The sequence below is a fragment of the Pinus tabuliformis genome, chromosome 1_2 (assembly GCF_031772625.1).
Source record: "Pinus tabuliformis cultivar Carrire ecotype Pingquan chromosome 1_2, CPIR1, whole genome shotgun sequence".
Taxonomy (NCBI): Eukaryota; Viridiplantae; Streptophyta; class Pinopsida; order Pinales; family Pinaceae; genus Pinus; species Pinus tabuliformis.
This window is the reverse complement of record NC_142298.1, coordinates 336,494,768-336,638,946: the sequence shown is the minus strand read 5'-3', so window position 1 is coordinate 336,638,946 and position 144,179 is coordinate 336,494,768. Positions and strand designations below refer to the sequence as shown.

Below are 144,179 nucleotides of genomic sequence, written 5' to 3'. Positions count from 1 at the left end.
TTAGGGTAGGCACCCAACCGAGGGGTTAACCTTCAAAAGTAATGCCGTTGGGGAGGAGCGGGGTCTAGAGCGCACTCTTCATGGCCTCCAGGTCTTTGGCCGCCCCAACTTTCCATTTCCACAGAGGGACGTATGTGAGTAACTATTTTGCGGAAGGCATTGGTGGGACATCCTCCTCCACATCATCTTACACCTATAATTGATCAATTAGAGCCTGTAAGTCTTCCTCCTCTGCATCTGATTGAACGGTGATGGCTTTGCCTTTCTCTTCCATTGACAATTTGCCAAACTGTGGGTTTCTTGGGGATACACGGACTGGTCCCATAGTTTGCTTATGTTTCTTTGGCTGCAGCGTCCGTGACGATTTTGGAACTTCTGGTGCAACCGCCACATCTTCGGGCCCCTCATGGACCATATGGAGCGCTGTGGCCTCACCAGCTCCGTAGTCTGATCCATCATTAGCTCGTAACTGTGGCAAGTGTGCTCATCGTGGCCTACCAACCTACAGAAATTACAAAACAATTACTAGGGTGTCTATGCATACTTATACAACAAATGACAATTATCCGTCATGTGTTTCTCTCCTATCTGACAGATCACGCACCATAAAGTAGGTGTCGCACTTGGCCACGCCTGTGCCTCTGGTCTCAACGGCATTGGCCCTCCTCCTGCCAAGTAGTTCGCGAACACTGGACAATGATCCTTTTCATGGCCCTAGCCTTTGCATTTTATGCACCATACTTCCTCGCGCGCCTCTGGCCACAGTGCCCTATCCTACTTCAAGCTTTGCATTTCCAAACATAGATTTTGTAGTTGCATGTGGATTTGTTGAACTCCCAACCCAGGGTCTTGTATCGAGGTCTCATGTAATCTCATCACCATTTCCAACGCTTCGGCTTAAGTGGAAAGTTTCTGTTGTGATAGCCCCATCCTCAAGTGTGGTGCCAAAGATGCTACAAACCATGCTCGATGTTGTGCATCCATTAGCGTCATATTGGCTTCGCGGATCGTACTCCTCAGCCGTTGATCCAGATCCCAGGGAGTCTTGCCCTAGAGAATTGTGATCTCTTGAAACCCGATGATTGATTGTGTTTCTGAGTTTGGCCTGCTAAATTCCCTATTCAGCGCATTCTGGATCTCTGCTATCCCTATGTTTGGGTGGTCGTTAGAGTGCTTGATGTACCATCTTAATGCGTGACTTTGTAGCATGCTCACCAATGTAGCCTTTTTAATATTGTCGACCGTAACACCTTATGCTTCCCATACTGCTCTTACCACGAACCAGAATTGGTCCAAATCTTCATTCCCTACCCCTCGGAATACTGGCAGTTTGATCGCGCTCACCATACTGAACCATGGAGGTGGTGGAGGTGGAGTGGGTGGAGATGGAGGTGAGGGAGGTGAAGCGGGTGGTGGTGTGGGTGGAGGTGGTAACCTCAAAATGTTATGCCTTATCAAATTGACCGCGCTTCTCGGAGAGACCTTAGCAAACTCCTCCTCGCTTTCTCATGAGGGTGAAATTAAGGGATTGTTTTCTAATTCTTCACTACTTCCGCTTCTATAGATCTTTCCACTCTACGTAGTTCCAAACATTAATTTATTCGCATAACCCTCTTTTCACATAACATCATCTTAATATAGGTGTTCAAAGATTTAATATACCTACCTCACGGTCCCCTGAGAAAATGTCGCTTTGCCTCACTGTAACTGACGGTGGTGTCCACCGCAAAATCAGTGATAAATCCACCTATTATTCGGTTGAGCAGTGGTCCCCAGCTCATGCTATCTTATCTTCTAAGGCTTCTAGTCTGCGCACTAGTTCCGGAGTCCACACTATTGGTTTGTTAAGCCTACACGTTCCTTAGCTATCTACTAACTTCGTGATCCACTCATACAGCTCTGACGAAAAAGATGCAAAAAAAATCTCATGGATTTCTGTATACACGTAGTGCTCCAACCACTTTTCCTTAGATACTTGCGAAGTTTTGTTTTCTTGTGTCATGAACTCATGAATATTCTTGTCCAACCACTCTTCAATTTCCTTCTTTGTTGGGTTTTAGTGGCCTGATATCAGACATCCCTTATGTAGATCCAAATCTTGGCAACGGAACCATTTGTTCGCTTAGTGGAGCCTAACCCAGGTTCGGAAGTAATTTAGCCAAGAAAATCCCGGTACTACTAGTCCTTTCGGCAATAGTCCGCAGAGCGTGGATTGAGGTCTCACCCGAAGTAGTATGGGAGGGTGCTAGAACCAGGTTTTCGCACCCTGTGGATGTCTGATATGAGGTGATTGGTATGTTGTCCAACCTTCGCACTCACTGCGCTATGCACGCCTGCGAGCACCCTGCACCCTGTGTTACTGTCTTCATGCAATTCTAGCCGCAGCGTGACCCATGTTATTTACCCAAGTCTTCTTTAATTAGTCTCTGTTAGCTGATTACTTAGATTAAATTCACATATAAGCATTCATACGAGTATTCATCAAGTGTGAACAGTAAATAAATAGAGTAAAAGTAATGTATAACATCAATATAAGGATTCAAGAACAAATGCACAAAATAAAATTCTCTTTATTAACTTTCAATCCCAAGTACAGACCCAACTCTTCCCTACGCACTCAGTTGCAGGGGTCCACGCACTCAGCTGCAGACTCTACTAGGCCTCTGCGCACTTAGCTGCAGAGCCTCTACCTACTACTATGACCCAATACACTTCATATTCCACTCTAACCTCGAACCATGCCTTCGCTATTCTATATCTACTCTACTAAGCTATCTTTACACTTAGAGCCTTATTCTATTTATACAATCCCATGGTCCGGGGACCATGGGTAAGCCGACACAACTTTACAGTAAATTACAATATTTTAGGGCCGACAACCCTATGACTCATCCTAGACTTCGCGCTCTACGCAATCAATTCATAGAGTCTTACACCATATTTGACCAAAACTTGGGCTTTGAGTGCCAGAACCTGCAGTGAGGGATCCCATGCCCAAAAATGTCCATGATCTGATCAATTGCAACTTGTTCCATGCAATCTGGATTTAACTCTGTGGGTGTCAGTTGTTCTGCAATGTAGGATGTGTCTATTAATGGTGGAAAGTATGGTTGAAGGTGATCGACATTAAACACTAGGTGCAGGCCAAGGAATGGGGGAATGTTGAGCTCAAATGCATTGTCTCCCACAACCTTGGTAATGGTGTAAGGACCATATCGGAGTGGTTTAAGTTTCCGATAGGCTCTGATAAGGTGTTCCTTTTGCAAATGAAACTAGACTTTGTCGCCCACCTTAAACTTGTGTGGCACCTGATGTTGACCATGTCATTGCTTGTACTTGACATTTTATTTCTCTAGAATGTCGTGGACCTAGTGGCCAATATGTTGGATGTGCTCAATGAAGCTATTTACCTTATCTGTTTCAGACTAGACATGAGCCGAATCTGCGTGAGTAGCTGCAAATGGCATGGCCACATCAATGGGACATATTGGCTGGAATCCCAAGCCCACCTGAAAAGGGTTGTGGCCAGTCGAGCTGTGGAGAGCCTGGTTATAGCTGTGTTGAACATAGGGGAGGCTCTCATCCCATGTGCATGGATGCTTTGAGTTGTACATGTGAAAAATGTGTATGATCAATTTAAGGATGGAAGGTTGTGAACTTAGTGAGTTTGGTGTCTAGCATCGACTAGAGACTGGACCAAAATGTACTGAGGAACCTGCTGTCCCGATCTGAGATGATAGACTATGGGATCCCAAAGTGTACCCACACTCGTTCAAAGAAGAGTTTAGCAGTGGCTTCTACTGTGATATTCTTCTTGCAGGCCACCATAATGGCCATCTTCGAGAACTTGTCCATGACCACAAAAACACAGTCGTTTCCATGCTTAGTGGAAGGAAGCACCGACATGTAATCCATGGAGATGGATTCCCAAGGTCGACTAGGGGTATGCAGTGGGGTATAAAGGCCTTGCTTCTTGATGGTCACTTTGGCAATGGCGTAGGAAGTGCATGATATGATTTACTTCCCAACATCCTGTCGAAGATTCGGCCCACCATTTTCTCGACCATGAGATGCCCAGCAACCTGAGTGTAATGTGCTTCCCAAATCATCTTGGCACACTCGCTTAAAGGAACACAAAGGTGACCCAGGTGGAATAACAGGGCATCCTAGAGGTGAAAATCTGGAACATGCTAACCCTACAAGAGTGGCTGGTATGTGTGGCCGAATTCCAGGTCGCTTTTGTAGAGAAGTGGCCAATCAGAAGTCTCGTGCTCACAAGAGTTGAGCACAGTGGTTAATGCCATGATCGATGGTCGATTGAGGCAATCTCCAACATTATTGGTGCTGCCATTCTTATACTTGGTATTCAAATGGAACTGATGCAAGTTTGTGGACCACTTCTAATGGCGATCATTCTGCAATTTCCCTTGTGTCTGTATAAACTGCAAGGGTTGGTGGCCTGTGTGGATTACCGTTTCCTTCCCCAAAATGTAATGATTCCATTGTTGGTAGGCCTACACAATGGAATACATCTCTTTATCATAAGTGGGATACTTTCAGACTATGTCTGAAAGTGTCTCACTATGATATGCCACTGGATGCCCGTGTTGAGTAAGGACTAGCCCAATAGCATAGTCAAAGGCATCTATCTCGACCTCAAATGGTTGTTACAAGTCTGGTAATGCGAGCACTGGCTCTAAGAAGAGGTGATAATTCAACACTCTAAATGCCTTTGGTTGAGATTCAGACCAAAATAATTTCTTTCGCTGCTCCCTTGGTGACTTGACTCAAGGGCCAAGTGATATGAGAATATCCCAACATGAACCTGCGGTAGAAGTTGGCAAGACCTAGAAAGCTATGGAGCTCTGTCAGAGTGGTTGGAGATGGCCAATCCTGAATGACTTGGATCTTGGATAGATCCACATGCACCCCCGTTCATCAATAATGTATCCCAGATACTGAACCTGGGTCATGCCAAAAGTGCATTTCTCCAAATTGGCACATAACTTGTGTTGCCGCAGTGTTTGGAGAACTTATCGAATGTGGTGGATGTGCTCTTCCCAACTCTTGCTGAAGATCAATATGTCATCCAAGTATACCACTACAAATGAGTTGGTGAATGGATGTAAGATGTCATTTATTAACCTCATGAAGGTTGCAGGAGCATTCATCAATCCGAAAGGCATAACCAACCATTCAAAAAGGCCCTCCTTGGCTTTGAAGGTCGTCTTCCACACATTGGATGGTTCGATTGGTACCTAGTGATATCTTGACTTCAAATCGATATTGCTTAAATATTTTTCCCCCTTCAGTTGGTCCAGGAGGTCATCGATCGATGGGATCGGGTACCTATTACGAAGAGTGATCTTGTTCACCGCCCAATAGTCAATACAAAGTCTCCAAGGCCCATCCTTCTTCTATACCAACACGATTGAGCTCCCACAGGGCGTTGAACTCATATGGATGTGACCTTTCTGCAGCAGCTCCTGAATTTGCCTCTTGATTTCATCGTTCTCTAGAACCGAGTGCCGATAGATTGGTCCATTGGGTAGTGACGCACCTAGGGTCATATCGATGGAGTGCTTGACCTAATAGTGTAGATGAACCCCTGCGGGGGAAGTGAAGATGTCCTCGTAATCCTCCATGACCTTGTCCATCTGTAGTCATGTAAAGGGGCCTTGTCTGGAGGTCGTAGCCACCGTCTTCTTCTTTCCTTGAGGGCGTATCATCAGGAAAATAAATTTCCCAGTTTTGGAAATGAGCTTACTGCATTGTTTTATAGTAACCAAACAAATGGCGGTAGGCGGTGCTACCTCTGGTATCCTGTACAACTTATTTCCCAAAGTAACAGTAATAACACGAGGCCTTGATTCATACACAGCATGTCACTTCCACAAGTATGATTGTCCTAATAATACATCGCAAACATCAAGGGGAGCAACATCACACAATACCTCATCCGTGAAGGGCTTGATGTTGTATGGAAGGCGACACTGCTGGGTCACGCAAAGATCTTGTTCTTGGTGAAGCCACCCTTTAGTGTACGGTTGTGGATGTGTTGTGGTCGATAAGCCCAGCTGCTTCACGACCTCTGCCAAAATGAGGTTCTTTTGGCTCCCACTATCGACAATGAATTGTAGCAAGGAGCCCTTTACCCACATCTAGGAGTGGAAGAGATGATCCTCCTCCTCTGGATCTTCCGGTTCCTCCTTCTGGATATTCGTGGTGGCAACGTTGGCGTTGGGTTCCACATCGATAATTTGCTTCCCTTTGTCATTCCCCTTGTCAGGTTCTAACTTAGAGTCAGAACATGCATCTGATTTTGAAACCTTTAACTCAGCCACCAGTGACTACTTGGCCCGACACTCACTTGTGTTGTGAGTGGAGCTCTTATGGAATTCGCACCACTTTCCCGTGTCCTTTTTCGACTTTGTGGCACTGTTCTTTTCTTGCAGCTTTGGCAGGTTGTCTTGGGCCACCCTGCCTTATATTTGTTCATTGTTCTATGGTTTTGGGTCACCTTTCCCTTGCTTGCAGATCCAAAGTCTCTCTTCTTCTGTTTAAACTTTTTCTCGATCTTGACGACATATTGGTATGTCGTGCCGAGCGAGGAGATGTTCAGGAATTCTATTTCTTCCTGGATGTCCCTGTGCAAGGAATCACGGTATTTGAGTACCAAATGCTACTCTGAATCCTTGACACCCAACTTTGTGCGAAGGGTATGGAAAATATTGGTAAACTTCGGCACGTCTTGGTCCCTTCCATGCCATAGCGTGGTCCACTTTATGTATTGATCCTCATAGCTTCCGACAAGGTAGCACTACTCCTTGATGGCATCCCAGAATGAATTCCAAGTTGGTGCCGCTGAAATTAGTGAGCCCATACTTTCATCCTTCTGCTCGCAGTAGATTTCCCACCAGTCCTTGATGTGGGGGGCTGCTTTGAGAAGAGTGAAAATAATCTTTTCCCGACTGGAAAAACCATGAACAAAAAAATACCCATCTAGCAGAAATAATGTAAACTATGAAACGGGAACTATAAACTCAAAACGGGAACTCTGGCCAAAAAACCTCGAAAAAACATCAAAAATAGTGCTAAAAATGAAAAGTGTTGATGCTGGAATAACACTTTTTTTTTCTTGGGTAAATTTTCAACATGTTTTAAAAATGGCGGTGAAAACAAATTTTTTGAGCAAAAAAATCCAAAAAACACCCTCAAAACGAAAAGTGTTGATGCTGGGAGAACACTTTTTTTTTCAACAGTAAAATTTCAACATTTAGAAATAATGGTGTAAAATATTTTATCATGAACCCGAAAAACATTAAATTTTAAAAAATAATGAAAACATTAATAATAATAATAATAATAATAATAATAAATTAAAACAATGAAAAAACAAAAAAAAATATTTTAAAAAAAATAACAAAACATAGATTAAAATATATACTAAAAAAAAAAAAAAAAAAAAAAAAACTATAAACAATTAAATAGTAAAAAAAATATTTAAAAAAATGGAGAGAAAAAAGAAAAATATTTATCTTGTAAAACATAAAAAAAAAAATTGCCCAAAAAAAATGGAAAAGAAAAAAAAAAAACATTTAAAAAAAAAAAAATTAAGTAGGTGAAAATAGAAAAATTTAAAAAAAAAATTAAGGAAAAACTAAAAATTAAAATTAAAAACCAACTAGATCTACAAAAATAGAAAATTAACAAAAAAAAGATACAAATTACTAAAATTAAGATTAAAATGTTGATTACTTAAAAAACAAATATAAAAATATATATAAAAGATAAAAATAAAAAAATAAAAAATGTTAAAAAATATTATCTCACAAACCATAAAAAAATTTGGAAAACAAAAAAAACAAAATTAAAATATATATATATATATATATATATATATATATATATATATATATATATATAAACTAAGTAAGTAAAAATAGAGAAATTAAAAAAAAATAGCAAAACTGAAGAAAAAAAAAAAAAAAAACCTAGTTTAAAAAAAAAAATTGAAAATTAACGAAAAAAATTGAAAAACTACTAAAATTAATATTAAAAAAAACAAAAATAAATTCAAATTATAAAAAAAAAAAAAAAACAAAAAAACACTTAATTTTTATTAAAAAAAAAATGTAATTATTTTTTATTAAACATACATATTTTATATATATATATATATATATATATATATATATATATATATATATTAAAATTTAATTTTTTTTTTAAAACAACTTTTTTTATTATTTAAAAAAAATTATAATTTTTTTAAAACAATTTTTCTTTTTATTTTTATTTTTTCCCTAAAAATACAAATTATTAAATCTACGTTTTATATTTAAAAAAATAAATAAATAAATAAAACCTAAATTTTTAAAAAAAATTTACCTTTCTTTTTTTATTTAAAAAAAAATTAATAAAATTAATTTTCTTTTTTAAACAATTCTTTTTTTATTAAAAAAAAATTATAACTTTTTTTTTAAATATTTTTTTTGCTTTTTATTTAAAAATATAAATAATAAAAAAAAATGATTTAAAAAAAAAAAATTATATATATTTTTATTTAAATATTAAAAAATTATTAAAAAAAAATTTAAAAATTTAAAAATTAACATTTTTTTTAATTATTAAAAAAAAAAAAAATTATGAGCCCCAGCCGCGCCACCACGGGCGGCCGGTGGGCGGCCCGTCGATTCGCCCACCGGCCACCCGTGGTGTCGCGGCGGTGGGCGGAGGGGGTTGAGCCTCATGCTCCATTATTTGCTAATAGAAACCATGAAAGTAGGTTTATAACGCTATTTTTATTTTGTGCAGAACGGACACTCTTCAGAGACACATGCCACAGACGGGTGCAGATGGAATGAATGAACTGAAAAAAATTGCTTTGCGGTTTGAGGAGGAGACTTATACAGTCGCTATAAGTCAGGTGTGCTACTTCTCACATTGGAATTGCTATGACAGTTAGTTTTCTTCGAATGATGGTCCATTTTATCAAATTTTGTTATCATGAAATGGTAACTGATGAACTTTTTTCTTCAAATTTGAATCGAGGGTATCTTTCATAAATATCCTGTCTACGAATATTACCATGTAAATATATCTCCTTTCATACAATGTTAGATGCCATTGCCGTTTGAATACATATTGACATTTTACTGTGGCTTATCTATATATATGTACGTATTTATAGATATCTTGGTTCCGATGAAGGATTTCTTTATGGAGGATATTGATGTGCTCTTTATGCTTTGCAGCAAGACTATCTACGGAGAATATCTCTCAAGATGCTGTCATTAGAATCAAAAGCCAGTGGACCTTCGAATCATTTTCACGGTAGTTCTCCTGGTAACAACCAGCGGCCTCTAGATCTTGGTGAGGGCAATACAAAAAAGGCTAATCGGTTACACAGAAGACTGATTCGATTAGTTACATAGAACTTTTATGTCTTCGTACTATATATCTGATGACGTTTCAAAAATATAAATTATTCTTAGCATTTTTCTAGTTTTATTATTATTATTTTTTTTTCATTGCTTTCTACGTTCACATTGTAGGAGTTATGATGTCACAACTAACAGCAAGCACCTGGAAATAGTCTCCCATTGACTGGGCAACCTCAACCACAACAACCAATGCTCCAACAAAATCTGCAAAATAGCATATCTGCAGGTGGAATGCCAACCTCAGCTGGTTTGGCACCTTCCTTGTCTTCGATTCCTAATGGTCTGCCACCTATGCAAGGAATGCCACATAATTCAATTAATATCTCAACAAGTCAAGTTTTACCTCCTCTTCTTGCAAGCAATCAGATGCAGCTACAATCAAGACAACAGCAGCACCAACAACATCAACAACAACACCAACAACTTTTGGGTCAGCAAAACATGCAGCAGCAGCAACACCAGCATCAAATTCACCAGCTTTTGCAATCCAAACATCAGCAAACACAGCAGACATCATCATCACTATTACAATCACAATCCCAGCAGTTGCAGCAACAGTCACAACAGCAGCAGCTTCTCTCTCAGCTCCAATCTCAGACCCAACCATTGCAGCAACAGCAGCGACTGTTACAGCAACCAAATCCAATACAGCAAGAGCTGCAAAGGCTTCAGACAACTGGTGGTTTGTTGCAGCAGCAGCAGCAACCGAGCTCTATTGAACAACAAAAGCAGCTATTACAACCGTGCGGTCTGCCAGAGGGCTCTTCAAGTAAAATCCACTCATCCGCTTCATTTGCATTTTATATCCTCTATTCCCATTCAAATTGTGGTTAAGGCTTTAATCAACTTTGATGATAGTTATCGACCATCTCCAGTCCATATCTGTAGGGCATATCTGACGTAATCTAAACATAGATGAAATATATCCATTTGTACATTCTTCTGATTTTTCATATCAATAAAACTGTGTTGTGGCCTTATATGGGGTAACTGTTGGCTTTCCAGCATCAATGGAATCATCAGGTCAAACTGGACAACCAACTGTTGCTGACCAGCAAGAGAAGGTTTATCAGAGAGTAAGATTTTATACATTCTAATTCTTCTTAAAATTGCAATTTGGTTTTCAGCGTTGGTGTGGGTGTATGTATCTTCATATTTTCACAATGATTGGTTTTCTATATGTCTGTCTAAGAGCTCTTTTTGTAAAGAATATTGGATTTTTGTTTGTTTGTTTGTTCTGGAGAGATACCGTGTCATCTTCACTATTTAACTGTTCACAACCATGAATGAATGCAGCAATCCATAAGAGATGCCTTCACACTCCTAAACTACAAGCTTTTTTCTTGCCCTTCTTTTTCAATCTGAAATGCCTTGAGAAATCATTTTTTCTTCTGAAAATGCATCTTATATTATATTGTTGAATAATAAAGAATACATCAACATACATTTTTAAACGAAGCTGTGATTATGTAGATTACTCTTCCCTGTGTAAGTGAAGAGAGCAAACGTATCTGCTTGGCTCCAATCTTAAGGTAGTCTACATCTTTTCTGATGTAGAGTCTCTTGAGAGTGGATGCCTTGATAAATTTTTGGTGTTTCATGAACAATTAAAGTAATAGAAACTGTTATGTTCTTTTTGTAGCTACAAACTCTGAAGGAGATGTATTTTCCAGAGATAAAAGAATTGTTTACCAAACTTCAAACGAAATGTGGGCAGGTGTGTTTTCTTTTTTACCCTAACTACTTTGATTGTTGTCTACTTAATAAAATGGCTTGATAGTATTATGAATATATGGCAAGTGAGACGTGAAATCATACAGTGAAGTAATCTAAATGATGTTGTCAGAGTAGGCTGGAGTTGTATTGACAATGCAATTCAAGTAGCCACTATTGATGGTGATAAATCGTTGCATTTCATGCCTGTGTTTGACCTATTTCAAAAAGGAATACCAATAGTTATGACAGTTTTCTATTTTAGTTCATTTTGGCTTGACCGCTCATAGAATTGTTGTTTTAGCAGCCCATGCAACCTGATCAATCTGAAAAGCTTAAGCACTACAAAATTACATTTCAACGTATGATGGCATATTTTCAAGTTCCAAAGGGCAGTATTCCACCAGGGTTTACAGAGGACAAGGTTGATGCTTTTGAGAAACAGATTCAAGCCATTCTGAACTCGTTTAAGCAGAGGAAATCTGCTCCACAACAACAACAGGGACAGCAACAACTTCCAAGCCAAGTTAACAACCAAGTGCAAGAGAAGGTTTATCAGAGAGTAAGATTTTATACATTCTAATTCTTCTTAAAATTGCAATTTGGTTTTCAGCGTTGGTGTGGGTGTATGTATCTTCATATTTTCACAATGATTGGTTTTCTATATGTCTGTCTAAGAGCTCTTTTTGTAAAGAATATTGGATTTTTGTTTGTTTGTTTGTTCTGGAGAGATACCATGTCATCTTCACTATTTAATTGTTCACAACCATGAATGAATGCAACAATCCATAAGAAATGCCTTCACACTCCTAAACTACAAGATTTTTTCTTGCCCTTCTTTTTCAATCTGAAATGCCTTGAGAAATCATTTTTTCTTCTAAAAATGCATCTTATATTATATTGTTGAATAATAAAGAATACATCAACATACATCTTTAAACGAAGCTGTGATTATGTAGATTACTCTTCCCTGTGTAAGTGAGGAGAGCAAACGTATCTGCTTGGCTCGATTCTTAAGGTAGTCTACATCTTTTCTGATGTAGAGTCTCTTGAGAGTGGATGCCTTGATAAATTTTTTGTGTTTCATGAACAATCAAAGTAATAGAAACTCTTATGTTCTTTTTGTAGCTACAAACTCTGAAGGAGATGTATTTTCCAGAGATAAAAGAATTGTTTACCAAACTTCAAACAAAATGTGAGCAGGTGTGTTTTCTTTTTTTACCCTAACTACTTTGACTGTTGTCTACTTAATAAAATGGCTTGATAGTATTATGAATATATGGCAAGTGAGACGTGAAATCATACAGTGAAGTAATCTAAATGATGTTGTCAGAGTAGGCTGGAGTTGTATTGACAATGCAATTAAAGTAGCCACTATTGATGGTGATAAATCGTTGCATTTCATGCCTGTGTTTGACCTGTTTCAAAAAGGAATACCAATAGTTATGACAGTTTTCTATTTTAGTTCATTTTGGCTTGACCGCTCATAGAATTGTTGTTTTAGCAGCCCATGCAACCTGATCAATCCGAAAAGCTTAAGCACTACAAAACTACTTTGCAACGTATGATGGCATATTTTCAAGTTCCAAAGAGCAGTATTCCACCAGGGTTTAAAGAAGACAAGGTTGATGCTTTTGAGAAACAGATTCAAGCCATTCTGAACTCGTTTAATCAGAGGAAATCTGCTCCACAACAACAACAGGGACAGCGACAACTTCCAAGCCAAGTTAACAACCAAGTGCAAGAGAAGGTTTATCAGAGAGTATGATTTTATACATTCTAATTCTTCTTAAAATTGCAATTTGGTTTTCAGCGTTGGTGTGTGCGTATGTATCTTCATATTTTCACAATGATTGGTTTTCTATATGTCTGTCTAAGAGATCTTTTTGAATATTGGATTTTTTTTGTTTGTTTGTTCTGGAGAGATACCATGTCATCTTCACTATTTAACTGTTTACAACCATGAATGAATGCAGCAATCCATAAGAGATGCCTTCACACTCCTAAACTACAAGCTTTTTTCTTGCCCTTCTTTTTCAATCTGAAATGCCTTGAGAAGGCATTTTTTCTTCTGAAAATGCATCTTATATTATATTGTTGAATAATAAAGAGTACATAAACATACATCTTTAAACGAAGCTGTCATTATGTAGATTACTCTTCCCTGTGTAATCTACATAATCACAGTTTGCTCTCCTCACTTACACAGGGTTTAAAGAAGACAAGGTTGATACGTTTGAGGAAAAGATTCAAGCCATACTAAACTCGTTTAAGTAGAGGAAATCTGCTCCACAACAACAACAGGGACAGCAACAACTTCCAAGCCAAGTTAACAACCAAGTGCAACCTATGCAACCACAAGAGAAGCATGTTAATCCACTCCAACAGATGAATTTACAGCCTTCAGTTACTTCAATGCAACCAAACAGCGTGACACCTATTCAGCACAGTTCCATGCCTCTGTTACAGCAATCTGGTGGACAAACATCACACCAAAATATTCATACTACGATGCAGTCTGCCACCAATCTAAATGCATCGCAAGGAAGTGGTGTAACTTCCATGCTCCAAAGTGTTTTATGGTTTATAAGATAAATTTTTTTAACACTTTTTTATTTTTGTCTTTTTTATATATAATTTTATATTTGTTTTTTAGAGACAATTATTTCATTTGGATTGAAAATTTAATTAACGATGTATAAATATGTAAAATATGGAAAATGAAAAATATTGACTGTCTTTTTTAAATATGCAAATCAATAAAAACCTCACTACCAAAAAAAAATAAAAACAAGAAAATATGAAGAAGAAGACCACTTCCAAAATTATTAAATTTACAAAATAATTATTTACATTACATACATTAGAAAAGTTAAAGTCAAAAAATAGGTCTTTTAAAAAAAGGGTCTGATGCAGAATAACCACTTTTTAAAATCAGCATGAAAATCACTACCATTCTAAAACACAATGTACATAAAAAAAAAAAAAAAAAAAATTAAAGTGCCAAAAACTATGCTCTAAAAAAAACATGTGTGTTCTGCATCACCCCTTTTCAAAATCGGGTCACTATTTTGCTATCTCTACAAAACGGGTAATAGTATCAGTTCCCGTTTCAAAGTTTACATTGTTCAGATTTAACCATTTATCTACGGCTTCTACGTCTATCTGACCCTCGAATATGGGGATTTCAAAATTAACTTGTACTTTAAAGGGTGTGGCATGTCCAAAGTAGCTATTGGAAGTCGATGTGTCCCCTCTGTGTAGTCGTTGAAGGATCTGGGTGAAGTTTTCCATCATCAGGTTCCTTTATCACTCGAGGGCTTCTTCGAGCAAGTTTTTGATAGGATCTCCTAACCCGTCGTCTTTCTTTTCATCTGCTATTGGAGGTTGTCAGGATTTGCGAGGTTGGTCTTGCAAAGGTTTGACTAGTTCAAGCCCTAACTCCTTATATCCCAATCTCATTGGGGACATGCAAAGAAAAACAGAGAGAAAACATACCGCTCTGATACCACTAATCCGGATTTAAATAGGAACACAACAGATTACAGATACAACTATAAATACAGATATGCAAAAGAAATAATACTTCATTTCATTAATGTAAAACACTAAAATATGATTACAACCAAAAATGGAAATAAACCGGCTAGGGCGATGGTAGCTCATCTCTGAGAAGAGATGTGGTGGCTACATGCCTCTGAACTGTCTTACAATGAGGCTCAAAGGCCTATTTATTGTTGAGAAACAATGGAAAACCCTAAACATCCAAAAACCTAACCCTAGAAGATGAAATGCCAAATTTTGGGCCCCGTTTGGGTAAATTGGTACATCAACTTCCCGAGGTCGTAACTTTGGCATACGATCTCCGTTTGAAGCACATAGTATCTCGCTAGAAATATCTATCCGAGAACTGCAACTTTGGGAAGAGAAAAACTGGTCCATGGACCCATGTTGCTCCCAGTTTTCCAAAAAACATCGCTCAGGGCCTCAAAATAGATCTGTAAGTTCAGGACCTAAAAATCTGCTAAAAATAGTAAATTGTGATACAATTAAGGAAACTGAAAAGTTGAAAGAAACAATGGTGGGGGTCCAAGTGGACTTGGCAGGTGGCCACCAATATCCACCTGGATCAGTTGTGGAGGTGCAGTCTACTGTGAAGGCAGACTAGACCATTTGCGGGTGGCCCGAGATGCTTGGAGCATGCAAACACTGGATGAGCTAAGCTAAGGAGTAGGAAGTGGACCATAGTAAGCACCAAGCGAAGTGGAATGTTTGTAGAATCCTGGAGAGACATTGATATTATCAGCGACAGAGGGAATGTTGGACTGAGGTGAAGTGTGGGCTTTGGGGTCATATTACGTCAACTTATCAATGGTGACGATCTTTCCATTATGGGGAAAGCCCATCTTATGGTGAATCGAAGATGCGACAAGGAAAATTTTAAGGATGGAAAATTTTCTTGAAGTTTAAAAACATTGGCAAATCTCACTAATCCATAATATGCAAACTATAAAATGTTTATTGATCTATTTATAAAATTATTCAAATTTATAATGATTTTATATATAGTCTCTATATAATGTTGGTGATTTTAATGGTAAAATAATTTTATATTCTAAAATTTGGGCAAGTCATCTTTTATAAAAATTGGAAATTGGTGAATCTTTTTTCTGGAAAAATCATGGAAAATTAGCCCACTGGGTGAATATTAACTGCTAAAATTTTCCATGGCGACAACTGACATGACATAAGTATAACCACAACCCAAAATGATGTTATAGTCCAGGGGAGCATCAATGACCTCAATGTCAATACATAAAATATTGTCGGCAATTGTGACTGGGCAGTCGCAATATAAGCCAAGGGGATGTGAAGGATGGCCATCCCATTCCCGAAGAGTGATGGTGGATGGGGATAGGTTAGTGAAACCAATTTTCTTCCAAACATTAGCAACCATCACATAGGTGGAGGCACCTTCATGAATGATACATCGCTGAACAATGACGTTTCTGATGGAGATAGGTATTTGAAATGAAATGGAGGAAGGTAGGGGAGGATTTTTTGACTTTTCAACATGAAAGAAAATCATCTGATCATCTTGAGGATCCACAACACCCAAAGCAGATAATAGAGCCTTCCATTGGGAGGGAAACATCTGGAGGATTTCTAGCGTTGACATTGTTGTAGGAGATTGTGCCAAGTCATCTACTATGCTATATGTATGGGCAACTTCGGTAGAAGCAGTATTTCAGCGTAACAGACCTTTAGGGATCTTGGGAATAATCCCAACCTTCATCTGATGGATCTGTAAGGTACCATTGGGTGATGATAGAGGTTGGGTGGAAACTTTGGGTTGGGACTCAATTGCAAACATAGCAGATGGATTGGGGTATTGATGTGATTGACTCTAAAGGTTAACTTGCTCGGTATTAACATCATCATAAATCATCATAAGAATCTGATAACCATGGTGACTATATGGGGGAGTTGGTTGAGCTACTTGACCTTGTGTAGGTTGGGTATCTATATATCCTTGGTGAGGGAAAGGATTGATAGGCACTACCCGTTGAGATGAAGCAGGAGGGGGAGGAGGAGTGGTTGGCTACAATCCTCGATAAGTTGCTTAAGCATCCCATACTTGCAGCATCTAAGGTAAAATAGGACACTAATGGGTATAATGACCATATATGTTGCAACATGCACATCGTTTGTTCGTACAAAGACCCTTGTTTTGCTTGATTTGACCACCCTGTTGCTAGGTTGTAGGATTAGGTTGAGGATCCTGAGGGGCATTGAGTGGAGAACCCTAGTTGCCTTGATTACCTTGAGAACGTTGGTTCTGATTAACCTTCCGTTTTTTCATTTTCTTGGGGTTAGGGGGATTGGACCCACTCTATTGAGCATACACTTGACCTTGTGGAGGAGGTGCATGTTGTGGCAGAGGGGGAGAAATCAAGGGGGGTTGGGGCATTATTGTCGGAGGGGATGGAGCATTAGTTAGTGTATACTTATAAGAATGAGATGGCGCAACATTGGGATAAACAGGCGGTGCAACAACTAGCCCTGATATATTTTGATGCAAATGGTGATATGCATATGGAATGTTGGGACCTGGATAAGGTTTTCTTGGTGGAGGATTGGGGTAGGGATAATTGTAAGTGGAATTGGTCCCTCCCTGAGGTGGACTATAAATCGTCGGAGGTGGAGCATATGGTTGGGGGTGTGAAATGGTTCTAACTATTCCATCCGCGACATGAGATTCCCCCATTACATTAGCAACACCAAGCCAAAGCAGATCAGGGATGACAATGTAAACATAACCTGATTGGTCTTGCGAAAGAAGTTCTTGTCTTTCCTAGATGGATTCAGTGGTTATAATTAGATCTAGATCAGCCTAGAGGACCAAGATAAAACAACCTTCACTTGTCCTTGGGGTACCTTTTCTTATAGGCTCCTTCCTTTCAGATTATGTAATGCCACTGCCACTTTTCAAAGGGCACTTTTGAGCATCTTTGCAGATCTAGTCCATGAATCTGTAGAGACATACATGGATGATTTATCTACCTATGGGTGTGACTTCTTGGAGGCTCTCTTTAACTTGGTGAAAGTACTAAAGAAGTGCACTGCAATGAACCTATCAGTTAGCCTCTAGAAGTGTGAATTCTTGATGAATGCAGGGACCATTTTGGGTGATTCAATATCCCAGGAAGGAATACAAGTGTGTTGGGAATCATGATTTCTGTTAAAACAAAACCCATAGGTGTTAGTCAACAATCACATCGTTAAAGATAAGGATCCATGAGATGCAGTTATTCCATGTCACGAAACACACGAGGAGCATTGGTTTATCCAATGTCCAACAATCTTCCCCCCCAATGCGAGTCAAGTGTGTATCAAACTCGTGACCTATGCTTTGATACCACTTGTTGGAAATCACGATTGTCGTTAAACCAAAACTCGAAAGTGTTAGTCAACCTTCGCATCATCAGAGATAGGGATCCACGAGAGGTGGTTAGTCCATGTCGCAAAACACACAGGGAGCATTGGTTTATAAAATGTCCAATAAAGTGGATCCAAATAAAATGGCTATCATAAAAAGGGTCCATACTCCTCAAAAGCAGAGGGGCATCAGGAGTTTCTTAGGCCACGTTGGATATTATAGGAGGTTTATCATGGACTTCAACAAAGTAGCCTCACCATTATTTGCACTGTTGGCCAAGGACTCCAGATTTTTCTAGTTAGATAGTTGCCAAGAGGCACTAGAAATCTTGAAGGACAAGTTGACTATTGTACACATAGTTGGAGGCCCAAATTGGGCTCTCCATTTCCACATCCATGCTGATGCATCCGACAAATATGTAGGAGTAGCTCTAGGCCAGATATATGACAAGTTTCCTCATGCCATATACTTCATTAGAAAAATAATGTCTAAGGCTGAACTGAATTACACTATGATTGAGAAGGAACTCCTAGTTATTGTCCATTCCTTGAATAAATTTAGACACTACATCAATGTTTATAAAAAATGTGTGCATATTGTTGGGTGATTTAATGGTTAGTTAAATCCTTGTTATTTAATTTGTCAACCTGGGGTTTTGTAAACTGATGATGTATACCTGTACTATATGTACTATGTGGTTATATTTCAGATTAGATTAATCTAAATGCAATTAAAACTAAGAAATTAAATCAATCTAATCTAATCCAATCCAAAACAAACATACAAAAACTAAAATCACACTCTCAAAAATGAAAATCACACCACACTTATGGAATTGAAAGAACTCTTACTGAAAGGAAATCACACTCACACTTGAATAATTGAAAGCACACTTGCATGAAAAGAAATAAAATAACAAAAATATATTATGTTACCAATGTACAAAGATTTGCAAACTATGGTTGATGGGGGCCCTCCATTCCTCAGCAAGCACACCAAACTACCATCACATCTTCAAAGTAACAATATGCTGGAGAATCTTGGACTAAACTCTTTTGTTGATTGGAAGAATAGAATACATAGATATATAGATATATAGATAGATATGTTTCCTTTGAAGGATGAACCCCTATTTATACAAAAACTTAGGATGATTGATCAATAAATGCAGATCCCTCAAATCTCTCCTAAATCTACATTTATCTCATGTGGTTACAACCAATCTCCTAAAAATGTGAGATAAATATCCTCTTAAAATCCTCCCATCCATGATTCTTCTCCTTTGAATATGCATAGATAACGATCCTCATCTTCTATAATTACTCCATAAATCGTCATGAGTTGGAACTTGAAATTTGAATTTGTCGTTAGGAGGCCAAGTAGGACCCTTCTAGAAGCTCCAAGTAGGCTTACAATATCACAAAACATATACCACTTTCATGTATATATGAAAACATGTTAGTTTTATAATATTTAATCACAAGTTCACTTAAAATACTTAAAATAAATGGCTTTCGAAAATATAATGCTAAACCCATATGATCATGAAAGTGGTTACTTAATGTAGGGTTATGTAGTTACAGAGTTATGAAATGAGGGTAAAATGATGGACATTAAGGTGAAAGTGGATGAAATTTTTGAGGCCCAACATATACTAACCATGATGATATCAATTACTCAATGAACAAGTGTGATGTGAATGCTAGAATTATTAGATGACAAGATCTTCGATCTAAAGCTAAGTTTATGGAGATTTTGGCACTTTGCGTTTTGAGCCTAATTTTGAGCACTAATCACTCCTCCGCACTGGAAGCTTTTTGACCCCAACAGGATCACTTTCATTTGTCTAATAGGTGAGGATACAGTTCCCTCAACTTTCCAACCTCCACCCATTTGGATTTTAAAGTATTTTTACCCTTGAACCCCACTCGAAGATAGTCGATACTTCCCCTTTTTGTTGTCCTTGTTCTTCTGTCAAGTATAGTGTCTTGTTGAAGCTCATCAACGAATTCATGAGAATTTACTTCAATAGATGGAATTTGAATATTCTCTCCTTTATCTTCAATAAAAGGAGGCTCATACAACCTTAAATTCTCAGCATTAACAACAACATAAATTTGCATATATGAAGGCAAATCCAACCTAAAGGCATTGTTACGAATATTTTCCAAAATTTTGAATGGACCATATCTAATTGGTTTTAGATTTTTAACTTATTCTTGGAGCCTCTCTTTATTAATGTGAAGCCAAAATCCATCACCAACTTGGAACTTGTGATCTTGATGATGTTTATCGTGCCTTTCTTTGTACTTGCCTTGGATTTTCGCAAGTTTTTCTTGAACCTTTTGGTGTACTAATTGGATTTGTTCAATGAAATTTCTTGCCTTGTCTATGTCGCTATGACCTTCAATCGCAACATATTTGCCAAAAATAAAATCCAAAGGGGATTTAGCAAAGTATCCCAAGCATGCCTCAAATGGCGAAGTTTGAGTTGAAGAGTGCTTGGCTCGGTTGTAAGCATGTTGAATATAGTGAAAATGTTCATCCCACAACTTAGGATGCTTGCTGCAATACCCACGAAGAAGATGTATCATTGTGTTGTTCACCACTCTTTGACCATCTGTTTGTGGATGAAAACATCTACTCTTTTTCAATTTGGTGTCCATGAATCCCCACAAGATTGACCAAAAATTCCCAACAAAGTGAGATTCTCGATCACTAACAATGGATGTGGGCAATCCAGAATGCACCCAAACATTATGAAAGAATAATTGAGCAGTTTGTTTAGTTGTAACATTCTTTTTACATGGCATCAAAATACACATTTTCCTAAACCTATCCACACCTACATACAAATAATCATGACCTATTTTTGACAATGGAAGACCTCCTACAAAATCCATAGAAGCACTCTCCCGCGGTCATGAAGGAGCCAGAAGTGGTGTGTACAATCCTAACTTCCTATTTTTAGGCTTACTGATTGCACATAATGAACATCCTTTAATAAAACGCGACACACTTTCAAGCATACGGGGACAATAACAATACCTCTATAGATGTGCCACCATCTTACTTACACCAAAATGACCAGCAATAAGAGAAGTATGTGCCTCTCTTATGATGTTAACTCTTTCTCCCAGTGGAATACAAATCTTGCCAAGATGGTACAACAAGTTATCATGCAAATGATAATCCAATTCCGCTACCTGGTTACCTTGACTCAAGCTTGCATAAACATCTTTAAATTCATTATATAATGCATATTGCTCAATATAACTTTCATGTAAAAAAAAATTATGCTTGAGTAGAGTAGCTACACTAACAATAGGACTAGAAAGCATATCAGCAACTTTATTGTAGATACCTTTCTTATACTTGATTACCAAGTGGAATTGTTGAATAAAACCCATCCATCAGAAGTGCCTCGATTGCTGCAACTTTGATTGTGATCGCAGGTATTGAAATGGTTGATGATCAGTGTGAATGATTGTTTCCTTACCCATCAAGTAGTGTTTCCATTTTTTCACTCTTTGCACCAATGTATACAATTCCTTGTCATATGTAGGATAGTTATTCATTGCATCATTAAAAGTTTATGAATGAAAACATATAGGCTTACCAAGTTGCATGAGGATTGCACCCATAGTGTAGTCACTAGCATCAGTCTAAATCTCAAATGATTATCTCAAGTCTGGAAGTGCAAGTACTGGAGCTGTACTAATCTTTTCCTTCAATGCATCAAAGGCCTTTTGATGTTTGCCTCCCAACTGAGAAACCTTTTTCATGCTTGTCAACGCATGAAAAGGAGTTGTTGTAAGAGAAAAATTAGTAATGAATTTCCTCCAATATTGGGCTTCTCCCAAAAAACTTCTTACCTCCATAACTGTCTTGGGCCTCAGAAAATTCACAACGACATCAACGTTGGAGGGATCTAATTTCAACTCACCTCCTCCAACGATATGACCCAGGTAAACTAACGAAGTTTTTCCAAATTCACACTTTGACATCTTAAGATACAATTGTTCTTCTTTTAAGACATCAAGTACTTTTCTTACATGCATGACATGTTCATCACAACATTTACTGAAAATCAAGATGCCATCTAAGTAGACTATGGCAAACTCATCAAGAAATGACCTCGGTACATCATTCATCAGACGCATGAATGTAGCAGGAGCATTACATAAACCAAACGCCATAACTAGCCATTCAAACAAACCCTGTTTTGTTTTGAATGTGGTATTTCAAATGTCTCGTTCACCTATTCTAATTTGATGGTAGCAACCTCTTAAGTCCAACTTAGTAAAAATACTTTTCGTCTTTCAATTGATCAAGTAAATCATCTATTCTGGGCGGTGGGTAACGGTTCTTTACCGTAATTTTGTTCAATACACGAAAGTCCGCACACATGTGCAATGTTCCATCCTTCTTTGGAACCAAGACAATAGGTGAACCACATAGTGAGTAAGATGGTCTGATGATCCCTTTGTTAAAAAACTCTTGAATTTTCTTCTTAATTTCTGCACTTTCCATCACTGACATCTTGTACATGCCAATGTTAGGAAGAGGAAAATCTTGCTGTGATTGTATCTCATGCTAGATTCCTCTCTTGGGAGGTAATCCCTTTGGTTCCTAAAACATCTTGTCATATTGGTTAACTACGTCACCCAATTCAGATTTCAAATTTGAATCACAACCTTTAAAAGCTTCATTATCAACATCATTGTTGGGTTTGATCATTAGAAGCACAAAATTCTTGCTCTAATTCACTTGTCTTTTCATCTTCCCTGCATTAACAGGGGAAAGATTTATTTTCTTGCTATGAGCTCTCACAATATATTCTACTCCACCTTTGAATAAATGATATTCATTTTCATGTCTATTGAAGATAGCTTTTCTATCATAAAGGTACGAGAAGTCCAAAACTATGCCACAATATCTAACGACACAACCTCAAGCTCCACTTCATCTATGAAATTTGCAGTAACGGAAAATTTCAGTTTACACTTTCTCGTAACCTCCAATTGTGTGTTGTCACACACCCATCCAAGTGGATACGGTTTATGATGTGGGACGATTTTCAAATTTAAACTTTTGACAATGTTTTCAGAGACAATATTGGCTTGAGAGCCACTATCGAGCAACGTATCAATCTTGTTGTGTTTTTATATCACCTGTATGTGAAAAAACTCTATTCTCCTCTTTTCATTTGGAGTTTCATTATGTGAGTTTGAAGAACTAGTGCTAGCAATGAATTATTTTCCTTTTAACTCATGGTTGTGATTTTAGTTACATCACCCAAATCAAATCCCAAATGTTGTTGAGTGGTTGCAATTGTTTTTTCTTTTCCCTTGTTGTTGTTTTTCTTTGGTCTCATTTGAGGATGAAACTTCCAACAATGAGCTTCATCACAACCCTCTCTGGAACAATGTTTGCATATAATTTTCTCTCCTTCTTTTTTGATAAATGCGTTTTTCATTGCCTTCCATTTCAAAGCCTTTTCCTTTCCTTTACTCTTAAATGGATTTTTACTACCTTCTTCTTGGGTGTTTTTCCCTCATGCCTCAAGATGAGTGGCTTGCACACACACATCATCTAGATTATTGGGATTAAACATTAATATATTATGTCTAAGGTAACTGTGTAAACGCCCTATGTACTTCAGCAATGTGTCCTGTGATTGCAAATCTACACCTAATGTCAAAGACCTTTTTTCTGAATTCTTGGGTGTAATCTTGCACATTTTTACCTTTGAGTTGTCTAAAGTTCTGCCAATTCATGATGGCTTTTTGCATATAAGCTAGAGGGTAGAATTGTATTTTGATTGCAACAATGAAATCAATCCAAGAAATTGAGATCTTACCATGTTTTTAAATCACCTCGTGAGTCTTTGATTCCCACCATACCACTGTTGCACCCTCCATTCTCAAGGAAGCTAATTGAATTTTTATGTCATCCTCTTGAAGGTTTTGAATCGTACAATAGACCTCGAAATGACGAATCCAATTATCAAGCTTCTTTGCATTCACTTCACTATTATACATTTGCAACTCAAATTTAACATCAAGTTTTAAAAAAGGTGATTTATCGATTCCTTTTGAAGAATGATGATGAGTATGAGTAAGGGTTGTGTTAGTGGAAGAGGGTAAAGATTCTTTTGAAGAAAAAGATGAAGAATATGGTGGAGAGGGTCGAGGTTTGTCTCCATTTCCATTACCTCCTTCTGAAGAGCCTTCTCCTTTGGGAGGTTTGGAACTTTCCCCTTGCAACTTTCTATTCCTCTCTTCATAGAGGACCTTCGCCATCTCTACCATATCAAAGAAAGCCATTATGAATGTCTTTTCATCTTCTGTCACGTTTGTAGGCTCTCCTTCATGAGACGTGATCTCTAGAGTGTCAACTACAACTCGAGGCTGAACTGGTGTTGGAGATTGTGGAAACCTTGCTATCCTTCCCCTCGACACAACTTTAGGGCTTCCAACCAATTTCCCTTCTCCTCTTTTTAGTTTTAACCTTGTAAAAATGACATAAAATTGCAAACAATTAAATTCTTATTTCACAAAGGAAACCTAGAGCTATGATACCAAAATGATCTGATTTAGAATATTAGATTTTTGTGCTAAGATCCTTCTCAGATTAGAAACAAACTTCTTTCATTGTGCTTAAGTTTTTTTGCAAGTGAAATGATGAGTTTTTATGTTAATTTTAAGAGCGATTTAATATAAATAAGAGATTGAAAAACTACATAAATATGTACAAAATATCATCAAAAACACATTACAATAGGAACGTGATATATGAGTTCACCCCTCCTGGGATACGTCTATTATGCTCCAAAGAGTAAAATTTTGTGTTTACAATGGTCAAATGCTTCTGAAACCTACTCTAGTAAGTTCAGAATAACCAAAAATGGATATCTAGCCTCTCTTTGCATCCAATTTGGTGGAAAAATGAAGAAGTTATGACGTCTCCTGGTTTTCCCACTATTTGCCCCACAAATTGCTCCAAATCCAGCATGATCCTACAAATTATCTCCAAAAAGTGTTAACTGAGCGAAAATTTTACCATGCAACGGTCCATAATTTGTCAGCACCGGCTGTCCCATCGCAAATTGCAATTGGCGAGAACTGAAGGGCTTATGGTTTGTGTATATGGCGGGGGAAGTGCGATTGCGATATGGCAGACACAACAAAACTATTAACCAGAACTCATAAACTTATCGCATCCGGGATATTTTTGCAATTCGCAATCGGCAGAGTACTGACGATCTTATATCTGCAGGACTATGTTTTCTGTAGTGTGCAATTGTGATCTGCGATTGCGATTATCGCATCACAACCCTTCCCTGGTCGGGGGCCAATTCCTTAATGTCTTTCCGCCTACCCTGTTGCGATGTGCGATTACGATTATCGCATCGCACACTAGCTATTTCTCGGGCCGATTTTTAACGTCGTGCAACATGAGATTTACGAAATGCGGGGGCTAATAGCGGCCTACCACTTGGTGCTTCCCCATTCCATGAAGAGCCCTGCCACATCATATATTCTTGGCATCTGTCCAAATCAAACCTAAACTTTGACTTTCTCTAACTTCTTCATACGAGCCCGGATTTGAGTGTCGTTCGCACCGTTGGAATCAAGATGACAAGATCTTCAATCTGAAGCTAATTGTATGGATGTTCTGACAATTTGAGTCTTAAGACTAATTTTAAGCACCTGGTCAGTGAGAGAGAACAAAGATGGTTTGTGCACTATAGTATTCTATGAGCCATTTATCTCACTTCTTTGTATTTTGATCCATTTATATTTATAGAAAGAGATAGTAAAGAAACATCACCTTCCAATTGCGTTCTCTCCCAAAGCAATTTCTTGAGTCATATCTTGTGTTATTATGATTATAAGTAACTATATTTTGTATATTCTCTATTTCTTCATTTTTTATATTATATACATAAAAATAGAAACCTAATAGATCCATAATTCTAAGGAAAATGATCCTCATAATATAGATTTTGTATTTTTAGTATAAAATTTATTAGATATGTTGGGTTGAACTACCCAATGGAGTATCCATAGTTATTCATAAATCAAAAACATTAGGAAATCACATGGTACAATAATATAACTTAAAAATGAAACAAAATATAAGTAGTCATTTAGATGATCTCAAATCACTATCATAGAAAAATAATTAGAGGAAAGTGCTTACATGAGCCCCAAATCATTATCTACTAGAACTAGAATTATGAAAGAAAAGGCCAGATCATTCCAACATCTTCAACTATAAGGGACCAAATGGTAAGAATATAAATGAAGAGGTCATATGACCCACTTCTATCATTTATATTAAGCCTAGATGACTAAGAATAGGTAGCAAATGTCACATGGACTCTAATTTCAAAGATGATCAATTCAAAATACAAAGACTAAGGAAGTCTCCTGTAATCCCAAGTACACCCCAAGGTGTTGAAATTTTCATTGATATTTCATCAATTTGGATGAGTAGAACTTATGATACCCACCTTCATAAGTGGGGTGCTTCTTGAGGCTTCATGAAGTAACAACTATTAATGTTGGAGAAAGTAACTAGTAGTATTGGAAAGGAGAGGTAGGGTACAACTTGTTGTCTTGACTTGGAATTTTGAATGGCCCTCAAAATCAACCTCCTGTTGTGGCTGGAAAAAACCCCCCTTTTTTATTTAGTATTAGTAATAAAACTAAATAAATAGGGACCCTTCTAAAAAAATAAAAAACTAGCACTTATAATTCCCTTTGAATAAAACACTCTATCATAAACTTAGGAAAAACATCCGCAAAACCCAAAATCTTAAGTATTATGATAAGTTTCAAATAAAATCATTCTCCTAACAATAAACATCGCATCACAAAAGGGTAATGGAGGATATCATATAAATCAAACTTTCGAAATTGCGAAAATGTGATGATGCGAGATCGCGTGCCTTACAGACTCATCGTACATCACAGATTTCATATGTCGCAAGCACCACCTAAGATAAAACATCCCAATCCTACGATATGCGATAAAGCATCTTGCAGTCGCATAAATAAATAAATGATTGTTAACAAAAAGGATTAGCAATATGGCGATCTGCGATATTGCGAAGCAAATCGCAAAATCACTTTATCGCAGATCAACAAGGCTCATTGTTCAATGAAATATTTCTCATAATCTGATACCGAATTATGGGAATTAATGTCAACTTAGTGGTTTATTGATGGTCATTTATGAGAAAATATTTAGATATGATCAAAAGGTTGTTTCACGTAGGGTGATATATTTGATATGATTTCAAAATTAAGAACTTTCCCATGACCTTATCACTTACCATTATTCTTTCATTACTTGTAAACTTGTAGGAGCAGCAAGCAGAATAATATACAAAGCTGTGTACAGAACGTAATGGGAAAAAGGGAAAAGCTCCAGTTGCTGAGAAAACAGAGATGACGCCCTTATTCACAGACACCACCTGTACTAGAGAAGCTAGCATATCCACTTAGGAAGGCATGTACAGTCTGCTGGAAGAAGAAAACCCTAGAGTTATGGAAGTTACAGTTACAGCAGATGCACACGGGTCATCTGAAGCATCACTTACTGAACTTTCATGCTCATTCCTACACCGCATAGCAGCAAGGCCTAAGATACTTCCCTATACCGACATGGTCAAGTGGGTATTGGACAATGCTGATATAACAGACAGGCAATTCAAGTCTCAAAGCCAGGAGCTTATTGGGTCATTTACCCCACAGGATTTAAGACTTATGTATCATTTACCAGAGTCGCAAGCTAGCTACAGCAAGCAGTTCGTGGAGAAATTCGCCGAGGAAAACGAAGATTTGGCACAGTGCACCAAGAACTAGTCGACAAAGGAAGAACCATTGAAAAACGACAAACATGGTATGTACAGTACTGGTTCCCTCTCCTCCCCGTATTGTTTTCTACTGCTATGCTATGTAGGCTATTTGGAAGGCCCGATATCAACAAGTTTTCATCCGAGTGGCTATCCCTATTAGATGCGGCCACTAACGCCACTATTATGGATTGGGCCCAAATATTGTCTAATAATTTAGCCTCGGCTATTTGGAATTACCTGTCTAAAATAACTCCCTCTCAGAGGATTTATCCTCCTTTCCTTTTAGCTGCTTATGTCATGGATGCAATCTGTTCTATTTCTAGATTTCCTTTAATGGGTTGGAAGTGGACTATATAGAATCCCTTGCCCATTCACGTCTATCATAAGGAATTGTGGGATTCCAAGTTTTCCCCATATTTTTATAGAATTTTTCATGGAGTTATGTTTCCCCTTCACAGAATGTTGTATAATAAAGACGCCCCAAGATTTTCCCTCGAAGCTGAAGTTGATATTCTCCCTTTCGGAAGATGGTTTGGAGATCAGTTTTTCACTTACATCAAAGTATTTGAAAGCATTTCTTCCCCTCATGTACTTCCTTTGTATGTTCCTGATAAGTTATTGGCCCGTGAAATAGCCTACCAAACCTGCGGGGTTGGAGGAATAAGCAAAGAATTGAAAGACAATAAAAAGGTCGTCTGGCCGTAATTCCTTGTGGCCTGTGGGGCCTTTTCACTGTTTGATTTAGGTCATGCTTTCAAAGAAGTAGACAACATGTTGATTCTACGACTATTTAAATTTCCAGGGAGACAATTCGATCCCTTTGATGTCATAATTTTTTTTACTAAGACTGTCAAAATATAGGTATTCACTAAGGAAGATGATCTCTTTGATGACATTTTCCAGTAGAAGAGCACACTGAAAGACATTTTGCACATGGCCCAAATTCAATTTGGCCTAGTGGAATTCCAAGAATTCAAACACTACAGAGAGAAGAGATTAGCAAACATCCCCTTGGATAAATTGCGCTTAGAACCAATAAGGGAGCCAACTCCCAGCATCAGTTTAAGTGGAAGCTCGGGTATAGACAAGTCCAAATCTAATCTGGAAAAGAAGCACCAGAATGGTCTAAATGGTCTGAGAGTGACCATAATAAAAGTGAAGGGTTAGTCAGGGATACTGCCCAATCTAAAGAGCACCCATAGAAACAAGTTTTGTCGACACCACATGTGAAGATTCCTGCTCCCCTCATCCAGCCACCAAAGCTAGTGAGAACTGAGCTAGGGAAGGAGTGGGAAACATTTAATGAATTGATCAATACTGAGGAGAAAAACTTGAAGACACCTAAGAATACAGTACAGACAATGACATAAATGGTCATTGAAACAGTCGTCAATGCTCCAAAAATGAAGCATATTCCCATAACCCCATCATCTGAAATCATGCTGAAGATAGAGGAGATTCCTCCTCTAGATGTATAGTCCACAGCACAGAGCAGTGGTAAGAAGACAAAGAAAGAAACAAAAATTAGACAGTGTGCTCTCACCTGAGGTAGAGCAGCTAGATGTCCTTTGGTGAGACCCTACCACTGATCCTACAGAAAATTTGACTAAGTTATCCTAGATCGCAGGAGCCTATGCTTCTGCTACTATTGATAAAGCATTTGAAGTACAGCTACTACTTAAGGATAAAGAGAAAAAAATCTTAGTTTTGCAACAACAGTTACAACAGGCCAGTGCTACCCGAGAAGCGGAAGAAAAATTAGAAAAATTACAACAGGACTTTCAACAGATGCAGCTGGGGTATCAAAGCAATTTGGCTGAAAAGGAACATCAATTACAGGCCATGTTAGAAATGCATAAAGATGACCCCAAAGTCACAGAGTTTGTCTCAGAAGCCCTTGCCTTGAATGACCAACTCTTGCAACAACAAGAGGCACTCTGCCAAAGAATATCACAATGGAGCTCCCATTGCGAGATGAGCGACAAAATTACAAGTCAAGTCGTGGATTTGCGACTCGATTATGATTTAATTGATAAGAAAATTTTTGATTATTTGATTTGGCAGGAATCGGAGGAAGGGAAGAAAGCAGGCTTGCTCAAAATCAATGAAGCCCACAAAGAAATGTTGTTCCATAAATGGGATGCACAGATTAAAAAGGCAGAATAGACAATGGAAGAAGCAGCAACAGCGGTGAGTAATGTCATTGACTATGTCAATGAAAATCTACATAGAACAAACCTGATATCAGAAACCACTCTGGGATTTCTCCCAAAGGCACAGCAACTGTAGACGAGCTGGAGATAGAAAGCTGAAGAAAAGGCAGAGTCAATCAAGAAGTTAACCAAGTTGAATTGGGACACTTACTAGCAATAGCTCGTTAAACCGCACAGTCAATGCATGACTCTGAAATGCCTTACAAATTCTGCTGAAAAGATAGCGCCAACACTTGCCTATTCTGTTTTCGCAGGACAACTAAAATCGGAGGTCAGCCAACTGATGCTCCTAAAGCCGATGCTGAATGCTTGCGATCTCAGAGAACAGATGCGTAGTTAATTTTCAAATACAGTTTCAGTTTTATTTTTTATTTATTTTTGCCTTAAATGAAGACGATCATTTAAACCTCCTCCTATATTTTTGTAATAAACTATTTTTAGTCTTTAGTTAGTAGTATTTTAACCCCTCTGATGCATTTAGAGAGGGATCCATAAATTTGTCAAAAACATTTCTTCAGAACATGCACTTCTACACCCTGCGAGGAGGTTTTGATGAATGAATGGAACAAAATTTATTGATATCTATGTTTAATGTCTGCTATTGAAATGCATTTCTGTACTCTTAGTAGATATTGAATTATGAGAAGATAAATCTATATTGCTGAAGCTCATGAGTAGGACTTGTTATCAATGGTACTTTTATCTCTTAACTATTTCTTCTTATGTGTCAAAGTAATATTTTATGTTCAATTGCTTATATATGAAAGCTTGAATGCTTAAGTTATCATTTGACACTTTTGTATGGTGGTGACTATTCCGTTTATGCTTAAATGTATGAATAACTTATTATGCGGTATACTTTTCACAATTGTTTTGGATAATTTCTTATACAAAACAATTCATTTTTAATGAATTCTTTTCTTGTAGAAATTGAATGATCTTTATTACAGATTATTGTTAGAGACTATTTTAGATCGCATAAGTGAAAAGATAATTCTCGAGATAGTTTTAGAATTAGATATTTCTGTTCATTAGAATAAAATTGCATGTTTTAGATTAGATTTAGACTAAACGCATTTTATTTAGAAATCTTTAGAAAGGAAAACATCAACTCTTATCATCACAAACAAATTGGGAAACTGATCCCATTATCCCCAGTCGGACCCACCATCCCAAACAGAAAAGGAGCTGCTTTCAAGGTCCGGACTCGGTGGGTATCCCCCTTGTTGTAGACCCGATTTTTAGGGCTTCAACACCTCCCTATGGTTGATACAAAAGTATAAGAAGCCTACCAAGTATAGTTATAAAAAATTGTGAAGAATATTGATTGAGATTATTCTATAATCTATTTGTGATATATCTTACCATTCCCATCTACCAAGTATAGCTATAAAAAATGGTGACGAATATTGATTGAGATTATTCTATAATCTATTTGTGATCTATCTTACCATTCACATCATCATCATTGAACAATGTTATTTACCATATTCACATTATTCCTTATGTAAAGTTTGAAGTGGTGTTCTTGATAGTATTATTTAGATTCTGGGTTTAAGACATTTGTGGTTTATATCTTTTGAAATTACTGGAGAATCCATAGTAAAAACCATTTTTCGTTAACATTTCAAATCCCAACCGGGACCCATCATCAGGACTACTTGAATGCTTGATAGTAGAAGAGCTTAATTGAGGGATTTAAATAATAATGAGGAGAGAAGATTTAAAGATGAGATGAATGTCGGCTGTTTTAATAGTATTAATTGTAGAATTTTGAATACTTATTTTTTATTAATTATTGATGAGTTTATTAATTGATTTAAATTATTATAAATTATTATTATGTTAATCATTATTATAATTAAAATTAATTAATTTTAATATAGTAATTATTAATTTTAATAATTATTCTACTAATACTTCATATATATAAGCATTTAATATTAGTATAGTATTATTAATTATAAAATAGTATGTGACATATTTATTATTAGTATATATTGGTATTTAATGAATAGTAATCTTAGTGTATTGTATTTAATATTTAATATATATAATATATGTTAGTATAATATTTAATATAAAATAGTATATGAAATATTTATTATTAATATATATTGGTATTTAATGAATAGTAATATTAGTGTATTGTATTAATATTAAAATTACTTAAAATATATTAATATCAATATTAATATGAATTAATATAAATAATATAAATAATTATTAATTAATTAATATTAATAATTGATAATTAATATCAAGACCTAATAATTAAAATAATAATCAAAATTTTACCAGGACATGTTTAATTTTTAATAGTTTAACTAATTAATAGATTTATTAATAGATTTTAATTAATACTTAATAATACCAATTTATAATAATAGTTAATGATAATATTAATATCTATTATCATAATTATTATTGTAAATTTTGTAATTAAATACTAATTATTATTATGACTATGATTATGCTTAAATTATTATAGCAATGCTACAAACTACTTAATTATTAAAATCGGAGAGGGAAACCTATCACTGATTGTTATACCTAAGATGTATTGGTGACCTTAATTTATCTGATTAAGGGAAGCCAGCTTCCACTAATCTCCATACCATTGTCTCTGTTGAGATTATGCAGATGTTTGATTATTTCAAAAGCTTGTCTAATATTTCGCCTATGATGTTGTTCTTCCCTTGCAACAATTGTGACTGACCTCATACCTTGCCTAATAGTTCCAGGTGTTGAGAATTGTGTGTTTATGTTTTTCTTTCTTAGGATTTTGGCAATCTTATCTGTAGGTAGAAATACCCTACCACACTGAAGTTGGTCTTGAGACTTAGGTTCATGAGATAACATCCTTCTTTCAGCTTTCTATATTGCTCTTTTAATATCTTTTTCTTTTTAGCCTATACTCTGAAAGGTTGAGACTAAATGCTCCTTCTCTTCATTCAGATGAACAACATCAGAAATTCGAAGGGCCCTAATAGCAAGAGTGTTTAGAACACCAAATTTCTAGGCTGAGTGATGATGGGAATTAGCGTGTAGGTAGTCTTTTGTGTGGGTTGACTTCCTGAAAACCTTATGCCCTAAAGAGCCATCCTCTTTTCTGATGATGAGTACGTCTAAAAATGGGATGCTCATGTTTTCTTCAAGCTCCATAGTAAATTTTATTTCTGGAGAGATAGAATTTAGGTGAATAAAAAACTTGTCAAACTCTGTTTTACCATGTGTCCATTTTATATTGGTATCATCGACGAATCGCTTCCACCAAGCTGGCTTCAAAGGGTACGATTCAAGGGCTTTCTTTTCAAAGTATTTCATGTATAAGTTGGCCACTATTGGCGAAAGGGGGGATCCCATTGCCACACCAGATGTTAGATTTCGGCCAATTTTGTAGTTCCCAGATCAGTAACATCTTTTATAACCTGAATGGCCTCATCAAAAGGAGTCTTGGTGAATAAGGACACTATGTCGAAGCTAACAAGGATGTCATCATGTTCTATTCTCTCATTTTTAATAAGATTCACAAAATCATGGGAGTCTTTGATCAAAGAATCAGTGTTTCCGACAAGGGGCTTAAGGATTTTTTCAACATACTAAGCGAGTTCATAGGTTGGGGAACCAATGGTATTAACTATTGGTCTAAGAGGAACCCCTTTTTTATGAATCTTGGGTAACCCATAAATTCTTGGGATAGTTTCACAAGAAGGGATTAATTTCTTCTTAAATTTATCCTCAAGGTTGGAATCTGAAATTTTCGTTTTTACCTCCTTTATAATTTTGGGGATGGGATAGCACTGAGTGTCCAAAATCATCCAAAGAAGCCCTAACCCTCTTAATTTCTGTCGGATTGGTGAATCAATGGTATTAACTAATGGTCTAAGAGGAACCCCTTCTTTATGAATCGTGGGTAACCCATAAAAAAAAATATAGAAGATATTCAATAAAAAAAATTATAGAGGATATTCAATAAAAAAAAAAATTAAATGTACATAATTGATGATCATCTAAATTTTAATGTAGACACAACAATTGGAACCAACATATATCTAGAGTTATAGTGGAATTGGATTTATCAAACATCAAGATGGATCAAAGACCTTGTCTTGAAAACCCTTCTTAATTTTTTTTTTTCTTTTAAGAAAAGTCCATCTCAAGGGATTTGATGCCTCTCAACATTAATAGAATTTATTAAAAAACTAGACAATAAAAAAGACTTTATCTCAAAAATATTATATATAACAATTTCAAAATATTTGTAAAACTATTAAATCTTGTAAATTAATATCTTAAATAATTTCTTAAAATTTAATAAACATAAATTATACACTAAAAATAATCAAAATCCTCTCCATCATTATTACTTTATCTAATTTTAAATTCATACTAAATAAATAATTTATTACAAATTTACACATCAATAATAAATAGTTCAAAATTCATTCAAAAAATGGAAAAATATAATATTCTAAATAATATCATTTCAATTTTATATGTATAATTATTTAAATAAAAACCCATGTAAATTTAATGACTAATTTGATACATAAATATAAGGAATTCATGTGAAGGAAATGAAATCATTGACTCAAGTGATTACGTAGAAAAAATTATTAAAGCTTCAACCTAAATATATAAAGCTATGAAGCATTTGACAACAAAAATTTATTGAAGCTTCAACCTAAATATATAATGCTATGAAGCCTTTGACAAACACATTTGATAGAGGTTAAAGCATAGTTCTACAACCAAGGTGAGTCATGGAGAGGAGTTATGACACATTTGACTGCCAAATAATTTTTAAGAACATCGAGACCCTGCTCTCTACCGACCCCACTCATCTTGTACCCTCCAAACGGAGCATCAGGAAATACTACGTGGTAGCAGTTAACCCAAATCACTCCGGCTCGAATAGATCTCGAAATCCTATTGACTGTTTGGAGCATCAGGAAATACTACGTGGTAGCAGTTAACCCAAATCACTCCGGCTCGAATAGATCTCGAAATCCTATTGACTGTATCTATATTCTTCGACACAATTCCAGTTGTTAAACAATATATTGTTTTTTATTGTTAATGGAAAAATTTGTGAGCAATTTATGAAACCGACATATAATGAGATCTTTATTTTGAGAAGAGAGAGTCAAGAATTTGTGAACCTTCTTCAATAGTCCTGCAAATATTATCGTAAAGTCGTAAAAAACAATTAAGTGTGACAAGAATCATAACAGAGAATACATAGTGTAATTTAATAATTAATATTTTTTTTTATTTAGATTTCAAACTTACCTAAACTTGAAAATGGACATGACTGGTCCAAATATTTCCTCTTTCCCAATCTTCATGTCCTCCTGATATCTCAACGCATAAAGAAATCAACCATAAAACATTAGGAAATTTTATTATCCATGTGTATCCCACATGCTTTTTCTATATATATTTCTAAGTAAAAATTTATGGCATCTAGCTGTATAGTGTTCAGTGGGAGAACCTGCACATCGGAGAAAATGGTTGGTTCGATGTAAAATCCTTTCTCATCCACGCTATTACCGCCTGTCAATAGTTTTGCTCCTTCTCGCTTCCCATGCTCAATGTATTCCAATATTTTCTCAAATTGTGTCTTGTCAATCTGCTCAGAAAGGAAAGTGTATTTACATGAATATTCGGTATACACATTTTTATAATTAGAGTGCTTCTATCCATTCAAATTTCTCTTCTTTGATTTACTTAGTGAAAATAATAAAAAGTTATATTTGTGATTTTGGAGAAAATATTTTTTTTAAGAGTGCATATATATATATATTACATAAATGGTAAAGTGGTATTTTATATATATTTTATATAAATAGTAAAGTGGTATTTTTATGTGGATGGTAGATTTTAGGAATATTTTAAAATTTGAAATAAAATAAAATAAAAAATCAAACCATTTTAAATATTCAAATATTACATAAATATAATATTCTCTAATCTGAGAATTAAACAATTCACTTCACTCTCAACAATAAATTTCCGAGATATTTCTGAAATCTACAATCTGCATAAGTTCAACATTGCATAACTATATTACAGTAAGACTTCCAGCAATCAGTTTTTTCGATATTCCAGGAATTTGCAATTAACTTAAATTCAACCTTGCATAACTACTCCAGTAGCCTTTTAGAGAGTATGGAATTCATTTAGGGAATTACAATTTCAAATTTCAAAGGAAATGATGCCGAATTTCAACCAATATTGGTAACCCATATTGAGATGAATACAGTTCTAAAAATGGCAGCCCCTTACAGAAAATTGCGGATATAATTGCACAGATAAACATAAACATACCTGAGGACCATGCTCAACTTCTGGGTTGAAAGGATCGCCTACCACCTGCTTCTTCGCTCTTTCCACTACTCTCTTCACAAATTTATCGTGGATGCCCTCTTGAACATATACCCGGGATCCTGCGAAGCATACTTGTCCCTGCCATCCAAATGAAATAGCAATTGCTTTGAATAGTGGAAGAATTTTTTTTAGTAATTTTTAAATATATAAAGTTTTGCTCGTGATCCGATTACTATAAATATAAATTATTACATTAGGACTAAATCTCCCCACTTAACTATTTACTTAATTATAATAAAAACATTGCCAATGACTACTTTGATACTTTGAGCTTACCATGTTATAAAATATCGCAGTGACTGCTTTGATATTACCATGTTATAAAATATGGCACTGTGGGCAAGATTCGCGGCCTCCTCAATATCAGCATCATCCATGATAATCAAAGGAGATTTTCCGCCGAGTTCGAGAGTTACAGGTTTCAAGTTGCTCTTGGCAGCGGCCACCATGACAATCCGAACTATTTCAGTAGACCCTGTAAAGGCAACCTACATAGAAACAAATACTTCTTTACCAATATTGCTTCCATGGTACCTTGATGCTAAGAAAGATAAATAAGAAATATGATTACCTCGTCAATATCCATATGGTTGCTTATTGCAGCACCAGCCGTTTCTCCAAAACCAGTTATGACATTAAGAACACCAGGTGGAAGCCCTGCCTGTGACAACAGCAAAACATTGAAACATTGGCATGAAAACTTCTTGGAGATAAGAAATGATTTCTGACTTCAACGGTGAATAGAAATTACACACATATTGACTTACCTCCTTGGCCAGATGTGCACAATAAAGTGCAGTTAGAGGAGTTTGTTCTGCAGGTTTGATAACTATAGTGCATCCACAAGCCAAAGCTGGAGAGATTTGATGAAAAACATGAGAAGTGGGAAGTTCCATGGTATAATCTGACCGACCACTCCAATAGGCTCATGCAAAGAATACGCCTGATATTGGCCTCCCATTTTTAATGTTTCCCCATGTATTTTATCAGCCGCTCCTGCACATGTCATGAAATTTATATATTGTAATTACATAGAAACCATGGTTAATTGCATTTCCAAAGCTGCGTAAGTCAATATAATATTTCTTTATTATTGGACAGAGGGAGGTCCTGCGATGTTTATAATTGTGATAACTTAGAAGTTACAACCTCGGACAATGAACCATATTGATAAACCGTCGTTAACCTACCACACGATACATTTGGTTTTATTAACCTTGGACAATGAACCATATTGACAAACACTCGTTAACCTACCACATGATACAGTTGGTTTTATTGGTACAAGCTACACTAACAACACCAATTTCTTATTCTAACTCAGGCAATATGCCACCACCGGGCAAGTCCGAAATGTGCCACCTCCGGGCAAATCCGATCTGCCACCACGGGGCAAATCCAAAACTTAAATGTGCCACCTCCGAACAAATCCAATCTGCCACCACTGGGCAAATCCGAAACTTAAATGTGCCACCTCCAGGCAAATCCTGTAGCCACTAAGACTCTATATGTGATTTCTGGCTCACCATCACTTTACAGTGACAAAAGATGGTTTCAGGCTGAACATAAACCATTACAAAGTGGTTTTAAGATCACCACGAACTTTCAGATGCCTTTAAAAGGCTTACATTTCATACTTCAACATTTTGGAGTTTCTGGGTACATACAATGACCATTACAACAACTGGACTTGCTTATAACATGTTAGGGAGTCTATTCCACAAACCACACTAACTTAAACAAACATCTACTTTGTTGTCCACCATAAACATTGTCACTGCTTCTTTACCTCATCTGTTCATTGTTCACATCTTGGGCATCTTTGTCAAATAAATTCTTGAAACTCCATGCTTATCCTGTCATTTGTTAGAGTCATGAATTCTAACAAAACAACTTTACCTACATTGAGTTAGCTAGGCTCAATAAGGCTCAATAATATTTAAACATGATTCCAAGAAACTAAATAAAACATAAATTCTTCAAGTTTAATTTCTCTATCTCTGCCCATAGATGATTATTTTCCAAACATAACAACAACTATTTAGAGTCTGGAACACTGCTCGTTCTACGAAATGCCAGATTTGTGCCTAGCTTCCATCGCCATCAAGGTAACTGCCATCGCTGCCAACGAATAGGCCGCTCCAAACTTCAACTCACCAGAACACCGCCCACACTGTTGTTGTGGGCAGATCCAAGATCAAACACTACATGTTGTCTTTGATCTAATACTTGTCATATTGCTGACAACATATCTCTCCATGCTAATTCACAAACAAGAACCAGCTGACCTCCTACAAATATGATGACCAGACACAACCTTTACCGACACATCAACGCTGCGCTCACCAATCTCCCAGTAGTCCTGCAGTCACACTTTCGCTGCGGGTCGACCACCACACTAGCAAACCACTTAGCCCGTGATCTGCAATCCGTCGGCTCTGCTGCCACAATCACACAGCTCCACTCAATCAATGTGGCACACCACGATTCCTTGCCCACTGCAGGCATTTCTATCAACTTCTACCACACCAGTGCACTTTGGTAGGCAATCCTCTTACACGCAGACTTCAGGAAGGTTTGTCAGCCTCAACCACGCGGCTTCCTCCACGCATTTTCACCACGCTGCACGCATACATGCCTCAATCACTATCTCTCTAATAGGCTCTGATGACCGGCTTTCACAATCCAATCCTTCTCTTCGGCAGTGAAAAAATAAACTAGCAGCCACGCAAGGCCACCACGGGATCAGACCAGTGCTCCACGTTCACCGGCTCCTCTTAGCAGCGTTCTTGCAGCTTTCTTCATGCTAACTGCTCGGCATCACCGCCGGCTCCCAATCACAACAGATCTGACTTCTTCCACTGATCTACCTTAACAGTCTCCTCTGCTCGGCCTCCCAACAGACTCAGCCCTGATCCGTCAACCAACACCCACTGCTGCATCGAATTGGAACTCTCTTCTTCGGCTTCCGACATCATTCCCAGCGACTAATGGAGCCACGGCAGAGCAGGACACTCCTCCGGCAACACCGTCAGCAGTGAGAGACTTGCAGACACTAAGAATGGTTTGGCCCGGAGCCTTCACTTCCGCATTGGTGACGTTGCTCAGCAGCAGAGATAAAACCATTTTAATCTTTGTCAAAGAACACGAAATGCTTCCTTCAGCTCCTCTTCAAAATCTATGCGGATCCACCGAGACAACACCATAACAAACTTATCCTCCGAACAGACATCACCGACACAAGCAATTCACTCTACACGGAGGCGATCTACTGCAAACCAAAATTCTGTAGCAATTCACGATCCACTACGCAACTTCCAATGTAGTTGACAGATCATACTCCTCCTAAACAGGCCAGCAGCAACACGGAGTTAAAAAAGGTCAGCAGTACGCAATCAATACGCATGATCGATCAAGATCTGTTTACACAGATATGATCGATAAACACCTCCAGATCAACTCAGCGTCAACCTCCACACCATGATCCATGCAGTAGGAATACCACTTCCAGTCGTACGAACAGACGTCCCAGCCGCGTAAGGTTCCGTATACAATTGCGATTCAGCAGGAAGATCAATACATAGCTCGCAGACTCTTAGATTTCTTCTTCACTCAGAGCTTCACAAAATAGCAGCTCTGGACAAACAAAGATTTAATAAAGCTATACAAACACAGTGATTTATTTCTCTATGCCCAGGAAGGGCCAGAGGCCCTTACGGGCTTTGAAGCTCTGATACCAAGATAAAATAGCACACAGCAGAAAAATTCTATTATTCTTACATCAAGAAAATTACACACATATTTGTACAAGCAAAAGTCTCAAGATACGAATTCTATCTTAGACGTACAGTAGGAATTAGAACCATAGACAAGTAGGAATTAATTATTTCTAACTAAAGAATCAAGGTATTAGATAAATATATCTTAAAAAAACAAAAATCTAGTGACAACATTTACCTATTATTTAAAGGAATCAAGGTGGCATTACAAACAAGTAGGTTATATGAGATAATTTTTCTTAGATAGTTTATTGTAATAATTTGATTGGTACAAATAACATTTATCTTTAAGAAATCAGCATAAAGGAATTAAGGTGGTATTACAAGCAAATATGTTATATAGAGAAAACAAAAAAAAAATTAGATAGTTTATTGTATTAATTTAGTTGGTCTAAACAATATTTGTCTTTATTTTAAGAAATGAGAAATCAAGATAGATAATTATATTATTGAGCCAAGAGGTTCATTGAGCTGAAAGGCTCATTTTACATCCGAGTGTGATGTGTAATGTCCATCCGTCATTGAAGTTGAAATTTTTCTCATGTCTACCAAAATAAAAAATTTTAAAAATCTAAAAATTAAAAAAACTATACAAAACATTTAAATAATATCAACTCATAAAAAAAAATTGCACGTGAAGAAATTGGATCGCTCTAAACTCATATTAGATCAATATTTAAGATAGATCTGTGCTAGTATATAAACATATCATAACATGATATTAAAACTAGAAATAGAAAAAAAAAACAGCGATCCACAAATACATCATAACATGAAATTCAAACTCTATAACCAAAAATAAAACTATACAAAATATTTAAATAATATCAACTCAGAAAAAAAATTTACACGTGAAGAAATTGGATCGCTCTAAACTCATATTAGATCCATATTTAAGATAGATTTGTGCCAGTATATAAACATATCGTAACATAATATTAAAATTAGAAATAAAAGAAAAACAATAATCCACACGAAATTCAAACTCTATAACTAAAAATATAACATAAAATTCAAACTCTATAACCAAAAATACAACATAAACCGTCCCGCATGGCTTTCCCTCCTTGACAACTACCAAAAGATACATATAATATAATAGGACTTTTCAATCTTATACCTACCACAAGTTACATATAAGACTCAAAATTCCTTAATGGGAAATATTTTAAACACAGGTATCATGGAGTAGTTACATATAAGACTCAAAATTTCTTAATGGGAAATATTTTAAGCACAGGTATCATGAGGTATTGACTGTTCAGTACCTGCATAGTATCTGAGAGTCTCGATACACTCCGGCAAATCGACTGCACGAGTAAGGGTCATTGGTTTTCCATTATCTAGGGTTTCAAGAGCGGCTACTTCATCTATACGCTGCTCTACCAAATCTGCGTACTTGTTCAGAAAGCGACCCCTTTCCTGCACACAAAAAAGGAAATTCTTCATGAGATCCAAATCACAAGGCAAAAACACAAGGGAATCTATGTATGCACAAGGGTATGAAAACTGATACTACATAGCCAGACATTCGAGGCCAAGGTCCCTTATCAAAAGCCTCCCGGGCGACCTTCACAGCCAAATCCACATCCTCCTTATCACCTTCTGCGACGCACGTTATCAAATCTCCTGTTCGAGGATCCAAAGTTTCAAAAGTCTTCCCTGCACCACCAACACCTTGCATGCATTAATCCACAGAAATGTCACCTCATCCTTGCATGCATTAAACCACAAATATGCCAAGCTCGGAATATTTTAGCATTTAAGTTTTGACATAGTTGTTATGTTGGAATTTAATTCCAACTGCAACATAAACAGCTGGACAAAAATCTGATTTGTTGTAGATATTCCAGACTGTTGGATGCCTCAAAGTCATGCTTGATATTTTCCACATTAATGTGCATTAAATTTTCAACATTAAATTCCCCTGCAACAGCCGACTTCATTTCTTCAAAAGGCATCACCGCTTGTTGCATTCAATACGCAGATAAGCTTTAGAAGATATTTTTATTATCTTATTGTTTAAAGCCAAATATGTTTTAACATATAAATGTAATGAACAGCAGTTCTGTTTCAGGTTAGAAGAATGATAGAGAGTCCCTTTTTGTAACGCACAACAGTGCTGAAACTGTAATTTTCAGATAGTGAAAAATTGGTTTGTGGAACTGAAGCATTCCTGCTGTAATCCCTCTTTCAAGCAGAAGATGATCTTCAGCATAATCTTTTGTGAAAATCCCTCTATGTGAGGAAGACGAATTTGTATCAGTTGGTTTATTGTTTATAAATAGAAGTTTTATTTGCGCGTTGTTGTTACACCATAACCAGAAAATAGTCTTGACGTCAAAACAGAGTGTTGCTGATACACGAGTTTCAGCGTTGCTGAAACACCAATGCTGTTACACTGCAAACAACAACTGACGAAACTGCGTTGTTGAAACACCAGTTTCAGCGTTGCTGAAACACAGTATTTCGCAAACGAATTTTATTTCCGCTGTGTTAAAACAGAGTATTGTTTTGTTTTTTGAGTATTGTTTAGAATTTTTAGAAATTCCAACATGGTATCGGAGCTGGTCTAGGCACTCAGTGAGTCAAAAACAGAATTTGTTTTTTCATTGTAGGAGCTGTAAGAAGCTTATTGAGCAGATTTTCTCCAGCAGAGAAAGTTTTTGCTTGCTTTTATTTATACAGTCAGTATCTCTTCTTTATTTATACAGGTTAAGATGGCAGATGGTGGAACAGGTTTGACAAATTCCCAACTGCCACAGTTTAATGGGAAAAATCACAGTTATTGGTCCATAACAATGAAAGCATTGTTTGTTTCTCAAGGAATATGGGAGCTGGTTGAAACTGGCTATGCTGAACCTGCAGATGCAACAACGTTGGCTGCTTTGACAGTAGCAGAAAGAGACCAGTTGAAAAGCAACAAGAAGAAGGATGCCAAAGCCCTTTTTTTCTCTTCCAATCAGTACATGAAAGTGTTTTTCCACGGATTGCAGGAGCAACAAAATCCAAGGAGGCATGGGATATTCTCAAAACTGCCTATCAAGGCATAGAGAAGGTGAAGACTGCAAAGTTGCAGATGTTGAGGAGAGACTTTGAAACACTCAGCATGAAGGAATCTGATACAATAGATTCATTCTTCACTCAGGTTATTGGGTTGATAACCCAGATAAGATCTCATTGTGAGATTCTTGAAGAAAGAAGGATTGTAGAGAAGATCTTGAGAATTTTAACCTCAAGGTTTGAATCTATTGTGGTAGCAATAGAAGAAACAAAAGATCTCTCACAGTTCACAGTAGATGAACTGAGTGCTTCTCTTTTGTCTCATGAACACAGACTGAGTAGAGGAACATATTCCTCTTTTGAGCAACCATTCAAGACTCAGATGTCTTTTGGCCGAGGAAAAGGTTGAGGCAGAGCAAATAACAGAGGTCGTGGAAGAAGCCAAAACAAAGGCAGAAATAATCCTGCAAGCACAAGCAGAAAGAGCTGCAATCTGAACCAAAATGAAGTTTCAAGCAAACAGCAAGCTCATGGACAAAGGTATGACAAATCCCAAGTCCAATGTCATTATTGTAAGAAATACGAGCACTACGCCAATGAATGTAGGAAAAAACAAAATGACATGAATAGTAGGCAGAATGCTAATTTCGCAAATGAAGAAGATAAGAATCCAAAGATTGTGATGTTAGCATGTAACATTGCACAAGACAAACAAGAAGATTTTTGATTCTTAGACTCAGGTTATAGTAATCACATGACTGGAAATATTGCAATGTTTGCCAATCTAGATGAAAATGTGAAATCTGAGGTAACAACAGGAACTAATAGTAAGATATCTGTCAAGGGTAAGGGCAGAGTCAGTATCCGAGCAAGAAATGGAGAACAGATGATTTTGCCAGAGGTATACTATGTACCTGGTCTGAAATGTAATCTTTTGAGCATTGGACAGCTCATTAACAAAGGTTACAATGTTTTCTTCAAATATGATATGTGTACAATCAAAGACATACCTCCAAGTAAGAAGATCATTGCACAGGTGCAGATGACCAACAATAGAATGTTTCCTCTCAAACTCAGGGCAGATTTGAAGGAAGGAAGAACTATTACAGTTGTAATACAAGAAGTTTTTCAGGAACAAGTGAAAGATGAGAATTAGTTGTGGCACTTGAGATTTGGACATGTCAATTTCGGAGGCTTGAATCTGTTGCACAGAAAGGGAATGGTAAAGGGATTGCCATTGATTGAGAAACCAGACAGCCTTTGTGAAGGCTCCATCTTGGGCAAGCAACATAAAGAAAGCTTTCCAGTAGGAAAGAGTATAAGGGCAAAAACACCCTTGGAAATTGTTCACTCTGATGTGTGTGGACCGATGCAAATACCATCATTTGCCGGAAATAAGTATGTTTTAACTTTCATTGATGATTACACCAGAAAGACATGGGTGTATATGCTGAAACAGAAGAGTGAAGTGTTTGAGAAATTTTGCCACTTCAAAGCTCTTGTTGAGAAGCAGTGTGGACATTATATCAAAGTGCTCAGAACAGATAGAGGAGGAGAGTACATCTCCAAAGACTTTCTGCATTTTTGCAGAGAGAATGGCATACAAAAGCAGTTCACCGCAAGGTATACACCTCAGCAAAACGGTGTTGCCGAAAGGAAGAATAGGACCATTCTTGACATGGTCAGAAGTATGCTGAAGGAAAAACACTTGCCGCATGAGTATTGGGCAGAAGCTGTCATTTGCGCAGTTTACATCTTGAATAGATGCCCAACTAAAGTTGTCATGAACAAAATACCAGAAGAAGCATGGAGTGGTCAAAAGCAAACTGTCACTCACATGAGAGTATTCGGTTGTGTAGCATATGCACATGTACCGGATCAGCTAAGGAAGAAGCTTGACAGTAAGGGGGAGAAGTGTGTCTTTATTGGCTATTGTGATGAGTCAAAAGCATACAAACTCTATAATCCATCCACCAAGAAATTAATAGTAAGCAGAGATGTGCAGTTCATTGAAGATGAAGCTTGGGATGGAAGCTTAGAGAAGACAGTGAATGTGAAGACAATTGTGTCTCACGAAGAAGAAGAGGAAGGGACAGCAGCAAATAATCCTTCCTTGGTGGCTCCTCCTCCACCACAACAAGTACAACAAACCACACCACAAGCTGGAATTCGAACAGCCTTGAGAAGTCAAGGAAGTGCTTCTCCAAGCACACCACAGGGATCAGAAATACCCTCAAGTTCGGATGGAACTCCAAGCACACCAAGAAGACCAAGATTCAGAAATCTGAATGAGATTTATGAACAAGGAGAGGTAAGTAACAATACTGGTCTGAATTCATTATTCGCTTTGTATTGTCATGTTGATGACCCAGTTCATTTTGAAGATGTTGTAAATGAAGATAAATGGATTGAAGCAATGAATGAAGAAATTGGTGCAATTGAGAAGAGTAAAACATGGGAGTTAGTGGACCTCCCTGAAGAAAAAGATGCCATTGGAGTTAAGTGGGTCTATAAGACCAAAAGCAATGCTAAAGGCAAGATTGACAGGCACAAAGCAAGACTTGTTGTGAAAGGCTACAAGCAGCAACAAGGCAAAGACTATGATGAAACCTTTGCACCAGTAGCAAGGATGGAAACATTCAGAACAGTGTTGTCTATTGCAGCACAACACAAATGAAAGATTTATCAGATGGATGTTAAATCTGCATTCCTGAATGGAGTGTTAAAAGAAGAGGTTTATGTTGAACAACCTCCCGACTATGAAGTTGAAGGCCAAGAGCATAAAATCTGCAAACTGAAGAAGGCTCTTTATGGGCTAAAGCAAGCTCCAAGAGCATGGTACAGCAGAATAGATGCTTATCTAATTGAGAATGGGTTTGATAAGTGTGATGGTGAACCCACACTCTACATAAAGGAGAATGACGATAAGATTCTTATTGTTGTTTTATATGTAGATGATTTAATTTTTATTAGCAATGATGCTTCTCTCATTGCTGATTTTAAAGCAGTGATGAAAAGTGAATTTGAAATGACTGACTTGGGCTTCTTAAGATATTTTCTTGGAATTGAAGTAAACCAAAGTGAAAATGGTGTTTTCATTTCTCAAGTTAAATATGTAGAAGCAGTGTTGAAGAGATTTAACATGCAAAACAACAAGGCAGCTGTGACTCCAACTCTAATGGGGTTGAAATTGACCAAAGAAGACAGTAGCAAGGATTTTGATCCAAAACTGTACAAGGGCATAGTTGGCAGCCTTATGTACTTCATTGCAACTAGGCTGGACATTATGCACGCTGTGAGTTTAATCTCCAGATTTATGGAAGGACCGAAAGAGACTCATTGGCAGGCAGCCAAGAGGATTCTAAGGTATGTGAATGGAACGAAGGGGTTTGGTATTTTATACTCCTATTCTGAAAGTTTCATGTTGACAGGTTACACTGACAGTGATTGGGCTGGAAGTGTTGATGATAGGAAAAGCACATCAAGGTATTGTTTCATATGGGTTCGGGAGCCATCTCATTGGCTTCCAAGAAGCAACCAGTTGTGTCTTTGTCAACAACAGAGGCAGAGTATGTGGCAGCGACAGCAGCAGCATGCCAAGCAGTGTGGCTGAGAAGAGTTCTCAGAGATTTGTGTCATGAACAAGAAAAATGCACAACCATTTACTGTGACAATAGCTCAGCAATAGCATTGTCTAAAAACTATGTTTTTCATAAAAGGACAAAGCACATAGACACCAAATTTCACTTCATACATGAATTCGTTAACAATCGTAAGATTTTTTTGCAGCACTGCAGAACAGAGGATCAGCTAGCTTACATCTTGACAAAACCATTGGGAAATAAAAGTTTTGATCATTTCAGGAAATGCCTCGGTATACAGAAAAAACCCAGCAGTTGAAATTAAGGGGGAGTGTTGGAATTTAATTCCAACTGCAACATAAACAGCGGGACAAAAATTTGATTTGTTGTGGATATTCCAGACTGTTGGATGCCTCAAAGTCATGCTTGATATTTTCCACATTAATGTGCATTAAATTTTCAGCATTAAATTCCCCTTCAACACTCGACTTCATTTCTTCAATAGGCATCACCGCTTGCTGCATTCAATACGCAGATAAGCTTTAGAAAATATTTTTATTATCTTATTGTTTAAAGCCAAATATGTTTTAACATATAAATGTAATGAACAGTAGTTCTGTTTCAGGTTAGAAGAATGATAGAGAGTCTCTTTTTGTAACACACAGCAGTGCTGAAACTGTAATTTTCAGATAGTGAAAAATCGGTTTGTGGAATTGAAGCATTCTTGCTGTAATCCCTTTGTCAAGAAGAAGAGGCTCTTCAGCATAATCTTTTGTGAAAATCCCTCTATGTGAGGAAGACAAATTTGTATAAGTTGGTTTACTGTTTATAAATAGAAGTTTTATTTGCGCGTTACTATTACACCGTAACCAGAAAATAGTCTTGACGTCAAAACAGAGTGTCGCTGATACACGAGTTTCAGCGTTGCTGAAACACTGATGCTGTTACACTGCAAACAACAACTGACAAAACTGCGTAGCTGAAACACCGTATTCCGCAAACGATTTTTATTTCCGCTGTGTTAAAGCAGAGTATTGTTCTGTGAATTCTGTTTATAATTATCAGAAATTCCAACATGTTAAACATGCTTTAGATTATACATAGTTAAATAATCATGTTTCCTTCAGATACACAGTTTATATCTATATCAAAAAATAAAATAAAACAGCAAAAATTCGAAATATTTAGTTAGGATTGTTATTTTTTTCAAGAAATTTAGTTGTAGGAATGTTTAAATCATTTTTATAGTAAAAATAGATTTATTATTATCAAAAATTTTATGGTAATGGAGATTTTCAAAAAATTCCCCATATTTTTTTAAAATTAAACAAAATTTATATTATTTAAAAAAAAAATGGTTTGCTTGCAGTTTAGATTATCAAGTTTGTAATGAAAAAATAACCCAGCAAAACTCAAAATATTTCAAGATAACGTATAAATACCTGAAATTGCATCCACAAAGTCTCCATCGACGAAAAGTTTGGTGAATTTCACAGACACGATACCATTACCTACCCCATTATCTGAGCCGGCCATTCTTTCACGCAACTCCAATTTCTTGAATCCTTCAAGACTGCACACCATTAGTTATAATTAGAAAGTATTAACATTGAAGTCAGACACAGATCCATAGGAAGAGCCATGCACCCAACACAGATCCATAGGAAGAGCCATGCACCCAACACTTAGAAAGTTGGAAAGGAAATTGAAATTGAAAGAATTCCACCATAAACAATACCTTCAACAGAAGAACCTCAGACAGCTTACTCCATGTATTGATATCCTATTTATAGTAGTCTAATGACTGAGTGACAGAGCCAAGAATCTCTCTACGGTAGGCAGATAGACACGTCAACTTTGTACGTGGGATCGATGCACACATTTTCAATTTTACCTCCGTTACTTCCCAATCTCACGTGCAGACACATACGCTCCTTTTACCTCCGTTATTTTACAAAAGAAACTCTTTATTTTATTTCCGTTACTTTTCTATTCACATTGTTGGGGATTTTTCTATCAAAATCCCAAAAACAAAATCACAGAACACAGAGACAATGCTCTGTTTCAAACACAGGATCTTTAACACAGCGGAAAGTTTAAAAAAAAATTACTTGCAGCTGACAGAGTTTTCACACACACCACAAATTTCTATTCATTAATAAAAACTTTTGTTCCAAAACATTGGTCTTCCTCTCTCTCAGAGGGATTCACAAGGAACTTCCAGTTCCATACAAAAACTACTCTGTCTCTCCTGAGAAATACTCTGTCTCAGCTTTGTAAATCAACACACTGCTGTGTAGAATTACATACAAATTTCTCTCACGCTGCTGCGTTCTATTTTTTCACTTCTTCGCACTGTTGTGCATTACAATACAATTACATGGGCACTACTGCGTCTCCCCTCTTCACTCTCATCTTACCCAAAAAAAACATTACACAATATATATATGACAACAAAAGGACTTACATACGTTTTCACTTGCCAAGTTGTCGTAAAATAAAAAACAATAAAATTAAATGATTTTACCAGCTTTTACTTGTGCCCATACTCCCGCTGGAATAAAATTAAAAACTTCATCAAAACTTACCAACCCACAGTAAATTGCATTTATTGTTTTACTGACATTTACTGACGGTAATTAAAGCTTTTACTTCACGTAAAATTTCATTTAATGCTGGCCTATACTTAACCCATTGACTTCATTTAAATCGCATCGCAGAATCCCATTTGGTCGGAACACAAAATTGGGGCACACACATATGATGCGATCTGCGATATGCGATCGGATCGCATCGCACCATCGCAATCACCAGAAAACACAACACATATCGGAGGGTGACAAGGTGAGTTGCGATTTGCGATATGCGATAGATCGCATCGCAAATAAAATAAACTTGCAGTTGAAATTATATTTCAACACTCCCCTTTAATTTCAACTGCTGGGTTATCAATCATACCCAGACGCTTCCTTAAAAATTCAAAGCTCTTCTGATCCAGAGGCTTTGTCAGAATGTCTGCAACCTGTTCCTGAGTTCTGCAATGCTCTAGAACAATTTCTCCATTGTTCACCAGTTCTCTGATGTAGTGAAACCTTGTATCAATGTGTTTCGTTCTCTTATGAAACACTGAATTCTTTGACAATGCAATAGCTGAGCTATTGTCACAAAAACTCACTGTTGCTTTTGCCTGTTCTTGGCCTAAGCTCCTCAACATTCTTCTCATCCAAACTGCTTGACATGCTGCTACTGTAGCTGCCACGTACTCTGCTTCTGCTGTAGACAACGCCACAATTGGCTGCTTCTTGGAAGCCCATGAAATGGCTCCTGAACCCATGTGAAAAACGTAACCGGATGTGCTTTTCCGATCATCCACACTTCCAGCCCAATCGCTATCAGTGTATCCAACTAAATCCGAACTTTCTTAAAAAGTATACAAAATGCCAAATCTTTTTGTACCTTTGACATACCTCAGAATTCTTTTTGCTGCCTGCCAATGAGCCTCTTTTGGCCTCTCCATGAATCTGGAAATCAAACTAACAGCAAACATTATGTCAGGCCTAGTTGTAGTTAAATACATAAGGCTGCCAACTATGCTCTTATACAAGCTAGGATCAAAATCCTTGCTGCTGTCCTCTTTGCTGAGTTTTAATCCCATTACCGTGGGAGTGTTTGCTGCTTTGCATTCTTGCATATTAAATCTGCTCAATACTTCATTTACATATCTTGCTTGAGAGATAAAAATTCCATTTTCATTTTGATCTACTTCTATTCCTAAGAAGTATCTCAAGGAACCCATGTCAGTCATTTCAAATTCCTCTTTCATGACTGATTTAAAATTCTCAATGAGCTGATCATCATTACCTGTAAAAATAACATCATCAACATACAAGACAACAATTAAAAACTTGTTATCATTTTCTTTGATGTAGACTGTGGGTTCTCCCTCACATTTGTCAAATTCATTTTCCAGTAGATAGGAATCTATCCTACTGTACCACGCTCTTGGCGCTTGCTTCAGCCCATAAAGAGCTTTCTTCAATCTGCACACTTTGTGCTCTTGGCCTTTCTTCTCATAGCCTAGAGGTTGTTCAATGTAAACCTCCTCCTTTAACACTCCATTTAGGAATGCTGACTTCACATCCATTTGGTAGACTTTCCATTTGTTTTGTGCTGCTATGGACAACACTGCTCTCACGGTCTCCATTCTTGCAATCGGTGCGAAAGTCTCTTCATAATCTCTTCCATACTGCTGCTTGTATCCCTTGACAACAAGTCTTGCCTTGTGTCTTTCTATCTTGCCTTCAGCATTGCATTTGGTCTTATAGACCCATTTAACTCCAATGACTTCTTTACCTTTTGGTAGCTCAACCAAATCCCATGTCTTGTTTCTTTCTATGGCATTCATCTCCTCATCCATAGCTTCTATCCATTTCTTTTGTTTAATAGCATCTTCAAAATGAATAGGATCATCAACATGACAATACAAGGCAAATAAGGAATTCATTCCTTCATTATAAATGTCACTTAAGTTTCTGAATTTATTACCTCTTTCACTTGGTGTGCAAGTGCTTGAAGATGCACTTGAATTTCCTCCTTGTGGTGTGCTTAGAGAAGCACTCTCATTTCTCCTCAAGGGTGTTCCTTGCTGTCCTTGTGTTGGCGCTGCTGTTTGGGGATGCATTTCTACCATTTCCTCATCATCTTCATCATGAGACAAACAGTTTTTAACATAAACTGTTTTCTCTATGCTTCCATCCCAAGCTTCCTCTTCAATAAACTGAACATCTCTGCTTACAAAGAACTTCTTGGTGGATGGGATATACAACCTATAAGCTTTGGATTCATCACTGTATCCAATGAAGATGCATTTCTCCCCTTTGTTGTCCAACTTCCTCCTTAGCTGATATGGTATGTGTGAATAGGCCACACATCCAAAAACTCTCATGTGGGTGACACCTTGCTTTCTCCCACTCCATGCTTCTTCCGGCACTTTGTTCATCACAGCTTTTGTAGGACACCTATTCAAGATATATACTGCACAGTTTACGGCTTCAGCCCAATAATCATTTGGCAAATGCTTTGCCTTCAACATGCTCCTCGCCATATCCATAATGGTTCTGTTCTTCCTTTCAGCAACTCCATTTTGCTGTGGGGTGTACCTTGCTGTAAACTGCTTATGTATTCCATTTTCTCTACAAAAACATAAAAATTCTTTGGAGATATACTCACCTCCTCTATCAGTTCTCAAAACTTTGATGCGCAGCCCACTTTGATTTTCCACAAGTGCTTTGAAATTTCGGAATTTTTCAAACACTTCCGATTTGTTCTTCAAGAAATAAACCCAAGTCTTTCTTGTAAAATCATCAATGAATGTTAGAAAATATTGGCTGCCTGCTAAAGATTGATTTTGCATCGGTCCACATAAATCTGAGTGGACAATCTCTAAGGGTTCTTTTGCCCTTATGCTTTTCCCGCTTGGAAAACTTTCTCTGTGTTGTTTTCCCAATATGCAGCCTTCACAAAAGCTGTCCGGTTTCTCTATCAATGGTAATCCCTTTACCATTCTCTTTCTGCTCAACAAGTTAAGTCCTCCAAAGTTGAGATGTCCAAATCTCAAGTGCCACAACCAATTTTCATCTTTTGGTTGGCTTTAGAAAGCCTCTTGGGTAACTGCTGCCATTGCATCTTTGTTTTTCAAATCTACTCTTATTCTGAGAGGGAACATTCTCTTCCTTGTCATTTTCACTTCAACAATGCATCGTTTGCTGGGTGCAATATCCATGATGGTGCATACATCATTTACAAAGAAAACATTGTAACCCTTTTGAACAAGCTGTCCAATACTCAAGAGGTTACATCTCATTCCAGGAACATAATAGACATCTGCTATGGTTTTCTTTTCACCTTGCTTTGTAAATATTTTAACTTCTCCTTTACCCATAACATAAATTTTGCTATCAGTTCCTAGTGTGACTTCTGATTTCACATTTTTATCTAGGGCAGAAAAGAGAGCTATATTTCCTGTCATATGGTTGCTGCAACCTGAGCCTAAAAACCATATGTCCTCACTGTTTGTTTTAGCCATATGACAAGCTAACAATACATTATCTTGGCTGACATTTTCTCTAGTAATATTTGCATTAGAGCTATTATTCACATCATGCTGCTTCTTCCTACATTCACTGGCATAATGCCCATATTTTTTACAATAATAACATTGGACATTGGGTTTTTCATACCTTTGTCCTTGAGCATGATGTTGTCCTCCTTGTTGGCTGCTGCCTTGACCTTGGTTCTGATTTGGATTGCTGCCTCTTCCTTGAGCATTTGCTGGACTGTTCCTTCCGCCTCTGTTATGGCTTCTGCCTCTTCCTCTCTTGTTTCCTCTGCCTTGACCTCTTCCTCTTCCAAAGGACATTTGGGTCTTGAAGGCTTGCTCTAGAGATGAGTTTTCATTTCTACTCAACCTCTGCTCATGTGTGATCAGTGATGCATGAAGCTCATCAACTGAAAAGTTTGAGAGATCCTTTGTCTCTTCTATGGTGGTGACAATCACATGGAACCTTGAGGGTAGGCACTGTTAGCTCTGCTACTAAGCAAGGTTTCCATATGGTCGGAGACAGGCTTGGTTTGCTTGATTGTGCCCAAAAGGATCCATGCATGCTGTTCAGATCTTCAAAGTTTGGTTAATGGTCCTCCACCGATCAAAGCTATCGCAAAGGAAAGCCCTAGGGAAGGTGGAAATGATCTATCAGGAGGCCTAAAATACTCCAAAACTAGCAAAATTCAAATTTGCAGTCCTAGCAGTTCAAATGAGCGACAGTCGTTAGATCCGGCCGATAAACGGTCCAGATCGCATCGGCGGGTCGAAATTGGAGGAGGCAGATCAGCAGATTATATCGCGTCGGCAGATCGCATCGGCAGGATGGCAGTGGCAGCGGCAGTGACAATGATGTGGCATTGCCGATGAGCGATCGCCGACATCGCGTCGGCGTGTCACTATCGGGAGATTCAATAGGAGCATGGCCTTTGCATATATGAATGACCGCCGATTGGCCGGACCCGACGGGCATACAATGTTGTGTTCTATAGTATTTCGGGTCTGCAGTGTTTACTGTTTTCGCATCGGTATTTCGCTGTCGCGACTGTCAAAGTGGGCATGGCCTTTACCATGGTTATGTTCCGACCTGATAAGCCGGGCCCGATGGCGTTATAAGTGTTTTTTGATGAATTATCGGGTCCGCGGTGTTTTCGCTATCGGCAAAACCAAAGGGGCGGGGCTCTAATATAAGGCATGCCTCTGATTCGATGGGTCAGATCCGGCAATGTTATGAATCATTTCTCATAAAATTTCAAATCTGCCGAAGTAATTGTTCATGGTTTTGAGGCAGTTTTGCATGTATTTTCAAACAATTTGGCCTGTTTAAAGATGCATTGCAACCAAAGAGGCGGACTTGATAGAAAAGATATATGTGTGGGCCTTTGATACTTAAAGAATAGCAAGGTGAGTGTTATTTTTCAGCGGCGCGGAAATAATTAATGCAGGCCTGCAGCAGTACAGTGCAGTAGGCAGCTGCCTTCAATCGACAGTATGGCTTAATAGGAAGCAAGACGTGCCTCAGATAGATCAACATTTATAAGTCATGATTGACCCATGGTTCAAGCTTTCAAGTCCAGATGAAGCATTGTGGGCGGGAATGAGCAGTGTAGCAATGTTTCATTATTGCCAAGCCAGGCAATCATATTGGAGCCATTCAATGATTCAACAGCAGCTTTTAATCGGCAGTATGGCTGAGGAGGAGATAGGACGCCACAGATCCAGTCAAAGAATTCAGTGGTTATGGGATTCGCCCATACTTCGTCTCACCTGCCTTAGAAGGATAGCAGAGCACCAGAGAGGGACAAATTTATTCAAAGCACGGCCAGAATTGTACCAAAGGCCCATTCTTGAATGTAAATATGGTTGGTGGCCATTTATGGGCTCCTCCACGTATTGTTCAGCAGAGATATTTTGTATTGTAGCAGTATATATACTAAGAACTAAGATGTAATGGATGATGAGTGTTTGATGAATGAGAGCTTATTGTAGCCTTTTAACTTCTGGAGACTGTTAATACTATGAGACCTACAACTTCTGGTCTTGATTTCCATTAATACAAGCTTCTTTTGCTGTCACTTGCTCACTTTTCACTTCTTGTCTTCTTGTTCTAGGCTGTGCCTGCTTACATTTATTTATGTGCTGTAAATGTTTGATATCAGAGGGGCTGTCATCCCATCTCTGTATTATGATTTAGTGGCTCATTGAAGCTGTTTGCAGGTTGATGTTGTTCAAATAGCAGAGAGTTGTCATCCTCACTGTCTATTGAATAATAGTCATGCAGATCCTCTAACTGATTGCAGCTGGCCATCACAGAGCTCTGTGCGTCTGCTGGTGCAATCAGTCTTCTCCATTATCACTTTTACCTTAAACCGTGAGTAGTTGGGGGTTGAAAGCCTTGTAGTTTGGGGGTCTTCACCCATGCCTGGGGTAAATCATAGTAGGAGTGGTTATCTGGTTTGAAGGTGCTGCACATCTTTCATTTATCCATCATTTCATCCAACAAAAATGTTGAATTTTTAATGTTCCTGAGCATCACTGATTTACAACCTAGGTGAGTTTCTTGGGGTGATAACATTAATTGGCGCCGTTGCCCGGGAGAGGAGAATCGAAGCTCAGCTTCCCAGGGAGAATGACACAGCTTCAAACTTTGATGACAGACAAAGTTTTGAACACAGATTTTGGTTGTAATCATCTGTCTGGCGACTCCACATTGAAGTTCTGGCACAGTTTGTGAGGCATACTAGAAGAAATCCGCAGAAATCTCCAGTTGTTCCAGTGCCTGACCCTGAAAAGATTGTTAACCCGAAGAAAACATCGCGTAAAGGAGCATCAGGATCAGGTAAGCCCAAGAAATCTTATTTGTCTTTGCATGAGGAGTTTTTAGTTGAGGATACACAGTTCGAAGAATCTCAGAAGGCTGCATTGCATATTCGGAAACCAACAGCTCAGGCTGAACATGATACGGCTGGTCAGATTTGGGAAATGTTTTTTGATGGGGCATGTACCAAGGAGACTGCAGGAGCAGGGGTGGTGCTAGTATCTCCACAATAAGAATCAGTTCAGTTATCCCTAAAGCTGATTTTTCAGGTGACAAACAACATAGCAGAATATGAAGCACTGTTGTTGGGCCTTCATGAAGCCAAAGATAGAGGGATAAAAAATCTGAAAGTATTTGGAGATGCTGACCTGATAATTCAACAAGTAAACAGAACGTTCCAAGCAAAGCATCCAAGGCTGAAAGCTTATAGAGATGAGGTATGGAGAGTCAAAGAGTTCTTTATTTTTTCTGTATTTCATATATTCCTAGAGCCCAAAATCAGCTTGCTGATTCCCTTGCTGTCTCTGCTAGTTTACTCACCCCTCCATTGCCTCCCAAACTAGTTTATGAGGTACAAATGAAGTATAGACCCTCTGTGCCTGATAATGTCCACCATTGGAGATTTTTTGATGATGATGATGAGTTAAGTAGGTTCCTTCAAGTCATTGATGAGTTCTCTGAAATGCAAATTGACCAGAACAATGATGCTTTGTTAGAAGATCCCAAATCCCAGCTTAGAAATAAAATTGGCAAGAATAGCATAGTCCAGCTTCCTAGTAACCATATTCCTAAGGGTCTAATTCCTCTTGAGAGATTGTTTGACCACAATGATGTGCCTTACAAAGCTGCCCAAAAAGAAGATCAGTCTCAAGTTTGCAAGCATGATATAGGAAGTCCAGGTCAGCCAAAATTCATAAACCTGTCCACTAATCTATCTGTTGATCAGAGTGTTGAATATTGCAAATTAATCAGGCAGTTTGCTGATGTGTTCGCTTGGGAGTACAGTGATCTGAAAACATATGACAAGAGTATAATACAGCATAAAATTCCACTTGAAAAAGGCACTACTCCTTTCAAACAGAAGCTGAGGCCAATGAATCCTATGCTCCTTCCTCTGGTTGAGAAAGAAATTAAAAAGTTGCTAGCTGCTAAGATTATAGTGCCTCTCAGATATTCTAAATGGGTGGCCAATCTGGTTGTTGTGAGGAAGAAGAATGGGGAAATCAGACTGTGCGTTGATTTCAGGAATCTAAATAAGTGCTCCAAAAAGGATAATTATCCCTTGCCCAAAATGGAGCATTTGTTGCAGCAAGTCTCAGGTGCCAAAGTGATGTCTTTCATAGATGGGTTTTCAGGCTTCAATCAAATCGTTGTGCATCCAGATGATCAAGAAAAGACAACATTTACCACTCCTTGGGGCACGTTCATGTATGCAAAAATGCCATTTGGGCTAATGAATGCTGGAGCCACCTTTCAGCGCGCTATGGATATTGCTTTTGTGGGTGAGAAGGACAAATTCGTGCTGATATATCTTGATGACATAACTGTTTATTCTGGCAGTCACCATGATCATTTACAGCATCTAAGAAAGGTGTTTTTGAAGTGCAGAAGTTTTGGGATTTCACTCAATCCCAAAAAATCCCAATTCGCTTTAAAAGAAGGCAAACTGTTGAGGCATGTAGTGTCTGCTGCAGGTGTTCAGATTGACCCAGAAAGAGTCAAAGCAATTCAGTCCTTGACTCTTCCAAGATCAAAGAAGGACATACAGTCTTTTCTAGGCAAAATTAACTTTGTAAGGAGGTTCATTCCTAATTTTGCAGAGCTGGTTAAGCATATAACCTCCATGTTAAAAAAGGGAGCAGAGGTAAAGTGGACTGATTCAGCCAGAAAATCTTTTGAGTCCATTAAGATGGCTATTGTAGAAGCTCCTACTTTAATAAGCCCTGATTATAGCAAGGAGTTTCATCTATTCTCATTTGCCTCTAAGGATACCATTGCAGCTGTCCTGTTGCAGCAAGATGAAGCAGGCCAAGAGCATCCAGTTGCCTTTTTCAGCAAAAATCTGAGGGATGCTGAACTAAGGTATGATATTATTGAAAAGCAGGCTTATGCTCTTATCAAATCTTTGAAGGCCTTCAGAGTATACATCTTGCATTCCAAAATAGTTGCATATGTCCCTTCTGCTGCAATAAAGGATGTTTTAACGCAGCCTGATGCCGATGGAAAAAGAGCGAAGTGGATTGCGAAAATAATAGAATTCAACATATCACTGAAGCCCACCAAGCTGGTAAGAGGTCAGGGACTGGCTAAACTGTTGGCTGAAGAGAATTGCAGCTCTTTGGACATTGATTTCTTGTTCAATATAGCAGAAAATGGTCAAATGGAAAAGTGTGAAACGATTGGAACGCAGAGTGGACAGTCAATAGCCAAGAACCTATCTTCATGTAGCTGGTATGCTACAATAATTAATTTCCTACTAAAGCTGGAAGTTCCTTCAGAAATTCCTCAAAGTCAAGCAAGAACGTTAAAGCTCAAAGCAACCAAATATTGCATCAATGGTAGCTTGCTTTATTGGAAGGATCCATCTGGAGTGCTTTTAAGATGCCTGGATAAACAACAATCAATAGAAGTTATGCGGCAGTTCCATGACAGCATGTGTGGAGGACATCATTATTGGAGAACTACAACCCAAAAGATTCTCAGAGCCGGGTATTATTGGCCCTCTTTATTTTCTGATGTATTTGCTTTTGTTAAATCTTGTGACAGGTGCCAGAGATTTGAAGGTAAGCAGCAGTTGAAATCCCTGCCCCTAAATCCAATCATTGCAAAATGACCTTTTTAGCAGTGGGGCTTGGATTTCATTGGTGAAATCAACCCACATTCCAGTGGCCAGCATAGGTGGATATTAGTCGCCACTGATTATTTTACAAAATGGATTGAAGCAATCCCAACAAGGAAGGCTGATCATAATGTGGTAATGAAATTTTTATCAGAAAACATTTTCAGCAGATTTGGTTGCCCACATAAGCTTATAACAGATAATGCAGCAGCCTTCAAGGCAAAAGAGTTGGTGGAAATATGTGACTCAATGGGCATTAAACTTGTTCATTCCACCTCATATTACCCCCAAGGGAATGGTCTAGCAGAATCCTCTAATAAAAGTCTGATTAGGATTATTAAGAAGCTGTTAGAGGATAATAAGAAGAATTGGGATGCCAAGCTGAAGTATGCACTTTGGGCGGACAGAGTGACCATTAAGAGATCTACAGGCTGCTCTCCCTTCAAGCTGGTATATGGTACTGATGTTGTTTTCCCCATTCAACTTACCCTCCCTGTCGCAAAGCTGCTCCAAACAGCACAAAATGAAGAAGATGAGATGGCCAACAGAATCACTGATTTAACAGAATTATATCAGACCAGAGAACAACTGATTGAAAAAGCCACAGCGCATCAGCAAAAGATCAAGGAAGCCTTTGACAAGAAGACAAAAGGAAACAATTTCCAGGTTGGGGATTTGGTCATGAAATGGGATGCTTTAAAGGAAAAGAAAGGCAATCATGGGAAGTTTGATGCTCTCTGGACAGGCCCTTTCATCATTGCACAGATTCAAGGAAACAATACCTTCATACTGAAAAGTATGGGAGGGGAACTAGTCTTTGATGGCCCTGTTAATGGGCGGTTTCTGAAAAATTATGTGATTTAAGGTCTTTTGGCCTTAAAAGCTGTAAATATTTTGCTTTTGTCAGTTTTTAGTGTAGCTGTAATAGACTCCATGCCCAATGGAACACTAGGAATTTTGGCTAATTTGTTTGTCGCTGGAAAGGCATTGATCTGCAGGTTCTTGAGACCTCACAGGGAGGATCTCATCCCCAGAAGGAGCCAATGTTAGCTCTGCTACTAAGCAAGGATTCCATATGGTCGGAGACAGGCTTGGTTTGCTTGATTGTGCCCAAAAGGATCCATGCATGTTGTTCAGATCTTCAAAGTTTGGTTAATGGTCCTCCACCGATCAAAGCTATCGCAAAGGAAAGCCCTAGGGAAGGCGGAAATGATCTATCGAGAGGCTTAAAATACTCCAAAACTAGCAAAATTCAAATTTGCAGTCCTAGCAGTTCAAATGAGCAACAGCCGTTAGATCCGGCCGATAAACGGTCCAGATCGCATCGGCGGGTCGAAATTGGAGGAGGCAGATCAGCGGATTATATCGCGTCGGCAGATCGCATCGGCAGGATGGCAGTGGCAGTGGCAGTGACAATGATGTGGCATCGCCGATGAGTGATCGCCGACATCGCGTCGGCGTGTCGCTATCGGGCGATTCAATAGGAGCATGGCCTTTGCATATATGAATGACCGCCGATTGGTCGGATCCGACGGGCATACAATGTTGTGTTCTATAGTATTTCGGGTCCGCAGTGTTTACTTTTTTCGCATCGGTATTTCGCTGTCGCGACTGTCAAAGTGGGCATGGCCTTTACCATGGTTATGTTCCGACCTGATAAGCCAGACCCGATGACGTTATAAGTGGTTTTTGATGAATTATCGGGTCCGCGGTGTTTTCGCTATCGGCAAAACCAAAGGGGCGGGGCTCTAATATAAGGCATGCCTCTGATTCGATGGGTCGGATCTGACAATGTTATGAATCATTTCTCATAAAATTTCAAATCCGCCGAAGTAATTGTTCATGGTTTTGAGGCAGTTTTGCGTGTATTTTCAAAAAATTTGGCCTATTTAAAGATGCATTGCAACCAAAGAGGCGGACCTGATAGAAAAGATATATGTGTGGGCATTTGATACTTAAAGAATAGCAAGGTGAGTGTTATTTCTCAGCGGCGCAGAAATAATTAATGCAGGCCTGCAGCAGTACAGTGTAGTAGGCAGCTGCCTTCAATCGACAGTATGGCTTAACAGGAAGCAAGACGTGCCTCAGATAGATCAACATTTATCAGTCATGATTGACCCATGGTTGAAGCTTTCAAGTCCAGATGAAGCATTGTGGGCGGGAATGAACAGTGTAGCAATGTTTCATTATTGCCAAGCCAGGCAGTCATATTGGAGCCATTCAATGATTCAACAGCAGCTTTTAATCGGCAGTATGGCCGAGGAGGAGATAGGACGCCACAGATCCAGTCAAAGAATTCAGTGGTTATGGGATTCGTCCATACTTCGTCTCACCTGCCCTAGAAGGATAGCAGAGCACCAGAGAGGGACAAATTTATTCAAAGCACGGCCAGAATTGTACCAAAGGCCCATTCTTGAATGTAAATATGGTTGGTGGCCATTTATGGGCTCCTCCACGTATTGTTCAGCAGAGATATTTTGTATTGTAGCAGTGTATATACTCAGAACTGAGATGTAATGGATGATGAGTGTTTGATGAATGAAAGCTTATAGTAGACTTTTAACTTCTGGAGACTGTTAATACTATGAGACCTGCAGCTTCTGGTCTTGATTTCCATTAATACAAGCTTCTTTTGTTGTCACCTGCTCACTTTTCACTTCTTGTCTTCTTGTTCTAGGCTGTGCCTGCTTACATTTATTTATGTGCTGTAAATGTTTGATATCAGAGGGGCTGTCATCCCATCTCTGTATTATGATTTAGTGGCTCATTGAAGCTGTTTGCAGGTTGCTGTTGTTCAAATAGCAGAGAGTTGTCATCCTCACTGTCTATTGAATAATAGTCGTGCAGATCCTCTAACTGATTGCAGCTGGCCATCACAGAGCTCTGTGCGTCTGCTGGTGCAATCAGTCTTCTCCATTATCACTTTTTCCTTAAACCGTGAGTAGTTGGGGGTTGAAAGCCTTGTAGTTTGTGGGTCTTCACCCATGCCTGGGGTAAATCATAGTAGGAGTGGTTATCTGGCTTGAAGGTGCTGCACATATTTCATTTATCCATCATTTCATCCAACAAAAATGTTGAATTTTTAATGTTCCTAAGTATCACTGATTTACAACCTAGGTGAGTTTCTTGGGGTGATAACAGGCACCTCAATAGTTTCTCCACAATCCTCCTTTCTTCAAGGGTTTCTCCATGAGTCCTTATCTGTGTGACCAAACCAATTACATGTATGAAGAATGAGTCAATGTTGTCTGACTCCTTCATGCACAAATTCTCAAAATCTTTCCTCAGCAACTGCAGTTTAGCTGTCTTCACTTTCTCCATGCCTTGATAGGCTGTTTTGAGAGTGTGCCATGCATCTTTGGATGTCTTAGCTGCTGCTAACCTTGGAAACAGGCTTCCATGCACTGCCTGATACAAGAAGAAGAGGGCTTTTGAGTCCTTCTTCTTGTGGCTCTTTAACAGATCCTTCTCTCCCTGAGTTAGTGCATTAAACTCATTTTCATCTGCTGGTTGTTCAAAACCATCTTCAACTATTTCCCATAAGTCTTGGGAAGCAAACAAGGCTTTCATTGTTATTGCCCAATAGTCATAGTTTTTGCCATCAAATAATGGGAGCTCCATACCCATGCTATTGCTGGTGCTGGTGCCAGCCATTTTTGCACTCTTAACTATGCTTCAAATACTTCACTTGGATTCTTTTGCCTGAGTCTTCACACTGCTGGAGAAGTTGTTGCAATAAGAATCCTTCCTTCAGCTTCTTTGAACCCTTCAAAGAGCCTAACGTAGCTCTGATACCACTATTGGGGATTTTTCTGTCAAAATCCCAAAAACAAAATCACAGAACACAGAGACAATGCTCTGTTTCAAACACAAGATCTTTAACACAGCGGAAACTTTAAAAAAAAATTACTTGCAGCTGACAGAGTTTTCACACACACCACAAATTTCTTTTCATTAATAAAAACTGTTGTTACAAAACATTGGTCTTCCTCTCTCTCAGAGGGATTCACAAGGAACTTCCAGTTCCATACAAAAACTACTCTGTCTCTCCTGAGAAATACTCTGTCTCAGCTTTGTAAATCAACACACTGCTGTGTAGAATTACATACAAATTTCTCTGCGTTCTATTTTTTCACTTCTTCGCACTGCTGTGCATTACAATACAATTACATGGGCACTGCTGCGTCTCCCCTCTTCACTCTCATCTTACCCAAAAAAAACATTACACAATATATATATGACAACAAAATGACTTACATACGTTTTCACTTGCCAAGTTGCCGTAAAATAAAAAACAATAAAATTAAATGATTTTACCAGCTTTTACTTGTGCCCATACTCCCGCTGGAATAAAATTAAAAACTTCATCAAAACTTACCAACCCACATTAAATTGCATTTACTATTTTACTGACATTTACTGACGGTAAGTAAAGCTTTTACTTCACGTAAAATTTCATTTAATGCTGGCCTATACTTCACCCATTGACTTTATTTAAATCGCATCGCAGAATCCCATTTGGTCGGAACACAAAATTGGGGCACACACATATGATGCGATCTGCGATATGTGATCGCATCGCATCGCACCATCGCAATCGCCAGAAAACACAACACATATCGGAGGGTGACAAGGTGAGTTGCGATTTGCGATATGCAATAGATCGCATCGCAAATAAAATAAACTTGCAGTTGAAATTATATTTCAACACACATTACCAGAAATTTTTGAATGTGACATGTGATTAGAAGTAGTATAAATACATCTTAAATATAAATTTAATATGAAGCTAGAAAGATCTAATTTCTTCACTGTGATAATGGACGAATCTCAATTAGCTCTGAACTGAACGAGTCAAGCCTTAGAGATTGCCTAACGATCCTTTTGAGATTTTCAAATACATGTGATGTGTGACCTTCCATTTTTAATACTTGTGATGTGTAACCTTTCATTTTTAATATTATTTGCCAATTGTAAATACTTCTTGATATCTCTGCAACGTTTTCTTGACAGCCCCTCATACGTCTCCTTTGCTTGGTTTATTAGATACGACGCCTGAGTCAACAAAAACAAGATAATGAAATTCAAGTAACGAATTGTTAAATTCACTGGACGACCACGCTGGAGATTAACGTGTTCCGAATTAAATACAAATAATCACTTGTAGTCTTCAAGGAAGGATTCGGTAAAAAAATTACTTCAAATACGATTTCTCTGCTTTTCCTTTTAAATTAATGTCTGAATAACGATTAAAATAGCTAACACAGCTCCTTCAAAGCCTACACATGAATAAGTAAGAGGAGCTCTGACCCCATTATTAATATTGTTATACACCAAAACAGAGACATGCTGGACGGAAATATTACAAGGTAGAAGTAGCTAGGAGCAGGGTGATCAGTGAAATATATATATGTTGCATGAGTTTTAGGACACATGAGAATTTTGGGAATTTAGGTAAAGTTGTGAGTAACTGCTAAAGATTTTCCAAAATTTATAAGAAATGGTTAATCAAAATAGTAATATTATATAATAAAAAATAAAAAATATATATAATTTTTTCTTTAATTATATAATTTATATAATAATCAAAATTTATATTGAATCAAAATATTTAAATTAATTTAAATAAGTATATAATATTTTTTATATAAAAATATATTCTATGGGTGTTTTTTTCTTTGAATTTTTTTTTTTATATATAAAATGTCAAGTTCATCATCAATTCTCTTCTCTTACACATGAACAGTCTTTGTAACAATTTGGCTTAAAAATACAAAGGAACAATTTTACATATGTTTCTCTAGTTTAATTTCTAAGAGAAAAAACAAAGCAACTCTAATGTTTAAGCATTGACTAACACATGCAATATGCACACACAATCTTCTGTAAGATATATACATAAACAACAAAAGAAATATTCATCATCATGACATCCTAGATATTGCCCTTAAGTAGAGGTTCCACACGCTTCTTTAACCCATCAAGAGTTTGCTCCAGTTTCTCAATTAAGCATTTATGTGTTCACGATGTCTTTGGTCTTTCTTCCTGCGAAGGTTTCAACATAGGCTCATGTTTTGTGGGCATTTCAACATAATTCTCTATAGGCTTTGTATTCCCCAACCCCAATGACCGACGAAACTCAAAAAAACAGTCTTCAAAGCTCATTGGAGCTCCGGTTGAAAGGGTGACGTTCCCACATAGTTCGAAAGCTCACGTTCCCATACAGGTTCAAAGCTCCCCAGAATGCGTGAACCATTGGAACGGGTTTCCCACGAACAATGTAACTATATATATATATATATATATATATATATATATATATTATAAGTTTCTCAATTAAGCATTTATGTGTTAAGGATGTCTTTGGTCTTTCTCCCTGCGAAGGTTTCAACATAGGCTCATGTTTTGTGGGCATTTCAACATAATTCTCTAGAGGCTTTGTATTCCCCAACCCCAATGACCGACGAAACTCAAAAAAACAGTCTTCAAAGCTCATTGGAGCTCTGGTTGAAAGGGTGACGTTCCCACATAGTTCGAAAGCTCACATTCCCATACAGGTTCAAAGCTCCCCAGAATGCGTGAACCATTGGAACGGGTTTCCCACGAGCAATGTAACTATATATATATATATATATATATATATATATATATATATATATATTATATATATATAATATATATATTGGAAGAGGTTTCCCACGAACAATGTAACAAAATATATATAAATATATATTAAAACTCCCGAAAAAGAAATTCCACCTTCCCAAAGTATTCACTTTGTAGATAATCGAGGGAGATTTTTGCCAAATTCTCATGCTAGTTTGTTTCAACTCATTGAGGATTACTATATATGAGAAATTTTCGGTTTCCTATAAATAACGAGGAAGATTATGTGGGCATGTTTTTTACATCGTTATTGTGTAAAATTTACTTTATATGGATATGGTGAGTTAAATTAACTTTTACTGCTTTTACACCAGCCTAGATCCATCTTGACCCAGATCTATCAAGGGCAGAGAAGGATCCAATCTCTCGAGGTGCAAACCTCTTTTTTGAGTTCAAAACTTGAGGAAATGTTTGCACCTCTAGATATTTCATCTCTCTGGGAGCTTGATAGATTCAGGCTAATATGTATCTAAGCTAGTTATATAATACTATATAATATCTATACTTGTATATGTGTCTTTTTCTTATTCCCACTGCCCCCCTCCCTCTTCCTCTCTCTCTTCCATCCTGCTCTTGTCACTGCCCCCTCTCTCTCTCTAACTTTCTCCCTCTATTTCTTTCTTCTTCCTTCCCTCTCTCTCCCCCTCCAACTCCATCTCTCTCCTTCTCTCTCTTCAGTCCTTGCTTTCTCTTTATCTCCCACCTAGCTCTTTTTCTCCCCCCCATCACACACTCTCTCTCTCTTCTCCATATTTGTGCCTCCCTCTCTCTCTCTCTCTTTCCCTTCTCTCCTTGTCTCTCTCCCCACCTCTTCTCTCTCTTCCCTCCTCTCCTATCTCCCTCTATCTCTCCATCTCTCCCTTTCACTACCTCTCTCTCTCCACCTCTATCTCCCTATGTATTTGTTCTTTCTTCCCTCTCTTCCCCCCTGTTCTTTCTTCTTCTCTTTCTCCCCTCCTTGCCTCTCTCTCCACCTCTATCTCCCTATGTATTTGTTCTTTCTTCCCTCTCTTCCCCCCTCTTCTTTCTTCTTCTCTTTCTCCCCTCCTCTCTCTCTCCCGCCATCACTCACACACACACACTTTGTCTCTGTCTCCATATTTGCCCTCCAACTTTGTCACTATATCCCTTCCTCTCTCCCTCCCCTCTCTTCCCTTCGTTGCCATGGTTTGGATACTTAGTTAAGATGGATCTATGTTGGTTTTTACTAATACCATTTGTATTATATAAATTTCATGTCTTTAAATATAAAAATATTCTCATTTCTTATTTTATTAAAACCTTAATTTAATTTCTATGGGAACATTTTTAGTAGTATTGGAGATAGAGGATTTAGATATATCTCAAAACTAATTATAACCTTTTTCCTGTTAGCTTGTTATAAAGTTAAATTAAAATAAAATGTTTTCATTTTGAAATAAGTTATGGTTTTTGAGCATGTGGTATTGATATGTCATGGTATTCACTGATGGTATTCTAACAAAGTCTATTTACAAGTTAATAATATCCCTGGTAAAATGGGATGAATTTCTTACAATAAAACCAAATACATAATAGTTTGTTAACATAAAAAATTTTTGCCAATTATATTATTACTTATCCACAAAAATAATTTATAGTGTTAATTTTAATTTTATATTTAATTTGTCCGCATGGGGTAGCTCAAGTGGCAATGGCCGTGGAAATGAAGTCTCACTGAACTGGAGATCTTGGGTTCGATTCTTGTGCTACCCTCCCTGTAAATGGGGTGAATAACGGACATGTAAAAACTCGAAAATGAGAAAGTCCCACCTAAACTTACAAAAAAAATATATTTAATTTAATTTTCAAAATATTTGTTATATTATTAATTTATTGATTTTTAATAAAAATTAATTAAATATATAAATAAATTGGAAAGGATTTGAATTAATTTATTATTTTTAAAATCGGAATTTCAGTATATTTTAATTCTTATAAAGAAGGAAAATCCAAATTTCCCCTCTATATTTATTAAAATATAATTTATCCAACATAAGGTCGGCTATAGAAAGGATTGTTAATGGCATAAACCGTCATGTTTAAACTATATGTACATTGAGGGTTTGTCGTTCTTCCTTGAAAATAATAATTGCCATAGTTTAATTATATTATTTTTTGAAAATAATAATTGCCATAGTTTAATTATATTATTTTTTTTCTAAAAATTATAGAAATTTTGGTAATATTTTGATAAAATTTTCTAGAGATTTTTGTAAATTTAGATTATGATTGTCAAATTTTAAGATTTGGGGTGTTTCAAAAAATTTTGATAATATTGAATCTATTTTTATCGTAAAAAACATAATTCAAACAATATTACTTCGTGAAATCTTTTTGTCCAATACCAATTACTTTTAACGATCTAGAGAATTCCTCCTAACAATGTTATAATAATTCAATATTCCTAACGAACCAATTGATACAACATCTCAACCACAATCATCATTAACTTTAACCTATATATTTTTAAATTTAAAAATAGTGTTGATGACATTGTTGTTAGATCTTTAATTGTCCTTGACTTTGCATATTAAAGTTTAAATCTAAAATTAATTTTGATAGCATTGTTGTGGGGAAAGGATTCCTAGGTCTTTTATGAGAAAAACGTTTTCCCCTGGAAAAATCGTAATCTTTCATTATCTTGAAAAAATACATATTGTAGATGCTTGATGCATATGCTATTGTGTCTATCAACCTTCTAGGGGCTCAGTATAAGATCAAAAATATCAACATAAAACCAGAAACATCACGCAGGATGTTCGTTGTAGTTCTTCTATTTATATGTACATATTACCACACAAGGCCCTGTAGAAAGTTTTGTCCACTATATACATAAAAACTGTTCAAAAATATCAAAGTTTATATCAGATATTCAGTTCAAGGGCTGTCCGCCCTATGGTAATGTGGGTCTATGTAAGGTCGCTGATAGTATTGGTATGCATTTGACCCACGCTGCTCCTGGATCAACCACTCTCCTCGGGGAAGTGACGTGGCCGCCTTGGATAGTTGGTCGGCACTGCTTTTGTGTTCCCTGTAAATATGATTGCAAGTAATGTCATTAAAATGAGCCATCAATATATTATTTCATCCAAAATATTACTGAGTGAATGTGTGTGGAAAACAGTGATATTATTGAACCAATCTATAATGATCTTCTAATCTCCAAATATATGAATGTTCATGCAGTTATGTCCCAATGAGAAATGCATGAGATGACGTAGAGTGATGAGTTCAGCAAAATTGTTTGAGCCAATCCCCAAACCCATCCGGACTTTATAGAAATGTTGATCACTGATGTATAAGATGAAACCACCCCCGCATCCCTGCTGCTAGGCTGCACCATCAAAAAAATCCCAAGGGATATTTTTATCAATATGTGGAGGGTCGTGGGGTCTTCGGGTGCGAGGTTGGGGAGGCTCAGGCATCTCATTATAAGCCGATATTATAAGTGCTGAAAGATGCGGCCAGCTCACAGGTTTGTCATCAAAGATGATCCGGTTCCGGGACAACCAGAGGTACCAACTGATAATTAGAGGGAGACTCTGTAGTTTAGATCCTTTGTGCCGGTGATACCATGTTTCCCAAACTCTGTTTAAATCATCGCCTTCCCAAGAACCCGTGAAATGTATAGATGAGGAGATGATTTGACACAGCTTCATCAAGACTGTGCAGTTCAGGAAAAGGTGTTGAATCGATTCAGCTACACTTTTACATAAAGTGCACCAGGTAGGCCTGTAGAAAGCTCTATGCATGAGGTTTTCACCTGTGGGAACTATACCTTTTAGTATGCACCAAAAAAAGAGTTTGGTTGGTGGAGGCACAGTAAGTTTCCATATTTCCTTCCACCAAAAAGTGATCAAATCTGGCACCTTATGTGAGATCAGTGCTAAGTAGCCCACCTTTGGAGTGTATATACCGTTTTCATATTGATGCCATATAAGCTCATCCGATCCCTATTTGATCCTAATGTGCGATTCTGAGAGAGCATTTATATAATTGTTCCATTCTTGGTGCCAGCAGAGTGGTAGATTAATTTAAAATGCGGATTTCGATTGCTGTGCAAAAATGGAAGTATTGAGAGGATCCGCAATGTCAGCGAGGACCTTAATTTCGCGGGAGTTTAGATGCTGTATTAGCAGCCTGGATAATAGATGTCTGCCACCACTCCCATTCCATGGATCTTCTCCAATGCAAGCCAAAGATCCATCGTTAATTTTCCAAACCAGAATTTCCCTAATGAGGGGCAATGAATTTAGGAGTGCTTTCCATACAGATGAAATGTCGGATTTGGTCCAATTTGGGAGCTGGATCAATTCCATGATGTTCAGAGGCCAAATGTATTTGTGATATGTGATGCTAGTCCAAAGATTATGTCCTGTGAGTAATGTCCACCCCATTTTAGCAGCTAGTGCCTGTGCAAATAGGGGCAGATCTTTAAGTCCCCAGCCTCCCCATTTTTTGGGCTGTGCTATCTTTTTCCATCCCACCCATGAAAAAATCCGTTTGTCCTGGTTCCCATTCCATAGATATCTGTTACAAATTTGGTGTAACCTTGCCAAGATGCTTATCGGAATCCATGCAAGTGCCATCCAATAGATCGGTGTAGCCTCCAGTACAGATTTAACTAATACAAGCCGATCGGCTCTGGATAAATATCAGTGACTCCAATTGTTAAGCCTATTTTCCAGTTTAGAGATGAGCCAAGTCTAGTTAGTTATCTTCTGGCAGACAGGCTTGATCCAGAAACCTAGATATTTAAGGTCGTGATCTAGGGGGCTAATGCAGTATGGAAATAGATGATGAGCATATTAAGACTCATGGATGGAAGTTCGTGTAAAAGTGATGGTTGATTTTGAATGGTTTGCAAGCATCCCAGTGGCAGATGAGAATAGGGTGAGAATTTTCGAAAAAGTGCGGGAATCCCTGATACTGCCATCAAGAAAAATAATGACATCGTCCATGAACAGAAGATGGGTGAGAAAAAAATCATCAGATATCTTGAGCCCACAAAAGTCTCCATCTCTCTTGGCTGAAGAAATCAATCGACTAAGACTATCCATGAAAATCAAAAAGAGAAGAGGAGACAGGGGAAAACCCTGTCTGAGCCCGCGTTCAGAGTGGAAAAAATGATATGCAGACCCATTGATTAGAACACTAAAGGTAGGAGTGGTGATACAGGCCATGATCCAGGTGATGAAAATATTGGGAAATACCAGATGGATAAGGAGCGTCTTGATGTAGAGCCAGCTGACATGATCAAATGCCTTTGCCAAATCAATCTTTAGGGTGATGGCCTTATGGTGACTAGTCCAGATGGTGTGAATGGCTTCTTGGGCCGAGCCGATAGCTTGATGGATCTGGCGATGTTCTAGGAAAGCAAATTGTTGAGGGGAAATGTGACGAGACAGGATAGGATGAAGGCGATTTGCAATGATCTTGGAAATGATCTTATAGAGACAATTGCACAGAGAAATGGGACGATAATCATCGAAAGAGGAAGGGGAATATGATTTGGGAATAAGGGCGATGAAAGTCGAGTTGATGGCATTATACATTGTCCCAGATGCTCGGCATTCCTCCACTACCCTTAGTAGATCATGACTGATAAGCTCATAGAAGGCAAGGTAGAATTCAATGGTCCAACCATCCAGACCCGGGCTTTTTTCCTTTTTGAACCATTTTAAAGTGCCCTCAAGCTCCCCAGGTGTCACAGGGTCAGATAATGTCGCAGCCTCATCCTCATTTACAAACCTGGGGAAGTGTCCAGCAATATTGATAATATCTGCAATAGTCGAGCCAGGGGGTTGTTTGTAGAGGTTCCTGAAGTGAGTAGATCCCAGGTGGGAGAGCTTGTTAAAGGTATCAGCCACTCCTCCCTCTAGCAATGGAATGTTCCATATGGTATTTGTGACCTTTCTGCCTTTTGCATAGTTATGGAAGAACCGAGTGTTATCATCTCCTGCTTTTAACCATATGGCTCTCCTTCGAAGACAAATGGATTCCTCTATATCTTTTAGTATCTTTGACTTCTGGTTTTCTAGCTCCACCAGGTGGGATTTTTCATCTGCAGTGATAAACCCTAAGCCTCGCTCATCCAATAAGGAGCAGAGTTCTGATTCTATATGTAGGAGGGCTGAGTTCTCCCTCAGGTGTTTTTCTCTGGCCCATTTGATAGAGAGGTGCTTGAGCTATGATAGATTGTAGCAGAAACCTTTAGCAAATGAAACAGATCGATCAATCGGATTAGCAACCCAGAATTCCTTGACCATATTAATATATGATGGATCCTGAAGCCAACCGTGATTGAACTTGAATGGTGCTTTTGGCTTTTGGTGAGGTCCCAAGATCTCTAGGTATATTGGGTAGTGATCCGAAATGCCTCCAGTTCCAACCCATTGTTTGTAAAAATGCAGCTATTGAATAAGGGACCCTTTCATGATGAATTTGTCTAGTCTGCGAGCAAGGGCGGCCTCACCAATTCTTCTATTCCTCCATGTGGGGAGTGGTTTGTTCATAGGTACATCAATCAGGTTATGTCTCTCCAGAAGATCAGTCATATAGCCTGTGATTGAGTCCACTTGTGCCATGGATCCCCAAGATTCACCATATCCCAGGGAGAAATTTAGATCACCCCCAATAATGATATTGTCAGCAGAGAAGATGGAGAGCCCCAACAGATTTCGCCAAAAATGCTCCCTTTGTTGACATGGGCCATAGATGTTAATAACCCTAAGGCTGGTCCCTAGGTCTGCCGAGAAGAGATCTATACCCATAAACCCCCGTCCTCCCTTGGACGCTTGTGCTTTAGATGCTGAAGGATTGTAGCCAATCACAAGGCCCCTAGATCACCCAGTAGAATCCATGGCCAAAAAATGCCACCCCGCAAATATAGAGGTTAGAGAAACAGAGATAGGATCAGCCGGGCCAAGGGTTTCTTGGAGGAGAATGATGTTGACAGGTACAATCTCAAAGTTTCTAAGTAGGGCTAGCTTCTTAGAGGCACTAGCCAAGCCCTTGCAATTAAAGGATAGGAACTTCATGGAGGTAGGCCGCCAGGGGTGTTCGCTGCTCTAAGAACCCCGTCAAGAGTGGATTGGCAGCCCGAGGCAACTTCTGCTCCAGCACGCCTGATGGCTTTAGACAAGAAAGATTTTCTCCCCCGAGAAATCATGGGGGTCGACCCGAAGATAGCAAGACCCAAACCAGCAATTTTCAAAGGGGATCCTCGAGTATGAGTACGAGGGCGAAGATTATAATGATGTGATTTTGACCCCCGAGATGAAGATGGAGAAGAGGTGGGCGAGGATAGAGTATGCAGAGAGGGAACCGATGGTGCATAGATAGGAGAGGTGGGCAAAGTGCAATATGCAGCAGATATGGATGGAATATGCATGGAGGAGCAAGGAGAAATACAAGATAAAGGAGGGGAGAGAGATGTACCCGTAGCAATGGCAGCTTCAACAGCTGCCCGAGATCTGGTGACCGGCGACGAGAGGGTTCTGCGAGCGTCGTCTGCTGCCTTTTGAGGATTGTTGACAGAAGGTCTTAGTGCCGATGTACGCAGGATGGCCAACAAAACAGTCCTGGAAGGAGCATAGGATGATAAAGGGACCTCTTCAGGCTTCTTGTTAAGGGGGAAATCCTTGAATATGTGCCCCACCTTGTGATAGCGGCAACATCGAAAAGGAACCCCTTCGTAGTCCAATATCTGTACCCTTGAATATTTCCCCCAGTGCAAGGTAATCTTCTCCTCCAAACCCTCACGGGTGTCCAAGTACACCAGGATGTGCGCAAGGGTTCTGTTCCTTGACTCTACAAAGGTTCGATCATGGTCAAGATATGACCCCAGAGCATTCCCAATATGGATGAAGACCTCCTCACACCAATATTGAAGAGGGAGTCCAGGCAGGAGAACCCATAGTGGACCGGCCCCAATTTGTTCTCTCTCCGGATCAAAGAGCAGACTCCATCTCTTTAAGAGAACCGACGCCATCTCAATGTGCCAGTATCTGGCGAGCACAAAATCTGTGTAGTCCTCTTTTGCAAAATGAAGGGCAACCAGCCTTTAGGTAAGACTTGTACCTCAGGTAATTCTTTGAGAACGCCCCCCCATATTTCCTTTACCCATTGGGTGAGCCGAGTAGCTGAATACGCCCTTCCACGGACATGTCCAACGAGAATGGTGCTAGCCATGATAGCTGCTTCCCCGATAGCAGAGGTCTCGCCGAAACGAATCGAGATATCCTTTGAGGTCACTTTCACGCACTTTGTTCTTTTCTTCCCTGTGCGCGGTGAATATGGGTGGTCCGCTAAAGGGTCCGAGGAGCCATCCAGAGGGATGGATTTTTCAGATCTAACCCTAATTGCCGAAGTCTCAAAACAGCCTGAAGGCGAGTGAAGCGGGGCAGATGGGTTTGTGGCTACCGAAGGATGAGGGCTAGCAAAAGTCACCGCGAAAAAGGATGAAATGGGTAGATGCGGATCAAAAGAGGGCGACGGAGGCGTGATAGTTGAAAAAAATGGAGGGTCCCAGGGGACAGAGGGGGAAAGTCCAGAGCAGGGGAACCCCAAGGGGAATTTCCATCAGAGGGAGGAGAAGAGCAGCGATCCGGCAAGGCTACCACTGGAGATGAATTAGGCAGAAACGGCTTCGATGGGAGGCTAGGGATAGATACAACAGATGAGAAATTAGGGCACCCAAAAATAACACGTTCAGGATGCGAGTCTTCAGAATAATCCACCTCCTCCTTCGTTTCCATTAAGTCTCCCAATACAGTAGTAGTAGACATCCTGATAACGACAGATGGACCAGAAAACGAGTAGGGTAACAGTTAACAAACGACTATGGGGCAGTATGGTAACAGGATGTAGTAGGAGAGTTAACCAAAACCCTTACGGACACCTGCAAAGCTCTCCATCGGAAAACATATGCATGCCAAACATGATCATAATCATTATTCCTTTATAGGAAAAATTATTTCAAAGTATAACTTAATTATTTCTTAATACATCATGTTATTAAAAAAAAAAAAATCCAAATTTCCACTCTTCTTTATATTTATTAAAATATAATTTACCAAATTTGAGTATGGCTATAAAAAGAATTACTAATTATAGTCAACGTCGGCATGTGTAAACTACATATACACTGCGAGTTTCTTGCTCCTCTCTGAAAATAAATAACTCGATATTTCAAACGAACGAACAAACAAATATAACACATGATGGCCTATTAAGATTATTTTCCAATTAAAGTTTCTTGGGGATATATTTTGATTTGAAAACAAATTCGGAAGAAATCATATTGTAGATTTAGGTCTTTGAACCAATCAATGTGGTTCATGATCAAGACCAGATGAAAAATCAGATCATAGGAATAAGTTAAATAAGGAATCAAGACCTTCTAACATCTATGGGGAAAACGGCTAAAAACAACTAGTTTTGACTCGATGGGAAAAAAACAAAATATTAATTAATTTTTTATTATTATTATTTATTTCTTTATTTTTAACTGAATAAATAAACGGAATTAAATAATAAACACATTATATAATAATATTTAACTAACATGACCTTAGTTTAACCTAAGGTAGAAGCAATAAAACAACCATTGAACAAAAAAAGATATATATATAAATGACAAGGAATTACTTTTATGAATTAGTTATAAAAAGAAAAAACAATTAAATTGGTTATAAAATAAATTAAATGTAATAAGAATAATCAAATCTTATTTTATTTTTAATTTTAATTGTTTATTAATATATTATTTTTAAATCAATAGTTACTGAGAAAAAGAAAAAGAAATTATAGTAATAAATAACTAACATGACCCTTACAATAAAAATAACCTAATCCAAATTAATGGAAGAAATAATCAAATCAAACATCAATCAAGTCAAAGGAAAATAAATAAGAAGGAAATAATACTATTAATTAGTTGTACAAAATAGAAAAATTAGTTAAATTGGTTATACATTAAATTTAAATGTATAATCAAATTCAATGCAGAAATTTTGACTAATCTAATTAATATTTGGTATACAAACTTTAAAATATTTAGCTATATTGGAATGGAATGTATCCTAAAATGTAGAAATTTTGGCTACTCTAATTAATCTTTGGTATACAAACTTTAAAATATTTAGCTATATTTTTATAAAAAAAAATTAAATTTTTAAAGATTTTATATCTTTCTATAAAATTTTCGGTATTCAATAATTTTGTTTTATAGAGTTTAGGTGAATCACTTTTATAAAAAAATGAAAATTTTTGAATTATTTTGGGCAAAAAAACATGGAATTTGAGACAATGGAGAAATTTAGCCCCTAAAATTTTCTTATGAAATAACATATATAAGTATGGGAAATGGATCTGACATGAAACTACGTAAAAGGAAATTGTGTTTTTAGGTCAAATGAAGAATTCAGGTACAATGAATGACTTAAGCAAATATTTTAAAGTTGTCGATCATGTTGGAGTTGACCAAATCTAATTTAAAACTACAATATGAAAACATAGTGGGAACTCCTTTAAACCAAACTATGCATCATGATAGAATGACCTATTTGAAACCCATGGGATTAGAACAATCAATGAAGGGTGTTTTTCTAAGGCGCTCCTTGTGTGAAGGTTGCTAGTTCAAATCCTCATCGGTACAAAAAAGGCTAGAATTGTTAAGGATTGGTGTGGTCTAGGTCGAGTGCAATCCCTCTATGATTTCGATGTCTTAGATTCTCATAACTCATGGTTTCTTAGCCAAATGTTAGTCTCACAAGTTGTGAACAAGCTAGCAAATAAATAGAAAAAACAATGACATATTTGAAGGTAGGCATTAGCCTAGATATATATTTTAAGGATCATGGAGCATCATGGAGTTGACATAATTTAGTTTTGACCTCCAAATGTTCAAAATCATAACATTAAAAAGGTCCCCCAAGGTGAAAATTTTTACATTATGTTTTATAGAGTACATAAAAAAGGCATCAAAAAGTATCATGCAACTAGTCCTCAAAAAACCCTTTGTGTTTTCTATGCACTGCTTCTTATGACACATCATTTATCCTTCATTTGCAAGACATATAACAATTGGAATATTAGAAACCAAGCATTCACACATTTTTAGTGGTTTTTTGACATGTTTTGTATATAAATTTCGACTAGACAATGCTCTCTTTTTCGTTTGACAGTTGAGAAGTTGTTTTAAGGGGTTGTTGATACGATCCAGTGTTACATATGGAAAAGTTCATTGGCCCCATGTGGAGAATGTGAGTAGCAAAAAATTTACAAATATGGCCATGTTTATGTGCTTGGAAATCCAATTTTGGCTTATTCAAACTTGGAACTAAGGAATGTTCTTTTAAGTCTAGGCATGAGGATTACCTATCTCAATTTTTAATATTTGGAATGCATCACAATGGGAGCATCGACAACAAAATTAGCTAAGCATACTGAACAATTACCAAGAACTTTGAATGAGAAAATGAATCACATAGCATTAATCGACACTTCTCACGCTTTATCATTGATATTTAAAACTTATTGAGAGGTCACCTATTCCAAGACTGATCTAGCTCAACTTAGCTTAGCTATGTAGCTTTCCCTATAATCAATCCCACTTATGTCTCTATCCTATTTGCAAAAATCATAGAAAGTATTGTGCCCTATGAACTACTGAGTTAGTTCACTTCACTGTTTTATTTCAACATCGAGGGATTTCAATAATTTAATTTTATGAAATGTCATTTATGGGATTATCTACAAAGGGTAAGTCATTATGACCTATAATCATAAATATTAGTTGCAATTAACTAGTTTTTCATTGTTTTAATAGTTCAATTAGCACTCATTGCATTGGGTGATGCTCACATAGGACATGAAATGGGATTGAAACTAGTGAAATCCATACTTTAAGGCATGTACCGAGTAACTAAAACTTCCCTTAAGAGAAACCAGAAATGTGACAACGTCAATTAAAGTTTATAATGTTACAACATTACATAAAGTTTATAATATTCTTCCTCATGTTTAAAATTAAGCAATACATCAAATCATGTGATTCTAGATATCCAAAGTATGATCCCAATGTAATAAGGGTTCCACCAAATTGTTAGTAGGGTTATTAAGGGAGGGTACCATGTTCCATGGCCCTAATACCTACATCTATCCAAACTACTTGTGCGTGTCATGACTCTTCGCAAAATTTTAGAGGAAAAGGTATGAATGAGTCTAGTTGTTCACATCAAAAGAGTCAAATTGATTGTGATCATTTCATGGCAAGGTTTTAGTGGAGGGGGAGGCCCTATGAAAGAAAAACCCCCATGACTGAGAACTCATCCAAAGCCATTTGATGATCCAAATATATATATATATTTAATTGAGGCATCATGTTCATGTGATAGTGAATAAAACACATAACCTACTTTTTCTATAAAATCTCCATGGGGTCTTCTGTATCAAGACGTTGAACATAAAATCTTCACGAATGTGGGGATAACAAGATATATGTTATATTACGCTTGATACCACGAACAAATGTAGATAAATTTGATGATGCTCATCAATAGGTAAACTATATGGGTCACAATGCCACTCTCTAACTTATTAAATTGTATTTTCTCATACTTATTTACATATTTTGTTATATTTTTCTTAGTAAGAAGAGTAAAAGTGACTTACTATGTCATATGGCTTAATGTGTGTTAAATGTAGAAAATTAGAGTAGTTTTGAGTTGACTTGAATGTAGGAACTTGGAGCAGGGAATAAAGAGAGATTCTAGGAAGTGATCTCCCTCCTTAACTCCTCAAATCATTTGAAGATTTCCCCCTTCTATCTCATCAGCTCGGTATCACTGGTAGCCAAGGAAGCTGAGTTCATTAACAGCCAAGTTAGTGCTAGTCAAGGAAAATTTATTCTCGAGTTAGGGAGCCAACTATCCCTATTTTCTAGGGAGCTGTTGGTAGCTCCAGTTTTTTATAAATAAGCAAGCTAAGGGACTCATTAGGATTCAAAGTTTTATTGTAGCCAAGAGTCCATTAAGTTGAAGCAGATTTGACTGATATTTTTACGATGTATTTGAAATTTTTATGATAATGAGAAATTATGTTTTGATCCATCACTGAGTTGACTTGGAGGGTTGAAGCTCTTGGGTTAGGGCGCAACCCTAGCAGCAGAAGTTCCTCTCTTTTGTATCTGTATTATTAGCTTAGAATGTTGATTAACTGCTAAATTTATTTATGTTTCTATTTAGCTTATAAGGTTGATTAAGTTGTTGCTTATCCATGCTTTCATTATCTTAAAGAGTAGATTACTATTGCAGTCTAGTGAAGGAAAATATACCAGGAAAGATTGTGACAGTGACCTCTATCTCATCTTCCTTATGGGACCATGATTAGGGGACCCACTCTCACAACCCAAAAACAAAGTTTGTCTTTTATTCATTGGCTAGGTTAAGTCTCATTCGTAGCTAGATATATATTTATGATTCCTTGGAAATATTTGTAGTTGTTATCTTATTCTTGAGGTTGTTGTAGCTTAGAAGGTAGTCCATTTCACAGATCTAGTCCTTAACAATAGTTAGATCAGATTTTCTAAATTCAACTCATATTTTCCATGTTGACATGAAATAATTTGTAAATGCAAAGAGAGACAGGTTTTATTGCAAGGATTATTGATCTGGAGGAAGGGAATCCTCCGACCAAGTCCACTTAGGTCTTCTCCACCTTCTCTTGAGGCATGCCAACCCATATTCTTAACCTTTGTTTTCCAACCACCGTGAGCAAACCATCTTAGGCAAATCCAACCTTCTTGGTATGTTAGGCTTAGCCTTGTGTGAGGTTCACCTTCCCTACACCTTCCACCACTGTCATGTACCTTTCCAACACTTCATTCCACCATTCTTGTCCTCCAAAACCTCTCAGCCAACTTCCTGTAGCAGTTCAGGACATCCTGTAGCAGCCTATTTTGACCCTGTTTTGACCTAAAAATGATAGTATAGCCTAGTTTAGGTGTAGGTTAACCCATCAACTTGCATGACCAAAAGTGCCACCTAGAGCAGTCCTTTCACTACTCTCCTTCCTGCAAGATTAAATAGCATTATATTTTTTATCTTTGAGTTTAGTAATTAGAACTTTATCTATTCTACAAGGGTGAATGAGATAGTTAATGCATGCATGTTTGAATTATGAAATGATATGATAATCTTCCATTTTCAAGAAACCCTGATAGCTAGGTGATCAAGTACAATATTAGCATAATTTCCTTTCTGCAAGTGATTGGTGTCATTTCATAGCATTTACAAGTTGTCAACTTTCATTTCTTGTTTTTATAGGAATTTACCTTCTTTGGACTAGAAATAGCTTTACATTCCATTGTTAGTAGTGAGACTCCCTTTAGTTCAATAGAGGAATGGTTTGGAACCCTAATGGTCAAGTGCCCCAGTTGAGAAGTGACATGAGTAGAATGATGCCTCTGCTATGTATATAGCACTATCACCTCCAAGTTTGTACAAAACCCTGAGTTAATAAAGTAAAGCTGGTAGCCATAGGAGTTGCAGTAGTCTTGCTGCAATACTAAGGCTCATCACTTTTTGGTGTCATTGCCGAGGAGGTTTCTCGTAGATGTAATTTCTTCTTTTTGTTTCTATTGTTCATTTTCTAGATAGATGTTACTCTTGATTTCCTTTCTGTCTTGCATTTGGTTTTGAAAAAAACTCATAAAAAGGAAAAACATTTTTCTTTCATGCCTCGTAGGAGTAGAGACACTTTCAGGAAATTCTTTCCAAATACCCGCACACCATCAAACAATCAACCTTCCCTCTTCTTTGGTGACTGTCAACTTCCCTCTCTGACTGCAGGAGAGTTAGAAGACTCCTTAGCAGAAAAACCTGAAATCTTTGAAGAGCCTATTTGGGAAGAAGAAGAAGATGCCATTCCACACACTTACACCATGGATGAAAACAAAAATGAAGTTGAAAACAGAAATGGGGGTTCTTTTCCCATTAGAGAGACTAATGGGGATACTAGGATGAAGAATACAAGTCCCTTTGCCCTTCCTCACTTCCATGGCTTAACCTCAGAAGACCCTCATACCCTCTTTTTTAAGTTTGTTTTCATTTGCAAAACTTATGATTATACCTCTCATGACCAAAGGTTCAAGTTGTCCCCATCCACCCTTAAGGATGTAACCTTGTGCTGGTTCATCGGTCTACCTAGGGATAACATAACTACTTGGGCTTAAATGAAACAATCCTTTAATAACAAGTACACGAACTATTGTAGGTCCAAAGACACCAAAGAGTTAGAATGACCCTAGAACTTGATGAATCCCTCGAGGATTGTGAAGAAATGTTCCAACTCAGTTAAAAAAAGGCCAGATGCACCCTTGATCCTGAATCACTCAAGTTAGTCCTTCTTATAGGAATCAAGGAGGACATATTGGAAATGCTAAGCATATTGTCTAGAGGGCATATTTATCAAATACCCTATAATGATATCAAGACAATGTTAAAAAACCATTCCAGGGCTGCTAGAAAGAAGGGCAGGGTTAGTCATGATTTGGTGAGTTCCTCTTCCTCCAACACATCTATCAAGAGTGAAATTGGAAACATGTTGGAGGACTTTAAAAGTGAAATGTTGCATAACGTTGCTCTACAAATGGACACTATGCAGATCAAGAGGAAACAAGAGGAAGTAGAGAGATGCTTAGCTATCTTTTGCCCTAAATGCACTAGGAAACACCCCATAAAGTAATGTCTACTAAATGTTATAAAGGTCTACTCAGTCTGTGAGGAAAAACATTCCATAGATAAATGCCATTCTATGCCTAGATTAAAGGTTATATACCAAGGAGCCGAAGGTGGGGTTAAACAACTCAGTTATATCAATTAAAGGAGGCCTCAAGGACCTTCGCCATACTACCAGGGCATGCAAGGTGCATCATATTCCTATTACAATCACAATTAGAATGCACTCCTTCCCCCTTGGTGTTATCGTACTCACCCTTCATGGTCCACAAATTCTCCTTGGTCTTATGCACCTCAGTCTCCTCCCCAACCTTCCAATCAACCATTTCAGCCATATGCTTCTCCACATCCTCAGTGGAATACCCCATCACAAGGTTGGAGGCCTCAATTCAACCAGCCTCCTACTTTACTGCCTCCACCTCCATCTCAGCCACAACTAATTCATCTTGCTCCACCCAAGAAACCTCAAATGCCTGCTCAACCAAATCTAAACCTGAATAACAAACAAGCATAATAGGTTTATAGTGGAGAGACATCTTACTCTACATATGCCGTGGAAATTCGAGAAATCAACCTCGGGTCTGGAAGAGTGCTCCTAGATAACCAACCTCCATCTCCACCTAAGGATATTGAAAAGGAAAATGAAGAGAGTGTTCCTAAATCCAATCCACCTCTTTTTCTTGAAATATTGATCTATCCCACTCAACACACCCCAAAAGAGATTGAACTTCTAGGAGAACTGAAAAACTTGTTTGTTAGGATCCCACTACTCCAAGCCATCATGGATGTCCCCATATACAACAATCTAATTAAGGAGAAATGCTTCAAAGATCCTGGGAGGAGAAAGAAAGACACCCCTACCATTAATGCCATTGGTGAGTTTTCTGACCTAATGTTGGGGACAGTGATTTTCCCAAAGTATGTAAACCCTTGAAGTCATGTGGTAGATGTGCACATTGATGGAATCATTGTCCCTCACACCTTGATTGACCTTGGGGCTACCATCAATGTGATGACTAAGGAGACCATGCTCAAACTAAATCTCCAAGGATCCTTAAGAAAGACCACAACAATATTGCAACTTGCAGACAGGTCCACAACAACTCCTCAGGGGGTTGTTGAGGATGTAATGGTCTCACTTGATTCCTGGGAGTATCATACTGACTTCTTAGTTCTCCAACCCAATACCAAATTCCATGGTTATCCTCTCATCCTTGGAAGACCATGGCTAGCCACTGTTGATTCTTACATAATTTGTAGAACTAGGAACATGACCATAAAGAATGGACATTTTTCCAAACAATTGGTCTTGTAACCTCCTCCTCAACCATACCTAGAGCATGGATTACCCTTATGGTTGGAAGAGGAGGAGGAGGATGAAGTATCTCATACCACATACTATCTAATTTGTACCCTAGATGTTATTATAGGACGGGGGAAACCTGACGAAGATGGCCTCATTGAAAAAATCCTCTAGAACCATTCCCCCAACACCATGCCTCTTGATGAGCTGGTGAAGGAGTTTGACGATAACCCTTGGACTAATTTATGCCTAGTGGACCCAAGTGATTCACATGTCAAAATGGTATAATTTGGTCCATCTCAGAATTTGAAGATCAACCCCTCTCTCAGCCAACCAAGAAGAGAAGTTGTGTAACATGTTGAGAGAACACCTAGATGCCTTTGCTTGGAGCTATAAGGAAATGAAGGGAGTCCATCCTTCAGTGTGTACTCACCACATATACATTAAGGAAGGTTGAAAAACAATGTGCCAACGTCAGAGGAGAATGAACCCAACCATTAAAGAAATAGTCAAAGAAAAATTGTTGAAGTGGTTGGATGAAGGGTCATTTACCCCATCTCAGATAGTGAGTTGGTGTCCCCTCTAGTTTTGGTACCAAATAAAAATGGAAAATGGAGGGATTTGTGGATTATTGAGAGCTAAACAAAGCCACTAAAAAAGACCATTTTCCTCTATATTTCATTGTTAAATTCTTGGATGATATTGCAGGAAAGAAGTTCTTGTCTTTCCTAGATGGATTCAGTGGTTATAATCAGATCCAAATCAACCTAGAGGACGAAGATAAAACCACCTTCACTTGTCCTTGGGGTACCTTTTCTTATAGGGTCCTTCCTTTCAGATTATGTAATGCCCATGCCACATTTCAAAGGGCAGTTCTGAGAATCTTTGTTGATCTAGTCCATGAATATGTAGAGATATACATGGATGATTTCACTACATATGGGTGTGACTTCCTGGAGGCTCTCTCTAACTTGGGGAAAGTACTAAAGAAGTGCAATGAAGTTAACATATCAATTAGTCTCTAGAAGTGTGAATTCTTGATGAGTGCAGGGACCATTTTGGGTCATTCAATATCATAGGAAGGAATACACGTGTGTTGGGAATCACGATTTCTGTTAAACCAAAAACCACACGTTCTAGTCAACAATCACATCGTCAGAGATACGGATCCACAAGATGCAATTATTCCATGTCACAAAACACACAAGGAACATTGGTTTATCCAATGTCCAACAATCTTCCCCCCAATACGAGTCAAGTGTGTATCGAACTCATGACCTATGCTTTGATACCACTTGTTGGGAATCACGATTATCATTAAACAAAAACCCGCAGGTGTTAGTCAAAAATCACATCGTCAGAGATAAGGATCCACGAGAGCTGGTTAGTCCATGTCGCAAAACACACAGGGAGAATTGGTTTATAAAATGTCCAATAAAGTGGACCCAAATAAAATGGCTATCATAAAAAGGGTCCCTACTCCTCAAAAGCACACTTGCATTAAAAGAAATAAAATAACAAAACTATATTATGTTACCAATGTACAAAGATTTGCAAACTATGGTTGATGGGGGCCCTCCATTCCTTAGCAAGCACACCAAACTACCATCACATCTTCAAAGTAACAATATGTTGGAGAATATTGGACTAAAATATTTTCTTGATTCGAAGAATAGAATACATAGATATATAGATATAGATAGATATGTTTCTTTTGAAAAATGCACCCCTATTTATAAAAAAAAACTGAGGATGACTGATCAATAAATGCAGATCCCTCAAATCTCTCCTAAATCTACATTTATCTCGTGTGGTTACAATCAATCTCCTAAAAATGTGAGATACATATCCTCTCAAAATCCTCTCATCCATGATTCTTCTCCTTTGAATATGCATAGATAACGATCCTTATCTTCTATAATTACTCCACAAATCTTCATGAGTTGGAACTTGAAATTTGAATTTGTAGTTAGGAGGCGAAGTAGGACCCTTCTAGAAGCTCCAAGTAGGCTTACAATATCACAAAACATATACCACTTTCATGTATATATGAAAACATGTTAATTTTATAATATTTAATCACAAATTCACTTAAAATACTTAAAATAAATGACTTTCGGAAATATAATGCTAAACCCATATGATCATGAAAGTGGTTACTTAATGTAGGGTTATGTAGTTACAAAGTTACGGAATGAGGGTAAAATTATGGACATTAAGGTGAAAGTGGATGAAATTTTTGAGGCCCAACACATACTGACCATGCTGGTATCAAGTACTCAATGAACAAGTGTGATGTGAATGCTAGAATTATTAGATGATGAGATCTTCGATTTAAAGCTAAGTTTTTAGAGATTTTGACACTCCATTTTGAGCCTAATTTTGAGCATTGATCACTCCTCCCCACTGGAAGCCTTTTAGACCCCAGATCAATTTGAATTGTCCAGCAGGTGAGCGTACGGTTCCCTCACCTTTCCAACCTCCATCCATTTGTCTTTTAAAGTATTTGTACCCTTGAGCCCCACTCGAAGATAGTCGATACTTCCTCTTTTTGATGTCCTTGTTCTTCTGTCAACTATAGTGTCTTGTTGAAGCTCGTCAAGGAATTCATGAGAAAATACTTCAATCGATGGAATTTTAATATTCTCTTCTTTATCTTCAATAAAATGAGTTTCATACAACCTTAAATTCTCAACATTAACAACAACATAAATTTGCATATATGAAGGCAAATCCAACCTGAAGGCATTGTTACCAATCTTTTCCAAAATTTTGAATGGACCATATCTAATTGGTTTTAGCTTTTTAATTTCTTCTTGGAAGCCTACTTGGAGCTTCTAGAAGGGTCCTGAGGACCATGGTCAACTTCTGGGTTGAAAGGATCGCCGACCACCTGTTTCTTTGGATGCCCTCTTGAACATATATCTGGGATCCTGTGCAGCATACTTGTCCCTGCCATCCCAATGAAACAGTAATTGGTTTGATTAATGGAAGCAGACCTAATAACTAACTATGACTACGTCGTTGAGTTGTGCTTACACTGTTAAAAAATATGGCCGTGTGGGCAACATTCACGGCCTCCTCAATATCAGCGTCATCCATGATAATCAACGGAGATTTTCCCCCGAGTTCAAGGGTTACAGGTTTCAAGTTGCTCTTGGCAGTGGCCACCATGACAACCCGACCTATATCAGTAGACCCTGTAAAGGCGACCTACACACAAACAAATACTTCTTTACCAATGCTTCCATGGTACCTTGACGCTAAGAAATATAAATAAGAAACATGATTACCTTGTCAATATCTATATGGTTGCTTATTGCAGCACCAGCCGTTTCTCCAAAACCAGTTATCACATTAAGAACACCAGGTGGAAGCCCTGCCTGTGACAACAGCAAAACATTGACACATTGGCATGAAAACTTCTTGGGGATAAGAAATGATTTCTGACTTCAACGGTCAATAGAAATTACAAACACATATTGACTTACCTCCTTGGCCAGATGTGCACAATAAAGTGCAGTTAGAGGAGTTTGTTCTGCAGGTTTGATAGCTATAGTGCATCCACAAGCCAAAGCTGGAGAGATTTTCATGAAAAACATGGCAAGTGGAAAGCTCCATGGTATAATCTGACCGACCACTCCAATAGGCTCATGCAAAGTATATGCCTGATATTGCCCTCCCATTTTTAATGTTTCCCCATGTATTTTATTAGCCGCTCCTGTACATGTCATGAAATTTATATATCGTAATCACATAGAAACCATTGTTAATTGCATTTCCAGAGCAGTGTAAGTCAATATAATATTTTCTTATTATTGGACAGTGGAGGTTTTTTATTATTATTGGACAGTGGAGGTCCTGCGATGTTTATAATTGTGATAACTTAGAAGTTACAACATTGACAATGAACCATATTGACAAACCCTCGTTAACCTACCACAGGATACATTTTGTTTTATTGGTACAAACTACACAAACAACACCTATTTCTTATGCTAAGGAATCAAGGTATAGATAAATATGTCATAAAAAGACAACAGTCTAGTGAGAACATTTACCTTTACCTGCTATTTAAAGGAATCAAGGTGGCATTACAAAAAAACAAATAGGTTATATGAGATGTGATTATATAAATTATAATTTATTTTGAGAAATGATAAATTAAGATAGATAATTATATTATTGAGTCAAGAAGCTTATTCTACAATTCAATGTGACGTGTAAAGTTGTCATCAAAGTTGAAATTTTGCTCGTATCAGACAAAATAAAAAAATCTAAAAGTCTAAAAAAGAACTATACAAAACATTTAAATAATGTAGGTTCATAATAAAATTTGTATTTATGATAGATCTATACCGGTAGATATACATGTCATAACATGATATTAAAACTAGAAATAAAAAAGAAACAATAATCCACAAACATATCATAACATGAAATTCAAACCCTATAACCGAAAAAACGACATAATCCATACAACAGAGCATTCCGTCTTAACACCTACCACAACCTACCACAAGATACACATAATATAATAGGAATTTTCAATCTTATACCTACCCAAGATACATATAAGACTCAAAATTCCCTAATGAGAGCTATTTTAAGCATGGGTATCATGGAGTATTGAATGTTCAGTACCTGCATAGTATCTGAGACTCTCGATACACCCCGGCAAATCGACAGCACGAGCATGGGTGAGTGGTTTTCCATTATCTAGGGTTTCAAGAGCTGTTAGTTCATATATATGCTGTTCTACCAAATCAGCGTACTTATTCAGAAAGTGACCCCTTTCCTACACACAAAAAAGGAGATTCTTCATCAGATCCAAATCACAAGGCAAAAACACAAGGGAATCTTTATGCACAAGGGTCTAAAAACTGATATTACATAGCCAAACATTTGAGGCCAAGGTCCCTTATCAAAAGCATCCCGGGCGGCCTTCACAGCCAAATCGACATCCTCCTTATCACCTTCTGCGACACGCGTTATCAAATCTCCTGTTCGAGGATCCAAAGTTTCAAAAGTATTCCCTGCACCACCAACACCTTACAGCCATTAATCCACAGAAATTTTGCCTCATCCTTGCACCGAGTATTAATCCACAGAAACGCAAAGCTCTTAATATTTTAGCATTCAAGTTTGGAAACCGTGGTTAATCATGCTTCAGTTTATACATAGTATATAGAAATATATATATATATATATATATATATATATATATATATATATATATATATATATATATATATATATATATATATATATAAATACAAATTTGTTTGGAAAATAGTGGAAATTTTGGTGTGACATTAAAATTTTGCAGAAATTTTGGGAAACCTGAGTTACAGTTATCAAATTTCAGTATTTTAGGTGCCCAGGAAATTTTTGATAGTGTTGAATCCATTTCCACCATAAAAAATCAAATTCAAACTTTCCTATGATAGTATTTTTTGAAAAAAAAAATCTAGAAATTCTGGTTAAAAGTAATTTTCTCGGAGAATGTGTGGCCATGGAAGACAACAGTGTTCATCTTGGCGAACCTTGTTCTTCCTTGTCTACTGGTTCTTATGGAAATGGAGAAACGCTCAAATTTTTCAAGAATCCAGGATGCCACTGGACTCTATCCTGTTCCACATATCGGCAAATCATGATCTTTCCGGATGATTTTGCTCTTTGATCTCCCTATATCTGTCTCCTTGCATGTATTTACTCATTGCTGTGTGTGGGAATCATTTCCTCTGATATTTTTCTCTATGCATCATGGAATATGTTTTCAGACTCCTAAAATCAAAATATGTAAGTATTTCGGACTGTCAGGATCTTCTTTTTTGGGGGAATTTGGTTATCTGCCGCTTGGACATACTTGATTTTATCAGTCGCAAGAATCTGAAGGGATCTTTGTATGTAATCAGATTATTATATTTTCTTAATATAATCTATGTTGATTTTTCTCTCTGAAAAAAAAAAGGGCTATTTATATCTATAACCAAAAATAAAATAGCAAAAACTCCAAATATTTTAACTTACTCACTAGCAATGTTTAAAAAGGCTACAATTTAGCTAAGATTGTTAATTTCTTCAAAAAATTCAACTATAAGAAATCATTTTTGACATTAGAAATGAATTCAGTACCATTACCACAAAATTATAATTCAGTAACAATTATAATAAAGATTTAATAAAATTACCACAAAATTTTATCAAAATCATACAACAATTTCTATTATTTTCTCAACATACTTACACTACCTAAGTTATATGCAAAAATAAATCAACGAAACCCAATATTTCAAAATAACATATAAATACCTGAAATTGCATCCACAAATTTTCCATCGATGAAAAGTTTGGTGAATTTGACAGACACGATATGGTCCGGATCGGTACGATTACCTACCCCATGATCTGAGCCTACCATTCTTTCACGCAACTCGAATTTCTTGAATCCTTCAAGACTACACACCATTCGTTATAATTAGAAAGTGTTAACATTGAAACAGATCCAAGCGAAACGCCATGCACCCAAAACCAAGAAAGTTGAAAAGGAAATGAAATTGAAAGAATTCCATTATAAGCAATACCTTCAAGTGAGGAATCTCAGACAGCGTAATCAACATATTGATATCCTATTTATAGGAATCGAATGACAGAGCCGAGAATCTCTCTAGGTGAGGGGCACAGACACGTCAACTCTGTACGTGGGAGTGATGCACACATTCTCAATTTTAACGTCGTTACATTCCAATCTCACGAGCAAAAATTGGTAAACACACTCCTTTTACCTCCGTTACTTTACAACTGATGTCACCTTTCTTCCTTCGAAGGTTTCAACATAGGCTCATGTCTTGTGGAATATTCAACATATTTCTTGGCTCATGTTTTGTGGGAAGTTCAACATATTTCTCTACATGCTTTGTATTCTCCAAAAACAGTCCTCAAATGTGATATGCCCTGTGAATGTGACTATTTATTTTTACTACTATTAAAACAAACTGGAACTGATTTGAGTCTTTATAATTAGAAATTTTGTTTTTAAATTGATTAAAAGGAATTTAATACTGGAATATGTTAAGGAAAGAAACTGTTTTAATTCATGAGATATACCTGTCAGAAGGGTGATGGAAATGAATTCTCAATAAACAGTTGGTTGGGCAGTTACCCAACCCTAACAGCTCCTATGAAAAACCCATCCCTAAAAGATCAAGAGAATGGGATGTAGGGGCATCTGCGATCAAGGGAATGGAGGAGTAAGAAAGGATAATTTTTGTGCTATAGAGATAGACAAACAAGCAGTGGATAAGTTTGGTTAAAATGAGATATCTCCATCTATTCAAGATGGAGTTTTCTTGAATAATTTACCCAAGTTTAGGTAGCTGGGGGGAGACTGAAGGCCTGGAGCGCAAGTCTCAAGGTTGGGAGGTTAAACGAGTTATAAGGTTATAGGCGGTTCAATAAGTCAGATAAGTTTACATCTGGAATATCTTCCTCAATTAAGGTTGGGAGGTTAAATGAGCTCAATCAAGGTTGGGAGGCTAAATGAGTTATAAGGTTATAGGTGGTTCAATAAGTCAGATAATTTTACATCTGGAATATCTTCCTTAATTATTATTAGCAATAATTTTCTTAGAATAGAATGCTAAATTACAAGCCAGACAAGTTTACGTTTGGAATATCTTGCTTATTTATTATTAGCAGTAATTTTCTTAGAATAGAATACTAAATTACAAGACAGATAAGTTTACATCTGGAATATCTTGCTTAATTATTATTAGTAGTAATTTTCTTAGAATAGAATGCTAAATTACGAGCCGGACAAGTTTACATCTGGAATATCTTGCTTGAATACTATCAGTAGTAACTAATAAAATAGAATGCTAAATTACAAACCAAATAAGTTACATCTGAAACATCTTGCTTAATTACTAACAGCAGTAACTCTTAAAGAAAATGCTAATCTCAAATATAGTCACATATACGAATAGTAATTAAAGAAAACCGATTCTCTAAGCATGTATAAACTGAAACCCCTTTAAGTTCAGGAGTTGAGGCAGAATTTTTGGAAACCTTAAGAGATAACATTGTGTATCTACTCAGAAGAATTCCTAGATAGCAACATAAATAATGGCCCAATACCAGTAGGAAAGAACAACTTCTACGTTTCAATAAATACAAAGAACCAATTCCTTCTCAATATTAAAACAAAAACATAGCTTTATTCCAATCTGGCGGAATCCCCAAATCTGGGTACAAATAAACGAAACTGGAACTAATTCTTTAGTTGGAAAGGAAGCAATCAGGAGGAAACTGTAAGAAATATAGCTGCAAGGCTGCAGTTATCCATGAAAGAAATATTTAAACATGGAAAACCTATAGCAAAGAAACAGTCCATGAGTTCAAATACATTCAAGCCAGGAATCAAAGAAAACAGAGTATTAAATATCAATGAGCGAAAGAGTCACTTAAAATTTTCTTCCACTACAGACACCGAGAAAATGAGCCGCAGGTTTTGCATAAGAAATAGCCGTGAATCATACATTAACTAGAGATAGAGATCGTCCTCAGAAATTACAGTTCAAGAGGAAAATGTCCTAGTAGAACATAATCAAACTCAGGTCGAGCAGGCTTATTCACGCAACCAGTTTGAGGATAGTAGTCAACACCAAAATTAAAGAACAATACCATAAATTTGGAAGGAGCAGAGATTTCGGGCCCAACCCTCATAAAACTAAAAATAACACCTCAAAGGCTAGAGACTCGGGGTCTCATTAATAGAGAATACATGTCAACCAGCTCAACCTAGCTAAAAACTCAGAAGCTCTAAACTAGATCAACCCTAGCTCTGATAACATATACACGTGACATAACGATTCATGAGACCAGGGGCACACCCTTCATTTCTTGAAAGATATACAGAACTAAGCTCATACTCATTGAAGACCAAGCTGAGTTTCGACAGCTGGAACCAAGCCTCTGAAGCTGTACCTGCCTACCCTGACAATGGGGCTAGTTAGAAAACATTGGCGACTGAATCAAACACTGCAACTCTAAATAAACAATGCCTTAGTGCTGGGTTGACTTACCCAGGCTATCACAAAACACCTCCAATACCCCTGTAGCCGCGCCCAAAGCATAGCAGCACACTGTAGTCAAGAAGGATGAACAGTCAAGGAGTGAAAGGCCTTCTCGAGTAGCGGCGAGGATAAAAAGGCAGAAGTTGGGTTCAGAGTTTTACCACAGTGAAACCCTCTACACGTGGACAGGAGCAAAAACCTTCCTTCGCGAGCAAGAACAACAATAAATACCTTTCTGTTGGCTAGTTGAATTGTTTATGAATTAAACATTCAAGTACCACATTAATTGTCAACCAGGGAAAGTCTTTTTATTCCAAAGGCTACTGCGTACTGTATGTACTTAAAATCTAAAAGCATTGAAAAGCTGTAGTATACGTGATTCTTACGCTATGTCATTACAGTACTTGTTAAAATAAAAGCAATTAATTAAAACTACAAATATGGAAAGCGAAAGGATGGATGCTCTGTTGGCAGAGGATCAGGACTCTATCCTCCAGGTGGGGACGTTCAGCACCTGCCCCTGTAATCAAATTACTAATGCACACTGCACTCTCATTCACCAGTGAGAAACAAACCCAAATGATTAATGAAACAGAGTACTAGCAAAACAGAGAATACTAGAGGTAATGCTATCAAATCCAAACAGAGTACCAAAAAGAAACTATTGCACACTTACACACTTGACAAGAAAGTAAATGGGTGAATCTTGTGAGGAAGGTGGGCCCTGTCCCTCTCACAAGATTCCCCAGGAAAACAAAGACTGGATTAAGTGCTCAAAACAATTTTATATTCATCTGCCAAAAAGGTTTGAATACAATAAAGTTCAGACTTGCTGATGTTCTCAAGATCTCTTCTTACAGACTGACCATAGACACTGACTAATCCCCTTTTCATGTAGATGTCTCCTCTTTATAGAGGAGACATCTATTACAATAAAGTATTACAGCCCATTCAGTTAACCCATCTTATCAAAAATAAGCAATTCAGAATGCTGTTACAACAGTATGATAATACGTTCTTTCTTGAGCTCTGGCTGTTACACAGCGGGTAACTGACTTCGACCGTCTTCTTGGGATCTTCATATTCCTTTGCCATTTCCCCATGCTGTTCCTGATTTAGGCCATGCTGACTGTGTTCTTCTTGCTTTAGACCTCCGCTTGATTATGCCACGTCAGGGTTCTTTAAATAGTTGCCATATGTTATTCGCGGCTGTTACCAAATAGCTTGCTTTAGGTCATTGCTGTTGCTGACTGTAGCAACTACGGAGTTGCTGCTTCTGGTGTTGCAGCAACTGCGTAGTTGCTGTTTCTGGTGTTACAGCAACTGCGTAGTTGCTGTTTTTGCTGTTACAGCAACTATACATTATAATTCCTGCAAGCTTAAGGCAATTACTTGACAGTTTAGTCAGCGTTTCCAAGGATAAGTATAAAGATATTCACGAATATGAAATAAACAATTAAACATAGATATGCGGGAGGTTACTTCGTACCTTGGGGTCATTATGTCATTATAAAATAAAAGCTTTCAACTTATGACTGCAAAAGGATAATAATACGGCAAAAAGATAAGGTCAAAAATAGGTCAATTCTGAGTCCCAACATCCCCCCCAACTGAAGAAATTGCATGTCCCCATGCAATGGCTACTCTGAGTCTGAGTCGGAGAACTGGGACGAACAATGCAGATTACTAAGACAATATCTGTAGGGAGTAACATCAAACTTCCTTCTGAAACCACAAACAGTTTGTATATGCTTCCATGCTGCCGCTTCTTCTCTGTTAGAAAGTCCAAATTGGCCCTTATACTGATCATCAGACAACCATAAAAGTGGGAATTTAAATTTATAACCCATCCAATTTTCAGCACAACGCTGCATGCATTCAACATACTGAGGTACCCTTGAAATTGCTACCTGTAGATTTGATGGGTTATACGGGTGATATTCCTGCCTTTCTGTAGGGCAGTTTTCCCAAAACAGTTTATTTGCTTTAACAGCCAAGGATGCTTTGGTCTTTACATAATGCTGACAGTCTGTTAGGACCTCTGTTTGCAGTCTCATGACATGATCCTTCATATCAGGATCGCTTACCATTTTTAAGTGTTGTGAAATGAAAGTGGCAGCGTTCTGTGGTTCAGCTCGAATCCACAGAAGACAATTCTGTTCGTTCTGATGGGCTGAGACATAGGCATTCTGCTAGGTAAGTTGATTAGCCAAAAAGGAGATGAAGGCTCTCAATTGAATGTCACCAACTACAGGTATCATGTTCATGTTCCTTTCTTCAGACACGGCCTCATTATGGAGGTATAATTCACATAGCAGGTTTTGATCGTTTTTCGATACCTCTGCAAAGGTCTGCATAAACTGCTCTGCTGTGACCACTTGATGAGGCCTCCCTTCTTTGACAGCCTTCAGCTGTATGAATGCAAGTCTTTCCCTCAAAAATGTAGCATAGTTAAAAGAGGGTTTCCTTGTGGCAAGCATTCTTTGACATAACTCAAACATCTGGGACATTCTGTTTTTCAGTTCCTTGATTTCTTTATACTGGGCCCTACACTGTTCCAGTGCTTCCCAGTTCTTATAAGCATGATCAAACCAGGTCCCCTTTTGTTGTTCGAATGCTTTGCCTTGAGACTGCTGATATTCTCTCCACCACCTACCTTTTAATTCCTGAAAACTTTCTGTTTCTATACATGCATCACTAACAGTGGGGAGTTCTGTTTGTATACAGGCGTCAATCAGGGTCATCTGCTCTGTTGAAGTGGGCTGGGATGATCCAGCATCTTTCTCTTCATCTCTGACTAGAGTTTCCTCCTCCTGTTGGACTAATCCATTTTGCTCCAAAGTAATTTTGGTGGACCGGGGCGAATCTGTCCCTTTTTCTTCGACTTCTCCTTGCTCCTTGGCAGTTTGACTGAGGCTGGGCGAATTCAATTCTTCTTTGTTCCCTTCTGAAACTATTTTCTCTTCCTCCATAATGATCTGGGTAGGTCGTGATGAGTCTGTATCTTTTTCTTCTTCTTCTAGCTCCTTGGCAACTTGAATAGGGCTAGGTGAGTCCAGTTTTTCTTCATTTTCTCCTGAAATTATTTCTTCTTCCATAATAATCTGGGTAGGCCGTGATGAGTCTGTGTCTTTTTCTTCTTCCTTCATAATACTCTGGGTAAGCCAGGGTGAGTCTGTACCTTTTTCCTCATTTTCTTCTATGTCTTTTTCTTGTTCCATAACACTTTCAGGGTTTCTTTCTTCATTTCCTGGTTCTTGTGTAGCTTCTTCTTGCATAGCAGATTGGGTAGGCCGGGGTGAATCCTTGTTCTCCTCTTTCTTTTCTTCCTGTGTAGTATCAACAAGCTCCTTTGTTTGTTCCTGTGCAGTCTCTGAAGAACTTACTGGTTCTTGTGTGTCAGTAAGTCCTTGATTTTGTGCAGTTTGAGGTGAACTTACTGGTTCTTGTGTGTCAGTAAGTTCTTGATCTTGTGCAGTTTGAGGTGAACTTACTGGTTCTTGTGTGTCAGTAAGTTCTTGATCTTGGTCCTGCATGTTCTCTGGATGGCCTGTTGGTTCTTGCGTAGCAACAGGTCTCTCTGACTGCACTTCTTCTGAAGATCCTGTTGGTTCTTGTGTGGCAACAGGTCTCTCTGTCTCCACTTCCTCTGAAGATCCTGTTGGTTCTTGTGTAGCAACAGGTCTCTCTGACTGCACTTCTTCTGAAGATCCTGTTGGTTCTTGTGTAACAACAGGTCTGTCTGTCTGCACTTCTTGTGAAGATCCTGTTGGTTCTTGTGTAACAACAGGTTTGTCTGTCTGCACTTCTTGTGAAGATCCTGTTGGTTCTTGTGTAACAACAGGTCTCTCTGTTTGCACTTCCTCTGAAGATCCTGTTGGTTCTTGTGTGTCAACAGGTTTTTCTATCTCAGCAGAGAATTGTGGGATTTCTATTTCTGCATCAGCAGACTCCTTTGTTTCATTTTCAGCAGCGGAGGTTTCCTTCATTGGTTCTTGTACTACCTTATATCCTGCCTGAGTATATATTTCACCACAATTTGTACACATATATTCGTTATCTTTACTTTTCTCTGCTGCAGATGCTACTCTTGCTAAAACATGTAGGCTGAATTCTTTCTGATATGCTTCCCTGACCCTTATTATCTCTTCCTGATAGTACTGAATCTGAGATTTCAGAAACTCAATTTCTTCTTGTAGGGCTGGTATAGTAGGCTGATCCTGTGGGACAGTGGATTCCAGTGGAGGTAGAGGTTGTGCTTCGTCAATTTGATCAGTATTCCCCACAGGTGGTTCTTGTGTATCACCTGGGGTAGTGGTTGTTTCTTGTGCTGCAGCCACTTGGTCACTATCACTCTGGGTGTTGGCAGCTGGTTCTTGTGTATCAGCTGTCTTAAGATATGATGCCACGAAGCTATGAACACTCTGCATCTCAGCCTCTGTGGGTGAGGGAGAGGAGTTTCGAGGAGTGGCTGGAGTGCGGGTTCTTAAAGCGATGGGTGGTGAACTGGAGGAATTAGGGGATTCAACTACTACCGATTTTCGTTTTGGTAGGGAAGCAGGGAATTGAGGTTTTTTTCTCTTCCTGCTGGCCTTTAAGGTAGGGACAGTAGTCGGGGTAGTAGGTGCTTTGGTTGAAACCCTAGTTCTTCTTCTTTTTGCTGGGGTTTTCTTTACCTGCTGCATTTTTCGTTTAAGCTGAGTAATTGGGATATTATCGTCGGAATCATCAGTAGAAATACTGAGTATGGGAGCGGAAGGATTGGTTCTTTTGGGAGATGTGGTTAATTCTGCTGCTGCTTGTTCATTCTCAGTAACATGCAGGGGTGTTTGCTGGGGTTGTTCGGGAATATGCTCTGTTTGCTGAGGGTTTTCCAAAGGGGTTTGTTCAGGCATGTCTTCCATTTGTTGAGGAAGCTCTTGGTCTTGCTGAGGTGTATCCTCAGTTTGACGAAGAGTTTCCTCTTCTTGATGAGGACCTTTATGCTCAGGCTGTGGAATTCCTTCCTCCAGATGGGGATTAATGGGGGGTGGAGGGATGTTTAGAGCGAGAGCTCTGTTAATCAGCAATTGGGCTAAGCGATGATGTTTTAGGGAGAGAACTGGATTGTTCGCTTTCATAGCATATCGTGACATATTTTTGAGACAACCCAGCAAATAATATGGCATGTTCAATAATTGACCATTTCTTAAGTGATTTAACAGGACGAAGTCGTGCTGGTAAATTACCTGGTAACGACCTTCGCATGTCAGATATTTCTTGACGAATTCCGCGAATTTTGGCCATGGTTGACGTAACGACCGCAGTGCTACACCTCTGCCCTTGGTTTCTACTTCCTCGCCCGGTCGGAGAAAGTCTTGCTGTGCATTCAGAATCAGGTGCTTTCTGCTGAACCACCATGTGCCAATTGCTGGTAATCCGGTGACCTCAGCTATGATTTCTTCCGTAACTGGAACTTGAATTCCTTGGACGACAGAGAATCCTTCTGTCAAATTGCATGTGAATTCCAGGACTTGCTGCTCGTCAAAGTTCGGAAGTCTCTTGAAATACTCTATCCATCCGGCTTGTAAGAAAATTTGGTAAATTTCCGAAAAGAGTTCCAGGACTGCTGTCGTGCCTGGTTCATGAGTAATGAGGGTTCCTCCCATGGCTGTTGTCTCGGTGAATCTTCAGAATTCAGAGCCGAGCTACCGATTTCAACTCAGAGTATACATCGCAAATGGTAACATGCTGTAGCTTTTACATACGACTGGGAGAATTAAGGGTGGCGGTGGTTGGCGTGGTTTGTCATTATGAGAATTGCTTTGGTAATCGCCCCCCCTTCCTACGTGTAAATGATATGATTGGGAATGCAATCATTTGATGGACCTATCAACCTTTTTCCGCATTATCTATTATTTAATGCTCATTCATAAACGTGCGTACCTTCGTACTTTACCTTTTTGATCGCTGCGTTAAAAAGTCTTTTCTTGTCTTCTGTCAAATTATAATAATTACCGCGGATCTGAAAGCACGGGAATATGGGTGATTTGTAATGATAATGACGGGAAGTGATAATAAGGTGCTGTAATCATCACGAGAGGTGGTATATTTTATCAGGATTTGCTCGTGAGGGAATTTTGCTGGGAAGGATATTTCGTGACCGGGAAGCAATATCGTGGCACCGGGACTGGTGTTGCAGCAACAGAAAATTACCGTTGGGGCAACAGGGATTGGGGAAAGATGTTTGTGAAAACGGGGAATGTGCTGGAGTAACGGAACTAGTGTTGCAGCAACAGAAATGGTGTTGCAGCAACAAGGATAGTGTTGCGGCAACGGGAAATGGTGTTGCAGCAACAGGGATGGTGTTGCAGCAATGGGGAATGGTGTTGCAGCAATGGGAAGTGGTGTTGCAGCAACGGGAAGTGGTGTTGCAGCAACGGGAAGTGGTGTTGCAGCAACGGGAAGTGGTGTTGCAGCAACAGGAAGTGGTGTTGCAGCAACGGGAAGTGGTGTTGTAGCAACAGAAATTCGGAGTCCACACAGTAATTCCTTTCGAGACTTTTGTTCTCATCTATTTCCCAATGCTAACACCTGCAAAATACTGAGATGTAACATCGCAATCCTTGGCAGGATTTATTAGTTTCTAAGAAAAAAAAAATGTCTAATCCTAAAGATTACATAAATAATAGAAATTCAAGTGCTTTGAGGGACAGCAAGTTCCCCTGGAAAAGAATATTGTTTTATTGCCATGCAAGTGGCTTTAAAGTCCTCTTTGGAAACCGGCCGCTGATATAACCAAAGTCGGTAGCCATTCACTAACAGTGGTGTTCTGCTTCCATCAATTGTTAAAAGTCTAATCGTTCCATTTGGGAAAACATTATCCACTTCGTACGGCCCTAACCATCTTGTTCTCAGCTTCCCTTGAAAATTCTCGAAACGTGAATCATAAAGTAGAGCCCAGTTACCTTTCTGGAACTGCTTTTGCTTGATGGTTCTGTCATGCCATCTGCTCCTTTGTTACTGTATCATAGTTGTTTGGTGGACGGCATCCAATCTTTTCTCATCCAATTCCTGCAACTGCTGCAACCTGGCTGTCTGTGCATCAGTTAAATCAAGGTTAACAGCTAAGGCAGTTCTTAAGGTTTTAATCTCAAACTCTACAGGAAAAATAGCATTCTTTCCAAAAACCAATTCATAGGGTGAAAATCCTGTTGTGTTTCTCCAGGTAATTCTGTAGGCCCAAAGAGCCTCGGGCAAGCGCTGGAACTAGTCCCTTCTATTCTCCTTTATCGTTTTTGTTAAGATAGCTTCTATGACCTTGTTGGTGCTTTCCACCTGCCCATTTGCTTGGGGGTGGTATGGTGTGGTCATCTTATGCTTGATGTGATATTTTTGGAGCGTATCTTTGAAACCATGAGAATTGAAAGGAGGTCCTCCATCAGTGACTAATTCTCTGGGTAGTCCAAATCTAACAAAGATTTCCTCAAATAAGAATGTTAGTACTGCTTCTTCATTAGCTTTAATGAGTGCTTTGGCCTCTACCCATTTAGTCATGTAATCTGTACATACTAAAATGTAAACTCTTTGATTAGATGGAGGATTAATGGGACCTACGAAATCTAATGCCCATTTCTCAAAGGGTTCGAGAGTTACCTGGGGATTGAGTGGCATTTCATCCCTATGATTGGGCTGGCCCATTCTTTGACAGCTGTCACAAGCCTTCACATATTTTCTAGCATCTTTAAACAGTGATGGCCAGTAATAACCCATTCTAAGTACCTTGTGAGCTGTTCTTTTATCTGCAAAATGTCCTCCACAAGGACCATCGTGACAAGATTTCAATATATCATAAATCTCGTCTTCCCCAACGCATCTCCTAATTTCTTGATCTATTCCTGTGTGGAACAGACACCCGCTTATCCAGCTGTACCTAGCACTTTGCTGGATGATCTTCCTTCTTTCCCTGTGTGATAGGTGTGATGGTAATTTTCCTGCAACTAGATAATTGGCAATGTCTGCATACCAAGGTGAGTGAGCAGATACTGCAAATAGATACTCATCAGGAAAAGAATCATCTACTGGAACATTTTCATCAGTTTTTAAACGAGAAAGAAAATCAGCAACTACATTTTCTTTTCCTGGCCTATCTACAATTGTGATATCAAATTCCTGTAATAGTAATAACCACCTGGTGACTCGAGCATTTGTAATTGATTTATTCATTAAATACTTGATGGCCGAGTGGTCAGTATGCACAAAGGTAGTATAGCCAGTAATATAATGCCGAAATTTATTAATAGCATAAATAACTGCTAAAAATTCTTTCTCAGTTACTGTATAATTTAGCTCGGCTGGTGTCATGTTTTTGCTGATGAAATAGATAGCATAGGGGAGATTGTTTTCTTCCTAACCCAGGACAGCTCCAATTGCCATATCTGAGGCATCAGAGGAAATATGAAAGGGTAATGCCCAATCAGGTCCTCTCAAAATAGGAGCTGCGGACAACTGATGCTTAAGTTTATTGAATGCATTCTCACAGTCATCAGTCCACTTGAATTCAGCATTTTTCATTAATAACACAAACAAAGGAGAAGCTATTTTAGAGAAATCCTTAATGAATCTTCTGTAATATCCGGCATGTCCTAAAAAACTTCTCACCTCAGTTTGTGTTTTGGGGATAGGAAGGTTCTGAATCACCTGAATCTTAGCTGGGTCGACTTGAATTCCTAAAAATGAAATGAAATGACCTAATACAATACCCTGATTCATCATCATATGGCACTTTTCAGTGCTTAAAGCAAGGTGTGCTTCTATGCACCGCTTAAGTACTTTTTCAAGGTTTTGCAGAGCATCTTCAAAGGTCACTCCATAAGGAGTAAAGTCGTCCATGAATATTTCTAATGAATCGTTTAACATATCAGAAAAGATTCCTATCACCGCTCTTTGAAATGTCGCTGGAGCGTTACACAACCCAAATGGAAGTACTCTATAAGCAAAGGTTCCCCATGGGCTGGTAAATGTGGTTTTGTCCTGATCCTGGGGTGCAATTCTAATTTGGTTGTATCCACTAAACCCATCCAAGAATGAGAAGAATTTCTTACTTGCTAAATTGTCCAATACTTGATCAATAAAAGGTAAAGGGAAATGATCTTTTTGGGTTGCTTTATTTAATGATCTATAGTCTACACATACTCGCCATTTCCCATTCTTCTTTGGTACAATTACGAGTGGAGAAACCCACTCACTGTCAGATATTGGATATATAAATCCTGCATTTAAAAGTTTTTGGAGTTCCTCCTTCACAATTTCTCTAAGGTTAGGGTTCATTCTTCGCTGGGGTTGACAGACTGGCCGGGATCCCTCCTTAATATAAATATGGTGAGTACATAATTCAGGGGAGATCCCTTTCATGTCTGTGTAGTCCCATGCAAATGCCTCTTTGTTTGCTTGGAGTAACTTTATTAATTTCTGTTTTTCATCATCAGTCAAATCGGGATTTATATTCAGCGTTTTACCAGGTTCAATTTCAACTGTTGTGCTCTTGGAAGGGTTGCCTAATGTTGTCTGGAATAAGTTTTCATCTTTCATATTCTGCTGGGATTCAGGTTCTAGGATTGCAGCAAAGTGGTTAAATGTTTCTGGATTAACTGAAGAGGGTTCAGAAATAAAACTGCTAATTAGTTCATCTTCGGTGGAGTTTTTAAAAGTCAAAGCTTGTCCAATAGTTAATATCGGTTGGGTTTCCTCATCCTCATAGTCTACCCATACAGAATTGTCGCTATTAATCATGCGAGTGGCATGAGGATAGAGGGTCAGCTGTTTAGTTTCTTGTCCATTGGAGATGGTCATTGATCCAGATCTACAGCTGATGAAAGCATCTGCTGTAGCCAACCAAGGTCTCCCTAGAATCAACGGATGACCCCCCAACTTTGTTTTAGTTTGTAATACCACAAAGTCAACTGGGTAATTCCAGGATTCTACAGAGATTATAAAGTCTTCAATGACCCCTTCAGGTTTAATCGTAGAATGGTCAGCTAATTCTAAGATAGTTGGAGTTTCCCTGATAAAGTTTTTTAGCTGGAGCAATTGAGCTGTTTCGAGTGTCATGATATTTATTGCAGCTCCTAAGTCTACTAAGACTTTAGAGATAAAGGTTTTTCCGACCTGGACTGTTACTGTAGGGTGACCAGGGTCACCATACTTCACAGGATAATCTTTTTCAGTCATTAAGGCAGTTAATTCCCCCATCACATGAACTGTGAGGGGATCTTTAGCCTTCCTTCCAGGTTTTTTTATACAAATGTCTCTAATAGTTCTAGCATATATAGGAACATCCCTTAGTGCCTGCAATAATGGGATTTTGACATACAAGTTCTGTAGCTCTCCTAAAAGATTGAAGGTAGGTTGTTCAGGTGTTTTAGTGAGAGTCATCCTTTCAAGGAATGGCGGATCTATTGTTTGATCATTATTGTTAGGTGTTGATTCTGCTGTTTCAGCACTATGGTTAGCTGGTTTCTCTTTTCTAGCCTCTTCTTTGTCAGAGTCTGTGATATCATCTATAATAGGTTCGACTATTCTCCCTGAGCGAAGGTGAATATCATTACATTGCAGGGGAGAGATAGGCTGATTTTGAATGTCAATAACTTGCAGGGCTTTATTATTATTTGGATTGGGGTTAGGTTGTACAGGCAGCTACGGTCTCATTGCCTGATTATTCGGAGGATTATTAGATGGTAAGGAAAGAGATTGTTGTTGTTGAGGAAAAGGTATCTGTTGGGCTGCCCAGTTTGGATTCCATTGATTAAAGTATGGTTGCTGGGGAGCCCAAGGATTCCATATAGTAGGGTCAGAAAAAGGAATATTTGGTTGCTGCATAAGTGGAAAGTTCATTGTGTTGAAGGGTGGGTATTGCATTTGATTCATGGGTGGGTAAAAAGGAGAATTATTATTCCAACGATTGAATGTTGTATTAGAGCTCATACCTTGTCTTTGCGGCCATTGCCTCCTCTGTGTCATCAGGTACACTGCTTCAGCTTCTTCTTCAGTTGTCTGCAGTGCTGCTTTGATTCCAGGCAGAGAGGGGCATTGCTGTGTTTCATGATCCTTCTCGCAGATTGTGCATATAGGTATCTTGTCCAGTGGGCATTCTCTGAGTGGATGTTTTTCTCTGCATTTTGAACAGAAAATTGCCAGAGCAGCTTCTGCTTCTGCCTGTTTTTTCTTAACCTGCAGAGCATCAATTTGTGAAGCAAAGGAACTTAGCATTTCAGTTTTAAATTCTTCTAATAAGTTACCTATCTCAGCTCTTGTTGCTCCTCCACTGGCTGACTTCTGAACCCTTGAATACACATTATCTCTGCTTTTTGATCTACCTGTCGCTCCCCTTGAACACCGCATGCAGAGCTTAATAATTTCATCAAAGGGTTCTTTGGAAATGTCCCCTTTCCCAAGCATGTTCAACATGTCCAGGCAGTCATCTCTTACCCCTTTCAGCAGTATGGTCTTCAAAATATCTTTACTCATATTAGGATGATCAGACCGCTGCAGATTATACTGTAATCTTTCCACGAAATCTTCCAAATTCTCGTCCTCTTTCTGGACCATTTTAAACAATTCTTCCTTCCTTTCTCTTGTCCGGCAGTAGTCTTGATACTTGGCCAGAAATCCCTCTTTCATCTGGTCCCAGGTGGTGATTGCCTGAGCTCCTAAGCTCATAAACCACCTCAATGCATTCCCTTTTAGTGTTGCTGGAAACAGCTTCAGCTTCTGATTAGGACTTATGTAATCATAGCTTCTACACAGTATGTCGAATTCAAAGAGGAATTCGTCCGGGTCTTCGGAGGATAACCCATGAAAATTGGGTAATGCCGAGAGTGGGATGTTTTTCATGGGGGTTGTTCCTCTCGGGAGCTCCCCAATAGGGAATTCCAGGGTAGAGAGCGAGTTTTCCCCTCTCCCTTCTGTTCTGTTATCCTCCATTGGTCTTTTCCCTGAATCACTCGCTTTATCTTCTGTGTCTTCTGTTTCTTCAGGTTCTTCTACCGGTTCCTCAGTGTACTCTGGTGCTTCCAGCTTCCTTTCAGGTCCTATTACTTCCTCCGTCTGTTGGTCTGTTTGTGAGGAGTATTGGATCTGAGGTCTCCGGGAACTCGTCCTCTGTGATGCTTCGGCCTTAGAGATGATTTCGTCGATGTAAGTCTTCCTTCCTCCTTTGCCGCCTGTAAAATTAGGTTTCTTGCGTCCTCTCATACACCTGTTATTTTCACAAAGAAACCATTAATGCTTTTAGAATTCTTTAGTTGCCTTCCCCGGCAACGGCGCCAAAATGTTGGCTAGTTGAATTGTTTATGAATTAAACATTCAAGTACCACATTAATTGTCAACCAGGGAAAGTCTTTTTATTCCAAAGGCTACTGCGTACTGTATGTACTTAAAATCTAAAAGCATTGAAAAGTTGTAGTATACGTGATTCTTACGCTATGTCATTACAGTACTTGTTAAAATAAAAGCAATTAATTAAAACTACAAATCTGGAAAGCGAAAGGATGGATGCTCTGTTGGCAGAGGATCAGGACCCTATCCTCCAGGTGGGGACGTTCAGCACCTGCCCCTGTAATCAGATTACTAATGCACACTGCACTATCATTCACCGGTGAGAAACAAACTCAAATGATTAATGAAACAGAGTACTAGCAAAACAGAGAATACCAGAGGTAATGCTATCAAATCCAAACAGAGTACCAGAAAGAAACTATTGCACACTTACACACTTGACAAGAAAGTAAATGGGTGAATCTTGTGAGGAAGGTGGGCCCTGTCCCTCTCACAAGATTCCCCAGGAAAACGAAGACTGGATTAAGTGCTCAAAACAATTTTATATTCATCTGCCAAAAAGGTTTGAATACAATAAAGTTCAGACTTGCTGATGTTCTCAAGATCTCTTCTTACAGACTGACCATAGACACTGACTAATCCCCTTTTCATGTAGATGTCTCCTCTTTATAGAGGAGACATCTATTACAATAAAGTATTACAGCCCATTCAGTTAACCCATCTTATCAAAAATAAGCAATTCAGAATGTTGTTACAACAGTATGATAATACGTTCTTTCTTGAGCTCTGGCTGTTACACAGCGGGTAACTGACTTCGACCGTCTTCTCGGGATCTTCATATTCCTTTGCCATTTCCCCATGCTGTTCCTAATTTAGGCCATGCTGACTGTGTTCTTCTTGCTTTAGACCTCCGCTTGATTATGCCACGTCAGGGTTCTTTAAATAGTTGCCATCTGTTATTCGCGGCTGTTACAAAATAGCTTGCTTTAGGTGATTGCTGTTGCTGACTGTAGCAACTACGGAGTTTCTGCTTCTGGTGTTGCAGCAACTGCGTAGTTGTTGTTTCTGGTGTTACAGCAACTGCGTAGTTGCTGTTTTTGGTGTTACAACAACTATACATTATAATTCCTGCAAGCTTAAGGCAATTACTTGACAGTTTAGTCAGTGTTTCCAAGGATAAGTATAAAGATATTCACGAATATGAAATAAACAATTAAACATAGATATGCGGGAGGTTACTTCGTACCTTGGGGTCATTATGTCATTATAAAATAAAAGCTTTCAACTTATGACTGCAAAAGGATAATAATACGGCAAAAAGATAAGGTCAAAAATAGGTCAATTCTGAGTCCCAACACTTTCCTATATTCGGCCAAGCATAATACTGCCAGCAATGGCCTCCACTGTCTGATTCAACGCAGCAAGGAGATCCCTCGATGGGGTACATACGTCGAAGCAGCAAGGGACAGTTGTCCACCATGGAAAAGCATCCCGAGGAGGTCGTCCCCTCTTCCTGGCAACTGGCCTCCGAAAATTAAAGTCCACCATAAAGAATGTATAGTTCCACAATAGATCAAGTCTGTGGATATTTATGAAAGTATCCTGATGCGTAGAATGAGCGTTTATATAGTTGGGAGAGTCAATTAGGTGGTTGAAAAAACCATTGATAAATGTAAACCTTGGAAATCATAAACCCGTGTACAAATTAAGCTATGGTTGTAACAACATCCCACCAACCCCAAATGTATAGTGATGACATATGTATACAGTGCTTATTGTAGTTAATAATATTGTTAATGATAAGTCAATATAATTAGCAATTATGGATATGTTGTGATTTGTAATCATTTTCAATTTTTTTTTATAAGGAGACATTGCATATGGTATCAAAGCACTCAAGTTGTAAAACTGAGACCTTTGGGTAAGAAATAACAAGTTTTTTCATATGGACATAGGAAGTAGGAACAGTCAGAATGAGAAGAACAAGGAACCTACCATCCAGACCTGCAATAGGAGCAGGAGTAGGAGCCCCGCCATTTCAGGAGGGCAATTTTGAAGTATGGGTATAGCTGGGTGAGGAACCCCGAGATACTGGTCCAAACATTAGAGAGACAATACAAGAGTTAAAAGATGAAATGGCATGTTTATGGGCAGATAACAAGAGATTGATGTTGGAACAAGAAAAGATTATAAAAGGCTTATCCGATAGACAAAATAATCGGCCACTAGTTCCTAGCCCTAAATGTAGGAATATGTCAGGGGAGCCAGAATTTCAGATAGAAGATGGCGAAACCGAGGGTGGTGAGGAGAATCGTGAAGAAGATTCTGATAATGTATCCAACCACTGAACCCAGAAAAAATAGAAAGTGGAACTCCAGGGGGAGTTTCGAAAGATAAAGCCCCCACTTTTCGATGGAGAGCAGGAAGAAGCAGCATAAACATGGCTCATAAATATGAACAAATACTTCCAGCTATATGAGTATGACCATAACTTGAAGGCTCGTTTATCCATTTTCCAACTGCAAGGAAAGACCACATTATGGTGGGAGGAAGTAGACACTGTTCGGGGAATGGAAGAACAAAGTATAACTTGGGAGAAATTCCAGATATGTTTTAAAGAAAAATACCTAGCAGAAATATTTTATGATGAGAAATCTAAAGAGTTACATGATCTCCGTTTAGGAAAATTCACCATGGATGAATTTATAACAAATTTCACCTCGTTGCTTCATTATGTGCCCTACATACGTGAAGAAAAAGCAAAGGTGCAGCGATTCATCAGCAGCTTACCTTTATTTATGAAAGAATGACTAGAATTTGACAACCCAAAGACCATGGATGAAGTGATCCATAAGGCACGGATTTGCTATCAGCAGAAAAGACCAAAATGGGACATGAACAAGAAATGGAATGAAAAAAAGATAACTAAATTCGTTCTCGGACATAAAGGAAATAAAGGCTCAGGCAGAAAGGGAATTTTCAAGGGACAAATTAACAGAAACTTCAATAAAAAACCACCGAAATTTAAGGTACAATGCAAAGCAAAAATTAATGAGCAACCAGGAAAAATTGAAGTTGCATTGGCCGCAAGGCCCCCTGTACAATGCTGGGGATGCAGAGGGCCGTAGTATGTCAAAAATTGCCCACAGCGCAGGGGAACTGACCAGATATCTCAGCTATAAGAAGCCTCTACAGTAGGGGAAATAGCAAGGAGTCTGCCCAAAATTAACGTGGCCCTGGAAGACCACCAAGTAGAATTTCAACCGATAATGGTCGAGTTTGAAGGTAAAATTTTTAACCAAACTATAGCTATTTTCACTGACCCCAGGGAAACTTTAAGTTACATTAGTCCCAAGATTGTGGAACAATGTATGTTACAAGCAGTAAAATTTAAAAATCCAAGGTTGGTGCAATTAGCCAGAGGAACAAAAGGAAGAGTTTTGTCCAAGGTCAATAATTGCCCTTTAGAGCTAGCTGGCCAGTCCATCCAGGAAGATTTGAATATACTACCCTTAGGATCATATGATATCCTTATTGATATGGATTGGTTGGAAAAGCATTGTTGCCTTAATAACTGCAAAACTAAAACCATTAATTTCCGAGACGATAAGGGGGAAAGACAAGAGATATGGGGCATTCAGAAGACTCTGCAAATGAGACCTGTAACAACTTCCCAACTAGCAAAATGCATCAGAAAAGGCTATCAGATTTTTTCCATTCAAGTAGGTTATGTTGACCCTAAGGAGAAATTTGTTGTGTTAGAAGATATACCAATAATACACAACTTTCTTGATGTTTTCCCTGAGGAAATTCCAGGTTTACCCCCAAAAAGGGACATAGATTTTACCATTGAGCTAATTCTGGGAGCTGCCCCATTCTCCCAAGCCCCTTATCGTATGGGTATTCCTGAATTGACAGAATTAATAATGCAGCTGGAGGAGTTGCTAGATAAGAAGTATATATGACCTAGTGTGTCCCCTTGGGGAGCTCCAGTATTGTTTGTTAAGAAAAAAGATGGAACAATGAGAATGTGCATGGACTACTATGAGTTAAACAAGCTGACCATTAAGAACAAATATCCCTTGCCCTATATATATGAATTGTTTGACCAGGTTAAGGGGGCAACCATTTTATTCAAGATTGATCTCCGATCGGGTTATCGCTAGATCCGGATAAAGGAGGAAGATATAACAAAAGCAACATTCAGAACTCGATATGGGCACTACTAGTTCATGGTGCTGCATTTTGGACTGACCAATGCCCCAACCACCTTCATGTGCCTCATGAACATCATATTCCATCAATACTTAGACAAGTTCGTGTTGATCTTTATCGATGATATCTTGATCTACTCACGAAGGGTGGAAGAACATAAGGAACATCTTCACATTGTCCTCCAAGTTCTAAGAGAACACCAGTTGTATGCTAAGTACAACAAGTATGACTCTTTCAAGGAACAAATCCAGTACTTGGGACATATTATCATCAAGGAAGGAATCACGGTAGACCCTGAGAAAATAAAAATCATTATGGAGTGGTCACTACTGAAAGATGTGGTTGACATAAGATCATTTATGGGCCTAGCTAGATATTATAGGCGGTTTGTGGAAGGTTTTTGTAGGGTAGAATACTCTATTACCTCTCTGCAAAAGAAAGGAAGAGCCTTTAGCTGGACCAATGATTGTCAAAGAAGCTTTGACAAGCTTAAGCAACAGCTCACCACTGCTCCAATTTTGAGTATTGTTGATCCTAGTAAGGAATATGTAGTGTGTACAGATGCTAGCAAGGAGAGGGTAGGTGGCGTACTAGTGCAAGAGGGTAGGGTCATAGCTTACTAGTCAAGAAAGCTCAAGGAATATGACCAAAAGTATTCTACATATGACTTAGAGTTAACAACAGTAATTCATGCTTTGAAAATGTGGCAACCCTACCTCTTGGGAAAAATATTTTTGCTTTTAACAGATCATCAAAGCCTAACAAGCTATTTCAAACATCCCACATTAAATGCTAGACAAGCTTGTTAGGTTGACTTCCTAAGCGAATTTTATTTTGAAATCATGCACTTGAAGGGAAAATGTCAGGTCAGGGTAACTCCAGCAATGAGCGGAAGAAAACAATTAAATGAGAAAACACTGATTGATTGATTTATTCATTAGCCAGCACTTTATTTATACACATATAAAACGGATCAGTTCATCTTCTAGATGACTGTCCGACTTCACCTCATCCGTTTCGGATTAGGTGTCAACATTCCCCCCCTTAATCTGAAGGGATGTTGGTGAGTCCAAGCATCATTTTGAATCTTTCAAGCTTTTCTCTTCCAAGCGCTTTGGTGAAGATGTCTGCAATTTGCTCGTTTGTGGAACAATGACGAAGATGGATTGTTTTGGCCTCAACATGATGTCGGATCAGATGATATTTAGTATTGATGTGTTTAGTACGATCATGGAACTTTGGGTTCTTGGCCAACTTTATTGCAGATGTGTTATCAATCATGAGTGGAGTTGATTGTATTTGTTTTACCTGCAAATCTTCAAGAATTTTCCTGAGCCACACAATTTCTTTTGTTGCTTCAGCTGCTGCCACGTATTCTGCTTCTGTTGTGGAATCTGCTGGTACTGATTGTTTGCGTGATCTCCAGGAGACAGCTCCTGATCCAAGACTCATAGCATATCCTGAAGTAGATACCCCAGTTTCTTTGTCTCCATCGAAGTCTGAATTAGAGTATCCAATCAAGTTGAAGTCGTCCACCTGTGTATACTTGATTCCAAGGTCTTGAGTTCCCTTCAAGTACCTTAGAACTCTTTTTGCAGCAGACCAATGTCCCTCACAAGGCCTTTGCATAAACCTGGAGAGGATTCCAACAACAAATGAAATGTCTGGTCTGGTAGTAGTGAGGTAGATGAGACTTCCTACAAGCTGTCTATACTTTGTTGCATCCTCAAATTCCTTTCCTTCAGTAGATGTGAGCTTCAAGTTTTGTTCCATTGGAGTAGAGAGGGGATTGCACTCTGTCATGCCAAATCTGTATAACAAATCTCCAATGTATTTCTTTTGAGAAAGAAATATGGACTTTGGATGTTGGGTTACTTCAATGCCAAGATAGTAATGAACATAGCCCAAATCAGTCATTTCAAAGATTTTTCCTAATTCTTTCTTTATGGATGCAATATAGCTTTCATTGTTCCCTTTCATTAAAAGATCATCTACATATACCACAAGATATACAACTGTTTTGCCAACTTTCTTGACAAATAAAGTTGCATCATCAAGATCAAAATGATTGAAGTTGAGTTTCAGAAGATGCTCAGTTAGTTTTTCATACCAGGCTCGTGGTGCTTGTTTGAGGCCATACAAGGACTTCACAAGTTTGCATACTTTGTGTTCATTTCCTTTCACAGCAAATCCTTCAGGATGGGACATAAAAACATTCTCTTTTAGATCTCCATTCAAGAATGTAGTTTTTACATCCATTTGATGGACTTTCCAACCGTTCTGAGCAGCTAGTGCAAAGAGTGTCCGGATGGTGGCCCATTTTGCTGTGGGAGCAAAAGTTTCCTCATAATCGACCCCTTCCTTCTGTGCAAAACCTTTTGCCACAAGCCTGGCTTTGTGCTTGTCAAGTGAGCCATCAGCTTTGTACTTGTTCTTGTAGACCCACTTGCAGCCAATTGGTTTGGTTCCAAATGGAGGATCAACCAGCTTCCAAGTGCCATTCTTTATGAGGGCATCATACTCCTTCTGCATCGCTTCTTTCCATTCATTATGAGAAGCAGCTTCTTTGAAGGAAGTTGGTTCAAAATCTGTAGACAAGTTCAATTCACAATCATAAGTAACATCCATATCAACAGGTGAATTAGAGTTATCTACATCACCTCCATCTTGTCGGTTTGAATTTCTGGTTCCTGTTTTTCCAATTTCATCAGGATGAACACTTTCAAGTGTCTTTGTCAGCCACTTTGGGGGACCTTTCTGAGATGGTCCAGGCTGTTCTGTTGATTGAGTTGGGTCTGTATCAAGATTGAGTCTCCCAATTCTATCAATTACATCACTTAAAGCATCATCCGTTGTTGGAGTGTCAGGCAGGGGAGATTGTTCTTCAGAAGAAGATTCCACATGTTGATCTAGTATAGGAATCCCCCCTTCAAGATGTGGAATCTGATTATCAAACTCTTGAAATGATTTCGGTTTTGTGAATCTATCCAAGCGATCAAGTTGCCGCTCAACAACACTGTCAGATTTGGATGATTCAAGAAAAATTACATCTCTAGATAAAACAAACTTTTTATTTACTTCATCATAAAGGCGGTATGCTTTAGATGTGTTTGAATACCCCAGGAAGATACACTTACGACTTCTAGCACCAAGTTTGTTTCTATGTACCTTTGGTATTAAAGCATAACAGGTGGAACCAAATATCCTGAGATGTTTTACCGAAGGAACATGTCCATACCACAATTCATAAGGAGTCTTGTTTCTTATAGCACTAGATGGACATCTATTCTTTATATATGCAGCACATAGAACAGCATCAGCCCAAAACATTGTCTTTACATTCTTGAAGAAAAGCATAGATCGTACCATATTCAAAATTGTTCTGTTCATTCTTTCAGCTACACCATTCTGTTGAGGATTATAAGGCACAGTTGTTTGATGTTTAATCCCATGTTGGCGAAGATAGTGTTCAAATTCATTTGATGTATATTCTTTTCCATTATCAGTGCGAATAGACCCAATATGAGATTGTGCATCATTTTCAATCCACTTATGAAAATTCTTAAATGTTTGAAAAGCATCAGATTTGTTCTTCAATAAGTAAACCCAACACATTCTGGTGTAATCATCAATAAATGTCATGATATATTTATTTCCATTTGCAGAAGGAACAGGCATTGGACCACATAAATCTGAATGAATAAGTTCAAGCTTCCTATGTGCTCTTGAATGTGAATCATGAAAAGACTGTTTGCTATGCTTTCCTAGAATGCAAGCATCACATTGTTTATGTTTTCTAGGAATTGTAGGCAAACCAGCAACACCATTTTTCTTCAACAAGCGGAGACTATCATAGTTTAAATGCCCAAATCTAGCATGCCATAATAAACTTGATGGAAGTGTACATTCTTCATGATGAGAAATATATGAGAAATGCTGTGCATGAGCAGAGGTTCCTTGCAGTTTAAGGAGTCTTTCTTCTTCTATACCCCTCATGACAAGTGAGTGGTCAGATGCCTTTCTTACCTCAAGCTTGCCATCAAACATGTGAATGGAGTGACCTTGCTGGCGGATGTAGACCAGGGACAGCAAGTTTCTCTTCAGCTGTGGGAGATATAGAACATGATCCAGAAGAAAGTCTGGAAGACCAGGCAGTTTAAGCCTGATTGTGCCAAGCCCTGATGGCTTGATTTTTGACTGATCTGCAAAGTATACTGCTCCATCAACATTGTTAGTGAAATCTTCAAAGAAATCTCTCCTATGAGTCATATGACAGGTTGCTCCTGAATCAAGCAACCAGTCATTTTTCGAAGAAGCAAGTGAAGCATTAAACAAATCTTCATTTACTCCAATATTACATTGTGCCTCAATATAGTGTGCAGATTCGGGTGCTTTACCTTTGTCTGAGTCATCAGTTTTACCTTTCTGCTGATTTCTTCTCTGCTCAACTTTGTCCCATGGTAGCTTGAATGTAGAAGCATCATGTGATCCATTTCGTTTGCAGCGAATGCAATGCAGATCTGCCTTTTCTGCTTGAGAATGTCTGCCCCCCCTGCCTCTGAAGTATCTTCCTCTTCCTCTTCGTCCACCTCTTCCTCTTGCAGAATCTTGAGCAGGATGCTTTTCTTTGTGAGCAAGGCAAACAGTCTCTTCAGAAGATTCAGGGACTGTTTTCTTTCCAAAGGCTTTCTCTCTTTCAGCAAACTTTTTCACAAGAGAGTCAAAGGTTATATCTTTAAGGTTTCCATTTGCTTGTAAAGACTCAAGATAATTGGAGTAGGTAGGATAGAGTGCTTTGAGAAAGGCAATAAGAGAGATATCCAGCTCAACCTTAGTGGATTTTATATCATGCATTATAGACTGTATTTCAGATGCAAGAGCAAGAGGATCATTATTTTTTAGTTCAAGAGTGAAGAGTTTAATCATGAGCTGCACAACTTCAAGTGCAGAATGTGTATCATAGAGTTCTTTCAGCTTTTGTATAGCTTCAAAAGCAGTGGAATAGCAGGAAATATGACGACTTACTTCCTCATTGACAGATGCTGCGATCAATGCAAAGGCTTTGCTGTTCTTGTTTTCCCAAATGGCGAGTTCTTTGTCTGATGTGGGCTGCACAGGGTCTCTGTCTTCTTCTCCGACACACACTCCTTTCCACAGCTCATTGTAGATGAGGGTGTGTTTCACCATCCGAGACCATTCAGAATAGTTCTCCTTGCCAGTGAGAACTATTCCGACCATAGAAATGATTGAATGCATTCTGTAAAAAAAAAATTATCTCTGCCAAAAAAGCTTCTGTTGATAGAAAACTTCTGCTGGGAAAAAAAAATCCTTATGTCACAGCAAGACTTCTGCTGGAAAAAAAATCTTATATATATATTAGTGTTCAACAGAGAAAAAGAAAGCGCTCATATGTATCTTCAACATATATCACTGTTCAATAGAGAAAAAGGAGAGTGCTGTATCTTCAACATATATCACTGTTCAATGAAAAAATCAAGGGCGCTTACTGCTTATATCTTATATCTCGCATCAATATCTCACAACAAAACATATATCAATATATCACAGTTTAAAAAAGAGGGCGCTCTTCGTTGCTACAGATGTCTGGAAACTAGTATGAGGGCGCTCTTCAATGTCGCTCTTTCCTTTGCTGGAGAGTTATTGCAGTAAAACAAGAAATTAACAATATCAACAACCAATCTGGTGTAAACATTAGGTTAAGCCGTGCGTTTGCGTGTAATCCAATTCTGTTGGAGGCCTACATAGAAAGTCATTCTTATCTGAACACAGTTTCACACAGTTTCACACTTGGGCGCACCAATATATTCAATAATTAATATATCACTGCAACTCATATATTAATATAGCGGGCACGCTTTCCTCCGAGCCTTACGCGGTCTCCTACTCCTCCTCGGGCACCGTCTTTCCATTCATCATAATGCAGCATTAAACGCATAAAACGCTCTTACCACCTTTACAAATAATGCAGCATTAAACGCAGGCTTATAATGCAGCATTAAACGCATAAAAACGCTCTTACCACCTTTACAAATAATGCAGCATCATGTCAGGTCTTACCACTGTTTTATTAAAAACGATACCACTGTTTTATGAAAACGATACCACTGTTTTATGAAAGCAATGCCACTGTTTCAAAAAAAACGATGCCGCAGTTCTTACAACGCAGGCAGGTATCACCATTCACCATATACCAGTCACCATATACCCACAGTTCTTTAAAAAAACACAGTCTCCCAATGTATTTCTCAAAAAACACAGTCATGCAATGGTCATTAAAAAATACGCATCCAGCATTAAAAACGCAGTCTTCAGCTTGCATCAATACACCATTAAAATACGCATCCAGCATTTAAAAATCGCAGTCTCAGCTTGCATCAATACATCATTAAAATACGCAGTAATAAACCACAGTTCGCAGCAATACACTGTTCTACCATTACTTCAACGCATTCACCGTCACTCTTCATTAAACTAAGAAGGCAGCCAAAATCTTGAACGCATACCACAGTCACCATAAAAAGAAAACGATACCTCAGTTCTTAGTTCAACAGCATCAACGCATAGGTAACGGACGCAGTACTCAAGGTCTGAGGGCGCAGTCTCCAGAGGCACAGTCTCTGTCAGTCAGTGAGCAGTGTCAGTCTGAGAGGCGTTCAGCACAGAACTGACCAGGAGTTACAACCAATTTGGGACCTGTGCTCTGATACCATGTCAGGCCAGGGTAACTCCAGCAATGAGCGGAAGAAAACAATTAAATGAGAAAACACTGATTGATTGATTTATTCATTAGCCAGCACTTTATTTATACACATATAAAACGGATCAGTTCATCTTCTAGATGACTGTCCGACTTCACCTCATCCGTTTCGGATTAGGTGTCAACAGAAAAGAAAACCGGGTAGTGGATGCTATAAGCCAGAAGATAAATTGCTTATACGTGATTTCTTTTAGTGAGTCCCACACTACCTTCTATGATTAGATTCGAGAAACAACCATGTAAGGATGTGGTATATAACCATTTGTGGTAGCAAGAAAAAGTGCAAAATAGACACGAACAACAAATGTGGTATGAAGTGACTCCAAATGAGTTGCTGGTTTATAGGAAGAGACTTTATGCGCCTAACCAAAAATTGCTTAAAGAATTAATCTTGAATGAATATCATAAAAGTCCTTATGTAGGACACGCAGGATATCAGAAATTGATTTTTGTCCTTCGGAAGGAATTCTTTTGGCCTGGTATGAAGAAAGAAGTAGCAGAATACCTAGGATACTGTTTGGAATGCCAGCTCGTAAAAGCAGAGCACCAACACCCAGCAGGATTACTTCACCCACTACGCATTCCAGAATGGAAGTGGGAGACAGTATCTATTGATTTCATTACTGGACTGCCTAAAACAAAAAAGCTAAATGACTCTATTATGGTGGTGGTAGATAAGCTGAGAAAATCTGCTCATTTCATACCTGTACAATCAACTTATAAAGCAGTACAAATTGCTAACATTTTTATGCAAAATGTTTTTAAGTTGCATGGCTTACCTAAGATGATCATCTCTGACCGAGATTTAAAATTTACGTCAGCCTTTTGGAAGGCCCTATTTGAGGGATTGGGGACCCAATTACATTTCAGTACTGCATATCATCCTCAAATGGATGGGCAGATGGAAAGCGTAAATCAAGTTTTCGAAGATATGTTGCAAGCCTATGTAATGCAAAAACCATCTAAATGGGAAGAATACTTGGATATAGTAGAATTTTCCTACAACAATGGATACCATACATCCTTACAGATGAGCCCATTTGATGTATTATATAGGTGTAAGTGCAAGACACCTTTGAGTTGAAGCGGGCTAAATGACAAACTAATGTTGGGACCAGATATTCTGAAAGAGATGGAAAATATGGTGAAAAGTGTGTTAGTTTAAAGGCTGCTCAAGACCGGCAAAATAATTTTGCTGATCGGAAAAGGAGCTTCCGAGAGTTTCAAGTAGGGGAGCATGTGTACATTCAGGTTAAGGACAAGAAAAGCACCTTGCAATGGACCGAATGTGCTAAGCTAGCACCCCGATTCTACGGGCCTTTCTAGATTTTAACTCGAATCGGGCCAATAGCATACCAGCTCGCTCTACCCAGCCACATTCATGTGCACAATGTTTTTCATGTTTCTTTTCTTAAGAGATATATTTATGATGCTAAACATATAATAAACTAGAAGGACATCCAGGTGAGTCGGAAAGACGAATCTCTCAAAACAATATATTGTAAATGTACATACAAATGTATAGATATACAGATGCAGAAGTAAAAGTTAGCAGTTGAATTTTTTTTATTTTTTTATTTTTATGACTGAATTCTTTTATTTTTTCAAGCAGGTCGAACCAAAAGGATAATTCCTAGTAGAGACAATGGGTATACTCGATCGGAAAGAAGTAATGTTGCGGAGACGAGTTATCACCCAAGTTAAAATTCAATGGCAACATTATGGGCCTGAAGAAGCCACCTGGGAAGATGAGTCAACTATGATGGAGGTCTATCCACGGTTGTTTCCCATAGAGGAACATCGGGACAATGTTCAATCTTAGGGGGGGAAGATGTGATATCCCCTGTGAATGTGAATATTTAATTTTACTACCAGTAAAACAAACTGGAACTTATTTGAGTTTTTATAATTAGAAATTTTGTTTTAAAATTGATTAAAAGAAATTTAGTACTGGAATATGTTAGGGAAAGAAACTGTTTTAATTCATGAGATATATATGTCATAAGGGTGATGGAAATGAGTTCTTAAGAAATAGTTGGTGGGCAGTAACCCAACCCTAACTGCTCCTATGAAAAATCCATCCCTAAAAGATCAAGAGGATGGGAGGCAGGGGCATCTGCAATCAAGGGAATGGAGGAGTAAGAAAGGAGAATTTCTATGTTGTAGAGACAGACAGACAAACAGTGGATATCTGTTGCTATTGAAGATGGAGTTTTCTTCAATAATTTACCAAGTTTGGGTACCTCAGGGGGAGACTGAAGGCGCTGGAGCGCAAGTCCAAAGGTTTGGAGGTTAAACGAGCTATAAGGTTATAGGGAATTCAGCAAGTTAGATAAGTTTACATCTGGAATATCTTGCTTAATTATTATTAGCAATAATTTTCTTAGAATAGAATGCTAAATTACAAGGAGACAAGTTTACATCTGGAATATCTTGTGTAATTATTATTAGCAGCAATTTTCTTAAAATGAAATGCTAAATTACAAGACATATAAGTTTACATATGGAATATCTTGCTTAATTATTATCAGCAGTAATTTTCTTAGAATAGAATGCTAAATTACAATCGAGACAAGTTTACATCTGGAATATCTTGCTTGAATACTATTAACAGTAACTAATAAAATAGAATGCTAAATTACAAACCAGATAAGTTACATCTGAAAAATCTTGCTTAATTACTAACACCAGTAACCCTTAAACAAAATTCTAATCTCAAATATAGTCGCATATACGAATAGTAATTAAAGCAAACTGATCCACTAAACATGTATAAACTGAAACCCCTTTAAGTTCAGTAGTTGGCAACATGAGGCAAAATTTAAGAAAATCTTAAGAGATAACACTGTGTATATATTCAGAAGAATTCCCAAATAGCAGCATAAATAATGGCCCAATACCAGTAGGAAAGAACAACATCTACGTTTCAATAAATATAAAGAACCATTTCCTTCTCAATATTAAAACAAAAACATCTCTATTCCAATCTGGCGAAATCCCCAAATCTGGGTACAGATAAACGAAATTGGAACTAATTCTTTAGTGGGAAAGGAAGCAATTAGTAGGAAATTGTGAGAAATATAGCCGCAAGGATGGTTATCCATGAAAGGAAAGATTAAACATGGAAAACCTATAGCGAAGAAACAATCTGTGAGATCAAATACATTCAAGCCAGGAAGCAAAGAAAACATAGTATTAAATATCAGTGAGCGAAAGAGTCACTTAAAGTTATCTTCCAGTACAGACACCAAGAAATGAGTCGCAGGTTTTGCATAAGCAATAACCATGAATCATACATTAACTAGAGATAGAGACCGTCCTCAAAAATTACAGTTCAAGAGCAAAATGTCCCAGTTTTACATAATCAAACTCAGGCTGAGCTAGCTTATTCATGCAACCAGTTTGAGGACAGTAGTCACCACAAAAATTAAAGAACAGTACCATACATTCGAAAGGAGCAGAGATTTCTGGCCCAACCCTCATAAAACTAAAAATAACACCTCAAAGGTTTGAGACTCGTGGTCTCATTAACAGAGAATACATGTCAACCAGCTCAACCTAGCTAAAAACTTAGAAGCTCTAAACTAGAGCAACCCCGGCTCTTGCTAACATATACACGCGACATAATGATTCATGAGACTAGGGGCACGCCCTTCATTTCTTGAAAGATATATAGAACTAAGCTCATACCCGTTGAAGACCAAGCCAAGTTTCGACAACCGGAGTCAAGCCTCTCAAGTTGCACTTGCATACCCTAACAATGAGGCTAGTTAGAAAACATTGGCAACTGAATCAAACACTACAACTCTAAATAAACAATGCCTTAGTGTTGGGTTGACTTAACTGAGCTGTCACAAAACACCTCCAGTACCCCTGTAGCCGCGCCCAAATCCATAACAACACACTGTAGTCAAGAAGGAAGAACAATCAAGGAGCGAAAGGCCTTCTCGAGTAGCGGCGAGGATGAAAAGGCAGAAGTTGGGTTTAGAGTTTTACCACAGTGAAACCCTCTACGCGTGGACTGGAGCAGAAACCCTCCATCGCGAGCAAGAACAAAAATAAATACATTTCCTGTATTCAACCAAGCATAATACTGCCAGCAGCAGCCTCCACCATCCAATTCAACGCAGCAAGGAGAGCCCTCGATGGGGTACAAACCTCCGAGCAGCAAGGGACAGCTGTTCGCCATGGAGAAGCATCCCAAGGAGGTTGTCCCCTCGTCTTGGCAAGTGGCCTCCGAAAATTAAAGTCCACCATAAACAATGTACAGTTCCACAATAGATCAAGTCTGTGGATATTTATGACAGTACCCCGATGCATAGAATGAGGGTTTGTATAGTTAGGATAGTCAATTAGGTGGTTGGCAAAACCATTGATAAATGTAAACCTTGGAAATCATAAACCCGCCTACAAATTAAGCTATGGTTGTAACAACATTCCCCAACCCCAAATATATGGTGACGGCAGATGTATACAATGCTTATTGTAGTTAATAATATCGTTAATGATAAGTCAATATAATTAGCAATTATGAATATGTTGTGATTTGTAATCATTTTCAATTTTTTTTTTATATGGAGACATTACATCAAAGCTCTCTGAACTTTCAATAGCTCCCATTGAAAAGTAACATTCTCATACAGTTCTTAAAATACAAATTTCCCACCTCTTAAAAACAATTATATATATATATATATATATATCAGAATTGCCAGAAAAAAATTACAAAACAAACTCACAAAAACCACTATTCTTGTAAATAATGCAAAGAGATTTTTGCCAAAATTCTAATGCTAGTTTGTTTTCACTGATTCAGGGTTACTATATATGAGAAATTTTCCATTTCCTCTAAATAACGGGGATTTCTTATAAATAACGGGAAGATTATGTGGGTGTGCTTTTTACATCGTTATAGTGTAAAATTTACTTTCTATGAATATGGTGAGTTAAATTAACTTTCAGTGTTCTTACCAAAAACTGAAATTTATAAGAATAATGGTTTTCAATTTTATGTTATAATAATAGGTAATATAGGAAATTAATAAAAATAATTTACAATATAATTTTTTATTTATATTTAATTTAATTTTTAAATATTATGATATTATTAAGTTATTGTTTTTAAAAGTAATTATTATGATTCAGATTTTTTTTAAATATACTAATAAAAAGTTGAAGGGTTCTAATTATTTTATTATTTCTAAAATTTAAATTTCAATAAAACATTATTACTATAAGATTTTTTGAATTTTTTTTTTTCAAATTCCAAATTTCCTTTCTATATTTATTAAAAATGAATATTAATTATTTTTCAAAATTTTGATTAATTTAATTATTCTCAAGACATACGAAAAATCCACAGACATACGAAAAATCCAAATTTCCTCGCTTCTCTATATTTATTAAGAATTACTAATGGTAGTCCACGTCGTCATGTGTAAACTACATGTACACTCCGAGTTTCTTGCTCTTCTCGGAAACTAATAACTGGGTATTTCGAACGAACAAACAGATATAAATAATAACATAAGGAACAAATATACTTTTCATTAACATTAAATTATATATTTTCAAATTTAAAAATATTTTGATGGCATTGTTGTTGGATCTTTAATTTTCGCTGACTTTATACATTCAGGTTTAAATGTAAAATTAATTTTCATAGAATTGTTTCCGGGAAAGGATTCCCACCTCCTTTATGGACAAAAAAAAATATTTTAAAGTATAAAAGTTTTGGTTAATTTATTTATTTTTTAATACATGGTAAATTAAATTAAAAAAATTATTTGTGAAATTTATAGAGTTAAATTTTGAAAAGCAATCAGGTGTGAGGGTAGTATAATTGGTGATAATTACGAAAGTAATATAATTGATGTTAATTATGAAAATGAAGTATTATGTTTTAAAATTTTTAAATTTAAAAATAAATTATTATTTCAAAAAAATTCAAGTTCAAATTTTTCATTACTAGTAAAAAAATTAGTCTAATATAATATAAAAATAAAAATAAAAAATTGTAATACAATTAATTTAAATACTTTGTCAAAATTTTCTTTACCATAAATTATTAATTTAAATTCACTTATAATTATGATACATTATCAAATCACTCACCATACATTATTAGTTCAAATCCACTTATAACTCTCCATTAAAGAAAATAGATTCCTCTAATATAATATAAAAAATAAAAATAAAAGAAATAGATTCCTCTAATATAATATAAAAATTAAAAATAGATTCCTCTAATATAATATAAAAAATAAAAATCGATTCCTCCAATAAAATATAAAAAATAAAAATAAAAAAATTGTAATACAATTAATTTAAATACTTAGCCAAAATTTTCTTTACCATAAATTATTAATTTCAATTCACTTTATGATTATGATACATTATCAAAGCACTCTTTACGATAAATTCTTAGCTCAAATCCACTTTATTATGGTCCCTTAAAGAAAATAAAAACTCCAAATTTCTCAATCGTTTCTATATTTATCGAAATAATAATTTAGTATTTAACAAACATCCAAATATAGCAATGACTACAATTTTTTTTAACCTATTCAATGTCATCATTTATAGTTAAACTACATGCATATTAACACACATAATTTTTTTTTATTAATATCTAGAATATAATACAGTTGTAATTTAATTGTCAACTAAATTTTAAGTTTTAAATAATTTTGATACTGTTATTTAAAAATAAAATTTAAGATTATATATATATATATATATATATATATATATATAATACAATTATATATATATATATATATATATATATATATATATATATAATACAATTATATTAAAAATATTAATGTGGTTGATATAGCAGAAGATTTTATAAATATAATTAAAAAATTATTGTAACACGAAGATTAACCATGTATAAAAAGGTTATGGGTCTATTTTAATTTAAGATTTTTTTTTTTATAAATGAATGTTATAAATAATAACTAGAAACTTATCATGAAGGAACTTATTAGAATTGGAATAATCTCAAATCCTTAGGAAATTGGTGTATGGGAGTCATGAATATAAATTTATTAAATTTATTAAAAGTAATGGATCATTTTGCTAAATAAAATTTGCTTATATATAAATGAATGTTATAAGTAATAATGAGGAACTCATCATGGAGGAGCCTATTAGAATTGGAATAATGTTAGATCTTATACTTTTTTTATCCATATTGCAAGTGAAGATGGGAGTCGTCTACAAAGGCCAGGAATTGCCGAGTAAACAATATATATATATATATATATATATATATATATATATATATATATATATATATATATATATATATATGGATTCAACACCATCAAAAGCTTCTAAGGCCCCTAAAATTATAAAGTTTGACCATTTTTACTTGGATTTACAAAAATCTCTGCCAGATTTTTCAAAATATGGTCGGGATTTCCACAACTTTCAAGGCAAAAAAACATAGGATGTCTTTCGGATTAATCACATCATTAATATTTGGTCTACTTTTCTACCAGCTAATGTGGTTCATCTCAAATCCCAAGGAAATTGGTGGGTGGGGAATTTTTCGAAAGTCAATGCAACTTAACAAACTTTTTAATACACTACAAAACTTGATAAACATTAAGACTAAGCATATGATTAGCATATTCCATTAAGAAACAATCTAGGCCCTCAATTAAAAATATTTAAAAAAGTCAACAAATCCTCATCAAGCTTAAATTGAAATAAAAACTTTCAACAATAAGTTATCAAATCAATTTCAATTTATCATTATTATTTTAAAAAATAAAATTTCTAATTACACAACATTTCTATATTTATCAAATAATAATTTACTATTTAACCAACATCCAAATATAAGGATGGCTCTATTTTAAATTTAAAAATAGTTTTAGTAGTGTTGTTTTTTAAAAGTTTTTTTGTCTCGTGGTTCATTATTCAAATAAATTAAAGAAAATTTCAAGAATGAAATTTATCTTAGAGTGTAAAAATTTGGTTAATCTAAGTAATCTTGAGTAGAAAAAATTAAAATATTTAGCTATACTTTTATAAAAATATATATATATTTTTTAAAATTTATATATTTCTATAAAATTTTGGTTGTTAAGTAATTTTTTTTTCATAAAATTTAGGTGAACCACTTTTATAAAATAATGGAAATATGTAATTTTTTTTTGGCCAAAAACATGGAATTTGAGATTAGGAGAAATTTAGCCCGTAAAATGTTCTTATCAAATAACATATATAAGTATGGGAAATGGATTAGACATATAAAACTACCTAAGAAGAAATTGTGTTTCTAGGTCGAATGCTAAGAAGAAATTGTATTTCTAGGTCGAATGAAGAATTTAGGTACATTGAATGACTTAAGAAAATATTTTAAAGTTTTAGATCATGTTGGAGTTGACCAAATCTAATTTAAAACTACAATATGAAAACATAGTGGAAACTGCTTTAAACCAAACTAGGCATTATGATAGAATGACCTCTTTGAAACTCATGGGATTAGAACAATCAATTACAGATGTTTTCTAAGGCACTCATTGTGTGAAGGTTGCTAGTTCAAAACCTCAAGGGTACAAAAAAACTAGAAATGTTAAGGGTTGGTGTGGTCTAGGTTGAGTGCAATCCCTTTGTGATTTCAATGTCTTAGATTCCCCTAACTCATGGTTTCTTAGAAAAATGTTAGTCTCACAAGTCGTGAAAAAGCTAGCAAATAAATAGAAAAAAAGAATGATCTATTTGAAGGTAGGGATTAGCCTAGATATATTTTTAAAGATCATCGAGCATTATGGAGTTGACATAATTAAATTTTGACCTCCAAATGTTCAAAATCATAACATTAAAAAGATCTCACCAAGATGCAAATTTTTACATTATGCTTTATAAAGTACATAAAAAAGGCATCAAACTGTATCATGCAACTAGTCCTCAAAAAACCCTTTGTGTTTTCTATGCACTACTTCTTATGGCGCACCATTTATGCTTCATATGCAAGAGATATAATAATTGGAACCTTAGAAACTAGGGATTCACACATTTTTAGTGTTTTTTTTTACATTTTTAGGATTCAACTAGATAATGCTCTCTTTTTGGTTTTGACAATTGAGAGGTATTTTCAAGGGGTTGTTGATAAGATTCAGTGTTACCTATGGAAAATTTCACTGGCCCCATGTAGAGCATGTGAGCAACAATAAATTTTCAAACATGGCCATGTTTATGTGCTTGGAAATCCAATTTTGGCTTATTCAAACTTGGAACTAAGCCATGTTCTTTCAAATCTAGGCATGAGGATCACCTATCTCAATTTTTAAGATTTGGAGTGCATCACAATGGGAGCATCGACAACAAAATTAGCTAAGCATACCAAACAATTACTAAGAACTTTAAATGAGCAAATGAATCACATAGCATCAATCGACACTTCTCCAGCTTTGCGTTGATATTCAAAACTTATTGAGAGGTCACTTATTCCAAGATTGCTCTAACTAAGCTTAGCTATGTAGCTTTCTCTATAATCAATCCCACTTAGGTCTCTACCCCATTTGCAAAAACCTTAGCAAGTATTATGCCCTATGAACTACTGAGTTAGTTCGTTTCACTCTTTGATTTCAACATCGAGAGAATTTCATAATTTAATTTTATGAAATATCATTTTTGAGATTATCTACAAAAAGTGAGTCATTAATCTATAACCTGTATTCATAAATATTAGTTACAATTAACTAATTTATCATCATGTGAATAATTCACTCAACACTCATTACATCGAGTGATTCCCAAATAAACAATAAAATAAAATTAAAACTAGTAAAATCCATACTTTAGAACTTACACCTAGTAACTGAGACTTCGCTTTAGACAAACCACAACTGTGGCAACATCAATTAAAGTTTATAATGTTACAACATCAAATAAAGTTTATAATATTCTTCCTCATGTTTAAAATTATTCAATGCATCAAGTCACGTGATTCTCGATAATCAAAGTATGGTTCCCAATGTAATAGGGGTTCCACCAACTTGTTAGTAGGGTTATCGAGAGGGGTGACTGTTCGCAAAGTTTCGGAGGAAAATGTATGAATGACTCTACTTGTTCATATCAAAAGAGTCAAATTGCTAGTGGTCATTTCATGGCGAGGTTTGTGAGGAGGGGAAGGCCCCACGAAAGGAAAAGGCCCATCAATTTAAAATATACATTTAATTTATATAATATACATTTAATTTATATAATAGATATTTAATTTAGTGTAGGTTTAAGTTATAAAAAAAATAACTTAATTTGTTGGAAGAAAATATTGTTAAATTTATTTAATATTTCATAAATTAATTTATCGATGAAATGATTTTTTCCATAATAATCTAGTGATATTATTTCAAGTAAGATTGTGATTTTTTATTATTTAAAAGAAATTTATGCACAAATGGCTTTAGTACCCAAGAACACCTTTGGGAAACTCGAATTTTACATATTAAACAACTTAAACTCAAGATTTAAAAAATCTCTTCCATATTTTGGTTCAAAATTAACCAAGAAAAATGTCCTTAAAAAAATCAATTCATCTATTAATTAGATTACTAAATTTAATATAATCTACCTACTTCATCCACCTCAACTCTTTTTTATTAATCATGGATTCCATCATCAATTTTATTCTTATCATATATCATCTTTCATGGCTTATCCTGAATTCAAATTTCATAACTTATCCTAAATTCATTGTTTTAAACTAACCTTGAATTTTGCTTAATAATTATGTTTACTTTGTAACTATAATTTTTCCTTTTTACAATCATTTATCCTATATCATCTTTCATAGCTTATTCTAGGGTGAATGCATGAATATGGGTTACACTTTTTGGTAAGCACACAGATTAGAAGGGAGAAATAACATAGCTCGATCGAGAAATAGTTTATCCCTCGATCAAGCTATTTGAGGGCTTAAAAATAACTCTCAATCGAGCTCCTATGTAACCCACAATTACATAATAGCTTGATCGGGATATTTTTTTTAAATTCCCGCCGAAAACATAATGATGGATTTATGGTTTGCAGGGCTCAATCGAGCCCTTGTTTAACCATGTCAAGAGCTCGATTGAGGGTTCTTAAACCTTTGATCGAATTATTTCAAATTTTACCTTAAGCGCTTGATCGAACTTCTTAAGTGCTCGATCGAGCTAGTGTATCTCATAGATTAGTTGTTAAATTGATTTTGGTGTTGTTAAATTACAAGTATTGGTAGATTTGATTAGTTTGCTTCCATTTGTACATTACTTTAATAGTAGCATCACATATATAATAAAATATTCAAAAAAAGCTTGATAACAGGTGGCTCTTACCTCATCCCTCCCTTCAGGGACAATGGCTTGAGGAACAACTCCCATTCAACGCAAAAAGACAAAATTCTAGTTTCTTATGAAATTTAGCATTCTTATGCTAATTAGGTCATCCTGTTTCAGTTTTAGAAGATAGGTTGCAACTGTCATTTCTGATATCTTAAGTTTTGTATTAGATTTCATGTTGCTTTCATAGTAGGTTTCAAGCATTTCCATGCATGAACTTGGCAAATAAATGATGCAAATTATGTTTTCTCATATTTTTGTAAACCATTCTTGTTTTAAGATAATTTATGGATAAATGTCATCAATGATGTATATGTTGCAAGAGTTTCTACATTGAAAGAAGACCTTATGTCATCAGCCTCAGCCACACCATATCCACCCATGACCGCCAAGGGCCACTACATTCTCAGTTCGAAGTATTGTTTTACAAAGACAACTTATGCTTATTAAGCAAATCCAACCATCATAAAGCTTTGGTTTTAGTTCTAAGTGAGTTCCAACCACTCCCTTGCCTTATTTCTTCCATTCCTCACCTTCCCCAAGGTCCATACCACTTTCCAAATCACTCATTATGATTTCGTCCTGTTCCCCTAGGAAAATAGGGGATCCTATAGGTGAACTAGGACATCCTATAGACATCCTGTAGGAAAACCTGTAGTAGCCTGTTTTGAGCCCAATTTGTGAAAAAAGCATCATGAAAGCTAGGAGAACACACCTGCTTGCCTCCCAAGACATCTGACCCATTGCACTCATCTCCCTCCACACCTATCTCACTTGTCATGCAACCAAGAAGGATTGGCATTCATTTTTTTACAAAAAGATAAAAAGGAAAAAGGTCATGTTTATTCATATGCACAATAGTTAAGTGCTTGTTTATATCAGATTCCATGCTTAGGGTAGTTAAGATTTCACATGTGTTAAATTAGAATTATTTTGAAATCAAGGTACATTAACAAATAGCTGGATGAGTTGTGTGTTCTAGGCATCTCTTTCAGTCTTTCATGACTGTAGTAGGTACCATTTCAATCCTCTCCATTAGGGTAAAATTCTCCTTTCTCAGTTCGTAATCAAACTTCTTCTAAATCAATATAAGGATGGTTTGAGAAACCCTAGTGGTCTATCGGCCCAGCTCAACAGTGATAAAGAGTGGACCCATTACATCTATTTGTGTATACAGCACAGTGACCTCCATGTTTTTATGAACCTCGAATTGATGAAGTAAAGTTGGTAGCCCCAGGAGGTGCGGCATTCTTACTACAATACTGGTGCTCATCAAAATGCAGGGGTAGGAACAATAGGTTGGACCGACGTCACAGCAGTGTAAGGCTTAAGTTGATTGGATGGAATGTTTGCAGGAGGATCGATGTACCAGATTGGGATCCCCAAGGTAATGTTGGGTAGACTCAATATAGCCATGATAGGTGTAGAATAAACTCTAGGAGGTGGAAATAAGAACAATATCTAACCAGAAGAATAGTGGCATTGAGGAACTAATCTATGATGGTTAAGGCCTGGGGAAATGGTTCTTGGCATAAATGGATTAGGAGAGACACTAGCAAAAAGAAAGGGTCCCTGAGGAGTAGTATCGGGAGGCACGATTGAGTTAGGAACAATAGGTTGTTGATCTAGATTCAAACAGGAACGCAACATATTACAGATACAACCATAAATACAGATATGCAGAAGAAATAATACTTCATTTCATTAATGTAAAATACTGAAATATGCTTACAACCAGAAATGGAAATAAACCAACTATGGCGATGGTAGCTTATCTCTGAGAAGAGATGTGGTGACTACATGCCTCTGAACTGTCTTAAAATGAGGCTCAAAGGCCTATTTATTGTTGAGAAACAATAGAAAACCCTAAACATCCAAAAACCTAACCCTAGAAGATGAAACACCAAACTATGGGCCTCGTTTGAGTAAATTGGTACATCAACTTCCCAAGGTCGTAACTTTCGCATACGATCTCTGTTTGATGCACACAGTATCTCGTTAGAAAGACTTATTTGAGAACTACAACTTTGGGAAGAGCAACATTGACCCATCGTCCCATGTTGCTCCCACGTTTCCCAACAAACGTCGTTTAGGGCCTCAAAACAGCTCCAGAAGTTCAAGACCCAAAAAGCTACTAAAAATAGTAAACTGTGCTACAATTAAGGAAACTGAAAAGCTGAAAGAAACAATGGTGGGGGTCCAAGTGGACTTGGCTGGTGGCCACCAATATCCACCTGGATTAGTTGTGGAGGTGTAGTCTGCTGTGAATGTAGACTAGACCATTTGCGAGCAGCCCGAGATGCTTGGAGCATGCAAACATTGGATGAGCTAAGCTCAGAAGGAGTAGGCAGTGGACCATAGTAAGCACCAAGCGAAGTGGAATGTTTTTAGTGTCCTGGAGAGACATTGGTGAAGGAAAAGACATTGATATTATCAGCCACGGAGGAAATGTTGGACTGAGGTGAAGTGTGGGCTTTGGGGTCATATTACGTCAATTGATCAATGGTGACGATCTTTCCATTATGGGGAAAGCCCATTTTATGATGAATCAAAGATGCGACAAGGAAAATTTTAAGGATGGAAAATTTTCTTGAAGTCTAAAAACATTGGAAAATATCACTAATCCATAATATGCAAACTATAAAATATTTATTGGTATATTTATAAAATTACTAAAATTTATAATGATTTTGTATATAGTCTCTATATAATGTTGGCGATTTTAAAGGTAAAATAATTTTATATTCTAAAATTTGGGCAAATCATCTTTTATAAAAATTTGAAATTGGTGTTTCCTTGGAAAAAAAAATTTGAAATTGGTGAATCTTTTTTGTGGAAAAATCATGGAAAATTAGCCCACTGGGCGAATATTATCCCCTAAAATTTTCGATGGCGATAACAGACATGACATAAGTATAACTACAACCCAAAATGATGTTATAGTCTAGGGGAGCATCAATGTCAATACATGAAATCTTGTCAGCAATTGTGACTTGAAAGTTGCGATATAAGCCAAGGGGATGTGAAGGATGTGCATCCCATGCCCAAAGAGTGATGGTGGATGGGGATAGGTTAGTGAAACCAATTTGCTTCCAAACATTGGCAACCATCATGTAGGTAGAGGCACCTTCATCAATGACACATCGCTGAACAATGGTGTTTCTGATGGAGATTGGTATTTGAAATGGAATGGAGGAAGGAAGGGGATGATTTTTTGACTTTTCAACATGAAAGAAAATCATCTGATCGTCTTGAGGATCAACGACACCCAAAGTGGATAGCAGAGCTTTCCATTGGGAGGGGCACATCTGGAGGACTTCTAGCGTTGACATGGCAGCAGGAGATTGTGCCAAGTCATCTACTATGCTATATGTATGGGCAGCTTCAATAGAAGCAATATTTCGCGTAACAGACCTTTAGGGATCCTAGGAATAACCTCGACCTTCATCCGAGGGATCTGTAAGGTACCGTTGGGTGACGAGAGGTTGGGTGGAAACTTTGGTTTGGGACTCAATTGCAAACTTAGCAGATGGATTGGGGTATTGATGCAATTGAGTCTGAAGGTTGACTTGCTCGGTATTAACATCATCATAATTCATCATAAGAATCTCATAATCATGGTGACTAGATGGTGGAGTTCGTTGAGCTACCTGACCTTGTGTAGGTTGGGTAGCTATATATCCTTGGTGAGGGAAAGGATTGGTAGGCATTGCCGGTTGAGATGAAGCAGGAGGGGGAGGAGGAGCGGTTGGCTACGATCCTCGATAAGTTGCTTTAGCATCCCATACTTGTAGAATCTAAGGTAAAAGAGGACACTAATGGGTATAATGACCATATACGCTGCAATATGCACATTGTTTGTTCATACAAAGACCCTTGTTTTGCTTGGTTTGACCACCCTGTTGCTAGGTTGCAGGATTAGGTTGAGGATCCTGAGGGGAATTAGGTGGAGGACCCCGGTTTCCTTAATTACCTTGAGACTGTTGGTTCTGATTAACCTTCCCTTTGTTCCTTTTCTTAGGGTTAGGGGTATTGGATCCACTGTATTGAGCATACACTTGACCTTGTGGAGGAGGTGCATGTTGTGGCAGAGGGGGAGCAATCATGGGGGGTTGCGGCATTATTTTCAGAGGGGATGGAGCATTAGTTAGTGTATACTAATAATAATGAGATGGGGAAACATTGGGATAAACAGGCGGTGCAACAACTAGCCCTGACATATTTTGATGCAGATGGGGATATGCTTATGGAATGTTGGGACCTGGATAAGGTTTGCCTGGTGGAGGATTGGGGGAGGGATAATTGTAAGTGGAACTGGTCCCTCCCTGAGGTGGACCATAAATCGTCAGAGGTGGAGCATATGGTTGGGGGTGTGAAATGTTTCTAACTATTCCATCCGCGACATGAGATTCCCCCATTGCATTGGCAACACCAGGCCAAGGTAGATCGGGGATGACAATGTAAACATAACCTGATTGGTCTTGCAGGAAAGAAGTTGTTGTCTTTCCTAGTTGGATTCAGTGGTTGTAATAAGATCTAGATCAACTTAGAGGACCAAGATAAAACCACCTTCACTTGTCCTTCGGGTACCTTTTCTTATAGGGTCCTTCCTTTCAGATTATGTAATGCCCCTGCCACTTTTCAAAGGGAAGTTCTGAGCATATTTTTTGATCTAGTCCATGAATCTGTAGAGATATACATGGATGATTTCACTACCTATGGGTGTGACTTCATGGAGGCTCTCTCTAACTTGGGGAAAGTACTAAAGAAGTGCACTGAAATGAACCTATCAATTAGTCTCCAGAAGTGTGAATTCCTGATGAATGTAGGGACCATATTGGGTCATTCAATATCCCAGGAAGGTATACAAGTGTGTTGGGAATCACAATTTCTGTTAAACCAAAACCCACAGGTGTTAGTCAACGATCACATCATCAGAGATAATGATCCAAGAGATGTGGTTATTCCATGTCGCGAAACACACGGGGAGCATTGGTTTATCCAATGTCCAACAATCTTCCCCCCAATGCGAGTCAGGTGTGTATCGAACTCGTGACCTACGCTTTTATACCAATTGTTGGGAATCACAATTGTCATTAAACCAAAACCCGCAAGTGTTAGTCAACAATCGCATCGTCAGAGATAAGGATCCATGAGAGACAGTTAGTCCATGTCGCAAAACACAGAGGGAGCATTGGTTTATAAAATGTCCAATAAAGTGGACCCAAATAAAATGACTATCATAAAAAGGGTCCCTACTCCTCAAAAGCAGAGGGACGTCAGGTGTTTCTTAGGGCCAAGTTGGATACTATAGGAGGTTTATCATGGACTTCAACAAAGTAGCCTCACCATTATTTGGACTGCTAGCCAAGAACTCTAGATTTTTCTAGTTAGATAGTTGCCAAGAGGCCCTAGAAATCTTGAAGGACAAGTTGACTACTGTACCCATAGTTGGAGGCCCAAATTTGGCTCTTCCTTTCCACATCCATGCTGATGCATCCAACAAATATGTAGGAGTATCTCTAGGCTAGATATATGACAAGTTTCCTTATGCCATTTACTTCATTAGAAAAATAATGTCTAAGGCTGAACTGAATTACACTATGATTGAGAAGGAACTCCTAGTTGCTTTCCATTCCTTGAATAAATTCGTACACTACATCAATGGTTATAAGAACTTTGTGCATATTGTTGGGTGATTTAAGGTTAGTTAAATCCCTGTCATTTAATTTGTCAACCCGGGGTTTCGTAAACTGACTATGTATACCTGTACTATATGTACTAGGTGGTTATATTTCAGATTAGATTAATCTAAATGCAATTAAAACTAAGAAATCAAAGCAATCTAATCTAATCCAATCTAAAACAAACATAGAGAAACTAAAATCACACTTTCATAGATGAAAATCACACCACACTCATGGAATTGAAAGCACTCTTACTGAAAGGAAATCACACTCACACTTGCATAATTGAAAGCACACTTGCATGAAAAGAAATAAAACAACAAAACTATATTATGTTACCAATGTAAAAAGATTTGCAAACTATGGTTGATGGGGGCCCTCCATTCCTCAACAAGCACACCAAACTACCATCACATCTTCAAAGTAACAATATGCTAGAGAATCTTGGACTAAACTATTTTTTTGGTTGGAAGACTAGAATATATATATATATATATATATATCTGTGTGTGTGTGTGTGTGTTTCTTTTGAAGGATGCACCCCTATTTATACAAAAACTAAGGATGACTGATCAATAAATGCAGATCCCTCAAATCTCTCCTAAATCCACATTTATCTCATGTGGTTACAACCAATCTCCTAAAAATGTGAGATACATATCCTCTCAAAATCCTCTCATCCATGATTCTTCTCCTTTGAATATGCATAGATAATGATCCTCATCTTCTATAATTACTCCACAAATCTTCATGAGTTGGAACTTGAAATTCGAATTTGTAGTTAGGAGGCTAATTAGGACCCTTCTAGAAGCTCCAAGTAGGCTTACAATATCACAAAACATATACCACTTTCATGTATATATGAAAACATGTTAATTTTATAATATTTAATCACAAATTCACTTAAAATACTTAAAATAAATGACTTTGGAAAATATAATGCTAAACCCATATGATCATGAAAATGGTTACTTAATGTAGGGTTATGTAGTTACAAAGTTACGGAATGAGGGTAAAATGATGGACATTAAGGTGAAAGTGGGTGAAATTTTTGAGGCCCAACACATACTGACCATGCTGATATCAAGTAATTAATGAACAAGTGTGATGTGAATGCTAGAATTATTAGATGACGAGATCTTCGATCTAAATCTAAGTTAATGGAGATTTTGACACTTTGCATTTTGAGCCTAATTTTGAGCACTGATCACTCCTCCCCACTGGAAGCCTTTTGGACCCCAACAGGATCACTTTCAATTGTCCAGCAAGTGAGGGTATAGTTCCCACACCTTTCTAACCTCCATCCATTTTGCTTTTAAAGTATTTGTACACTTGAGCACCGCTGGAAGATAGTCGATACTTCCCCTTTTTGATGTCCTTGTTCTTCTGTCAAGTATAGTGTCTTGTTGAAGCTCATCAAGGAATTCATGAGAAAATACTTCAATAGATGGAATTTGAATATTCTCTCCTTTATCTTCAACAAAGGAGGCTCATACAACCTTAAAATCTCAACATTAACAACAACATAAATTTGCATATATGAAGGCAAATCCAACCTCAAGGTATTGTCACCAATCTTTTCCAAAATTTTGAATGGAGCATATCTAATTCGTTGTAGATTTTTAACTTCTTCTTGGAGCCTCTCTTTATTAATGTGAAGCCAAAATCCATCACCAACTTGGAACTTGTGATCTTGACGATGCTTATCATGACTTTCTTTGTACTTTCCTTGGATTTTCGCAAGTTTTTCTTGAACCTTTTGGTGTACTAATTGGATTTGTTCAATGAAATTTATTGCTTTGTCTATGTCGCTATGACCTTCAATAGCAACATCTTTGCCAAAAATAAAATCCAAAGGCGATTTAGGCAAGTATCCCAAGCATGCCTCAAATGGCAAAGTTTGAGTTGAAGAGTGCTTGGCTCGATTGTAAGCATGTTGAATATAGTGAAAATGTTCATCCCATAACGTAGGATGCTTGCTGCAATACCCACGAAGAAGATGTATGATTGTTTTTTTCACCACTTCTCTTTGACCATCTGTTTGTGGATGAAAACCTGTACTCTTTTTCAATTTGGTGTCCATGAATCCCCACAAGATTGACCAAAAATTCCCAACAAAGTGAGAATCTCGATCACTAACAATGGATGTGGGCAATCCAAAATGCACCCAAACATTCTAAAAGAATAACTGAATAGTTTGTTCAGCTGTAACTTTCCTTTTACATGGCATCAAAATACACATTTTCCTAAACCTATCCACACCTACATACAAATAATCATGACCTCTTTTTCACAATGGAAGACCTCCTACAAAATCCATAGAAACAATCGTGAAGGAACCAGAAGTGGTGTGTATAATCCTAACCTCCTATTGTTAGGCTTACTGATTGCACATAATGAACATCCTTTAATAAAATGAGACACACTTTCAAGCATACAAGGCTAATAACAATACCTTTGTAGATGTTCCACCATCGTACATACACCAAAATGACCAGCAATAAGAGAAGTATGTGCCTTTATTATGATGTTAACTCTTTCTCCCTATGGAATACAAAGCTTTCCAAGATGGTACAACAAGTTATCATGCAAATGATAATCCAATTCCGCTACCTGGTTACCTTATCTCAAGCTTGCATTAACATCTTTAAATTCATTATCTAATGCATATTTCTCAATATAAATTTCATGTAAAAAAAATCATGCTTGAGTAAAGTAGTTGCACTAACAATAGGACTAGAAAGCATATCAGCAACTTTATTGTAGATACCTATCTTATACTTGATTACCAAGTGGAATTGTCGAAGAAAACCCATCCATTGGAAGTGCCTTGATTGCTGCAACTTTGATTGTGATTGCACGTATTGAAATGGTTGATGATCAATGTGAATGACTGTTTCCTTACCATATCATTACACCATTAAAAGTTTATGATTGAAAACATATAGGCTTACCATGTTTCATCAGGATTGCACCCATAACGTAGTCACTAGCATCAGTTTGAATCTTCAATGACTATCTCAAGTCTGGAAGTGCAAGGACTAGAGTTGTACTAATCTTTTCCTTCAATGCATCAAAGGCCTTTTGATTTTTTCCTCCCCACTGAAAAACCTTTTTCACGCTTGTCAACGCATGGAAAGGAGTTGTTACAAGAGAAAAATTAGCAATGAATTTCCTCCAATATTGGGCTTCTCCCAAAAAACTTCTTACCTCCATAACTATCTTGGGCCTTGGACAATTCACAATGACATCAACCTTGGAGGGATCTATTTTCAACTCACCTCCTCCAACAATATGACCCAGGTAAACTAACGAAGTTTTTCCAAATTTGCACTTTGACATCTTAAGATACAATTGTTCTTCTTTTAAGACATCAAGTACTTTTCTTACATGCATGACATGTTCATCACAAGATTTACAGAAAATTAATATGCCATCTAAGTAGACTATGGCAAACTCATCAAGAAATGGCTTCAGTACATCATTCATCACATGCATGAATGTAGCGGGAGAATTACATCAACCAAACGCCATAACTACCCAATCAAACAAACCCTGTTTTTTTTTTAATGTGGTCTTCCAAATGTCTCCTTCAGCTATTCTAATTTGATGGTAGCCACTTCTTAAGTCCAACTTAGTAAAAATATTTTTCATCTTTCAACTGATCAAGTAAATCATCTATTATGGGCAGTGGGTAACGGTTCTTTACCGTAATTTTGTTCAATACACAAAAGTCCACACACATGCGCAATGTTCCATCCTTCTTTGGAAGCAAGACAATAGGTGAACCACACGGCAAGGAAGATGGTCTGGTGATCCCTTTGTTCAACAACTCTTGAATTTGCTTCTTAATTTTTTCACTTTCCATCACTGAGATCTTGTACATGCCAATGTTAGGAAGAGGAAAATCTTGTTGTAATTGTATCTCATGTTAGATTCCTCTCTCAGGAGGTAATCCCATTGGTTCCTGAAACATCTCGTCATATTGGTTAACTACGTCAACCAATTCAGATTTCAAATTTGAATCACAACCTTTAAAAGCTTCATTATCAACATCATCGTTGGGTTTCATCATTAGAAGCACAAAATTCTTGCTCTAATTCACTCGTCTTTTCATCTTCCCTGCATTAACAAGTGAAAGATTTATTTTCTTGCTATGAGCTCTCACAATATATTCTACTCCACCTTTGAATAAATGATATTCATTTTCATGTCTATGGAAGATAACTCTTCTATCGTAAAGGTACGGGATGTCAAAAACTATGCCACAGATATCTCACGGCACAACGTCAAGCTCCACTTCATCTGTGAAATTTGCAGTAATGGCAAATTTCAGTTTACACTTTCTCGTAACCTCGAATTGTGCATTGTCACACACCCATCCCAGTGGATACGGTTTATGATGTGGAACGATTTCGAAATTTAAACTTTTGACAATGTTTTCAAAGACAATATTGGCTTAAGAGCCACTATCGAACAACATATCAATCTTGTTGTGTTTTGATATCGCCCTTATGTGAAAAAGTTCTATTCTCCTCTTTTCATTTGGAGTTTCATTTTGTGAGTTTGAAGAACTAGTGCTAGCAATGTATTCTTTTCCTTTTAACCCATGGTCGTGATTTTAGTTTCATCGCCCGAATCAAATCCCAAATATTGTTGAGTGGTTGCAGTTGTTTTTTGTTTTCCCTTGTTGTTGTTTTTCTTTGGTCTCATTTCAGGATGAAACTTCCAACAATGAGCTTCATCATGACACTCTCTGGAACAATGTTTTCATGTAATTTTGTCTCCTTCTTTTTTGATAAACGCATTTTTCTTTGCCTTCCCTTTCAAAGCCTTTTCCTTTCCTTTACTCTTAAATGGATTTTTACTACCTTCTTCTTGGGTGTTTTTCCCTCTTGCCTCAAGATGAGTGGCTTGCAAACACACATCATCTAGATTATTGGGATTAAACATTAAGATATTATACCTAAGGTAACTATGTAAACCCCTTATGTACTTCAACAATGTGTCCTGTGATTGCAAATCTACACCTAACGTTAAAGACCTTTTTTCTGAATTCTTGGGTGTAATCTTGCACGTTTTTACCTTTCAGTTGTCTAAAGTTTTGCCAATTCATGATGGCTTTCTACATATAAGCTAGAGGGTAGAATTGTATTTTGATTGCAACATTGAAATCAATCCAAGAAATTGAGATCTTACCATGTTTTTAAATCTCCTCGTGAGTCTTTGATTCCCACCATACCAATGTTTCACCCTCCATTCTCAAGGAAACTAATTGAATCTTTATGTCATCCTCTTGAAGGTTTTGAATCCTACAATAGACCTCCAAATGACGAATCCAATTATCAAGCTTCTCTGCATTCACTTCACCATTATACATTTGCAACTTAAATTTAACATCAAGTTTTAAAAAAGGTGATTTACCAATTCCTTTTGAAGAATGATGATGAGTATGAGTAAGGGTTGTGTTAGTGGAAGAGGGTGAAGATTCTTTTGAAGAACAAGATGAAGAATATGGTGGAGATGGTGGAGGTTTGTCTCCATTTCCATTACCTCCTTCTAAAGAGCCTTCTCCTTTGGGAGGTTTCAAACTTTCCCCTTGCAACTTGGTATTCCTCTCTTCATAGAGGACCTTTGCCATCTCTATCATATCAAAGAAAGCCATTCTGAAGGTCTTCTCATCTTCTGTCATGTTTGTAGGTTCTCCTTCTTGAGACAAGATCTATGGAGTGTCAACTGCAAATCGAGGCTGAACTGGTGTTGGAGATTGTGGAAACCTTGCTCTCCTTCCCCTTGACCCAACTTCAGGGCTTCCAACTAGCTTCTCTTCTCCTCTTTTGAGTTTTAACTTTGTAAGCATGACATAAAATTACAAACAATTAAATCCTTATTTCACAACGAAAACCTAGAGCTCTAATACAGAAAATGATTTGATTTAGAATATTAGATTGTTGTGCTAAGATCCTTCTCAGATTAGAAGCAAATTGCTTTCATTGTGCTTAAGCATTCATGATTTTTTGCAAGTGAAATGATGAGTTTTTATGTTAATTTTATGAGAAATTTAATATAAATAAGAGACTGAACAACTACATAAATATGTATAGAACATCATCAAAAACACATTACAATAGGAATGTGATAAAGGAGTTCACCCCTCCTGGACTACGTCTCCTCCGTCCAGCTTCCAATGGCTTGGGTGTCTCTATTATGCTCCAAAGTGTAAAATTTTGCATTTACAATGGTCAAATGCATCTGAAACCTACTCCAATAAGTTCAGAATAACAAAAAATGGCTATCTAGACTCTTTTTGCATCCAATTTTGTGGAAAATTGAAGAAGTTATGACCTCTCCTAGTTTTCCCACTATTCGCTCCACAAATTGCTCCAAATCTAGCATGATCATACAAATTATCTCCAAAAAGTGCTAACTGATCGAAAATTTTACCATGCGACGGTCCATAATCTATCGGCACCAACGCTCCCATCGCAATTCAAAATTGGCGAGAATTGGAGGGCTTATGGTTTGTGTATACGGCGGGGTGAAGTGCGATTGCGATATGGCGAAAACGACAAAACTATTAACCAAAACTCATAAACTTATCACATCCAGGATATTTTCACAATTCGCAATCGGCAGAGTACTGACGGTCTTATATCTACAGGACTTTGTTTTCTGTGGTGTGCGATTGTGATCTGCGATTGGGATTATCGCATGGCAACCCTTCCTTGCTCGGGGGTTGATTCTTTAATGTCTTTCCATCAGCCCTATTGCGATGTGCGATTACGATTATTGCATCGCACCCTAGCTATTTCCGGGGCCAATTTTTAACGCCGACCCACCTGCGACATGAGGTTTACGAAATGCGGGGCTAATGGTGGCTTGCCACTTGGTGCTCCCCATTCCTTGAAGAGCCCCGCCACATCATATTTTCTTGCCATCTGTCCAAGTCAAACCTAAACTTTGAATTTCTCTAACTTCTTCATACGAGCTTGGATTTGAGTGTCGTTCACACCGTTGGAATCAAGATGACAAGATCTTCGATCTGAAGCTAATTTTATGGAGATTCTGACAATTTGAGTTTTGAGCCTAATTTTAAGCACCTGGTCTGTGAGAGAGAACAAAGATGGTTTATGCACTATAGTTTTCTATGAGCCATAGATCTCACTTCTTTGTAGTTGGATCCATTTACATTTATAGAAAGAGATAGTAGAGCAACATCACCTTCCAATTGGGTTCTCTCCCAAAACAATTTCTCGAGTCATATCTTGTGTTATTATGATTATAAGTAATTGTATTTTGTATATTCTCTATTTCTTCATTTTTTATATTATATCCATAAAAATAGAAACCTAGTAGATCCATAATTCTAAGGAAAATGATCCTCATAATATAGATTTTGTATTTTCAGTATAAAATTTATTAGATATGTTGGGTTGAACTACCCAATGGAATATCCATAGTTATTCACAGATCAAAAACATTAGGAAATCACTTGGTGCAATGATATAACTTAAAAATGAAACAAAATATAAGTAGTCATTTAGATGATCTCAAATCACGATCATAGAAAAATAATTAGAGGAAAATGCTTACATGAGCCCCAAATCATTAGCTACTAGAACTAGAATTATGAAAGAAAACGCCACATCATTCCAACATCTTCAACTATAAGGGACCAAATGGTAAGAATCTAAATGAAGAGGTCATATAACCCACTTCTATAATTTATATTAAGCCTAGATGCCTAAGAATAGGTAGAAAATGTCACATGGACTCTAATTTCAAAGATGATCAATTCAAAATACAAAGACTAAGGAAGTCTCGTGTAATCCCAAGTACACCCCAAGGTGTTGAAATTTTCATTGATATTTCATCAATTTCGATGAGTATTCCTTATGATACCCACCTTCATAAGTGGGGTGCTTCTTGAGGCTTCATGAAGTAACAACAATTAATGTTGGAGAAAGTAACTAGTAGTATTGGAAAGGAGAGGTTAGGTACAACTTGTTGTCTTGACTTGGAATTTTGAATGGCCCTCAAATCCAATCTCCCTATGGTTGTACAAAAATATAAGAAGCCTACCAAGTATAGCTATAAAAATTTGTGAAGAATATTGATTGAGATTATTCTATAATCTATTTTTGATCTATCTTACCATTCCCATCTACCAAGTATAGCTATAAAAATGGTGACGAATATTGATTGAGATTATTCTATAATCTATTTGTGATCTATCTTACCATTCCCATCATCATCATTGAACAATGTTATTTACCATATTCATATTATTCCTTATGTAAAGTTTGAAGTGGTGTTCTTGATAGTACTATTTAGATTATAAAGGATATTCAATAAAAAAAAATTAAATGTACATAATTGATTATCATCTAAATTTTTATGTAGACACAACAAATCAAACCTACATATATCTATAGTAATGGTGGATATGGATTTATCAAACATCAAGATGGATCAAATCCCTTGACTTAAAAACCTTTCTTGATTTTTCTTTTCTTGTAAGAAAAACCTACCTCAAGGGATTTGATCCCTCTCAACACTTAGACCAAAGGTTATAATAGAATTTATTTAAAAATTAAACAATAATAAAGAATTTATCTCAAAAGTATTATATATAGAAATTTCAAAATATTTATAAATCTATTAAATCTTCATGACTATTTAACTCATGAAACCCAAATAAATAGAAGAAAGATTCCATTCAATCTCTTTTACCATATAAACAAAATATTTAAACAAGTAAATTAATATCTTAAATAATTTCTTAAAATTTAATAGACATAAATTATATCACTAAAAATAATAAAAATCCTCTCCATCATTATTACTTTATCTAATTTTTAATTCATACTAAACAAATAATTTATTAAAAATTTGCATATCAATAATAAATTGTTCAAAATTCATTCAAACAATTAATAAATATAATATCATTTCAATTTTATATGTATAATTCTTTAAATAAAAACCTATTATTACTTTATCTAATTTTAAATTCAAACTAAACAAATAATTTATTAAAAATTTACATATCAATAATAAATAGTTCAAAATTCATTCAAAAAATTAATAAATATAGTATCATTTAAATTTTATATGTATAATTATTTAAATAAAAACCCATGTAAATGTAAAGACTAATTTGATACATAAATTTTATAATGAATTCATGTCAAGGAAATGACATCATGACTAATTTGATACATAAATTTTATAAGGAATTCATTTCAAGGAAATGACATCATTGACTCAAGTGATTGTATACAAAAATTTATTGAAGCTTCAATCTAAATATATAAAGCTATGAAGCATTTGACAAACACATTTGATAGAGGTTAAAGCATAGTTCTACAACCAAGGTGAATCATGGAGAGGAGATATGACACATTCCTCAAATATTTTTTAAGAACACTCATCTTGTACCTTCCAAACGGAGCATCAGGATAAAATCCTAAATTACAAGCTAGACAAGTTTACCTCTGGAATATCTTGCTTAATTATTATTAGCAGTAATTTTCTTAGAATAGAATGCTAAATTACAAGCTAGACAAATTTACATCTGGAATATCTTGCTTAATTATTATTAGTAGTAATTTTCTTAGAATAGAATGCTAAATTACAAGCCAAACAAGTTTACATCTGGAATATCTTGCTTGAATACTATTTGCAGTAACTAATAAAATAGAATGCTAAATTACAAACCAGATAAGTTACATCTGAAACATCTTGCGTAATTACTAACAACAGTAACCCTTAAACGTAATGTTAATCTCAAATATAGTGGCATATACGAATAGTAATTAGAGAACATTGATTCACTAAGCATGTATAAACTAAAACCCATTTAAGTTCAGGAGTTGGCAACATGAGACAAAATTTTCAGAAAGCTTAAGAGATAACATTGTGTATCTATTCAGAAGAATTCCCAGATAGCAACATAAATAATGTCCAAATACCAGTAGGAAAGAACAACATCTATGTTTTAATAAATACAGAGAACCATTTCCTTCTCAATATTAAAACAAAAACATAACTCTATTCCAATCCAGCGGAATCCCCAAATCTGAGTACAGATAAATGAAACTAGAACTAATTCTTTAGTTGGAAAGGAAGCAATCAGTAGGAAATTGTAAGAAATATAGCTGTAAGGCTACAGCTATCCACGAAAGGAAAGATTTAAACATGGAAAACCTATAGCAAAGAAACAGTCTGTGAGTTCAAATGCATTCAAGTTAGGAAGCAAAGAAAACAGAGTATTAAATATCAATGAGCGAAAGAGTCACTTAAAATTATCTTCTAGTACAGACACCGAGCAAATGAGTAGCAAGTTTTGCATAAGAAATAGCCGTGAATCATACATTAACCAAAGATAGAGACCGTCCTTAGAAATTATGGTTCAAGAGAAAAATGTCCTAGTAGTACATAATCAAACTCAGGCTGAGCTGGCTTATTCATGCAACTAGTCTGAGGACAATAGTCACCACCAAAATTAAAGAATAGTACCATATATTCAGGAGGAGTAGAGATTTCAGGCCCATCCCTCATAAAACTAAAAATGACACCTCAAAGGCTAGAGACTCGTGGTCTCATTAATAGAGAATACATGTCAACTAGCTCAACCTAGCTAAAAACTTAGAAGCTCTAAACTAGATCAACCCCGGCTCTGCTAACATATACACATGACATAACGATTCATGAGACCAGGGGCACGCTCTTCATTTCTTGAAAGATATACAGAACTAAGCTCACACCCATTTAAGACCAAGCCAAGTTTCGACAACTAGAGCGAGGCCTCTGAAGCTGCACCTGCATACCCTGACAATGAGGCTAGTTAGAAAACATTGGTGACTAAATAAAACACTGAAAGTCTAAATAAACAATTCTTTAGTGTTGGGTTAACTTACCCGGGCTGTCACAAAACACCTCCAGTACCTGTTTAGTTGCGCCTAAAGCCATAGTAGCACACTATAGTCAAGAAGGAAGAACAGTCAAGGAGCGAAAGGCCTTCCCGAGCAACGGCGATGATGAAAAGGAAGAAGTTGGGTTTATAGTTTTACCACAGTGAAACCCTCTATGTGTGGACAGGAGAAAAAACCCTCCATCGCGAGCAAGAACAACAATAAAGAGCTTTCCTATATTCAACCAAGCATAATACTGCTAGAAACAGCCTCCACCGTCTGATTCAATGCAACGAAGATAGCCCTCAATGGGGTTCATACCTCGAAGCAACAAGGGACAACTGTTTGCCATGGAGAAGCATCCCAAGGAGGTTGTCCCCTTGTCCTGGAAAGTGGCCTCTGAAAATTAAAGTCTACCATAAAGAATGTACAATTCCACAATAGATCAAGTCAGTAGATATTTATGATAGTTCCCCAATGTGTAGAATGAGGGTTTGTATAGTTGGGATAGTCAATTAGGTGGTTGACAAAACCATTGATAAATGTAAACCTTGGAAATCATAAACATGTCTATAAATTAAACTATGGTTGTAACAACATCTTGCCAACCCCAAATGTATGCTGATAACAGATGTATAAATTGCTTATTGTAGTTAATAATATCATTAAGGATAAGTCAATATAATTAGAAATTATGGATATGTTGTGATTTGTAATCATTTTCAAATTTCTTTTATATGGAGACATTGCATATGGTACCAGAGCACTCAGGTTGTAAAACTAAGACCTCAGGGTAAGAAATAACAAGTTTTTTGTATGCACGTACGAAGCAGGAATAGTTAGCATGAGAAGAACAAGGAACCTACCATCTAAAACTGCAATAGGAGCAGGAGCAGGAGCCCCGCCATTTCAGGAGGGCAATCTTGAAGTATGGGTACAACTGGGTGAGGACCCCGAGATACCGGTACAGACATTAGAGAAACAATAAAAGAGTTAAATGATGAAATGGCCTATTTACGGGCAAATAATGAGAGATTGATGCTGGAGAAAGAAAAGATTATAAAAAGCTTATCTGATAGACAAAATAATCAACCACTAGTTCCTAGCCCTGAATGTAGGAATATGTCAGGGGAGCCAGAATTCCAAACAGAAGATGGGGAAACCGGGGGTGGTGAGGAGAATCATGAAGAAGAGTCTGATAATGTATCCAACCACCGAACCTAGAAAAAACAGAAAGTGGAACTCCAGGAGGAGTTTTGAAAGATAAAGCCCCCACTTTTTGATGGAGAGCAAGAAGAAGCAGCAGAAGCATGGCTCATAAATATGAACAAATACTTCCAGCTGTACGAGTATGACCATAACTTGAAGGCTTGTTTAGCCATTTTCCAACTGCAAGTAAAGGCCACATTATGGTGGGAGGAAG

General features: G+C 37.3%; 2 protein-coding genes, 1 long non-coding RNA gene and 1 pseudogene across 3 annotated transcripts; 3 read left to right on the top strand and 1 right to left on the bottom strand.

Moving 5' to 3' along the window:
• Positions 1-251: 251 nt before the first annotated feature.
• Positions 252-9,568, top strand: LOC149205755 (mediator of RNA polymerase II transcription subunit 15a-like; the record flags this gene model as incomplete). The annotated part of the gene is made up of 4 exons (XM_089397498.1): positions 252-442; positions 8,818-8,929; positions 9,258-9,375; positions 9,558-9,568. Coding segments are annotated over exons 1-4 (432 nt in total), but the record flags the coding sequence as incomplete, so codon positions are not given.
• Positions 9,569-9,582: 14 nt separating this feature from the next.
• On the top strand, positions 9,583-11,313 carry LOC149205754 (uncharacterized). The gene is made up of 4 exons (XM_089397497.1): positions 9,583-10,215; positions 10,452-10,522; positions 11,089-11,163; positions 11,293-11,313. Exons 1-4 carry the CDS (start codon positions 9,636-9,638, stop codon positions 11,311-11,313), a joined length of 747 nt encoding a protein of 248 aa, XP_089253623.1. The 5' UTR covers positions 9,583-9,635.
• Positions 11,314-11,467: 154 nt separating this feature from the next.
• On the top strand, positions 11,468-12,428 carry LOC149205753 (uncharacterized). The gene is made up of 2 exons (XR_016252487.1): positions 11,468-11,721; positions 12,288-12,428. It is a non-coding gene; the product is annotated as an uncharacterized LOC149205753 (long non-coding RNA).
• A 22,503-nt stretch (positions 12,429-34,931) lies between these two features.
• On the bottom strand, positions 34,932-71,652 carry LOC149205752 (aldehyde dehydrogenase family 2 member C4-like; annotated as a pseudogene).
• Between the last annotated feature and the right edge of the window lie 72,527 nt (positions 71,653-144,179).

What these genes read in the sequence shown, in the direction of transcription:
- LOC149205754 (XM_089397497.1), top strand. Translation starts at nt 9,636, where the DNA reads ATGCTCCAACAAAATCTGCAAAATAGCATATCTGCAGGTGGAATGCCA. An exon ending in TCTGCCAGAGGGCTCTTCAA is followed by an intron (nt 10,216 to 10,451) that starts GTAAAATCCACT and finishes TTGGCTTTCCAG; the next exon opens with CATCAATGGAATCATCAGGT. An exon ending in AAGAGAAGGTTTATCAGAGA is followed by an intron (nt 10,523 to 11,088) that starts GTAAGATTTTAT and finishes TTCTTTTTGTAG; the next exon opens with CTACAAACTCTGAAGGAGAT.